Source organism: Argopecten irradians, chromosome 1 (assembly GCF_041381155.1).
Source record: "Argopecten irradians isolate NY chromosome 1, Ai_NY, whole genome shotgun sequence".
NCBI lineage: Eukaryota > Metazoa > Mollusca > Bivalvia > Pectinida > Pectinidae > Argopecten > Argopecten irradians.
Genome location: NC_091134.1, coordinates 33,057,378 through 33,176,827, shown reverse-complemented (window position 1 = coordinate 33,176,827; position 119,450 = coordinate 33,057,378). Strand labels below are relative to the sequence as shown.

Sequence of the window (119,450 nt, the reverse complement as noted above, 5' to 3'; positions counted from 1 at the left end):
CATGTTGGGACATTTCATTACATATTTCCATAATCGAATGTTTCTAACCCATTTTACCGTTTCTTCACAACATACAACTCCATCAATGGTATTTCCATGTGAACGGCGCCCACATTTATCTGTCTGGACGCTCTCAAATCCTATGTGTTTGTTGAGGCCAATGAGAGAAATTTCACCGGAGGATGAGAAATCAGGCTACAGTTTTTACCATGCTCCGGTAAAATAAAGCATCCTGTAGGTCTGTGATGATGTGTATGTGATCATTTTACTCAGATTGTCTTAAAAAACTCCTATTACGAGTGTGGAAGGCCAAACAAAACTTAACTTACCTACCTCAGGAATGTGTATGCCTCTTATCATGAAATATGAAAGGTATACAATGTATAGTGTAACCCAGATCTGTCCTGCCCCATCCTTTCCAGTCCTGTCCCATCCTTTCCAGTCCTGCCCCATCCTTTCCGGTCCTACCCCATCCTTTCTAGTCCTGCCCCATCTCCTTTCCAGTCCTGCCCCATCCTTTCCAGTCCTGCCCCCATCCTTTCCAGTCCTGTCCTATAATGGAATATTTATGTCCTAGATATTTCTATATTCCTTTCTTTCTTGTCTTTTGCAGAATCATCTGAGAGAGGTGTGGAAACCCTACAACAAGTACCACTCAAATAACTATCAACCCTTTGGTAAAATACTTTTGTTGTGTTTTATGTAGCAGTCCGTTTCCGAAAGCTCGGAACATTCAGTCCTGTCCTTAAAAGTCACATTTATATCAATTTGGATATTATCATGTTTTATTAAAATCTTTTCTGATCTCCTTACCATGCAATGACCTAGTGGTTAAGGTTCCTGAACATTCAGCCACCAGCTCTCTAACATCTAGGTTGCATGTTCAAACCATGAAAAGCAGTTCTTAGGCACTGAACTTCACTATAGTTTCAATGTACATTATCCAAATTATCCAGCTACCTCTTCAGCCATAACGAATGAATTCAAAAATGACCCTGGCTGCTAATAGGATGTTTGACAAAATAAACCAAGTGATATCTCTCGAAACTCCAGCCTCAGCACCCCACTCCCTCTTCCTACCCACTACCACCATTGCCAACTTCATTGCCAATCCATGCCAACCACTATGGTACAGAAGATGAATATTGCCATTAACATATTGATACTGGTTTACATTCACAGTTGGGTGTCCGGAATCCCTGCTAGAAGATGGTCATCATTTCTATCTTTTAGGGACTGACCAGGTATCATTTTTCTACTAATTTTCCTCAATTTTTATTGTTCTAATATTATCATTATAATTTATCCACCATCATCCAATTCTCTGTCACCTTTAATGTATTCCTAATGCCAACTCACATGTGGAAATTATACGATTCTTTAAAAAAAGCTGCCTTTATGAATTTTACTATATACAATAAATGAAATCAATCATTGAAAAGATGTAATTGCTACAGTAAATATTCTGTTTTGTATTGACAACTTAGTATGAGCGTTACAACGATGTAATATTGTATTGATGACCCAGTATGAGCGTTACAAGAACTTTGCCACAGAGGAATATGTACTACAGAATGGAGGCATGCTCTGTCCAGCTGTCGGCTGTGGATCAGGATTTATCTTGTCCGAGGCATCTCGAAAGGTTACCTGTCCAACTTGTCAGGTAAGATATCAATTTATATAAGTCTATTATATCAAAAACAAACATCAGTCTTTGAAGTGCATACTGAAGTACAAAATGGCCGAGTAAGTAAGCTGGTTGACATTTTCCCAATATATAGCTTTCCACTGCTTATTATGTTCCAGGCTGTTCGGATAGTTGAATCATAAAGCTCTGACTTAATTGTTTGTATCTTATGTCTTACTAACATCTATGGTCAGATGTGTTAAGTTTTGGTGACAGAAAAAAGCATGAGTTCATGGAGAAAAAAACCATTATTTAGGAACTGCCCCACTTAGTCTTCAAACTAATAACCCAGTGGTTGAGGACAACTGGAAGGTTGTCAGATACCTGAACCATTTGATCATTACTGTATATTGATGCCCCTCCCAATTTCTGTGTATCCTACACTGTATTTATGAGTCTGTGGTTTTTCTCCAGGAACTCCAGCATATATACCTTACTGCCAAACCACACACAATTGAATTATGGTTTTAAATTTGATGTCTATCAAAAAGCACAGGGGGCCAACTCAATGAAAATGGATGATGTCATACATTTTTTGTATTTGGTGGATGGACTGATGAGTATATATGACAGTCATGTGATTTTTTTGAGAAAATATGAAATTTGAAAAATTGTTTAAAAAATAGGGATATTTACTATAAAATATATTTACTATAAAATATCCCGATTTTTTTAAAATAATTTTTCAAATTTCATATTTTCTCAAAAAAAATCACATGACTGTCATATATACTCATCAGTCCATCCACCAAATACAAAAAATGCATGACAACATCCATTTTCATTGAGTGGGCCCCCTGTGTCAAAAAGCATTAATTCAAAGAAGCAGTGAACTAAAAACTGAATTAAGAGAGAAAATTTTGTCTGTGTAGTAATGCCTTCTGTGGAGAGTGTAAGGTTTGAGTACCACGAGGACCCAGACTGTCGGGCTGTGATGCCACAAGAGGCTTCTTCACAGGTGAGATAAAACTATAACCATGTCACGTAATGCTTGGCCTAAAATGACTTGAACAGTCCATAAGAAAAAAAGAAAGATAGAAATAGGCATGATCTTTAATTTGATTTTGTTTTAATTTCATATTAGTTTTTGCATAAAAAGACTTTACCAAAATAAAAAAAAAACAAAACCTTTTATCACTTTTGTTGTCTGCAACTGATAATTTATTGTGATCTTATAAATTCAAACTCTAGCATCGATTCTCTTCGTTTCTTATTCTATCTAATTAATATGTTCTGGTGGCTGTCGATATATTCATTTGTGTATATGTATTAATTTGTGAACATGTATTTATATGAACAGAACTTGAACGTGAGTGAAGAACAGGAGATGAGAGCCAGGTGGGACTTGGAATCGCTGGAGACGATTGGTCGTATTTTCTAAACCGTGTCCAAACTGTAAAACAAAAACAGAAAAAAACAGGTATTATCTCAAATGTCAAACAACAACCTAATGCTGTAAATGCTAGAAATATTAGTGGTTATCAATATTTTAGCTCACATTCAAACTATAAACTTTGCAAAATAATATTAATGTCAAAATAGAGCACAGGAATTATCGCTAACTTGCTTGCAAAATTATATGATGTTCGTAGTTTACTGTATATAGTTTTAAAGCAGTTTCTTGGTATACTTACCAAGTATTTTTGTGATTTTGACAGGTGGCTGTATGGCATATGTCTTGTTCTCGGTGTTATTTTGAGTGGTGCTGGATGTGTGAAAAAGAAATGGACAAGAGACTGCCAAGGCAACCATTGGTTTGGATGACAAAAGACACCAGACGATCTTTTTTGTCTCCTATGTATCTGCTAACGTCCTTGATACTCTAGGGGTTACTATCTTTGTGGTTATATCCTCCACCTGGAATATGTCATAGCAAAACTGAAGGCAACAGGTGATTGAACCTTTGATGTACATCAAAAGGATTGAATAACGGTATACTGTGGTTGACTGTGTGACTTTCAAGGTGGGCTTTGTACAATAATCTTCAAAGGAAGTTTTTACAGGCCTGTGATTGGTCAGTATTTTTTTCCTGGAGTAACTCCAGTTATGCCATACATATACCAGGGTTGGATATAACGTCAGTGTTAATAACCCCAGGCCCTGGAATATCCAGAATGAATCTGTTCAGTACCGAGTTGAGTCCTTTGTATCTCTATATTAATTGTGCAGTGTGTATGTTAGATCCTGTCGGGATCAATGCCTTCGGATAAAACTGGGATCCCAGTCATTTCACTTACTTTTAGCATTCCCTATCCCGGAATTATCCCAGGTAGTATAGATCTCATGCCATAGCTGCATATCGGGTTACTGGTCCGCATGGATTACTCCCTTCAAAGGAAAGGGAACATCTAACGATCACCAACACTTTATGACGTCATAACACTTATGAAGTCACACCATAACCACCCTAGCTACCATCCTTCACTACCATGATGGCTGACCATACATTTACCCACTGCGCCCGTACATTTAAACACTCCAGTAGCCTACACCGCCACATTAGAACCTCACATAAGGACCAGTCACCTGCTCCAGATGTGGCAACATTTACCAGAGAATGGTTTACTTACGGGCCCACAGATGCAACTCACTCCCCAACAATGTAACTTCTGCTAGCACACCTAATCCCCATCGAAGAGCCCCAACAAGGGACTAGGTATAACAGCTCCACCGACCTGCTGGCTAGCCCATGGCACATTCTACTCACCTGTGACACTAGCCACACATATCACCACCCAACGCAGGTTTTATCTGCCAGTGCCATGGGTGCCTTGGACACATTCCTAAAGGGACTAGAGGAACAACTTCCTACCCCATCCTTCCCACCAATGGAAAGAACATCTATAGTCTATCAGTCCAACCACATCAATACGGATGATGGCCTTCCACTATCAGCACCTCTACGCCCTCCCACCACAAGTCCGGATGAGCAATCCAATAGAGCGTATGCATCCCTTGTCAATACCATAAGGACTTTTGTCAATTAAGCATTATTTAAACAGCTTGATGCAAACATACAATCTAAAGACCTTTGTTTACTTATACCTAAGTTCAACAAACATCACTAAATTTATCCATGCTCTTGAGTGTTTCTTTTTAAAAAAAAAAATGAAGATTTCATAGTTTGTCATAATACAAACCCAATCCAGAATACACTCTGGTCTATTTTTGGACACTTTACCAATTATTTTGGCAACGTTCCAACAGAACTTGCATCCGACCACCGGCTACCGGCTACATACCACCGGCTACTGCTGCTGGCTACAACTACCGGCTACTTTACGGCTTCCGGCTGCCGGCTATGGCTACCGGCTACCATTAGGTATATATAGGAACACCTTATAATACAAATTATGTCCAGTAACCAGCAGCTTGCCAGTGAAAACGGACTGCAGCCCAACCAGTCACTCAAACCTAAGGTTTAGAAACTAGTTTAAAAGTATCTCTGTTAAAAAACAATGTGCATTAAAATACCAATATAGCATGTATCATCTTTATTAAGATATGTAGTATGTGATTTTTCATGATTTAAATCTACCCCTCACAAAAATTAAGTACATTGTACTATAAAATGATTTCAGTGTAAAATAAATATTTGAACATTTATTTATTCATGGCTTGCTATTACTGAAATATATACATGAATATTGTAATTTATGAAAGTTTTGTTTCATTACCAGGTATACTTGTTTTAACACATGTTTTTACTTTGTGTAGATTGATTTATTTACTATAGTCATTTCAAAATCAGGAATACTGTGATGATGCCAGCAGCTGTTATGTTAAACAAAATAAAATCATCTGAAGAATGTGATAGTCTAATATTGTATTTCATGGATTGATGTTTGTTTTGTTTAGAAAAAAAATTCAATTATTCAATGGCCATTATTGGGTCCTAGCCATGGTTCTGACCCACATACTATATATAGGTTATCTAAAGATCCAATTAACCTAATCTAATTAAAATTCCACATTGTTTTATAGAGAATCTGACAACATCCCAGTAGGGGTCATGTTCTGATGACCTTTTTGATTGTCTAATCAAATGATTGCTTTCATAATCTTAACAGTAAATTTTAGGGGACAAAATAGTTTCCAGAATTGTTTTATACCCCCCGAAGTTAGGGGTGGGGGTGTATACTGGAATTGGGTTGTCCTTCTGTAGACATAACATTGTCCGGCGAACTACTCCTAAACTGCTGGACAGATTTTAATAAAATTAGGTACACAGAACCCCGACATAGGGGAAGTTGAGTTAACTATATAGGGTTCTGCAACATCCCCTATTAATTGAGTTATTACTAAATTTGTGCAGCAGAGGGTACTAGTTGGCTACTTTCGCAACAGTTCTAGTTTGTGTATGGACTTGTAGCCATTAATCTACACATACATTGATAACAGATATCTAAGTACATCCAACTGCTGTGATGTCGTTTTCAGCTGGTGTATATGTATCCTGATGGTGAGTACCCAATCAATCTGAAGTTGGGACTATAGGGAACAGAAAGGTTACCAGAACATGACCCATAATTGGAAGTTAGCAGATATGTACTCTATGAAACAGGGAGAATAATGATCTGTAGTTTAGTAATCATCCTCGATACTCCAGAGGTTCCGATCACTTACAATCTCTACACCCACGGACTATCTCATAGTAAAACTGAAGGCAGCTCAGAGGAAAAAAATTGAACCAATCACGGGCTAGCAAAAAATTCTTTGAAGACTTCAGAGAGAGCGGCGCCAAACTTCAAAGCCACATAGTCAACTACAGTGTACCGTTATACGAATTTTTTGATGCACATCAAAGGACTAAATTAGGTGTTTCTGTACTGTTGCCTCCAGTTTTACTATGAGATAGTCCAGGGCTGTAGAGATCGTAAGTGATCAGAACCCCTGGAGTATCGGGGATGTAGTTTAATCAGATTGCAACAGACCAAATAGGAAAAGCAGAAAATGAATTTTGAAGAGTCCTGCATCCATGGCACACAAGCTCAACAATCCTTTGGGCCAGACCAGCTAAAACATTTCACCTGCTATGGCTGAATATGGAGAATCACAACTAATACTCTCAATTACATATATATTCATCATTTATTAGAAACTTTCTTTCAAATTTACAAAATATAAAATTACGTGTAACTGTATTCCATTGATAAAGTACTCTAGATAATGTAAACATTAGTCTATACATTTAAAATGATATCTGAAACTGTATATAGATAATACACAGGACTGTATATGTACATAAACATTATTATGTACATCTAAAATTATATCGGAAACTTTATAATACGGTATGTTAACATTGGAAAATGTTGTACCGAATAATAAGCAACATGTGCATTAGAATATACTAATACGGGGGTTTCAAGATCCCAAAACGATGTAGGTAAAGTGCAATTTACCGTCAATTAGTCCCACCTTCCGGTGATTATAACGTCACGAAACTCACGTCAAATGATGACGTCATAATCACCGGATGGTGGGACTAATCGACGGTAAATTGTACTTAACCAACGTCGTTTTGTGATCTTGAAACCAATTGCCAGGTCTTCATCAATATTTGCAGTGCTTTACGCACAAGTGCATGCAATTACATACAAAGGTATTGAAACAATATATTTTTTTATTAATATAAAGATTGATAGAGTACATGTGGATTTTGCCTGGTCTAATATTTTAATATCGTTACATAAATACATTGCAAAAATGTATCATAATTAGAGGTTGGTTTTAACTAAACTTTATTATAAACACTATGATTTACTTAGTAAATATAAATGCTGAACTAGATTGCTAAACTTAACCTAAATTTTAAGAGGAGTTATCAAGATACAAGATTGATTTGAAACTTAAAGGGACGGGTTGTCGGTCGTTTAAGGATTTTAATAATTACTGAACATTTCTTGCATTTAATACTCAACACTTCTGCCATCTATCAATCATCAATGACAATGAACAGTTAACCAGTAAGCTACATATCAACTGTCAAAATTTAATTTAGTGTTTTGAGATAGAGAAACTGATGTTGTTGAAGTCTTTACAGTGATAGTGACACAATATCTTCATGGAACTGTATGATATACGTCACCGTCACTGGACTAATTGCATTCAAACTGTCACTTTAATATTTCGAAACCATCATATTGACTTTCTTTACAAGTTAACGCCATATTGGGTACCACATATATATAAGAGCTAGATCTACACTTATCTGTAGGTGATCAGTAATTGAATATAAAACCTGAAGTAACAAAATCAAAATATCATTGTACCTACTGATGTATTAGCACTAAACAAAAGATTGTCTTGTCTGTAGTAGTTGATTTGCATGAATATTATAATGATACATGTAACACATTATACATTACTTAATAAGCAAAATAGTTTCTTACAATTTATTGCTTCCTTTCAAAAATGTCTAACTTGGACTTATAATCAATGATACAAATAGAACTTAATATGACTGAACATCTATTCATGATAAATATCGGTAATAACTACTACACTCATCAAGTCTCAATCGTCTTGATAAAGGGGCAGATCGCCTCGAAAATTTGACAATTTTGTTTTGTCAAATTGGTTGGAATTACTTCCTTGTCCAATATTTATAGATTTCAGATATTTCCAGAATGAACAAAAGAAAAAGAGCAAATCAAAATGGAATCACTTTCTTAAAGATGCTCCACCGCTGACAGAGCATGAATGATATTCATCATTTGAACAATAATTGGTGTTCAATCGTGTGTATGTATGTCTAATTAACACAAAAATAATATATATATTTTCATTTTGCCTTTGGTGCATGCGCAATCAGTACTTCATTTCATATAGGATATAGTGCGTCGGAATTTTTTCGGGATGCAATTAATTATTTTTCATATTTTTAACTTGACATACAATTAAAAGCTCAAACTTTTCAATGGTGGTAATGGTGTAAAGTAAGTAATTTTTGTAACTGAAGAAAAATACTAAATCGTCTCCTCCTGTTTTTGATAGTGAAAAAATACTTTTTGTCGGCGGTGGAGCATCTTTAAACAGAGTATTACAATAAGTTAGAAAGGACCCTGCTGTGTGAATGTTCTCATCAATACAACCTGTGTAAACTGAAATATTAAAATAAAATATCGAAGATTCAGACTGAAAGATCAACCTCAAGTACCAGAGTACCTAAACATTACCCAATGACCTTGACCTAAACCAACAAGAAAGCATATATGATGTGTTTTTTACAGGAAGCACTTTATTATTGCAATAAGAGATGGGCTTGTTACGTTACCGGGATCCTGTATGAAGAAGTTCAATGCGACATGGGGTCTGTGCAAGTATGGATCGTGATCAACTTTGACAAGAGATTTAGTTGTAATGGGTTGGATTACCATAGCAGTTTCTTATACCACTGTAGATCTATAATGTGGATAAGATGATCATTTTGAGAGAGAAAAAAACAAATGAACAGTTTCTCTGCAAATGAAAGTGTCTCAAAAGATTCAAATACAACTACATGTACCTGGTACATTTGAATTACTCAAAAAGTGAGCATGGCTGAAGGTGGGTTAATGTTGACCATCTAACCTAAGGTGTTTAATTATATAACATGCCACAATTATTGCTGGGCCATCTTTACAGATAAACGAATGAGCTATGATATAGTTACCATGACAAAACGTTCACTTGCCTACTAGATGATAATTATTATATATATACTGTAGTTCAGCATAGTGATTGAGATAAAAACATTAAAATATTCTATTCACATATTAAACCCCAAAACATTCATAAATCAAGGCAAGAAAATGCAATTATTAACTCGTGATCCTTTTATGAAAAGGGATTTTCAAAGATTCTATTACAAAGTATATCATATTGTATAGCAGGTTATTTTCCCTGTGATGATATTTTGTGAAAATTTGATCTGCGAAATATTGGATAATAGTTGAATGGTATCTACCCTTAATACATATCGTGAAAATTTAAAATCGCTAACATAAGATTTTTTCGTTTTCAGATCAAATCGTGAAAATTTTGGTCCGTGAAAATAACCGGTTATATGGTACATGTATTTGCAAACCGGAAAAAGGATATGAAATGTTACTTTGGTGACAAACATCATGATATACAATGTATACACACTAAATTAAATAAAAAAATATAGTATAAAATCAACAAAAAGACACGTTGACTAATAACATATCACTTCAAATAATAAGAAAACAATTACAATCTGTGTTAGTGTTATTTGTGAGGATTTAATTGAATATCGTACATCACAAAATTTATTTCATGTTACAACTAGAAATATGTCTGTTAGACATTAAGTGCTCGCTTACTACTTCCTAACCTTAATTTCCAGTATGAAATCATCCTCAGCAACAGGTGTCCCCATGTACTTAGCACTTTGGCTCATTATCCTTGGGACTATTGCAAGGAGATGGTTTACGCCCTTGGTGTATTGTAATAAATACTTTCCTTTACTTCATCAGAACTTTAAATGTGAAATACATTCGAACTTTGTTAAGTGTGTTCTTTGTTACATAGATGTGTGTTTATTATTATATAGATATTGATACGATAGACTTGTTTCAGGGAGAGGGCTTATATAGGCATAGCCTGCTGCCCAATCCCTATTAAATCCAATAATTTAATAAAATACTTTGAAATGAAAAAACTTGTTTCGCTGTTCAAAATAGTCATCCGCTAGAACACTGTCCAGTCTCTGTGCATGTGGTGACTCACCTGTGCCACTCTTGAACGCCTTCTGGGGTACATTAGATCTAGAGCTCAGACAACCAGACTGATATTTTATACTTGTCTTTTTTTGTTTCTCTTACTCAAGGATGTGTGATTTTAGAAATATTTCTTAAAACTGCAGCAAATGCAGCCTGTGGTCACAGGATTTAGTAAGCGATAGTGGAACGTACACCTAGGACCAAGGATGATATAAAATAAATTAAATGTGTGGCCTGTACTAAAAGTTATCCGTTTCAAACCTGATTTGCATTGTATTGTTCCCGAAGTTTCTGAAGTCGATCAGATGCTTAGAATATCGTGAGCGATGTAAGAGTTTGTATGATACGCTGATTGAAGTTTACACAAAGCAAATGCGTTTAGCACTGTGTAATGTCACTGTTCTTAATTTATAGTAGAATAGATTATTGCTGACAAGTATGTCTTAGTATATGTTTTTGAATGGTTGAATTCACTAAAATCACAGCGAAATCTATTAAATGGTATGAGACACCGACTTCCAGTATCGCGTGCGCAGTTGGAATCTGCGCATATAGCGTATGTACGCAGACTCTACATCCAACAATGAAAAAAATAGAGCGAGTACACTCGCACTAAAAACTATGTTTAATGTTACAATGGTGATTTAATGATGAAGTGGGGGCATTTAAATTAATACTGGAAAATCAAAACTAGGAATTGAACTCACTGGTAGTATGGTTGTAATCATTTAAAGTTTTTGGTATAACAGAAAAGGATTTATTTCTAATATATCACACAAATGACTAGATAAATTCTATCAAGTCTGAAGTAAATCCTTGACTCTAAATATTGTTGTTTCTATCGATCTTTACAATCAAGTCAAAATGCTTCCGCCACCAGAGCCCTGTATAGTGCTCATATATATCAATGCTACAAAAATGTAGTCATTTGTTTAGGAGATGAAGAACAAGAACCTATAGGAGATAGACATGGCTTTTAGACAAGCTGTCACAAAGACTTCAAATTCCAACAGGATTTATACCAGAACACAATACATACCATACTTGCCGTAGGGCACTTAATTAATTGTAACAGAAACGGCGCTTATTAATGAAGTAAAATGTAAATGTCAGTCATATTTTAAATCTTTCTGTACTCATAGTACATCGATCTGCTACAGTAAACATGCATATGCTTTTTATCATTTAAGACACATTATTATTTTGTGATTCACATGTAAAAGATTCACAAGTTCATGTTACATGTATATGGCATCACAGGTTGAATCCCTGAAGTTTGGGGTGATTATTTACTCCCCATCAGGTTGTTTCAGTTAAGTATAGTCGCCTCAGTCGTATAACTAGTAAACAATAATAATGAAACCCTCTATTAGTCTGATAAGGTTCTATAAGGTCCTGATCCTTTCATTGAACAGCAGAAGGAATGATTTGAAAGATCACTATTTTTGACGGAAGCCGATGGATAATTTTTGAAGGGGAATAAATATTCAGTCATAGATTAACTAAAGTAAACTTGTTGATAAATACATCACAAATAGTAACAAACTAATGAAAATGTATTGCAAAGTGAAATAAATGTTTTTTTTTTATATAATGCAGATTAATAATGGGAAGACTATTTAAATAACTACATCATGTAATACATATCACTTATCAACAAAATACACACAACACAGCTGTTGATCACCTTTAAATTATCTTTGATGTGATTGACTACATACACAGTGGAACCCACTTACTTCGAAATCAGTTATATTGAAATACTGATTAATTTGAAATTAATGAAAATCTCTGATTACACATATGTATTGTCTTTCTCCTTGGTTGTATTGAAATTTGGATAATTTGAAGAGATTTTCCATTCCCAAAGAACTTCAACATATATATAACCAGGTTCCATTGTATAAAGAAGTCACCATAATAACAAAACTAAATGTTAAGGGACATCATATATTGCATTTCTGTACATTCTATATATTTCAGAGATTTGACAAAAGGTTCAGAGGGCCTGAATGGTTCACCTGGTGAATTCAGTTCTTATTCAGTCAAAAACACTTTCCTAGTTTAGAACCTGTCTTAAAAAGGAATTAATCTTTTTCTTTCAAAGCAAGATTTAAGAAAAATCAAGTGAATTTCTATGCTATGAATTTAGTCAAAATACACCCATTTTGCCACAAAGCTCTTTGACTCAGCTTCAGTGTATAACCTATACATGGTTTTTTTTCCGTCAGAAAAGACACAAAGGAGACAATTTTGTTTCAGAGATGAAGTTGTTTATAACAATATTGCCAAAATGACCCCTTTAGCATGCCCCTCATGCCCTAAGACACAAATGAAGACTATCTACCCGGTACTGCTTTTTCGAGTAATTTCCTGAAAAAGTTTAATATAGCCTAATTGAACAATTTTTGCTTGCTCTAAAAACCTTCCAGACAAAAGGTCAAGAGCTTGTTCAGTTTCTGATCACCAACCTATATGTATAACACCAATTATACTAAAATTCTCATGAAGAAGTCAATTGTAGAGGGATGACAGACGCCAAGTTAAGCTCAAGGTCAACTTACAATTTTGAGTATTACTACAATTTTTTATAGTTTAAAGTAAAAAAAAATTCCAATATCTTAGGATCATTAATATAGATCGATCATAAACTTTATCTCACATTGGGAATTAACTTAATAAAAGAAGTTTTATGTACAAGTTAGAACAAAAACATACCATAAAAAATAGCATTCCTTGACAATTTGTACCATCTTTGGGAGGTACAGTGATCAAATAAAAACAATAGAAATACACTAACACAACATAACATAGAAAACTAACAAGTATCATCGAAAACACACATAAACTGGTTTGTATGTACAATGCTAGTCTTTGTCAACCCTAAACACCTAGACAAGAAGCCCTAAAGATTTTATAATGAATGGAAAAGCGAGTAAAGTTGATGTTAACAACAACGGCTTGTCTAGGTATTTGGGGTTATAAGGAGCACTACTGGGACTTTTGATAGCACTACGATGGCTGGTTGTGTTTGATCATTTCTGTCACTATATCCTCTACACCATCCGCCGTTCCTATATCCTCGTCCGGGACTATGATTTTCAAAAGCTTATACACTTTCCTCTGAAGCTCTGATAAGTGTTTTTTACCTTCCTCTACTTTCTTGGCACAATCCTTTGTACATCCTCGTGCACGCTCTGTAGTCTGTATTCCAATGTGACGTTTATTACTACTGATGTCCTTCTCTATTTTGATTTTGCTAATGTCTGGTTTAAGTTCTTCGTTTGTGGAGGAAATTTTTGCTTTTTTTGGAGTGGATGGTTCAAAGTCTTCGTCGTCGAGCGTTAAATCAACAATGTCTTTGTCACTTGAAGAGCTAGGCTCGTTACATGGAATCACAGCCACAACATCTCCATCCTCCGTCTTTATACAGATCGCCTCATTGTCCTTGGAACTGAAACCAAAGAAAAATGAGGAGTATAGAACAGTCTAAGAATGAGGGATGAAAAGCAGTGAACAGCTTAGTTCTGATATGTTATAAGAAGAGTTGTTTGATTTTTTAAGATTTTAGGTTTAGTGTCAATTTCTTTCTATTGGAAACTGAATTAGAATCAACATTATGCACTTTACTGTACAGAATGTATTGCATTTTGGCAAAGTTAAAAGGATGAATCTTCACCAATTTCCACTTATCAGACAAGGTAAAATTTTGGTCACACATCTCTAAGACATGTTACTTCTGGTTGAGTCATACATTTGTATGTCTTATTAGTTTGGGAGGATGCACCTAATCACAAATGTTTTTCAACAATTACCCCAGGTATGGTAGCTAGGTCTCAAGCATGTGATACAGAATTGGAGGCCTAGCATTAGATTGTCAGACATCTTTAACGATTGACCATAACACAACCCTTGATATGAATACTGACTATAAAACAAATTCATCAGTATCTTCCTACCTTGTTGATGAAACTGTCTTCGGACTACTTCCAGCAATATTTCCCAAAAGTTTCTGTCAAATGAAAATTGATATATGGTATTAAAATTAGATTATTCACAAAATGTGTTCAAAATTTATGTAAACATTTGTAGATGTGCTTTGAATCAATATTGTACATCTGAATAATGATTAATTTAATACCAATACAAACAGGAAAGAAGTAAACAAACAAAACAATCATATTTTCTGTTTCCAAGCGATTATTTTCATTATATGTATTTTAAACTTAACTTTGAGTAATTGGTGGGTGAAAGAATCCACATATTAATCAATTGTAGTGTAACATTTTAAATCACAGTTAGTGAAATCAAAGTACTCAAAGTACTGCAAATACAACGCAGCAGAAACAGTAAAATAGAACGAAATCAAATGAATTTCCAAAATCAAAATATATAAACCATATTATAAAGACTTTAATATCAATTATTTCAAGACCATTCAACTGATCACAGAAAATAAATATGTCTTGTTTGACATTTTTCTTAATTAAAGTTCCTACATGAAAATTACAAAGAAAACAAGTCTTCATTAAAATGAGTTTTTATCCTTAATATACTCTTGTTTCTTATGTTGCACATACACTTATTTTGGTAAAACCATGCACATATGAGGGCAACCTTATAAGTTATTTGCCTTTACCTCAGATCTGTGCTTAACATTCATTTAAAAACATTATTTCAAAGTACACAAAAAGGGCATGTGATTAGTTTACTTTAAAAATCTTATGTCTATAAGCCTTAGATAGTAAGTCCAATTTGAATATCAGTAACAGAGATTATGTAAGTTGGACAGAGGAGTCACCAGCAGGCAACAGTTGACCTAGATGGGCTGTGTATTATATAACACTCTGTGTATTCTATACACACTCTGTGTATTCTACCAATCAAAAGGCAGCCTTCTCATGACTACTGATTGGTCCAAAGGAATATTATTCAATGAATTTATGAATGGAAGTTTATCAATGAAATGGTTCAAGAGGTCACCACTAGATGTCATTGTAGGGCAAGTCCTACTCAGTCCTACACATGCATTAATAGTAAACCGGATAGCATTAATACAAACGCTAGTCGTCGCGTTTTATTAAAAACCAGGAAATTAAATTACAAATGTATTTCAATATTAAATTGGTTTACAGTTTATCATATTCTGAATAATTTGAATACAACCTTTCCATTCCCTGATCAGGCCTTACAAAGATCTGAAGTTAAAGTGAGGGATATAAATTGCTCTCTCTCTCTACTCAATTACAGTACTCTGTTCAATAGGCTAATTTTCTGTTGCTATTTAATTTATCTTATACATGTACTTACATCTGTATCTAATCCACCAACTATTCTTTCAAGGTTTTCATCAACTTTCTTCCTTTTTGACTGCAACTGCTCAATTATTTTCTGTTGGCGCTCAGCTTGCTTTTTGAACTTTTCTAATTCCACCATCATTTTATTCATTTGTGCATTTTCTGTCTTTTTCTCTTGTGAGCTGGATACCTGTTTTGGTAAAAACAGCAAATCATTATTCAATTAATCAATTTTCCCGATTTTCAATTAAGGAAACTCAACTATAACATTTTTTACAAATTACAATTTTGATAAATATCGGTATGTGATGAGCAAACTTTCTTCAATGTTTGTTTAATATCACTTAATTTCAAAAATCATGTACAAACGTATTCTTTACCTTAAACTGACAAAAAATGTGTCAAATATGTTTCAGCATTTGATTTAGTTGATATTTTTTCTTCAACATTTCATCAACAGTAAAGGTGATGGAAAGTGTTTTGTATATGATGTATGGTGTTTAAGTAGACAGCAATAGGAGTCTTTCAGACTTTTATGAAGCAGGTTTATAATACAGTTAAACATGCTTTAGCAAGCACCTTTGTATAAATAAAACATCAGCACATTAGACTAATTTATTTCAGGACTAGGGAGTTTTAATTCAATGTTATGACACTAGTTTGCCCTGTCATTTACTCCTACCTTTTGGCTTTGTGGAGAGCCTTTTATCTGGTTGGCCTCTTGCTGTCGGAGAGCTTGCTCTCTGGCTTGTAATGCCATCTCCCTTGCTCGCTGCTGATTTGCCTAAATGGAGAATTCAATGATAATTTTACAATCAGATTTTGGCTAAATGAAGAATACAAGAGGCCCATGGGCCTTAATGGTCACCTGAGTTTGGATAAAGAATGAAACAAAGACATATAAACAATATATATTGGCCCATCAGGCATTTTAGCCATTTTTATCCCTTTTGGGCCAGGACCAATATGGGTGTGATGTTAAAATGCTATCTCAGACTAATAATTCTAACCAAGTTTGACTCATTTCCTATAAAAATTGAGCAAATAATACTCATAAATGTGTTTTTCCTATATAAACCATAGTAAACTTGACCCCCCTCATCAGAAGGAAACATGAGACCCCAGGGTCATATAATTTACAGTTTTTGTAAAGGACCTAAGACCTTTCTATCTATGAAGAATATTTGATTCTACCACATCTGTGAGTGGAGAAGAAGAGTTTTTAAATTTAGTCAATTTTACCCCTTTTGGCCCCTCCCACAGCCCCCTGGGGGATGGGGACCATATAATTCGTAATTTTGGTTAGCCTAATGCCTTAGAAGGTTTGTGAAAAATTTCATTGAAATTGCTTCAGTTTTGGAGAAGAAGTCAAAAATGTACATATGACGCACGATGACGGACAAAAGGTGATTAGAATAGGTCACTTGACACTTTGTCTCAGGTGACCTAAAAATTACTACAATTGTAAATTACAACAAATTGAGAATAAAATTCTAGCTATTGTCATATAAAGTACAAAAGAGATTTGCCCTGGTTGGAGATTCTTTTTTTGTTGTTGCATAACAGTAGGAATTTGCCTAAAGAAAGACATACTTTTAATTTTTACAAACAGAACAATTTTGCTTTTAAGTTATTCAAAGTTTGAAGTTATTCAATATTAAAAATTATTCAAACAGAATTATAACCATCACTTACCTCCATCATTTTGAGACGCATTTTCTTCTCATTCCTGAAATAATCAGCATTAATTTTATTCCTTTTCATAAACTTTCACTAAATCAAATCTTTAAAACATAAAATTAAACTTCTTGTGAAAAACTCTACTTTAAAAATTACAAACCAACATTATTCCAAGGCATGCCCATAAACACTAGCAATATATATAAAGCACCAAAATTTTGCCCATACTAAATATGAGGGTTTTTTTGCAACATAATCCCTACATCAGTAATTGTATAATAATTTATTCTTTTCTAATCAATACATATCACACATAACTTAAATGATAATTTAATGGCCACTATTAATATTTTATTCACAAATGATGGTTAAAGTGAACAGTCGGGCAAGGATGGCTAAAGTCGGTAAAAATGGCGTGAATGTATCCAGTATAATTTCTTATGAAATGGAAAAAATAAAATCTCTCGTCAAATTCTGTCTGTGTACGAAGAAATTAATTTAAAGTATAGGAATCCTAAAACGTCCTGCCGACTCACTATGTCCGTGGTTACATTTCCACGCAGCCTCGCTTTCAATGCTTTCAACTTTTCTTTACTTTATGGTCAGAACTGGGAAACTAAGCAGAACTTGGCCGTCGTATTAATATGCGAGAACTTTTGGAAGGCCAATGAACGCATTTAAACTGGTTTTCTTTGCCCGACTATTCACTTTAATAATACTGTCTGCCTTCTTTGTCCCCCAGTTTTACACTAATATGCTATCATCTTGATATAGGCCATGTTTTCACCATTCCTTTCTAAATGTAATCGTTCAGTATGTTTTGTTATCATGTTGGTTTGGAAGAATGGCTGCAAAAAATGGGGATGGAATTTTTAATACTGTCATCAATAAGTAAACATTTTAAAGATTTACATTTTATGTCAATATAAATGAAAAAAATTGTGTAAATGTCAACCTAAAAAGTAGGGCGGAAAAAAATTGCTAATTTTACCTACCAAGAATGCCTTCTATATTTGTTAAAGTTGTCAGGGAATTTGGGCTAAGTGCACAACCACAGATTATATAAAATGATATGGATACTTACTGGATTTTTTTGAAGGTCTTTTTGTATGTTGGTCCATGAAGAGCTTCGTCCTCATCTTCAGGTTCTTCTTGTATGTCGCAGCGACTGAAATTAATAAATTCTCTTATAAAATAATGTAACCATTTCGAGCTATGGAAAAGAATCATCATAAACAAATGTTGATTTCAGGCAAGACTTCATGAAACTCATTTTAAAGTTGTAAGCTTTACAGATTATGTACAGTGGACCCTCGATAATCAGGACACTTTCGTTCCCAGCCTAAACCATCCGGATTATGAGTTTTCTGGACTGCCGAATTGAATTCCATGTTCTTAGTTAATTAACAATTACATAAATAAATGTACAATGTATTTCTGTTTAAAAATACAAAATCGAAAGCCATCATTAATTGTGTACTATGTATCCATATAGCCACCTATCCCACTCTTGATCTGTCGTACGAAAATTATGTTTCAAAATGCCTAACCAAGGATTAATATCATCTACGTTCTTGGCATAAAAAACTATGATAACAAATATTTGTGAACATTTTAAGAACTAATATAATTGTTATTTTGTATATTGTGTGTTTTTATTAACCATTTCCACAAGTCTTTGCTTTTTGACTTACAGATGTGTGTAATAACCCTGCGCACGTTCACGTCTAACTTCGTGGACAATGTCACATATGTGCTATAGCCTTTATATCTTATACCATAGACGATAAATTCGAATAGATTCACATACATTTAAAATACTTATTAATTTTGTATGTATTATCTCACATTAAAGTTGTATGGTCTATCACTTTCGCTCTTTTTGTCATAGTAAAAACTGTATAGGTGCTATACACATTTTTCTCCGTCTGTCCGAGGTTTAAACTTTCTAATTTTACCACTTTTTATCAAGTTGCAGCACTGGAAGTATTTTAATTATAAAATTGAAAAAATCTTTTTAACGTGTACACGTAAAAAATAGGCTCGAAAGATGCCAAACTCTTCCGAACATCGTCGCAACAATCTCGAAGTTACACAAGAGTTGTGAAACCAAGAGTCAACAATTTTTCGTAAACAAAACACGTGGTCGACCATAGCAGACTGGATCTACAAAGAAACTAATGCTCGCACATTACAATTTTTTATACACACAATATTGAATTACGGCAATGTGTGAATTAGATGTTTCAAATACTCGCACTGTGGACATAAACCAGCACGATTTGCTCATATTAGCCAGAAGTAAAACGTAAACAAACACATGTGCGCTTACGCTAGTTACCTGGATCACCACGTGCAGGACGTGTGGACGTCAGTCACGTGATACGACAAAACCCGAAGGTACTGAATATGGCGGAGATTGAAGGCGTTTTATTCACAATCAGGAATATATGATCCCTAGATTTCGGCTCTTTTATAGACTGACATATGTTTTTGGGGAGCTAAATCATCAAGTTACATGTCCATATTCAAATATCAAATGTTAAAACGACATATCGTTACAGCGAAAATTACAAGAAATACAACTTTAATGTTTCCGAAACTCAGAGCGATATATTCTGCATGCAAAACCAGTAAGTAATCGACAGCATATGTACCCGTACCCCAAACTCAAACTACATGTTTAAAAGTGTGTGGCTAAAAATACATTGCGTATCTCAATTACAACACTGAAGTTTGATCTAGCTGTAGTTGGCCTTGGATTTTCTCGGCACGTGGTGACAACAAATTATCCGTGACTATAGCGTGAATTTATGAACGAAAATTACATTCCGTTCCCAAAATGGAGTTCCGGTTTCGGAATCCGAATTTCCAGTCTAGTGAGTATAAATAATGTTACGGAAATCTGTTCCCTGACATTTCTGTACAGATTGTGAGTTTTCCGGACTATTGGCGTCCGATTATCGCGGGTCCACTGTACCTAATTTCATATGCTTCATTAGTTCACTTTGATATTTAAAAACCTGGTTCTATATTTTATTAAGTAGGCCTACAATTACTTTTCATACAGTAAATCATAAGTTTCATATCATATTAATCAAGGCAAATGATCAATTATGATTTCCTTAGTACTGGTATGATGATATTATCAAAACTATAACAGGTTATGTCTGAGAGTTAGCTTTTACACAATAATCCTCGATACATACTTGAACTGTGCGTCTGGATTCATGTGACAGTACCACTTGTCAGGGAGATCCTCGGACCTGAATTGTATGGGCAGACGTCTCCACTGTAGACAGTTATCACACTGCGCCCAGGTCCAATCTGGATTTACATTGGCCACTGCTTGTGCTGGCTGGCCAGGGGTTCCCCTGAAATCATCAAATGTTGATATGTTCCCATTGATAACCATGAGTAATACAGTTTTGTGTCCTCTTGTATATTATAATTTCCAGTTTGTTTGACAATGACTACATATCATGGTCATGCTTAAGATAAGTCAGTGTGACCAAGAATAGTTAATGTTGATAAAGATGAGTCACTACTGACAAAAAAGAGTTATGGCTGACCAACAAGAGTTATATTTCCATATTAAAGTTGGACACTCTGGCCTATACTTCAATCTTTGTTCCATAAAATTTACCTGTACAATTTCATAATTTCACAAGCATTATAATTGTGAACCTTTATTTACTGAACTTTTTGTTATGCTGGCTTTTGTTCTCTGGAGCCCAGTTAAATCATACATCTGTTCACTGTCTTAAGTCATCACAAACATGTTTTACAGGAAAATAATTGAGAAGCCTGTGCTATTCATTATGAATCTCCCATTTTAAGACAACAAAGTACGTGTAATAATGACAGATCATTCTTACAATGCTGCACCAGTGCCTCTTTTCTCATTCCAGTAGTCATTCAACTTGAGGGAAACGCTGCTGATCAGTGCACTGAAATCAATGGACCTGTAATTAATACATGTCTCCCAAACCTATCAATTCTTAAAAATGCAGTAACTATATTTAGGTGCTAACTTTCAACTTCATATAAATATGCATTACTATGAGAAGGAATCTCATTTCTTTACTAATATGGAAATACTGCTTTTTCTTTACTTCAAAATTAAACCAATGAAATATGAATTTTGAACACACTTTTCAAGACCAATTTTAAAAAAAATATTGTCAATAATGATGGGCATAATCTACTACTATATAATAGGTCTGAGATCTGCTATATACATTCCAAATAGATAACAATGTTATCAATAAATTCTGCAAACCGAACACAATATGTCATTATCTACGAGTTAAAAAAAATCTTAATATCACTTTCTAATGGTAAAGTTGTGATCATATGTCAATATATTTGACTTACTTGTACTTTTCATCTTTGTTGAAGTCCTGTTTATTGTGAGTTGGGGTCAAAAAGTAGGCCTCGACCACACCAACCACACCAATACCAAGTTCATTGGGCTATAGACAAGGCAAAACTCATGGTTACAATCTTTGATAAATATGTGTATATTCATTGTCCTAATGTTCCAAGTCTAATAGTTATACACACTTTTAATTCAATTTGCTATTGATCCGGTCAACTTCTGGTTTTATAACCCATTTTTAGACACCGAAGATGATTCAAATAGGTTCTGCATTTACACCACTCAAAGAATTTTTAATCCTATTAAATTAAAGAGATCCATTTTCTTCCCCTGAAAGTCCATTAAAATCATTTTCTGAAACCTTGTGCAAATTCTTTCAACTAAATCTACAGTTACAACATGTATTGAACATCTAAATCAAATTTTCTTTATGAAATCAAACTTTTCTCATTAAATTTACATGTCAGGGTTTATAATAAGTCAGAAGTCAGACAATCCATTCACCTCTCCACTGTTTTCTGTTCTTATTTTAAAGTGAATTATAGAAATTAAATGAGTTCTCAAAATCAATGAGCTCTTTATAGAGTTTTTAAAACACTACACAATCCATATTTACCTGTTTCTGATATCCGAGTTTCTCATAGGCTCTTATCAGTCTGTTTTTGTGATACAACATAACACCGTAATCTTTGTAATTCTTTCGTGGAGCAAACCCAAATTTGATGGGTATAGGTTTGGGCTAAACAAGGTTAAGGAAACTGATGGCGTAAAATATTATACCGAAAACAAAATATTTCTTTGATAGCAAAAATTATCTTGAGTTGAACAAGACAGCTTATAGTGATACTTGGTGAAATGTAATCCTAAATTAAACTAAACTGGTCATTTCACATTTTCTTCAGTTTTTTCTTATGACATGTTAATATATTTTTTACTTTTATTTTCAAGGTTGAATATAAGCATTTGACACATCTTATATTTTATAGACACATCCTACAGGGTCTGATCTGGTAATATATTGGATTTTGTACAACATATGTTTTAAAAAGCTGTTTTTGTTTCAACTAAATCTTAAATACTATTAATTATGTAATCAGTAGAGTATCAAGTATTGTGTCATATCCAATACTAATCCTACTAAGTATACTTCTCATATTGATATAAAAGACATGTTTGAGATTGGTGTTTGATAAGAAGGATACTGCCCATGTTGGTTTGTAGACATCAGTCTCTGTTTGGGACAGTGATTTGTGGATTAGTTTAGTCTTCACTTTCTTTCCTCTCAGCACGATTTTCATCCTGGGCTTCAAGTACAATATACTGCAATATTCCTGCAATACCCAAATTGAATAAGCATAAATTTGGCATCTATGACTAAATAGAGACTTTATCAATCAAAAAATGTTCTGAAGGATAGTTCATATGGATGAGAGAAAACGACATAAAATGGAAGACTAACTTCATTTTCTAAATATACATTTTTAAACAAAATATGTTTTTTTGAAATTAAAAACAAACAGTTATCTCCACATCTTGGATTGTAACCAAACAATAGCGATTATTATCGTGTTTTTAATTACTGCAAAAAATAACCAACAAAATTATCCAGGTGAGCGACACAGGTCCTCTGAACCTCTTGTTCAACTATAGGTACTCTTGGTCATCAATTGGACTAGTTCATGTACCACGTGATACCTGATAACATTTATGCAGGACTAGTATCTCCAGTGGTGATGGAACATAACCATGCGAGCTTTTAATGCCATTTCATCACCAATAGAAACAATTGTCCCACACAAATGTTACCAGGTATCACATGGTACATAAATTAGTCTAATTATTTACAGTGACTATATAGCAAATCACATTAAGCAACTAAGTGCTTCCCTCGCACCTACCCTAAGGGAGACCATGTAGGCAGGTATGTGATCGGTGGTTGCCCTGTTTATCGTAGAGAAGTCCATCATGTGTGTTTCGGGATTTCGTATATCAGATGGATCACTGCTGAAATCTAGTTCCAGCATCTTGTTTTCTTTCCTACAATGGTAAGAAGTTAGAAATAGAAAAACATGTATCGTTATGTATATACACACTATGATCTCTATCTAGTTGGGTGTAGTGACTGCAGTTATCTACCAATAAGTTTTGCGGTCCACAGGAGATTTAACAAATGCATAAGAATTGCTTTATCATGAAGTACAAACACAGGATTCATATAACATAATTATAATTTCTGAATTCTTCTAATGCTGCTATAATAACAAAGATAAGGGTTACTTATATTAAAATGACAATGCCAAACAAGCTATAAATCAATCTGATTAAAACCAGATCTTTCTGGATCACAATCACCACGGACGTGGACACTCTACAATCCAGTACTACCGTTAAATCAACAAACTGATTTAATCAGATTGGCAACAAAATCTACGTGGCTGAACAAGTGACCTCTTATCTATTCAACTTTGATTTAAGAATCAAATCCCACATCTGTCTTAGCAAAAGTTATGTGCATTAGCATTATGCCTACTAGTCCTTTACCTTTTTAAATTATAAACCATAATCTTAGTTCCTGTCCTTAACTTTTCCATCACCTCCAATTCCTCTAGTAAATCTTTTTCTGTCCTGAATATGGAATGTTGGCAGATGGCTCGAAGGTTGTGGGCCATATCTGGTGTGGGTCTTCTTTTCTCTTAGATTGGTCAAGGTTTATTAGATTTTAATAGTGCTTAAGATGATGTTTACTATGGCTTCTATAGGATAGATTTGCTCTCTTCAATTACATGAATTTATTTTTGTAACATTGTGATAAATCCTTAAATACAGCATTTTATTTTGTTTGTTTCTTTTTCGTTCGCTCTTGTTTTTTTATTTAAAATAAATCAATATTATTTTTCTAAAAAATTGGGTTGTTTTTTTGTAATTCTTGAAAATATCAAAGTCAAATAACTATGGTTACACCGACTTAAGATCTTGTTATATGGAGCTTAAAGCATATTCTTGACAAGTTGTCAACAATGTCATATATATATTTGTATTTTAACTTGCAGCATACAAATAATATGATAATATGCAGTTCCATATTCATAACAAATAACATGAATAACTAGATAGCATACAAAATTAAATGATAAACATGTAATAATATACCTGGCCCTATTTCTCAAAACAAACTTAGACAAGAACAATTTGACTTGCATTTTAAGAAGATGACTTAAGTTCTGCCTTAAAAGTTGTGAAAACAGGGCCTTATATATATACAGTTTGAAACAATAAAACAGTGTCTTATTTATTAGGATACTATCAGGCAGATTCCAGGTGACGATTGGAACCAGCACAGTCTGTGCGTTGATGTTGTGTAGGTAGGTCTGTGACAGGAGCCCAACACTCATGGTGTTCACTTGACGTGTAAACACTATGGCGTCTTTGCCCAATCGCATGGATCCAGACTTAAACCCATTGCCGTACTGTCCCACAGCCTGGTGTTTACCAGATGTAAACTTATCTTTTTCACAATAGCCGAAGCTGAAAAGGCAGATATTACATACTTTATAAAATAATATTCAATATTTTTTACAAATAAATTGATAATACATATTTACATATATCTCTTAACATTTTACATTTCGTTTAATCTTATATGCACAATGTAACCTAAAATGTAATATTATTTTTACTTATTATCAATTTATCATATATAATTACTTATTACCAGTACAAAATTGAAAATTAACTTTAATAAGGAAATTGAAAGGAGAAGATCAGGCGTGATACAATAAATAAATTCAAAAATTTAACCAATATGATTCAAGCATATTTTCATTAAATTGGAAACTTTACTGATATTTTTTTAATTAATTTAATTTAATTTTTAACATTATAAAGTAAGTAGATGTTTGTGTAGAACATGTCATAAAGCCACATACCTCAACATTTTGTGTAGTTTATCTGGTGTCATTCCATTACCATTGTCTACAAATGTGAGACACACTTTATTGTCAATCAATCGCTGGTCAATCCAGATCTCGGACGCATTAACATCAGGGTCATAGGCATTGTCTGAAATCATCAGAGGAAATGATTATAGATAATGGTGTATATGTATGTGATAAAAAAAATCACACACTACTACCATAATTACTTATGACTTGAATCCAAACTAACGTAGGTTAAAATCAAATTTATATTGACAGAAATGTTTGCAAGTGCTAACTTGTAAAATTATATCATTTATATAATTACTATATTACGGAACACTGTAAGGATCACATTGAAAAAAATATCATGTTGTTATAATGACTTAGGATATCCTAATAATGACATAGTGTCTTGTCATAACGACTTAGCTATGTCATTATAATGACTTAGTATTTCGTAATAACAACTTACCTTTATCGCAATAACAACTTCGTATGTATATGCAGTGTGTAGAGTGTGTGAAGTGCGAAATGTGTGTTTTGGGTGACTGCTTAACGACAATTAGCTATGTTATTAAAACGACTTAGTATGTTGTAATGATGACTTAGCTATGTCGTTATAACTACTAACTCGCCGACTAAATATACTTTGTGTGACTTTAGTCCTGCTCTGTTTCTTAAAGAGTTTTAAACTATTACCTCTAGTACTAGCTGAAGACATTATAAATAAGTTGTCTTTATCTAGTTTATCTATTCCGTTCAGAATTTTATAGACTTCGATCACATCGTTCCTTTTACATCTGTATTCTAAGGTGGGAAGTCCCAACTTTTTAAGTCTTGAATGGTATGGTAGATTTTCAATAGAGTGAACTCTTTTAGTGGCTCTTCGTTGGACGTTTTCAAGAGCAATCTGATCTTTTTTTAGCAGTGGAGACCATACCTGGGTTGCATATTCTAAGTTGGGTCTAATTAGGCTTTAATATGTCATAATAATGACTTACCTATGTCATTATAACGACTTAAGATGTCATAATTATGACTTAGCTTTGTCGTTATAACAACATGGTGGTTAAAGGCGTTGGAAAGTCCTTGAATTTATGTGTTGGCCTTGAAAGTCCTTAAATTAAGTGTTTGGCCTTGAAAAGTCCTTGAAATTCACCAACAGCCTTGAAAAGTCCTTAAAAAATACATTTGCTCTAAAATGACATTTGATCCCACATTCAAAATTCAGGGTTAATCGACCTGAAATCCATATTTTCAATTGCATACTCTGGACCGTGCTCTCATTCTGATATAGACACATCCCAGAACTTCATTTAATGAACTGTTTCTTCATTCATAATCATCAGTGATGGTTAATAATCAATTCAGCAATCATTCCAAAAGTTGAAGCCAACATAACATATTATTTAAGGATTAACTTGAATAGATTTTTTATGTTATGGAGATATAACACAAAAATCTGAGTGTACTCTAAATAAACCGCGAAGCGGTTTATGATGAGAGTACACTCAGATTTTTGTGTTATATCTCCATAACATAAAAAATCTATTCAAATTAATCCTTATAATTCAATTTACTAAAGATAATCTCTTCAACATTCAAAATTCATTTTGGGACTCTTTTGTCTATGAAATTATTACGCCGTCATCTCAGCCAATCAGAAGCGACGTTACAAACGGCGACGCCATTTTTTCCTTTATGGGCTGATAAAGTAAATTTTTAAGCCAATGGAAATGCTCGTAACAAGCAACATTGAATTATTTTTGTATTGACTGAATCTAAATTTGATTTCAATGGGGCCTTGAAAATGACAAAAAAGGCCTTGAAAAGTCCTTAAAAAGTCTTTGATTTTCTTTTTATAATTTCTGAACGAACCATGAACAACATATATAGCTAAGTCATTATTATGATATACAAATGTACTAAGTCGCTATTACATCATACTTACAGCTAAGTTGTTATTAAGAGGTATTATACCTATGTCGTAATAACGAGATAATAAGTCGTTATTACGAAATACTAATTTGTTATAACAACATAGGTAAGTCTTTATTATGAGATACCAAGTTGTTATAACGACATAGGTAAGTTGTTATTTCGACATAGGTATGTCGTTATAAGGAGATATTTAATCGTTATAAAGACATAGGTAAGTTGTTATAATGAGATACCTGGGCTTACGCTTCCCATTCGCATTTTCGTTATTAAGGAATCGATCTGGCTAATTGCTAAAATAAATTCATCCTAATTCGCAAAAAAAATGCTGAAGTTTTTTATCACACATCTGATATTCTATCACGCAGACACAAGCTTCAAACATCTGCTTTTTTTCAATCGGATTACTTTCATAGCAAGCCTAAAACACTGTTATAGTTGATAAATTAATCAGTTACTGTACCATATATATTTTAATGTTGAAGGATGTAAAGTAACAATATGCACGACGAAGTATGGTTTGTGTGTACTTTTCAATTGATGCATAAAATACATTATTAAATGCTTCTTAGTAAATTAATGTATTTCATGATGAAATGCTGTGAATGCACAATTTGTTGATTGAAATTTTTATTTGCTAAAGAGAAAAAATCACTTTCATAACTTTTGCTAAGCAAACAGGAAAGTTAGTGCAAGCCCAGGATACTAAGCTGTTATAACGACATAGGTAAGTTGTTATTACTGCATAGGTAAGTAGTTATTATGAGAGACTAACCACATAGGTAAGTAGTTATTACGAGAGACTAACCACATAGGTATGTCGTTATAATGACATACGTAAGAAGTTATTACAAGATACTGAGTCGTTATAACGACATATAGCTAAGTCGTTATTACCATAACATAAGTTGTTCTAATGACATATGTAGTTAATTTGTTAATACAAGATATCAATAATATGTTATTATTACAACATAACAAAGTTATTTTAACAAGATACTATGTTGTTACTACGACATCGTTATAACGACATTTTTTTTTTCAATGTGACCCTTGCTAACAGGCTTCTGTACTATTCCTTTAAAATGATAAATTAATTCATATATATTTTCATTTCGGATGTTTCTTAGAAAGTAGGCGGATTATTTTTTCTTTTAGTTTTGTTTTATGAATTCTGAGAAAACAATTTTTTCTATAGATTTTTTTTCTCACACTTTGTATACAAATATAGAATGTATGTATTAGACAATATTTTACTTTTACAGAGATAGAAAAAATCATAAGCCAATACCAGATTCTAATCTGACTTTTCTCAGTCTAAAAATTCATACAACATATGCATGATCACTTTCGTGGGTTTTCCTCTTTTTTTAAAAATTCTTTTGCAGTAATGTAACTACTTTTAAGGCAGTAGTAAGTTAGTTGCAAGTAAGCCAACTTCAAAATAACAATGGAACTATTTTGTTTGTGCATATAGATCTAGCACCTTATCAAAATTATAATGGTGCTATTTTTAGGAAAGTGATGGTCAGTCATAGGCCTACTGTACCGATTAGTTCTGCAACAGCACTAAATGCCCAAGTGTGACTGGTTGAATTTCCATGGAGATAGGATGGACTGACCTGAAATTGATGAAAACAATTAAAATGATTCCTTAACATTAACAAGTTAGAAAAACAATTTCACAATTTTCATAATTCCCGCAATGTTTCGAAACTTACTCTGCTCGTTTGGATGCCCGACGGATAACGGGCGGCCATTTTTGTTGTGTATATATGTGACCTAAATGGGATGTTGGAAAGTGACGTTTTGAAAGAAAACTAAAGAAAGTGATAAACGAATTTGAAACTGACAAAATCCACAAGCTGAACTTATATGATATATGAAACACAAAAAAAAATCACTTCGTGTGATTTGAGGATTACATATTAAGTAATTCGGTCCCAAAGGAAATATATTTTCGGAAATGATGTCATTTATTTCGTGCCTCGTTATAGTGACTCGTTATAGTTTCACTTTATCAACTTCGGCAAGTGTCGGCCATGTGATTGGTGTCAACAATATGTAGCATGTCATGTAGCCTACATACAAATATCTGAAGCTTCATCATATTCCATGTATATATAATCTGACTCGTTTACATGCAAAATTGAAAACACCGGAACATGGCTAGTAATCAAAGCAAAGCTAGTCGGACATTACGGAGACGAAAAAGGAACAGAAAATCACTTCATTCACAGATTCCTTGTCTTGATGAGGAATACATTGCCTTGGGACAATGGATGAAAAGAAATAAATTTAGACAACAGCGACCATTTCTAAGCGCGGCCACATTTAAAAGTAAATTCTATTGATAGTCAATCACTTATAAATCCTTGTTATAGTAAATTAATTATTAGAATTATTTGTTTTAATATCAAATGTATGGCTACAAATTTGTTGTACTCTAGCTACATATATATAATATGAATTTAAGGCAAAGCCTCAGAAGAGCGCAGCTACATGTAAAAGATTATAACATAATAACTTTACATTGTCTATATTTTTCTACGAGATTAACAATGAAATATTTCACTGACATGCACATACTATTGATAGTTAGAAAAAATTAAAAAATAATCCAAATGGAATAGTTCAATATACTTTAATCTTGTTTTTATCAGATGCAGAGAAAACTTGGCATCATGCCATGCTATCAAAAATACGTGCGAATCTGTGCCATCATCTTTGGTGTCAGGTTTTGTGACGTCACTGCTAACGGTGCCGTGTGCTTGAGAACATGCACATTATATATTGGACCAGTACATTTATTGCATTGTTCTTGAATTGTATATGTGTGATTTAAAAATACTTACAGTAATTTTAAAGCGTATACTGATAACACATTTAGTCAAGTACAGAAATTTCAGCAGCGCAGAGAGCTGCGCTCTTATTAATACCTGATATGTCTTTATATTTAGAACACTTGGAGACTGTACATATTAAATCATATATGTAACTAAGATAGGCTATAAATCAGAAACACATAAAGCGTATTCATAACCAAAATGATCTCATTAAACTGTAGCTGTAGGAGTAGGGACAATTATATGTACACACAATTAACTATATGTACAACAGTTTTAAATTTATAACACTTTAAGTCAATTTTTCCCTTAAATTAATTATGCTGGAATATAAGAGAATGTTAAATATTTCAGCAATAAGCCCATTTAAAGATGCTCCACCGCCGACAAATGGTATTTTTTCACTATCAAAAACAGGAGCAGGCCATTTATTATTTTTCTTCAGTTACAAAATTTACTTACTTTACACCATTACCGTCATTGAGAAGTTTGAGTTTCTAATTTTACTCCATGATACAAATATGAAAAATAATTAATTGCATCCCAAAAAAATCTGTGGCACTATATCCTTTATGGAATAAAGTACTGATTGCACATGTACTAATATCTGTTTCTTGCACGATTTCAAATTTTAGTATATCATATATAAAGCCATTGTAACTTCTAAGCTTATGTATATTGATTACCAGTACATAGATATACATGATTTTATTTGACACAGCTACAGGTCGAGGTTTGATGACACATCATGCCATCCATGCTGGAAATACAATAGTGTCTATACCAAAACATCTCCTCATCACCCCACATACAGTTCTGACAAGTCTTCAACAACACATAACAAAGTAAGTATGATGATAACAGTTTACTGTTTTGGTCTTTAGAAGCTAATTGTTTCTTCTCTGTAATCACTCATTAGTTACATAGATTCTTCATTCAATGAAAAATGTACACATTTATCATGTATCAATTTAACTGACCATAATATAGCTGGTAATGCATGTATACAGTATATATATTATGGGTTTATCTTTGGCAATAAAACAACTTTATTTCCTTTTAGGCCTCAATTGAAATATTGTTAAAAATTGAAATATTGTTTGTTTGCCTTAAACCTATATACCTACCCACTTGAGAACCCCTGAAATAGTGATTTTGTTTGTTCTTATATATATTGCCTTGCAAGAAGTCTGGAATTTGTTTGTCATGCCCTCAATATAGCTAAAGGGCAATTATTTTCACATTATCAAACAATTTATACCTATATACAATACAATATCACAACACAATTTTACAATCAGACAAATATTAATAGAAACCGCTGTGCACATCATAGAGCGAGATTACACTATTGATTGTCATATATAACCCTTAGGGGCAAGACATTGTGGTCAATTGGATGATTTATAAAATAACTCCCAAAGGCTTTGAAGCCTGAAAATAAAATCACAACCCAAAGGCTTTGAAGCCTGACAATAAAATCACAACCCAAAGGCTTTGAAGCCTGACAATAAAATCATAACCCAAAGGATTTGAAGCCTGACAATAAAATCACAACCCAAAGGCTTTGAAGCCTGACAATAAAATCATAACCCAAAGGATTTGAAGCCTGACAATAAAATCACAACCCAAAGGCTTTGAAGCCTGACAATAAAATCATAACCCAAAGGATTTGAAGCCTGACAATAAAATCACAACCCAAAGGCTTTGAAGCCTGACAATAAAATCACAACCCAAAGGATTTGAAGCCTGACAATAAAATCACAACCCAAAGGCTTTGAAGCCTGACAATAAAATCATAACCCACAGGATTTGACCATGCTATGGTCATGGGTCCTTGATGACATCCTATTAATCCATGATGTCATGTAATTGTTTTGACCAAACTTCTCATGGCTGGTTATAAAATAAAACCATTGACAAATCAGGGAATAGTGTATGTCAATCAGTATCACGGACAGAATTCCACACTACACTTTTACAAAAAGATGCTTTTATATTGTTTTCCTTTCTTTTTCAGATGGGACAAACAGTTATCATCTCAACAAGCCATGTCCATTTTCCTTATAGCTGAAAGGAAAAAACAAAAATCATCCTTTTGGTTTCCATACATAAACATTTTACCAAAGACATATAATACACCTGCCTTTTTTTCCGAGACTGAACTGAATCTCTTGCCACACAATGTAAAGTCGAGAGCTTTAACAGAGATTTCCAAAGTGCACACAGCCTATAAATTATCTGCAAACTGTGTAAGAGATGTCTGGCCAGAGTTAGATTTTACATTAAATGACTTTTTGTGGGCATGGTATTCTGTTAATACCCGATCTGTTTTCTATAAACACGAGATGTGTGAAGAATTCGTTGATGACAAGAACTACATAGCTCTGGCTCCATTTCTGGATCTGCTTAACCATTCGTATTGCGCTAATGTAAGAACTTGTTTCATATCACAGGGTTACCTGCCCTTGCGGGTATTTGTCATGTATTTACATGCACAACATCCTTATTTTCACCAAAAAACAACCCGAATATTGTTTACAAAATAATAGCGCCACAATTGATACCCACACGCACAGGCATATAACTCTGTAATATGCAAAGATGGAATTGTCCTATGAACTGAAAAATTGTATTACACAAATGTATCTGAGATAGACAAAAAGGTATTTCAAAGCAAATACCCATTAAAGACTTGAAGTCTGTTATCATGAACTATACCGCTTGATTGTTTGTTAATGTAAAGTTGAGTTTAGTTATACAAGTAAATGATTATCACATGTTGAACAGTTTGAACTTTGGTATGTGGTGAAAATACTTCCTAAACTTTGATATCACCTTAAAGTTAGCAAAGCCAGAAAATAGGACAAAATCTTGTACCACATGACATCTGATAACGCTGTGTGCAGGACTAATGTTTCGTTTGGTGATGGAATCAGCAGGAAGATTACAAAGAATTGCATTCCATCACTACTGGAGATACTAGATCCGCACAAACGTTTCTGGTATCATGTGGTACGTGAATTTATCCTATTATAAAGGTAAAATCTTAAAACCCATTTATTTTAAATTATTCACTTGAATCTCTTAACTCCTGGGAAAATAAAAATATATCAACAAGTAATATAGATCAATAGGTAAAGCAAGAAAGAAATCAAAACAAAAAACAACATGATACACTATAAATCTTGTGTGATAAAATTTACAAAACTGATGTAAGAATCTTGGTTTGATTTTCAGATAACTGCATCATTCAATAAGAAAAGTAACTGTTATGAGATCCAAACTGAGGACACGTACAGGAAATACGATGAGGTGTTCATATCATACGGTAACCATGACAACACACACTTGTTAGTGGAGTACGGCTTTGTTCTGCCCAACAATCCTAATGATGTTATAGAATTTAGTTTTGGTAAGTTGGGGTTTGAAATGTTCTTGAATTTTCTCTGATGCTCCATTTAATATATTGTGTAAGATCCTAATGAGGATCATGGTAAGATTTTAAAAGAAGAAGCAAATTAAACTGCCACCCAGCATACTTGGTAACATATATTTCTTTAACTCATTATCAAATGTTAGCAAAGAGAAAAAATCAATCTTTAATACTAGTTCATGAATATTAAGGAATAGATCATGATCAAATCATTAAATACTTAGATACGGGTACATGGATAAAATTCATATGATTATTCATGAGCTAGTGATATTCATGAGCTCATGAAAACCACGTCATAGGGATAGAAAAAATGAAGAACATAAATTATCAAGTGATGACAAGAAGTCTGGTTGATCTTCCATCTTTATCTTTCATAGAATCTGTATTGGAAGTCACCGTTAAGATGAAACTCTCACATCTGAAAGAGAAAAGATCTCTTTTACAGACAGGTGAATATGATAGGTGAGTAAATGTTTGTGAGTTTAAAGTTTTATATGCTCAAACCTGTTTATAAAGACCAGACAAGGGAAAAGGGAAAGGTCGTTTATATAGCCAAGTGGTCTTTATACATATGGTAAATTAATTATATTATAAATGACAATGTGGGACCCTAATTAAGCAGGTGGTTTTTATACAGAGGTGGTCACTAAGACAGGTTTTACTGCATATAGTATAAATTTCATAATGATAAATAAGGAAGAGCTATTTCATTTTCAGTTACAATGTAGTTATGGAACAGAAGTATTTAACATGACAAGTCCCTGTTAGTTTAAATTGGCCATCAGACCCTACATAATTGATAAGATTTTATCAGCAAAGTTCTGATACTAGATTATATCCCCCTTGTGTGAAACATAATCTAGACTCGCACATGTCACAGGATAAAAAATAATCAAGCATTATGTGTAGTATGCTGTAATATTTGTTTGACATAAGCTGTCCATTGACGCCTATGATACTGGTGTATGTTTAGATAAGTTTGGTGTTATAACAGTTGTTTGTTGACACAACACTGGAGGGATTGTGGGATTGCTGTTTTTTAGTGCATAATGCTGATATACAGTGTACACATAATGTCAGAAAGGTTATCAAGGTTAACACCCTGTGTATTGGATGCTGTTGTTTATGTATAGGCATATGTCTGTCACTAGTAAATAATAGTTATTGGTTTAACCTTGTTTATAGAAAGCTGCAAAATTTGTTAAGCAAATTAAAAGGATACTGATATTAAGTCCTTCATTCATCAATGTATCGTGAACACAAGGTTAGCAGATTCAAAATTAGGGCATTGGTTCATCCGCCTGTAATCCCTGTTTACAGGTTCAACATGGGGTATACAGAATACGGTTGTTGATTCATTCATTTTTATAGAGGTTCAAGATGGGAGTATACAGAATAAGGTCATAGGTTCATTTGTCTTTACACAGATGTTCAAGGTGGGTGTATACAGAATAAGGTAATTGGGTTCATCCATCTGTATACAGATTCAAGGTGAGGGGTTTACAGAATTAGGTTGTTGGTTCATCCATCTGTACACAAGTTCAAGGTGAGGGGTTTACAGAATTAGGTTGTTGGTTCATCCGTCTGTACACAAGTTCAAGGTGAGGGGTATACAGAATTAGGTTGTTGGTTCATCCATCTGTACACAAGTTCAAGGTGAGGGGTTTACAGAATTAGGTCATATTGGTTCATCCATCTGTACACAAGTTCAAGGTGGGAGTATCCAGAATTAGGTTGTTGGTTCATCCATCTGTACACAAGTTATGTATGACACTAAATACATGTAGTTATGAGATAAGGGAGATAACTCCTATAGTTTTTTTTATCAATACATCCTATGAAGGTCATATCATTGATTTAGGTTATAGAACTTTCTAGAATATAATCATGTATAAACAAATATGTTTGTAAACATGTTGATTTTAAGTAGAGATCTAGAATGATCTATTTCCAGAAAGTTATGTGTGTTTACTTGTTTACTGTTTTTAGTTAGATATTTCTAGAAGTAGAAGGTTCTCCAATATTCTTAAATTACGGTTTAGCTATATATACTCCAGCTGTCCAAGGCTAATCAGAACTGTAATGAGACCTGTAATAAGACATATCAAGAATTGTACAGTGCCATATAAGATTCTATTGGGAGAGCTATTGTGACTTTATCTGTGGATTATTACAACACTTTGTGTGGATTTATTCATATTGCCTGGAACTTTACAAATCATCGGTGGACATTCAATTTCCTTGTGGATTTGTGATTATTGTTAATTTGAAACCTGGAAGGATCAAGGATTATACCAGGACATTCGCATACAGATAAGTAACACTTTAAATCATCGTACTAGTCTTGTACCACCACCAATTACTTTAGATATTGTAAAACCATCTCTGTATAATATTGTATATATAATCAAATTGTGTTTTGAATTTAGCTGCTGGTTTCTCCTTTCTGTTATTCGTTAATATAACAGAATTGGGGGCTCGTCCGGGATCGATATTTAATTTGTGAAATCTAACTTTGAAAAAATTAATTTAGAAATTGTCAAAAATTTGTGTACAAACTTTGAGTTTACATTTGAAACCAACAGCTAGATAAATATGACTACTATGCAGGTAGAACAGTTTGTTAAAGCGCCATCCCTGGAAGTTCTTTTGCAAGTTACTAAGAAGGATTTATTGTTATTGAGTAAACATTTAGGCCTAGCTATCAAAACTAATTTGAGGAAAGCTGAAATTCGGAATGTAATTATAAGATATTTTGTTGACAATGGCAAATTTGACTCTAGTGCATTAGATAGTATAGAGGAAACAGTCACTTCAGAAATCCAAATTAGACAAATGGAACTTGAACATGAAATGAAAATGAAACAAATAGAGAAAGAAATGAGAGAAAGAGAAATAGAAAAGGAGTTAAGAGAAAAAGAAATAGACAAAGAAAGAGAGTTAAGAGAAAAAGAAATAGACAAAGAAAGAGAGTTAAGAGAAAAAGAAATTGAGAGAGATCAGATGTTAGAGCTAGAGAAGCAGAAAATTCAAGCTGAAACAGAACTTAGAATGAAAGAATTAGAGCTAGCTTCTCAAGACAGTTCAAGTAATCTAACTTTTAGGGGTTTACAAGGAAACAGAGGTTTTGATGTCAGTAGAAACATTAGGTTAGTTCCTCCTTTTCAAGAGAAAGAAGTTGACAAGTATTTTCTGCATTTTGAGAAAATAGCTGATAGTATGAAATGGCCTGAAGACAAGCTTACAATGCTTCTTCAAAGTGTCTTGATAGGTAAAGCTAGAGACATTTATTCTTCTTTATCTGTAGATGACATTTCAAATTACCAAGTAGTCAAGAAAGCTATTTTGAAAGCTTATGAGTTAGTTCCTGAGGCTTACCGCCAGAAATTTCGAAACTCGAGAAAGAGAGATGAACAAACTCATGTAGAATTTGCCAGAGAAAAGGAACAATTATTTAATAGGTGGTGTGATTCTAAAGAAATTGATGAGGATTTCGGTAAATTGAGGCAATTATTGTTGATAGAGGAGTTTAAACGTTGTGTCCACACAAACATAAAAACTCATTTAGATGAGAGAAAAGTTGAAACACTTAGTGAAGCAGCTACAATGGCTGATGATTACGCTCTCACCCACAAAGGCTCATTTGTTAAAAACAGTTCTCAAGACAAAAACAGTACCACAGGTACTAGTAAATTTGGTCAGCCTAGGAACCCAACCTTTAGTGGCCCTTCTAACGACAAACCTAAATTAGGTGATAAGACTAAGTCTGATTCTAAAACAGATCATAGGGCAGGTGTGGGGTCTCCTTCTGGTCCTGTTTGTAATTACTGCAAGAAAGTAGGACATATTATGTCTGAATGTTATTCTCTCCAGCGTAAGGAGCAAAGGCGTAAACAGTCAGTTCCTTCTGTGTTAGCTATGTCAAAGCCTAGTCAGAAACTTAGTGATATTGTGGAAGATTCTAAAGTGTCTGTTGAGATTAAGAGCTCAGAGTCTGATAGTGTCTTGGAGAAGTACTCTCTCTTCATTTCTGAAGGTTTTGTTTCACTTACTAGTGATATTACCAACTTGAAACTTGTGAAGATTTTGCGAGATACTGGGGCTTCTCATTCTTTGATATTAGATGGCGTAGTGCCTTTGTCTTAGGAGACCTCATGTGGTAGTAGTGTTTTGCTTCAAGGTGTAGAGTTAGGTTTTGTTAATGTGCCTCTCCATTCTGTTTATTTAAAGTCAGACTTGGTTACTGGGCCTGTCACCATTGGTGTTAGACCGGAACTTCCCATAGAGGGCGTGTCGCTCATTTTAGGCAATGACTTGGCTGGAGAGAAAGTTAGGGTAGATCCCTTAGTGTCCAGTATCCCTGATAAAACAGATGATGCTGAGACTATTCAACAGGAATTTCCTGGTATTTTCCCTTCTTGTGCTGTAACTCGTTCAATGAGTAAGAAGGTTTCTGATGTTGCAGTAGTTGAGGATCATTATAGTCCAGGGTTAGGTGACACTTTCTTGGCTCATGATATAGAGGATATCGGGGGCAAGTGTGATCTTTTGAGCAATCCTGTAGACTTTGATAGTGATAGAGTTGTTCCTAACAAGGGTACTTCTTTGTCTGACATGATGAGTAAATCATCTTTGTCTAGAGAGGAGCTTATAGTAGAACAGGAGAAAGATCCTGAAATCTCCTTATTGTGTAATCGGGTTTTGAGTGAGGAAGAGGCTGAGAAAGTCCCGGTTTGTTACTTCCGTCAGTCAGGTGTGTTGATGCGCAAGTGGCGCCCCCCTGATGTGTCTCCCGAGGAAGACTGGAAGGTTGTCAATCAAATAGTTGTCCCACCGAGGTATAGGCAAGATATTCTAAGTTTGTCTCATGATGTACCTATGGCAGGGCATTTAGGTGTGACCAAGACTTATAACAGGATCTTAGATCACTTCTTTTGGCCCAAGTTGAAACGGGATGTGGCTGATTTTTGTAGGTCTTGTCATACTTGTCAGGTGGTAGGGAAACCTAATCAGAAAATCCCTGTTGCACCTTTGCACCCCATTCCAGCATTTGAGGAACCATTTAGTAGAGTCATTATAGACTGTGTAGGTCCTCTACCCAAAACTAAGTCTGGGAATGAGTATCTTTTAACTATTATGTGTGCTTCCACATGCTTTCCTGAAGCCATTCCACTCAGGAATATTAAAGCCCCTAACATAGTCAAGGCTTTGGTTAAATTCTTTACATTGGTTGGTCTTCCAAAAGCTGTCCAATCGGACCAAGGTTCGAATTTCATGTCTGGTATTTTTCAACAAGTCATGTACCAGCTCCAGATCAAGCAGTATAAGTCTAGTGCTTATCATCCAGAGTCTCAGGGTGCTTTAGAACGTTTTCATCAGACATTGAAGAATATGATGAGATCTTATTGTTTTGAAAACAAAAGAGATTGGGACGAAGGTATACACATGTTGTTGTTTGGCGTTAGAGAATCTGTACAAGAATCTCTTGGCTTTAGTCCCTTTGAACTTGTGTTTGGACATACTGTACGTGGTCCTTTGAAAATTTTGAAAGACAAAATTTTGGACGAAGATTCTAAAGTGAATCTCTTAGAGTATGTGTCTAACTTTAAGCAAAGGTTGACAAGGGCATGTGAACTGGCAAAAGAAAATTTGGCCGTTACTCAAACCAAAATGAAAACATGGTATGATAAAGATGCCCGTGCAAGAAGTTTTGATCCAGGTGACAAAATTTTGGCTCTATTACCAATACCGGGTCAGCCTTTGCAAGCTAGATATTTTGGACCTTATGTTGTTGAGAAAAAGGTCGATCATGTTAACTACATTGTACAAACTCCAGGGAGGCGCAAGAAAACTCAATTATGTCATGTTAATATGCTTAAGAAATATGTAGATAGAGAAGAGAGCAAGACCTCTCAACCTATTGCTACTTTGGCCTCTGTACCATCACAAAGTGAAAGTACAGCTGATATTTGTAAATTAGACTTAGATGGTGGTGTACAAGATGTAGGTTAGACTGTGGTGTTAAGTTAAGGAATTCAGATGTGCTCGCGAACTTGGACAAGAAACTATGTCATCTATCGGAAAAGGAACGCAATGAACTTAAAGATTTGATACTTGAGTATAAACATTTGTTTCCGGATACACCAGGCAAAACAGATGCTATCTATCACGACGTGGATGTAGGCGATGCGCCACCTGTCAAGCAACATCCTTACCGTGTCAATCCTTTGAAAGAAGAACACTTAAAGAAAGAAATTCAATACATGTTGGACAATGATATTATTGAACCAAGCAAAAGTGAATGGAGCTCTCCATGTGTTCTGGTGCCAAAGTCAGACAAGACATACCGGTTCTGTACTGACTTCAGAAAAGTAAACTCTGTCAGTAAAACAGACTCTTATCCAATTCCAAGGATTGACTCGTGTATTGACAAAGTTGGCAAAGCCAAGTACGTAAGCAAGTTTGACCTGTTGAAAGGATATTGGCAGGTGCCATTAACAGAAAGAGCTAAAGAAGTGTCGGCATTTGTAACCTCGCAAGGTTTGTACCAGTACAAAGTTATGCCATTTGGTATGAAGAATGCCCCGGCAACATTTCAACGTCTTCTTAACAGCGTGATATCAGACCTGGAAGGCTGTGATGGATGCATTGATGACGTCATCAACTACCACGACACGTGGGAAGACCATCTACGCGGGATTCGTGAATTCTTCGAAAGACTCACTACCATGAAATTGACTGTAAACTTATTGAAATGTGAATTTTGTCATGCAACTGTTGAATTTTTAGGCCATGTTGTAGGACAGGGGCAGGTTAAACCTGTTCAGGCCAAAGTAGAATCAATTATAGATTTTCCAGCTCCTGGAGGCAAGAGAGAGCTGATGAGGTTTCTTGGTATGGCTGGATACTACAGAAAATTTTGTCAAAATTTCTCTGTTATAGCAGCTCCACTTACTGCTTTGTTAAAGAAAAATGTCAAATTTGTCTGGTCAGACGAATGTAAGTCTGCCTTTGAGAAATTGAAAGCCATACTATCAAACTCACCAGTTCTGACTGCTCCAGATTTTAATAAACAGTTTAAACTGTTTGTTGACGCCAGCGATGTAGGTGTTGGTGCTGTTTTGATGCAAGAAGGTACTGAACAAATTGACCATCCAATTTGTTATTTCTCGAAAAAGTTTGACAAACACCAGAGAAATTATTCCACCATTGAGAAAGAATGTTTAGGGTTGATTTTGGCCTTGAACCAATTTGATGTGTATCTCTGCACTACAGTTGTGCCTGTGTTGGTCTTCACCGACCACAACCCTTTGACATTCATTGGGAAAATGAAAAACAAAAACCAAAGAATTCTCAGGTGGAGTTTGACTTTGCAAGAATACAATCTTGACATCAAACATATCAAAGGGAAAGACAATATTCTAGCAGATGCTTTATCAAGGATTTAAATATTACTTGATATGTCAAGAAAGTTTCCTTTTCAAGAAAACTTTCTTTTCTTTAAGGAGGGGTGTGTTATGTATGACACTAAATACATGTAGTTATGAGATAAGGGAGATAACTCCTATAGTTTTTTTTATCAATACATCCTATGAAGGTCATATCATTGATTTAGGTTATAGAACTTTCTAGAATATAATCATGTATAAACAAATATGTTTGTAAACATGTTGATTTTAAGTAGAGATCTAGAATGATCTATTTCCAGAAAGTTATGTGTGTTTACTTGTTTACTGTTTTTAGTTAGATATTTCTAGAAGTAGAAGGTTCTCCAATATTCTTAAATTACGGTTTAGCTATATATACTCCAGCTGTCCAAGGCTAATCAGAACTGTAATGAGACCTGTAATAAGACATATCAAGAATTGTACAGTGCCATATAAGATTCTATTGGGAGAGCTATTGTGACTTTATCTGTGGATTATTACAACACTTTGTGTGGATTTATTCATATTGCCTGGAACTTTACAAATCATCGGTGGACATTCAATTTCCTTGTGGATTTGTGATTATTGTTAATTTGAAACCTGGAAGGATCAAGGATTATACCAGGACATTCGCATACAGATAAGTAACACTTTAAATCATCGTACTAGTCTTGTACCACCACCAATTACTTTAGATATTGTAAACCATCTCTGTATAATATTGTATATATAATCAAATTGTGTTTTGAATTTAGCTGCTGGTTTCTCCTTTCTGTTATTCGTTAATGTAACAATACAGATTCAAGGTGAGGGGTTTACAGAATTAGGTCATATTGGTTCATCCATCTGTACACAAGTTCAAGGTGGGAGTATCCAGAATTAGGTTGTTGGTTCATCCATCTGTACACAGGTTCAAGGTGAGGGGTACACAGAATTAGGTTGTTAGTTCAGCCATCTGTACATAGAAGTTCAAGGTTGGGGTATACAGAATTAGGACACTGGTTCAGCCATCTTTACAGAGGTTCAAGGTGGGGATATACAGAATTAGGACACTGGTTCAGCCATCTTTACAGAGGTTCAAGGTGGGGGAATACAGAATTAGGTCATTGGTTCAGCCATCTCTACACAGAGGTTCAAGATGGGGTGTATACAGAATTTGGACATAGAGATTCAAGATTCATTGTTGTTTAGAATCAAATCAAAGCCTTGTCTAATTAGTACACTACGGTAAATGTTTTTTTCACTCTATCATTAGCTCTAATTAGTACACTATTGTAAATGGTATTTTCACTCTTTTATTAACTCACTTCCTTTATGTCAATGGTGTTTAGTCAAGCCATCAGTCTACCTAAGCTTGATAACATATGCACTATCAATTTTAGTAGAGGCAGTATTTGATAAGTTTCAAATATGTTATATGCAGAACATTTTATTTCGCTATGCTGTGGGAGGATTTGGGTAACTTTTGCAGCTGCATGCTTGTTTACATCAATTCATAATTAAAACAATTTTAGTGACATTTACATAGATCATATTATACAAATAAACATAACAACGTGAGCAGTGCTTGGTAAGTCACTATATTATTCTAGTCAATGAATACTGTGTAATCTAAACAAACAACTGCTTTAAATACACATGATAGCAAAGTCTATTTATATAGCAGCTTATTTCCTAACATGGAACAGTCATTCTGGACGCTGTCTTAGTCTGGATGTTTTATTAGTCCGGGCGCTGTATTAGCTGAATTTAGATTTGTGGTATATGAGCTCATTTGAACCCTTACCCTAGAAATAGCCTGTGTAACATTCCGATCTATCATGTGATCCGAATTCTTTTCCTCTGATTCACTGTTAGTACTGACAGAATGAACTAAGGGGAAGTAACACTGGTAGATCAGAATGATGTGTTAGTGTCAGCTATTAAGAACCATCATCCTTAGCTAAAAGGATAAGTGTACATAGATGTTTCAACTTTAACAAGAGGCCCATGGGCCTTAACGGCCGTCTGACTATTGGCACAATACAACATAGTCATTTAAAGATTTTAGCCATTTTGACCCCTGTGACCTTGAATGAAGGTCAAGGTTATTCATTTTAACAAACTTGGTAGCCCTTCATCCCAGCATATTGCAGGCCCGATATGAGTACCCTGGGCCTTCTGGTTCTTGAGAAGAAGTCGTTTAAAAATTTTGAACTTTTTTGACCCCTGTGACCTTGAATGAAAATCAAGGTCATTCCTTTGAACAAACTTGATAGCCCTTCATCCGAGCATATCAAGGGCCCAATATCAGGTCTCTAGCCCTTTTAGTTATTCACAAGAAGTTGTTTAAACAATTTTAACCTTTTTGACCCCTGCGACCTTGAATGAAGGTCAAGGTCATTCATTTGAACAAACTTGATAGCCCTTCATCCCAGCATGTCAAGGGCCCAATTTCAGGTCTCTAGGCCTCTTAGTTATTCACAAGAAGTCGTTTAAAGATTTTAGCCTTTTTGACCCCTGTGACCTTGAATGAATGTCAAGGTTATTTATTTGAACAAACCTGGTAGCCCTTCATCCCAGCATGTTGCAGGCCCGATATGAGTACCCTGGGCCTTCTAGTTCTTGAGAAGAAGTCGTTTAAAAGATTTTAACTTTTTTGACCCCTGTGACCTTGAATGAAGATCAAGGTCATTCCTTTGAACAAACTTGGTAGCCCTTCATCCCAGCATGTCAAGGGCCCAATATCAGGTCTCTAGGCCTCTTAGTTATTCACAAGAAGTTGTTTAAAGATTTTAGCCTATCTGACACCTGTGACCTAAAATGAAGGTCAAAGTCATTCATTTGAACAAACTTGGTAGCCCTTCATCCCAGCATGCTACAGGCCCTATATCAGTGCCCTTGGCCTTTCAGTTTTGAAAAGAAGTCGTTCAAAGATTTTACCCTATTTGACCCCTATGACCCATTGACCTTGAATGAAGATCAAGGTCATTCATTTGAACGAAATTGATAGCCCTTCAGTCCAGTATGTCAAGGGGCCAATATCAGGTCTCTAGGCCTCTTAGTTATTCACAAGAAGTTGTTTAAACGATTTTAATCTTTTTGACCCCTGCGACCTTGAATGAAGGTCAAGGTCATTCATTTGATCAAACTTGGTAGCCCTTCATCCAAGCATGTCAAGGGCCCAATTTCAGGTCTCTAGGCCTCTTGGTTATTCACAAGAAGTCGTTTAAAGATTTTAGCCTTTTTGACCGCTGTGACCTTGAATGATGGTCAAGGTCATTCATTTGAACAAACTTGGTAGCCCTTCATCCCATCATGCTACAGGCCAAATATCAGTACCCTGGGCCTTCTGGTTATTGAGAAGAAGTCATTTGAATTAAAAGTTTATGCACGGCAGACGGCGCATGGCGGACGGTGCACAGTGGACAGCGCACCACGACGGACGTTGCATGATGACAATAGGTCATCCTGCCCCTACAGGTCAGACGACCTAAAAACTAAATACACTATCTATAAAGCTATTTATTTTAGGCAAAAAAAATTTTGCGCAAACTCAACATTGCACAAGTTAGCCCGCAAATGAATTTTGGACATTTGCAATCATATGCCATAGCAAAACTGAAGGATCTGGGTGCAAAAACAAATGGGTCCTTTGTTTATCTTGACAGAAAGCTGTGTTGTTGTAAAGATGGTTTATCCTGGAACCTGCAGGTGGTACTACGAGTAATTATCTAAATATTCCTCCACAGAATCCATACTTTTTTCAGAACCACTGTGCTTCATACATGTATGAATGGCTGGCATAGAAGCTCCTTTCGCCTCTTCGTTTGTTATTCAAATAAAGTAAATGTTAAATGAGATGTGGATGTGTTTCATAAAGGATGTGAACAATCACAGTATATGGAATCCCATTGATATTTTATGTTTGTCTTGACAGGAAGCTGTGTTGTTGTAAAGATGGTTTATCCTGGAACCTGCAGGTGGCGCTAAGAGTTCTGTGTATGGATTGGACAGAACTGTGAGTAGAACATTCCACTTTGTACCATCAACCATCACATTGGAAAAGGGTTAAAAAAATATATGAGCAGTATTTTACGATTTTGTTCATGATAACAGTGTAATGTGTATTTTTTAAAGGTTATGCCCAATGAAGATATCAACCTACTGCGTCATAACAAAATAAGTCACAACTTGTCGTGAAAATGTAATAGTCATCTTTTGTGTGTAGTGTTATCACTAGTCAAGTTTGATTAAAAAATGTAACAAAGGGATTGCTTGGAATCCAAAATATAAGTTGTGGATGAAAAAAAAAAAAAAAAAAAAATTTAACCTCAACTCCTTCTTAAGAAGAGGGACATACCACTAATTACAGCGAATATGGTAACCAAAGAATAATATTCCAGAAGCACTATGATAAAGGCTAGCAATATTTCTTTATCTCCAGTTACTGTATATTGTACCATACATGTATTTTCATTATCTTGTAGGAAAAACTGGAAGACTGTGTTGCAGGGAGGATCTATTTCAGATTCTAACGAGCAGCTATCTAAAACCATGGCCTCGACATTAATAAAAACTTCCCTGGACAGATGTAGAGAGAACTTGACAAAAGTAACTGTGTATTAGTCATTACCATGATTACATACTGTACTTGTGTTGACTGGCGAGACATTTCTATACAGAGTAATGATATATATTCTTCATAGATGGTTTGCATCTTGAACCAAGTTTGAAACTTAATTGAAGAATGTTGCACTTGAATATATCAGAAATAAAGAAGTATTATTATAGCCTGAACAGTATAATAGATCATGGTGAAAATTGAAGTAAACAAGGAAAAGCTGATAAATTTTTTACCCGCTCGATCTCATTTTATGTCACTTTCATTGATATTTCATGCATGGAATGTTACCAACTTCATTTGAATGTATATCTTTGTTTTTTCAGTTTTTGGATTTACATTGTGACACGATGACAGAACACGAGAGACTAGCCTATGATTACATCTGTATAGAAAGGACGACCTTACAATCTGCACTAGTATGTGTCCAGTCATAACACAGTGGTGTCCAATGGGTGTACACTCTCTGTATCCAGACTGATGTGGTGCGGATACTATATTATACAATGTTTTGTAGTGGCTGTGACTGCGAGTCATGTTATTAATTAAATAATTTGATGACTTTCGACCAAATTTGCCTTGAGTTCTGTCCACAATTATTCTTTTACTCTAGATACCATCCACATTCAGAAAACCGGCATGTTCTTTTAAATTCCTTCCATTGTTAAAGGACTAAAAGCAAAATATACCAATTTTTGTGTCGTCTGCAACGCAAGGGCGACGCTTAGGTATCACTATGTTGGCGTTGGCGTCCGGGAAATGGTTTCCATGTGATAACTTAATTATTTATGGTCCGATTTCAACCAAATTTGGTATATTGCTTTATATCAATGAGATATCGTATAAGTTCGATAATGGTAAAAATCCGTCAATATTTCCAAGAGTTACGGGACTTTAAAATCTTCATAACAGATAAATTCATGGTTCCCGCTCGATAACTTTTATATTTATTGTCCGATTTCAACCAAATTTGATGTATTGCTTTATATCAATGAGATCTTACATGGGTTCGATACTAATCAAAATATGTCAATATTTGCAAGAGTTACGGGACTTTGAAATCGTCAAAACATGGCTTCTGCTCAATAACATTAGTATTTATTGTCCGATTTCAACTAAATTTGGTGTATTGCTTTATATCAATGAGATCTTAGATGGGTTCAATACCTGTCAAAATCCATAAATATTTGTAAGAGTAACAGGCCTTGATAACTTCACCTAATTATTTACAATATTTTCAACTGTAAATAACTATTTTTGTGATGCTGTGCAGGCGACACATCCACTTCCGTGTAAATAACTATTTTTGTGATGCTGTGCAGGCGACACATCCACTTCATTGGAAATCTTGTTAAGTTGTTATTAAGGCTATTAAAAGACCAGAAATGACTTGAAATATCTTTTGTTAACCATTTATTCTCTGACCATATACAACTAGCTTGTATAAACTCTCTCTAACTTCACAATACAGACACATATTACTGCAATTCTTTGATATAGTCATATATAGATATATATTATATAAAAAATCTGGATAAAACTAAGACCATTTGTACACTTTTTTACACAAATATACCGCCCAGGTATTGCACAAGAAGCAGAGTGAGCATGTCCCTGATTTTACTTTTGAATTACACATTCAACATTAATTACAATTTACATAACATCACAAAATTTATGTACCAATCATATATTAAGTATGCCACTTAAAGTTGTGGATTTTCTTACACTCAAGGATTCAATTTCACACATAATTTGAGAAAATGAAGAGAAGTCATAATGTCAGATTATTATAAATCTACTTTTGATAATAATATAAATCATCTAAAGAAAATGGAATATTTAAACTTTCTTAAAGTCATGCCCATTAAATAGACATGTAAAATATAGTAAGTAAAAATGTACAAATACAAATGTACGTTTCTTGAATGAAGTAAGATTTTCAGGAAAAAACCTACCTTTGAAGTAAAGAAAAGTCGGTCCAGTAGCTTTACGATCTTTACACATTTAAACGTATAAATCTTAGATGGTAAAAACATAAAAGATTTTAAAAATTATGATGACCAGTAACCATTCACTACATAAATATCAAAAACTACATAGTACTAACAACAGAAATTGAAACATGAAAAATTGCGAAAATTGACAATAATTTTAGCCATGATTCTTAGATTTAAGTTTTAAACAATATGAAGCACTGATAAAAATATTTTTGAAAGAAAAACAAACCACAGTTTTGCATGAATTTTGCAAAGTTTACCTAAAGGATTTCTTTTGATGTTACCGCTAAGTCAGATACCAAAGTAATTGAAAAATACAGCAATCAAGTTTAATGTTTAAAACTATGTCTAAAAATACATTATAACAGGTTCAACAGAAGATTTCTCAACAACAAATTATTAAACATCATATGATTGAGCTGAAACACTGTTATTTTACTACTGAAATCTTGACTCATATTTTAGATCACAAATATTTCTTTCTTTTATTTTTACCATAATGTTAGGTCTTCTGTCAGACATACCTCCTACTCCGACTCTCTATATAGGTCCACTATCAGCAAATAATACCCGGTATATTTCTGATAATGGGTTTTCGAGGATAATGTATATATATATATAATGTAGTTGTGACATTAAGGCCGTTTTCGGTTATACGGATTGACGAATTAAAGACAGACCTGGTAATTTTATATTGTTTTCAGGCGAGCATTTACAAAGCCCCAACAGGCCTGTATCAAAAACTACAGTTCCATTAATATTTATACATGAAATAATTACTTTAACAAACGGTCGAACCGGTTGTTCCGAATAAACAAAAACGGTCTAAGGTTTTTTAAGGAAGAAAGAAAGTAAAAGAAATAAATCTGTTTTGCATACTCATAAATGATGAAAAATTTCCAACAAATATATTGATTTGAACAAGTTTGACTCTGTAATGTTCACAGTCCAATATCCTCAAGTACATTATACTTCAGTTTTCTAAAAGTACACCATAGCAGTATCTTTTTGAGAAGGAAATAGAAGAAAAAGGTTTAAAATCCTACTGGATAAGTTACAGCTAAACCAGCAGAACACATATCACTAACCGATGTGTAAACAAACATTAAAACAATGCTACCTTGTACAATTGATTAAGTCATGAGCATACGTAAAATATTCGTTGTAGAACTATGACATCAGGCCTGCTTTTGTGTCATCATAAACTGTATGAGCAGGCAAAGCTAGACTTTGTATATTCTATAAGATTTTTCAAAAATTGGATTTCTTCAAAGTCACAGGAAAGAAAATTTAACTGTTTATTCTTGAATTACCCGATAGCCGTTAATTTCACAGGTTAAAATGTATTTTTTAATTCAAAATTAAAATGATGATACATAAGTGTACTTAATTTTAAGTAATTATCGTTTTCCAGTTTTATGGCAAATGCTTTTTCCAACTTGACATAATCTTTCGCACAATGTCATACAAGTATTACAAAATCACCATCTCAACATAATACTGTATATACTGTAGTATATAACTAGCATATGCTCTAAACATTTCCCACTCACTCTTAACACAGCCTCACATGCTGTACAGCTGTACTGACTAACTTTACATTATTCCAATAGTTAAACATAATCATACATCTATAATACCATATACCCAAGCACCTGTCTCTCATAAAAAAAATAGTACCACATGTCATCTAAAGTCAACGCTTGTCTCATAAAAATAGACTACCATGTACACACATTTCTTCTGTCGCATATATACACAAAATATATCGTCAAAAAAATTAGGTAGCTGCCTTCTTTAGATAAATCAATATACATGTACTTGTATGTATTCAAAGTGTTAATCAAAAACAGTATTTTTATATTCATCAGCTAACAAACATGATATGGGAGACTCACTTTCTACATTTTCAAATCATCTATCCACAAAAAAAAATATGTATCTCTTAACCAAGACTTGCTTTCCACATATACAAATCATTTATCCACATGGAACATTCAGCACTTATCCAAGCAATCAGTTAAATATCTCTCATACTAATGGTTTAGGATGGCACAATTTGAGCAGGTTTAAACCGGGAAAGGATTCATGGAAGGTCACAGGTTTTGAATTTTTTATGGCATTCAATCGAGTTAGAGTTGCACTTTGTAGACTAGATACCATGATACGGACATTCTCTTCATGGTAGGTCACAGGTTTGAATTTGTTATGGCATTCGATCAAGTTAAATTTACATTTTGTAGGCTAGTACCTCGTAATCATGATATGGACATTATCTTCGTGGTAGATCATAGGTTTGAATTTTTCATGAATATTAAATAAAGTTACTGCACTATTCCACAATAAAATGGCAATATGTCTTCCTCTATGACAGTATATTTATTTGAGAAGCATGAAAAATATTGTTAACTCTTCTCATCATCACTAGTACACATAGTAGTACTACCTAACCCCCATGTTAATATAACTCTAATTTCAGACACTGAATTTGTTGGGTTAACAAATGTTGCTTTTTTTATGCTACAAGTTGTTTCACATTTCTTAATCTAGTAGAGCCTTTGTTTATTTTGCTCAAAGAGCTTAAACTACATCTGTTGCACAGTTTCTAAGGATTTCTAATTTGAGTATCTTTAATGAAATCCATGGTCCGCCCTTTATGGTTGAAAGTCGGTTTTTGTTTAAAATTTGGTCATATTAGAAAGTTGTTTTGTGGGTTACAGAAGGAAAGCCTTGAATTTAGAAATGTTGCTATGTTCAGTCACTTTCGGTGGTTTCCTAGTCACAAGTTTTGGAATCCAGAATTCTCATGCATCTGGTGTCGTATTCATCTGGTGTCGTATTCATGTGAATCAGTTATTACTAGAAGTCCAATACTTTGATGGCTAAATTCCTTAGTTGCTACTAGAAGTCCAATACTTTGCTGGCTACATTCCTAAGTTGATATTAGAAATCCAATACTTTGCTTGCTACATTCCTGAGTTGTTGCCCTTTGCTGATGTCCAGTTTAGCAGTGTTGCGCCTGAAGAGTATTGGACAGTCCAGCGAGACACAAGGCTGAGCGTCGTCCTGAACACTCATACAGTTGTTACAAATCTGGAAACAAAGAGATGCCATGTTAACAACAATCTTAAGAAGATGAGACCATATCAAGCATTACTGATGTTTTGTTTCATTTCAAAATCCTTATCACCTAAATAAACTTTTGACTGGAAGTCAAGTTACATGTATATTAAAGTAACTTGAGCTCTGCAGACAACATCACTAGTTCATTTCCATTTTAAAAATTTAAAATATTTAAACATCTGCAAGTCAAAGAGTGTTGAAAATTAATCCAACTTATTACTAGCTATCGCTGAACTTCCAACTCCTGAAGGCTGTGGATTATTCTATGCTACAGTCTGTATATAATGTAAGCTGGCAGGAGTAATGCACTAGAACGATGACCTTGCTTACTGACTGGATGCTTTAATACATACTTTGGTGAGATTTGCGTACACCTGATCCCACTCGCGGATCCTCTTGTTCAGAGTGACAGCTACCCTCTGTGGGTTTTGAGCACATTTGTTACAGATATCCTGATGGGTCTGCTCCTCACACACGGGGCAGCTCACCACCGAGAAAAACGAGGAAATGGTGCCCTACAATAAGGGTTAGGTTAGTATTGCAGTTCATCCTGTCTTATTAAAGTAATATCAGATTCAAAATATCTTTAATAGTTCATCATAAATTTATCCCAATACTTTGAAATGACCAAAAAAGCATCAATGTTTCAATTTCATTCTATTCCTTTATTAGATTATCCAGGTTTGTGAATACATAGAAAGTTGAATATTGATGAAGTAATACAAAATTGGTTTTACATGAAATGTATGTTGATAAAACGTGGATAAATTCATCATGAGAGGAGTTGTACCTTCTTACTGTCTGCAGCCATCACAGTCGGAGGCACGATCCTGGTCACCTTGGGCATGTCATTGTACCTATAATAGATATACTCATGTCAATCATACGCGACCTTTACCTTCATGTAACGTTACCCATTTCTTATGTACATATGACCTTCACTTATGGCTGTGTCACTCATTGTCCATAGACCTTACCCACTTTTTAAACTTTCAATTTTGTATAATGAGTGAATATTTTTCTACTTTTTGAATTAAAGTTGAAGTAATATTGAGATTTCCGAAAGTATTTCAGACAATCATTGCAGAAATTTGAAAGGAGGAAAAAGCAAAACTGTCAAAAATCTAGAATAGGAACTGCTAAAAAACAATAAACTTTCAATTACTGTATAATAAACACTGTGACATAGGGTATGAATAGAATTAATTACATGTTCATTTTAAATATTAACATATGAAGATCAGTTGAGGTGATTACTACACACTTCAAACTATGTGCAAGATTTAGATGATTTTTGTTCGACTGTCATACCAAAGGACAAATCCTGATGAATGTCACTATTGGTGACAACACTATATTCTGAAGGTCCAAAAGTCTTCTATGGTGACCACCTTGGCCTGATAATACAGAACCAAATCATTTAGATATATTCATTAATTATATTATGACCCATGTAATTACCATGAGAAGACATTGACTCCCATCAGTGAGAAGATTCGGTTGAGTGGCGGTAGGATCTGTTTGGTGATGTAGTAGGTAGCGTTGAGTCTGAGGGAGGGGTCGGCCAGGAGATCCGACGGAGACCTCACAAGCTGTATGAGGGGCAGCCCTGGACTACCATACACAATCACATAGGGTACACGCTCACCCACTCGTGGTTCACTGCGACGGTCCTGCTGTAGTTTCTTCCTGTGGACAGAAACACATTTTCATGGAATTAGTGACAGAAAATACCATTGTATGTACATGTATAGAAAAAATCCTAAACAATATCACTTAAAAAAATTTATGAACAGGCAAACAATCAAAGCAACATGTCAAAACAAACATCAAGTTCAAGATTTCCTTATTCTATTTTAACTTAAGCTATAGCCTCATTTATATACTTTAAAAAATAATTTAATATCTCTGAGGTTGGTACACAGGCTCTTGGATTGTTGCCTAAACAACAGCTATATTGTAAACCCGACTTATATACCTACTTTGATAACTCCAATGCTGGTACACAAGCCCCTGGTTTGTAGCCGGCCATACCACGGTACTCCTTGGCGAAGACAAGATCCTGTAAGCTGACCTTGCCCTCCATCAGTTTACGGCACTGTGTTTGGACATACTTCTTTGTCTGGGATACATCTCGAGTGGTAAACAGTGTTTTGATTGTACGCTCAAGAATCTGGTAAAACATAATAAAAGTATTTTTCTTTAAATTACCCAATACTATTTCTCAGGAATTGGTCACTACTTTGAATCAACTTAATCTTGCACAAGATTAAACATACTTCACAGGCAATGTGAGTTGACAAAACTTAATCACTACAAAAAAGCGTAAACTTACCAATCAAAAGTTGAACTTATGTCAATCGTAAAATTAATTCAGTAAGAAAATTGTCAGGCATAAAAACATAAAATATTATTGTATATAAGTTACTTTACAGTATACAAGTACGAAAATAATCTTTATTTTAGTGCTAGCCAGATCATGTGTAAATATTTTGTTGTCTTGTGTAAACCACAAACCTTAGCTACAGCAGGACAGGCATCTCTTCTGACCGTCTCTATTCCTTTGGCGTCAAATATTGGCTCCTTTTGGTCTGGGGTTTCATAACTAAACCCAACATAGCGTTTCTTGGTTTGCAGGATACAAGGGAGATAAACCTGTAGAAAATGAAAACTATTAGAAAAGTGTTGCATTCAGTGGCATGATTTTGGCATATTTAACTTTAGTTTTCTGCCCATTTTCAACATTTGTAGCAGGTTTTAATTGTACATAGTGATACGATCACCTTCTAGCTTTGCGCTAAGGGGAACAATACACTTGCCCAGTTACACAAAACAAAATTTTGTGCACATTACTTCTCCTAGGACAAAATATTGAAACAAGAAGCCCATGGGCCGTAACGGTCATCTGAAAATCATCTCCACAAATTATAACAAGAGGGAGGGAGGGGGTGTGTGTGTGTCAGAGCCATCATTTATACAAAATCTGTTCACATTCACAAGATGTTTCTGACCAAATTTGGTCAAAATCCAATAAGAACTTTATGACAAGTAGCGTTTTGAAGTTTCCTCTTTTTCCCTCTTGGGCTCCCCCTCCTGCCCCTGGAGGGTCAATGTAACCATTTATACATAATATGTTCCCCTTCCTATTAAGATGTTTTAGACCAAATATGGTTGAAATTCTTTTGAAACCTTTTGACTAGTAGCATTTTAAAAAAATTACCAAAATTTCCCTTAATGGGCCCTGCCCCTCCTGCCTCAGAGTCACCATTTATACAAAATCTGTTCCCCTTCCCATAAAGATATTTTAGACCAAATCTGGTTGAAATTCTTTTGAAATTTTATGACTAGTAGCATTATAAAAAATTACCAAAATTTCCCTTATTGGGCCCACCAATCCTGCCTCAGTGTCACCATTTATACAAAATCTGTTCCCCTTCCCAATAAAGATATTTTAGACCAGATTTGGTCAAAATCAAATGAGAAATTTATGACTAGTATTGTTTTAAAGAATTACCAAAATTTCCCAATAAGGCCCAGCCCATCCTGCCCCAGTGGGTCAGTCACCATTTATACAAACACTGTTCCCCTTCCCCTAAGAATGTTTCTTGCCAAATTTAGTCAATATCTAAAAAGAACCTTATGACTAGTAGCATTTTGAAGGCCCCAGGGGGTCAGAGTCACCATTTATACAAAATCTGTTCCCCTTCCCTACGGTTGTTTTTGGCCAAATTTGGTCAAAATCAAATACAGTATAACTTGTCTAAACCGAATGTGAACGGGACCAGTCGATTTGTTCGGTTTATACAGGTGATCGGTTTATAGAGGATAGAACCTTATCACAATATGTTCACATGGAAATCATCAGAAGATTTTTTTTTATTACAGCACAAACATTTATTCTCACATATGTACATGGTAGAACACCGAATTCCATCCAATGTTTTCTTGGGTTTCTTAGGTGTACATGTACGATCCATTTCTCTCGGTGTGCTACATTCAAATGAACTCTCATAAGTTATGTGTATGTTTTATTGTTAGAATTGACCGTGAACAGTATTCACAAATACAATGTACATGTAACAAAACCGTCGAATGAAAAGTTGTCACTATCTAGCCCTTAGTATACCGGTACAGGTAAATCCCCTTAGGCGCCTCATGATCAGTCCCATGTTGTGAAAACATTGTTGCCTGTTTGTCCAAGTTAATTTTACAAAGAAAGGTATAGTAACATTTCCTAAACAGTTCCGGTTTTCAGAGTATACAGGTTCCGGATTATGCAGGCTTTGGGTACTATAGTTTATTAAGAAATTTGCCGGGACCAAACAAATTCATCGGTATAACAAGTTTCCGGTTTATATAGGGTTCGGTTTAGACAAGGGGTGGTGGTCGAGTCACCATTTAAACAGAATCTGTTTTCCTTCCCCTAAGAATGTTTCTGGCCACATTTGGTCAAAATCAAATGAGAACGTTATGACTAGTATCGTTTTGAAGGAATCTTCCTCTATTAGGACTAGTAGCAATTTAAAGGAAAAGTTTACGCACAGCACACGACCCACGGTGAACGACGACGGACGGTGCATGATGACAATAGCAAATTTGTGGAATTTCCATCCCCTGCTTTCAGGACATATTGTAGGTAAACATTATTGAGGTGAGGTTCAACTTCGTTGAAACATGTCGTGGCAATCGAAGTTGGCCAAGCCCTTACGGCATTTGGCCTTGTTACCAAGTTTGAAGAAAATCGGTTAATATTATTAGAGTTATTGCAGGGAAATGGCAGAAAATGACATTTTTTTTATTAAATCAAAGGGCCATACTCTGCTAAATAAGGTCTGTCGCAAGTGGCGATCGAACTTGGACGAGCCCTTAAGACATGTAACTTTGTTACCAAGTTTGAATAAAATTGGTTAATATTTATTACAGTTATTGTACGGAAGTGGCAGAAAATGACTTTTATTTATTAAATCACAGGGCCATAACTCTGCTAATTAAGATCTGTCTAAAGAGGCGATCGAATTTGTCTAAGCCCTTAAGGCATTTTACTTTGTTACCAAGTTTTAACAATATTAGTTTTAAAGATGCTCCACCACTGACGAATGGTATTTTTTCACTATCAAAATCAGGAGCAGACTATTTAGTATTTTTCTTCAGTTACAAAAGTTACTTACTTTATACCATTACCACTTGAAAAGTTGAAAAGTTTGAGCTTCTAGTTTTACTTCAAGTTAAAAATATAAAAAATAATTAATTGCATCCCAAAAAATTCTGTGCCACTATATCCTATTTGGAATGAAGTACTGATTGGGCATGCACCAAAGGCGAAGTAAATTATTTTATACTATTTTTTGTGTTAATTATACATATATATACAAGATTAAACACCAATTATTGTTTAAATGATGAATATCATTTATGCTCTGTCGGCGGTGGAGCATCTTTAACATTTGTTAGTTATTACGCAGATACTGAGAAAAATAACATTTGTAGTAAATTAAAGGGCCATAACTTTAATAAATAACATCCATTGAAAGAGTTGATCAAACCTAGCCAGGCACTTAAGGCATTCAACCTTGTTACCAAGTATGAAGAAAATCGGTTAAAATATTTATTACAGTTATTGTACCGAAGTGACAGAAACTGAATTTTTTTTTTATTTAAGGAAAGGGCCATAACTCCGCTAAATAAGGTCCGTTGAAAGTCGCAATCGAACATGGACGAGTCCTTTAGGCATTTAATCTTGTTACTAAGTTTGAAGAAAATTGGTTTACATTTGTTACACTTATTGCACGGAAATGGCAGAAAATGACGTTTTTAGTAATTCAAAGGGCCATAACTCCCCACATTTGTTACAGTTATTGCACGGAAACATTGCACGGTGAAAGAAAGAAAGAAAGAAAGAAAGACAGACAGACAGACAGACCCAAATTAATATCCCACCGTTTCAGAGAAAGCGGGGGACAACAAACTAACCTTCTCAAACTTGAGCTTCATTGGTTTAGGGTTAGCTGCTGTTACTGCATCACAGATCTCATAGCCAATCTTAAAAGCTTCATCTTTGCTGCGGCCCTTCAGCTCAATAAACATGCTGTAACATAAAAAGTTCATGTGTAAGTATAGGAATTCATCATATTTGATGACAGACCTTGAAGAAAAAGTCAAGGTCATTCATTGGAACAAACTTTGTGTCCCTTCATCACAGCATACTGCAGGCTGGATATCAGGTCTCTGGGCCTATGCTTAATGAGAAGAAGTCATTTAAAGAGAAAGCTTGAAGTTTATACATCAGACTACTAATATAACTAACACACCTCCATACATAATTCAATGAACATTCCAACATTCTTTAGAAGTTTACCTGTCTGTGTCGCCATAGACAACCCTTGCCCCCCAGCGAGGTGTGTCCTCCACCAATTTGATGGCCCTTTCCAGTGTCTCCCGGGCTTTCCTCACAATACTGTCACCAACCTGGTATGTAAAATAATCACTATATACAACCTTTATAAATGAATCACATATTAAGTTGGTTATTTTTAAGGATTTATGTTTAAATCAATTAAATATATACTAGGTATATTATCAATATACATATTATGTTATTTTGTAAATTACTAAATGATTCAATAGAACATCTAATTCTTGCAGACAGTAAGACCAGTAATATTTTGAGTCATCAGAGTACATCTACTTAATAAGTGTATCAAGTTGGAATACTTGATGTGGCCATGTCCAATAACTGGCTACAAATTTCAGCATATTTTATAGCTAACAGGGCTCAGTTATCAAATGTATCTGATTTTTATGAATTTAAACTATCATGATCCATTAATTATAAATGAATAAACAGTTATGAAATATATCACCAAAATGTACATAGTCCTAAATTCATCCTCAATTCAATTACACTTTTTACCCTAGTTTCAAACTAGTTTACCTCTATACACGGCATCCTCCCTGAGAAGTTGGCAGCAGTGTAACCATATGTAACGTTCGCAATAAGTTTGAGGCCCAGTTGTCTGGCATCTAGCAGTTTACTCAAAGCCTTTTAAAAGAAGAAATTAAAATAAAATTTTAAAAATATAATTGAAATTCATTTTACTAATGGCCAGGGGTATTAGAGGACATAATATGTGCATTCAGTTCAATAAAAGTGACTGAAATTAAGTTGTTGAATGCTGTAATTTTTTCTAATTCAGTAATAGAGGTTAAAGTTTGTTAATGACAAAATTAATTTGAATGTGAATGAACAAGTCCAAATGAACACACTTACGTATCTACAATGTTTTAAGCTCCAGAAACTAGGGGATTCTACAATAAAGTTCTACTTACCTTATCATTCTTGTACGCCTTCATGGCTTTCTTTACCATTAGTCTTGTGTTCAGGATTTCCTCTACCATACTGTAACGCAAAATACTACATGCTAAACTGTTGACTTGTGAAATTATTATGCAGTCACGACACTATACTAATATTACAGTAAATCGATATTGCAATTATCAGGATCTTGTATAACAAGATCCTTAAAAAGATAGGGGCCTCAGAGGTCAAGTTGTTAAATTGTCCTAACATTATTGCTACTCGCCCTCCATCTCTGGATTTGCGAGTTGGAATCCCATGCGTGGGTTTGCCAGGTACTGACCACTAGTCAGTGGTTTTTCTCCAGATTTCCTCTCGCTAAAAAACCCAGTACATCCTTAAATGACCCTTGCTGTTGATAGGACATTAAACTAATCAAACCAAATAATTCATGCTGAAATAGGCACCTGCCAAAATAATTTTATGTTGATACATCCCCCTTACAATAGTAACTTACGCAGAAATGACTCCCTTCCTGACATGTTGCTGTACAAACACAACACCATTGGGAGATACAGTAATGTCATTCTCAAACTTCTGAAAATGTGAAGAAAACAAATCTTACATTAATCATACCGTTAATAATGACTGAAATATCAATACTGAACAAGTTCAATTTATCACTTTATAAATTTGCAATAATATACATATGTAGCTATATCTTAAAATGACATACCAAAGATTTAACATGATAACTTCAATCTATTTCAGGGCAAAATTTCTGGCATAAAAAATTGAAATACATACATGTATATTAAAGGCCTAATCAGTATGCTTGTAGTAGCTTGAAATACAATGAGATAGATAAAACAAATCTACTCATGATCTGTATAACCTACGTTAAAGTCTATACATACGAAATCAAACAATATAAGATGTATGGTGAAGCTCAAGATCACGTTAATCATATCAGGCCTTCATTATAGTAGGCAATGGAAGATGGTGATATATATACCTTAAGGACAGAGGGAGGAATCTTCAAATGGGTACAACCAAACTCAATAGGTCCTTCACTGTAAACACAAATAAAATAACCATAATTTAAAAGCATATCAACAAAACATTCACATTGAATTTTAAATGATGTAATGAGCAGTGGCATAATGAACTAGTGTCTCAGAGGCACAACACTAAATAGGAACTAAATCATATTTACAAATCATATCATTTTTGTACCTAATTAATATTTAACATTATCTTTGTCAAAGAGATATTTATTTGTGCTGTGCCAAATAAAGCTAAATATTATCATCTTTTCTGCACAACAAATATTTATCATTTTTCATTCCGAAACAATATTTATCATATTTATGATTTTAGGCTAAGCCTCAAGATAATAACAAAGTGGATTTATGAAAACAAAACATAAAAGGCCTGTAAACAAAACTAAGCTTGAAAGGCCTGTAAACTTACTGTGCCTTGTCAAGCCATTTGAGACGGCCTAAACAGGTGGCAAAGCAGTAGTTGTGAGCAATCATGATGGATGGATAGAGAGACTGGAAGTCTACTACTACCACTGGATCGGCGTAGAAACGAGAGTCTGGCTCCAGAGTGAGTGCTATACACTCGGGAGATCTCATCCTGGCCCTCTGGTGGACACTCGGAGACGCCGGGATGTAGTTCAACGGCTTGGCCAAACGTAGCATCATCGACTCCACTCGATACTGTAGGTAACAATGTAACATTCTATATCATATTCTATACTTTCAATAGAGACTGAATGATTTAAATTAGAGTTTGAATGAAATAAAGCCAGGAAACAATGATTTTCATTATTAAAATTTGATGAATACATTTGTATTGACAACTGTCATCATCTCCAATTGTAAATGCTTCTGCAGGTTTTCATTAAAACTTCATAGTATCCACAAATATAACAGGTTTTACCTGTGACCCGCGCGATAAAACGTGGTAGAACTCAATCCCAAACACACGGGCGAATTCACTGGTACGTCCGATGAGATCTAGCTGGTCTATGATCTGTAGATTCCCCTTCACACGAGTAATGTAGTATTCAATCAGCCTCCATCTGTTAATTGATAGCTTTTTATGTAACAAAAGTATCAAAATCTGAGAGGCTTCATAAACCCAAAGAATTATGGGAATCAAAGAGACTTAACCAGTATTTAATCCCACAGATTACTTCCCATGGTATAAACACTGGCTTCCAGAAGTGATTCTTCAACATGGTGTAAGCTTTATGAAAGGTTACAAACTGTTATAAACTTATAACATTGCCAGACATTTCCTATAAGGACAAACTAAGAAAATAAAGACAATAAAAGTCATTAAATGTGGACAAGAATTTGTACTTAATAGATGTAGTTTAATTAATCGTATGCTCTCATGGCAGAGAGTAATTATTAATTTCTATTATGATAGCGTCATTTTTTAAAACGTTACAAGGTATTGAAATATTTCTTAAATTTCATAATTCAGCACTGAGTAGACTGCCTTGATCAATAAGAATCACAATAGAAACGACCACTTACCTGTACAGGTGAGTTCGGTGGTTGTACCAGTTAGACAAGGTCCTATAGGAAAACTGAGGTATGCGTTGATGAAGGATGTGGTAGCACGCATTCTCAAAGGAATAGATGTTCAGAGTTACCTACAAACATATATATCAAGCTTTAATTCAACTAAAATCAAACAATGTAAAAGCTGCTCAGGGCTAAATGTCTTCCCTGGACTTTCCAATGCGAAAAACATAAACAAAAGAATAGAAAATAATTATTAGATGGTGTCCAAAAGGTTGTTTAGCCCTTACCTCATGCCTTAGTAATCGCCATAGGTTGAGTACAATTCGTCCCGCAATGTGAATCTCGGACATGTGGTCTGATCCGTACTCATCTTTGCTGGCACTAAAGTGACTTCCTGTTTTCGCCCCTGAAAAAAGGATAAGAGGATTAAATTGTAAAATACTTCAGCAACACATAGAGATAATTTGTAACTTTGCACCATGCAGGAAAGCATTGTAGAATGCTACCATTGAATATCTAATCTATTACAATGTGCTTTGTAATTCCAACTTTATACCTGCAGATAACTATCTTTACTGACATATAGCAGGGAGATTTTATTAGTTCTGACCAAAATAGTATTATCACAGTCTTGTTTATTACAAATTAAGAGGGCTCAAAAGGATAAATACCTTAAATGGTTAGTGTTTGATTTTCAAATACTTTTTTTGGAACGTAGGATGAACAAAACACTACCTGTTTTACCTTATTGACTGATGTTGTTGCTATTGATCTTTATATTCAGTGTCAACTTCCCCTTTAATTTTTTTCGAGATCTTTAATTGACTTACCTGGTATTCTGGAGAGCTTAGAACAAAGAGGAATACTGAGGTTATCTAGTAATGCTGACTTACCTGGTATTCTGGAGAGCTTGGAACAAAGAGGAATACTGAGGTTATCTAGTAATGCTGACTTACCTGGTATTCTGGAGAGCTTGGAACAAAGAGGAATACTGTGGTTATCTAGTAATGCTGACTTACCTGGTATTCTGGAGAGCTTAGAACAAAGAGGAATACTGAGGTTATCTAGTAATGCTGACTTACCTGGTATTCTGGAGAGCTTAGAACAAAGAGGAATACTGAGGTTATCTAGTAATGCTGACTTACCTGGTATTCTGGAGAGCTTAGAACAAAGAGGAATACTGAGGTTATCTAGTAATGCTGACTTACCTGGTATTCTGGAGAGCTTAGAACAAAGAGGAATACTGAGGTTATCTGGTAATGCTGACTTACCTGGTATTCTGGAGAGCTTAGAACAAAGAGGAATACTGAGGTATCTGTAATGCTGACTTACCTGGTATTCTGGAGAGCTTAGAACAAAGAGGAATACTGAGGTTATCTGGTAATGCTGACTTACCTGGTATTCTGGAGAGCTTAGAACAAAGAGGAATACGAGGTTATCTGGTAATGCTGACTTTCCTGGTATTCTGGAGAGCTTAGAACAAAGAGGAATACTGAGGTTATCTGTAATGCTGACTCGGTATGGGCTGAGAGGATACTGGTAGTAAGTACTGGAGCTTAGAACAAAGAGGAATACTGAGGTTATCTAGTAATGCTGACTTACCTGGTATTCTGGAGAGCTCGGAACAAAGAGGAATACTGAGGTTATCTAGTAATGCTGACTTACCTGGTATTCTGGAGAGCTTGGAACAAAGAGGAATACTGAGGTTATCTAGTAATGCTGACTATCCTGGTATTCTGGAAAGCTTAGAACAAACAAGGATGTTAATTATCTGGTAATACTGACTTACCTGGTTTTCTGGACGCTTGGAACAAAGAGAAATACTGAGGTTATCTAGTAATGCTGACTTACCTGGTATTCTGGAGAGCTTAGAACAAAGAGGAATACTGAGGTTATCTAGTAATGCTGACTTACCTGGTATTCTGGAGAGCTTAGAACAAAGAGGAATACTGAGGTTATCTAGTAATGCTGACTTACCTGGTATTCTGGAGAGCTTAGAACAAAGAGGAATACTGAGGTGAGATGCTCGTTGTAGCAGGTATCCCCAGGAGAAGTTCTGTATTTCATATCCCACAAGGATATCAGGGTCCCACCTACAATAAAACGTATGTCACTACTTGAAAGTCATAAGACCTTAAATACATAATATACAATTAGTACAATGTATCTCATAGAATTTGATATTTTTTTCCACTTGCGAAGAAATAAGGGGTTTTCATTTCTTGTAAACAGATCTGACGATTCTCTACATAAACATCACATCTGAGCAATGAGGAATCAGCACATCAATGAAAAGGCAAACCTTTTCACAATTTATTATTGACAGTGAGTAAGATTTAAAGTAGTCATTGCAGCTTAATTAAGAATATGCAAGATTAAGGTTAAACTTACTTTTCAAAAAGGTCATCCAAGAACACAGTATAGAGCTCTTCCTCATCTCTTACATAGTTCACCTGAAGGTCATCAAGGTCAATTCCTGACCTCTGTAAGAATGTGCTGGGTATATCTTCGGTACTGTTATAGCGTCGTGGCGGGGGAGTCACAGCACCTTTTGCCTTTCCTCTTCCTCTCCTTCCCCTGGGAGTGGATGGTTTGGGCGACAGACTTCTACCCTTGGAAGTTGAAGGTTGGGGTGATTTACTTGTGGATGGTAGAGGTGACCTTGGCCTTGATGTAGATGGTCTTGGTGATCTAGAACTACTAGGCTGCGGTGACCATGACCTTGATCCTGTAGATGTAGATGAAGAAGGTGGGGATTGTGAGTTTATCCTTTTTTGTCTTCTTTCTTTCAGCGCTCTTTCCGCATCTGCAGACACTAAGTCCACAATGACTACCCCAGTGACCTGAGTCTTACCCTTAGCTGGGTCCACGTCATTGGATATGGAATAGAAAACGGCTTTAACAGCATCCACCTCTGGGTCAGGTCGAAGGTCACCTCTGGTCTCAGCATGGAGCTCCAGACTAAGAACTGTTAAGTTCTGTACCTGAAAGAATTGTGTAACAGGTCAGTGGAAAACTTCAACAAATGTAAACTTAAGCGTAAGAAGACTAGGGTAGAAAGGAGTAGGACACTGACAAAAAGAATATCTCTTGTTTATTTGAATATAGAATTATTTTGATACATAAGTATACAACCTTAATACACAGAATTTGTTTTTGTTCAAAATAGATACCACTTCACTTCCAATTTTGATACTGTGAATCACATATATAGGTGATGTACTGATAATAAAGACAGACCACGTGGAGTGCCTTGGCTTCCTGTAGATTGTCCTGGCTGACTTTGAACCCAAAAGAATTCTGTGGAGTGGGACCATCGATCTGTGATGTGTGACCTTTCTGGTCTCGAGGTGTAGCAAATTGCTGAAAAAAGACAGTAAAACTATTGTGTACCATTATCGGTGATCTCTGCACTGAATTTAATAAACAACAACAGACATCAAAACCAAAAAATGTCTGTAGAAAATGAGAACAGGATGAGACACCACACAATGTACCTAAGTTACACTTAATGCCCTCTTCCTCTTCATTTTTTGCTGAAGTGGAAAGACTAAAAAAATAATTTTCTTTGAAACAGTCCTATATCGTCAAAATAATGATGAACAATCAATTATTCATATATCTTATGTCTAGAACATTGAGCTATTTACTGAACTGAGTTAACTGAATACTATATTTAGTATTTTAGATAGAATTACCTGTAACTGAGCAAATTGAACCCTATGTTTAGTTTCTTAGCCAGATCTACCTGTAATTGAGTGAACTGCAGAGCCTGCTGTAGTGACTTCTGTGTGTTAGAGGACAGTCTTCGTGGCAGTGGTAACCTCCTTGGCGTGGCAAATTTACCTGGAGTTTTGTCACTGATACTGCTAGGTGGAACTCTTCTGTCCTCACTAGGTGTACTTGTAGCACTAGGTTTCCTACCTGACAGGACGGGCGTGAAGGCCGAGCTAAAGAGAGCAGATATTCGTCTGCTAGGTGTGGTTTTAGCATCATCAGACACAATATCAGGCAATATGGGAGAGTCTACTATCTCAGAAACAGGAGTCACGGGTGTGTTGCCAAGTTCATCCCTCATAATGCTAGATACTGTTTGTGGAGTCTTAGGTGTACAAATTTTATCTCTCACAATGCCAGATCCTGTTTGTGGAGTCACAAGTGTACAAAGTTTATCTCTCACAATGCCAGATTCTGTATTTGGAGTGACTGGTTCACTGTTGCTCCTAGCGGGAGAGTTTTCTGACTGAGAACTAAGCAATCTTGAACGTGAGAATTGAGAAAACCTTAATCCTGAAGGTGGAGAAGGACCAATTATTTCACTATCATCGTCTGAGCTTTCACTCTCCCCTTCCACAAACAGTGTCCGTGGCACATCCTCATATCTGCTGTTTTTTGTAGTGTCATTCTCATGAATATATTTTGTTGATGAATCTTCATGTCTATCATTAGTGACTGATATTTCTGAAAGACCCATTGTTGCACTTTCGTTGGTTAATGTTTCATTTGAACTAAATTCATGTCCACTATTTCTAGTTTCAGAATCATCCTTCTGACTGTTACCTTTTTCGTCAGATTTCTTGTTAGTTTCCTTTTTGAGCTGTTTCTCCTTATTTTTCATTTCCTTCCAAACTTTTCTGCCGATTTCCCATTTTTTAACAGTCTTTTGTGTTGGAGGTGGATTACAAGGGGAGATAACTATTGATCTATCTCCCAGAAGAGCAAAGCGGAGTTGTGGTTCTTTTTCTATTCTGTTCATTAATGTTTTGTTCTCTGACTGACTTAGTACTATCTGATCCTGTGACATCATCCTGCTTCGTAATGCCAGTAATCCTTCACAATCCGTGTAATTACAAAACTCATCGTAATCTTTTACCTGAAAACATTAAAAACTGAGTTGTACACAGTACAAACCTTTCTTTTGTGTAGATATAAATGTACAAAGCAAAGTAACATTAACTTATTTTAAATCAATTAGACATTATGTATATTAAAAGACTTCAATGGCATTTCAATTTCAAACTACCTACAGAGATTGGTCAGTTCAGTTGAGAAAATCTATCCTATTTGAACTAACACCTGTATCTCATACACCAAGCATTATTTGTTCTAATATTATCATAAATTAACTTCAATTGATCGATTGAATCTTCAATGTCTATCATGGATACCAAAATGAACATGTTAGTAGAACAGAAGTAGAACAAAGTAAAATTGGAAGAAAAAACCAGTAAAATTGGAGATATCAAAAAATACTTTATTCTGCCGCATACATGCCATACCTCCCGGAGTGAGACAAAACCTCCTGTATTTTAAAGCCTTTTATGTCTCCCGGCAGGAGAGTCTAAATTCCCGTATTCTATAAACCCCTCCGTTTTATTTTCGTCGCCACATTTGTGTACATACTAGGTTAATTTTAGCACGAGAGTAACCACTCCCTGACCCCCTGACCAACACCCAAGTGGCCCTAATTAGCAGCCTTGGGCTATTGCCGGATAGTGATCTGTTCCTTATTTGTGACCCTCTCCTATTCTACAGATGTTCAGAAATCGTAAGTATCCTTAGCTATTATGATTTATATTTAGTGTGGTGTTCTAAGACTGTATCAAATACTCTTAATATTTCTGAATTAGGTGACAAGCAAGTGTTGGAAGTAGTAAAAAAAATGTTTTCATCCTTATGTGCTCCCCTTAAAGCAAATTATTGGGCACCTGCAGAGCTTATATTTATAATGACCAATATGGTGCTTAGTTACAAGTTTGAGTAAAACTCACAGCAAAATGGCCCGAAAGCAATGCAGGCATGCTTCAAAGTTTAACCTTTACTGACAAGATACAACAAGTGTTGGTATTGGCTGTGACCTATAACGTCACGGCTCAGTAGCTTCCGTGATAGGTGAGAGAGCCGCTACAGCAATCACACAATTGAAGTTTGTAATCTCGGCTATGATTGGTTGGGATAGCTCCACGGGCGTGGCTACGATACGAAGAACAATCTTTCACAAGAGAGTCAAATTCAGAAAATAGCAACAACATACAATACTGTCGCATCTTTTAAATCAGTATTATCAACAACGTAGCTCTGATCGACGGACAAATGTATTTGTATCAGCCTGAATGTTGATTACATCGTGCTGATCCGGTCTTGCAACACTAATCGGACTGCCTTGAGGTAAACTGCAGAGCAAGGTAACATATGCCCCGCCTTTCAGTCGCCACAATAGCCAATGAGAGACCCTGTTACTTATGGCACTGTGTACTTCACAGCATCATATACCTGCTGTGTGACCTACTGAGCCAGTGCATGAGCGATTACATCAGTGACACCCCCAACACTTGTTGTATTTTGACAGAAATAGTCTATGGAGTCTAAATAGCTCAACTATACACACAGTAGTCAATTGACTTAAACACAAACAAGTGTCAGATATACCACAAACTATCAGAAGTTAATAAATATATTGAGATTAGGGAAAACTTCTATTCTGCATGATGAGTGAGAAAAGTGAAACAGATAGCAGGGATAGCTTCAGGCTGAATTTTATAACATTGCAAAAGACCACAGGGGAAATATTTGAAAACAGATCTCAAAAAGAATAAAATAATACAAGTTAGCTGGTAAGAGAAACTGATATTAAATGAAGAATGGTGATAAAACTTGCCATGGCTTACAATTACTTATTAACACTATTTACTATAGAGATATTTTCTTTTTTTCATTTCCCTTGTAATATCGATTTGAAAACCCTCATGGTATGCATTAATGCATATGAAATGTAGTAAAAAGCTTGAAAAGAGTGAAACAGATCATGCTAGCAGGTGACAATTATGGATAAGCAAAACTATAACACCATGCTAACGTGTACATGCTCTTCAAAATCTTCAGTCACTTAGCTTTATTCCAGAATATCCCCACATTTGGACAACAATTAAAAGTTCAATGGAATGGTAGTCAAAGTTGTTAAATAACCTAAGTAAGATTAATTTTGTTTTCAATACATAATAGCCAACCGACTTTTCCAGGCTTCTGAATACTTCACACTTTCAAAATATTTATATACAATGTTTACATGATTTGGATCTACTGAATTTGTTCAATTTATACTGTGTGGTAGAAAATCTTTAGGAAAGTTTGCTAACAAATGCATACAGATCCTGACATGAAAGGGAAGACAACTTCTGAAAACAAGTTTGATTATGGGATATGACGTGTCCTCCACCAACTACAGTTCCGGAGAAGCTTTCTCACTTCTCTGCTGGAGTATTGACAAAGGTAACATAGATGACCCCTGACTAGAGTTCCCTGAAGCCAAAATCAGACGACCTGACTCGAGTTCCCTGAAGCCAAAATCAGACACCATGTTCCTTCATTTTTAGCACTAGGTAATATTACAAAGAGCTTGTACCGTCTCTCTCCTCCCCATTCCCATACACACAATGTTATTACGTTATTAGGAACAAGTTGTGTTAATTAGTGTCAAAGTAGCGACATAATACACATAGAAATGAACAAAACCTACACAAACTCCAATGTGAAAAACATGGCTCTACAGACATACAATACAGACTGAAGATTTTAGAAGAGATTTTCAGATAACTATTATATATTAGCTCACCCTGGTAGACTGAACTCCTAATATTCGCCCACCCAGTTCCCTACAAAGGACACAAAATGCATGCATATCAATCATATAGAAATAAGGACTAAAAACAACAAACATTGATAAATGTTATCAATAAAGCCACATTCAATCAATTTTGACAGAATACCCAAACAATTTGAAAAACTGTTTTATTTCTGGACGAAAAAAATAATTTGCAATTTGCAATTTTTTCCTCATGATTCAATATATTTCAATAATAAATCTAAAATCAGGGTATGATATCAAAAACGATTAAAGCAAATAAATGGGGAAAGTGGGACAACACAAAGTGCTAAAACGATACTGTTACAATTTTGAAAAAAAAAAATATACCGAAATTTTTTTTTTTCTTCTTTTTTTTCACAACAGCAGGCCATAGACCACCTTCAAATTTTTAAGAAATCAAACTCTTTTTTGAGAGAAAATAATAAGGGCAGATAACTTACCTCGGCTGTTCTGGTAAATCATCTGGGTTACTGCAGTATGCTGGAACTATCACCGCTGAGTTTAATCCATAACTTGTGGCCGTGTTCTGAACCATATTGCGACTGGGTGGTAGTATGTCTGGAGTTAGCACTTTCCGACACACTCGGTCACCAAGGTCTGCTCCAAAGTCTTTGCTAGGATGTAATTGGTTTGAGTTGGCTTCCATGTCTCTATTTTCAAAATTTTGAAAACTTGTTGGCAATCGCTGACTTGAACTGGAATTATTCAAAGGGAAAGTAGCAGGTTGTGTTAATGCATTGTTGTTTTGTCCGACACACTTCCTTACCAGGCTATCCACACACATTGATTCATCCGATTCAGTACTGATCCTTTCTTTTGTAAGTGATGGCATTTCTTCGTCCGAACCAGATCCTGACATTGATGGCACATGGTTTTCTTTAGGAAAGTGCAACATCCATGGTGAACTGGAATTTCGTTTTTCTTCACAACGATTAAGAAGATGAATGTCTGGTTCTTCATCGTCAACATCTAACTGTAGATGTAAATCATCCTCATCGTCACTGATGTCACTGAACCGATCACTATGGACCACATTGAGTGACCCGTTACTACTTACAGGCGATTTATGCTCATACATGCCAAACCCAGTGTGACCCTGGGGTGTTCTGACTAACTGCAGGGTGTTTGGTGAGGACATAAGAGGTGGTGGTGATTGGGAATCGTCAGTGGTACCGCCCGTCTTAGGGTATTTAGGAATATTCGGAGGACCAAGGTCTGGCGGGGAGTTTGATCCATCACTGGAAGAGCCAGACATCTGTTTTTCATCGACTGGAGAACAAACTCTCTCCAGATTAGAAGGATTTCTTTCATTTGACTTCCCACTAAAGTTCTGAATGTCTGCTGGTGACAGTGGTTTCAATCTGATAACTGCCTCTTTTAACTTTGCTTTCTTTCTGTAGCTTTTACTTGAGTCCGAATTCAGTGAATCTTCCAAGTCCTTGCTATCACTAGAACTGTAGTCTTCCTGGTATCTGCTTGCCCTCCCCTCACCGAGACCATACGCTGGAGTTTGTGAGGACGGACTTCTCAAGGACACTGATGAGAATGGTTTAAAGTCGGAATCACACATGTTAACTTGGTTCATAATTGGCTGATAAACCGGACACACCTCACTCCCCGAGGAGTTTATCCTCATAGTTGTTTGCAGAGTAGAGTACACAGGGGACTGACTGTTATCGCTGATTGGTAGCACAGGACTCTGTGCTTCAGACGTCGACCGGGTCAGTCCTTGATGGTCCTGTGCCAGCTCCTCAGGGGACAACGGAATGGGAGGAGACACATTTCCCTTTTCAGAGTCAGAGGATGAAATAAAAGACATTTTGAACATAGCATCTTCATATTTGATCTTGCAATCATCAGTGTTTTCATTATAAGAAAGTCTAGTGTCATTCAGATTGGCTATTGTTGCTTCGTGAAGTAATGATAGGCAATTCATAAGTTTCCCGCTGCCTGGCACTTTCTTACGCCGAGACTTTTTACTCAGGAAGGCGATTTGAAGTTTCTGATTTCGGGTGAGTTTTTTCTTCCTCTTGTTGCCCTTGGATGCAGATTTAGGATCATCAGAGTCAATGTCTGCCTGCTGTTCCTTACTATCATTGGACCAATCGTCGCAGGTTTCCTCTCTCACATTAGCCTTCTTTTCCGGAGAGGATTGACCAGTAGAATCCTCAGAGGTGCTGCTCCTTCCTGATGTCTGATCTTCTGATTCCCCTTCACTAGATGAATTTGAAGTTCTGCGATTTAAAGCATGAATCTTACACTTTGGATGCGTCTCTTTATACTCTTTCACATTAACACTTTCATCCTCGTCCATTTCCAATCTTTGCAAACACACCGACATTCTACGAAAACCTTTAAATCTACCAATCACTATGTAATCTATTCCAGCGACCTCCTTCTTTTTCTTTTTCCGCTTGGTCTTTTTCAACCCTTTATTTTCCTTCTCAAGTGCATAGTCCATATCACTTCCAGAATTGTCTGAACTCCTTTTCCCTTTCATTCCTTTATCACTCTGTTTATGACCTATTTTCCCACTTTTTGATAAGCTGAGTTTTCTTTTGTGTGATTTGAGCTTGGTTTTAGATTTGTCGGGAGTACTCATATAACTGTCTGACGAGTCCTTCCTAGAAGTTGTTCGCGATGATAGCTCTGACCAGGACGATGTGATTGGAGAATCCATACGGCCTTGAAAAGCGAAATCTTTCTCTGAAAGACAGTGATTTTTCACCAATGGATTAGACTGGAGCTCTAACTCATTTTTCAAAGTCCTTAACTTAGCCTCCAGTTCATTCCTGCTACATATGATATCTGAATCAAAGAGCTTGTAGTTTTCCAGTGCGTAGCCATTACAGTTGTGACGAATAGGACTTCTACCCGCAACAGGTGTCTGACTGGTAATGGGAGTTAGGACGCCATTGGACGCCTCGGTCAGATTCACATCCTTCAGTATCACATTCTGGACATCTCCTCCATCTGGGTCTATGACAGGGGGCACATTATGGATGTGGCCATTGGACGTGACCTTGAATCTCTTCTTGGTTGAAAGATTCTTCTGGCGGATGACATTGATACCTTTATCATTGTCCTGTCGTCCTTCATTAGTGAGTACTCCCACAGAAGGCACAGATGCCGATACTAAACAGCCACCATCAAATCCATCTCTCTGAAACATTTTTTTGTCAAGTTTATTGCCAAGTTTTTCCTTCAATGTTGATTTCATTAAGACTTGATCTATCATATTACTAAAATTCAGATTTTGTTTACTTTCATAACCAGCAGCCTTATATGGTAAACTATTTCCGTAGCTATTTTGCTGTGGATGGACTTTCAAATGGGTCATGTTGGCTACATGATCATTGCCATTCATACCGTGTTGATGTTGCTGTGGTTGAGCAATGTCTTTATCTTCATCTAAGATTTTTGAATTCAGTAGTTTCTCAAAAATGTTTCTTGTGTGTGAATAGTCACGCACTCCAGTTCTTGGAGAGAAACTAGAGTGACTGGCACTGTGGAATTCTTTCTTTTCAGGCAATTGAGTTTTGTGACCAGAGGGACAGCCCCCCTGGTCACTAAGCCCTAAAAAATTACCGGTGTTCTGTTTTTCATTTCTTTTTATCTCGGTTAAATTCACACTACCATGAGGGGAGCTATTGTTAGATTTCATCATGTTGGTGCCCGCTTCTCTTCCCTGATCTTGGCTCCCTCCATTCCCTTCAATGTTGTTGTGTCCTTGCATGTGACCTTCAAAACCATGACCTTGAAAGCCATTTCCAGGCACATTTGCCCCAGGATTTTGATTTTTAGGCATGTATCCTGAAGGTGTGCCAGGTCCATGACCTCTCGGTATTGGTCCTGGAAATTGACCTCTCATACCATATCCTGGCATTTGACCTTCTGATATATGACCTCTTGGCATCTGATTCAACATTGCGCCATGGTTACCATGCATATGACCTTGATTCATATGACCACTCATCATGGATCTCTCTGGCATTTGAACATCGGTCATGTGATTTCCAGGCATCCGATTCTCAGGCATGTGATTTGTCAATGTACTTCCTTCTGGTCTTTCATTTAATGACATTTGATCTTCATTCATATAACCTCTTTGCCCTTCTGACCTGTGACCTTTGGGATTATTGTAACCTGACATGTTGTCTGTTGGATTAAGACCAGTCCCAGGCTCTCCATGATTGCTGAGGTGTCCATTTTTCTGCGGATTTGTTGAAGAATTATAATTTGGTGCTGTGTGATGACTGCCTTGAGTTCTATCCTGCTGTTCTCCCTGTTTATTCTCCTTTGGTATCCTTTCTTCTCTTTGTGCTGGAGATTCTCCTCTATCAGGATCAAAAGAACTGTATCCTTTACTCAAGAAATTTTGGAATTGACTGAGAAAGCTATTCTGTTGTGTCTGGGATCCACCCTTTAACCCTTGAGCAGGAGGGTTTTCATTTCCATTCCTCATGCCATTTCCATGTTTTAATTCCTCCCTCTTATCATCACAATTACGTTGATTTTGAGCTACATGTTCCTGGGACAAATTATATCCCTGATCTTGAGTTGACATGCGTTCCTTGTTCTCCCTTTCAGTGCTGTGGTGAGGATGACCTATGTGATTTTCACTAACATTCTGCATGGCTGAATTAGATCCCGATTTATTCATGTCTTTCATTACTATTTGTTCCTGAAGCAATTTCTTAAGGTGTAGATTACTGATGTTTTCAGATAACTTTGCTTTCAATGTCGGTTTTAGTGGACCTGCAGCTCCAGTTGAGCTCTCTCCTGTGTGACTTTCGACTCTATCACATTCTCTGTGTAACCTTGAAGTTTCTATAGGTACTGCTTCGTTTGGTTGATTGTAGGACTGATTTGGACCGGGGCGATCAGACACCACGCCAAACAGATCCTGTGCCAGAGTATTACGAGGTTGGTGTATGTAAGACGTGTCACCAGGACAAGTGTCTTGTTTCTGGGAACTTGAAGTATTTTCCAATCGAATACGTTTCACAGCTGTTTCAATGTCTGTGGCTGATAAATTTTGCGTTTTCACTATTTCACGTCCGATTTTCAGCAAACTGTATCGTCTAGCATCCATTGGATGCATTCTCACAAACTTAACAGTGTTAGGACTGTCCACTGGTCTTTTCTTATGAAATTTAAGACGTTTAAACACCGGAGTTGGAACTTGAAAGGAGAATGTGTATGAGGCGTTGGAAGCTGCCGGCTTGACTATAGAGACCTTGTCTGCTATTGAGTTGGATCTACTCCTTGGTTGTGTGGGTGTTGTAGGACTCTGTGGGGTGAGTGGGCACTGAGGAAAATGTGTGTTGGGAGGGGTATCATACTTCCGTGGTCGGCCACGCTTTTTAATAACGGAAAGTGATCTCTGTAGTTTAGGAGACATCTTTCCTCCCGGTGTCCCTGTTCCCATTGCTGATGTTGGTTGTCTGGGTGGAAACTTCATAGAGCCATGAGTTGGTGTGTAAGGTGCATTATTCATTCCTTGTGCGACTGGACTCCTGTCTTGTGGATTCCAATATGGTGGAAACTGTAAATTGCCTGAATTATGGGACTGTTGGTGATATGTATTCATGTTAGACTGAGCTGGTTTGTATGGCGGAGAAAACTGTTGATAGCCACGGGAATCAGAATGACCAGCATAACCTTGGCCTTGATTACCTTGTTGATGACCTTGATGAATCGATTGACCTTGATGCATGTTTTGACCTAAAGTAGGATGACCTTGAAATGAGTTACTTTGATGTTGGTGACCTTGGGATGCATGACCTTGTGGGTGATGGCCATGTGGTGATTTGCATTGTTGAAGATGACCTTGAAGTGGCTGGCCTTGACCTGGTGACTGGTAATTTTCCAACTGTCTGTCCTGATGAACATTGACACCATAATTCGGATCTTTATTTACACTTGAAACCAAACTTTGAAGACTCTGAAGACTTGAAAATGAATCACTTTTCTTTTCCTGCATTTGATTTCCGGAAGATGCCTGAAAATTACTTTGAAGATCAAGTTTTGGGCTCTGAGAAGTTTGAGAAGATGGTCTGGAAAATGAATTATTCATTGATGTGTCTTGAACAGGTGAAGACAACACTGATGACTGAGACTTAGATGATGTATCCATGAAGAGATCTTCCTGACTACCATGAAGTGATGAATTTGACAGCTGACAAGAATCTAACATGTTGTCCCCAAACGATGAGCGCCTACTCAGGTCTTGACTTGAGGGTTTTACTTGAGTCAGTAAATCTGCCACCTTTTGGGGCTGACCTTTACCGTCATAGGGAGAAAGAGGTGAGGAAAGAGGACCAACGTTAAGTGTTGGCAAGACTGGTGTTGTCGGGCCGACAGAGGTACGTGAGGAAGCTGTGGATATATTAGAACATCTGCTAACACTCCTCTGAACAGGCTCCGAATGACAGTCTTCATCCTCGTCCCCCAGTAAAAGTCTCTCCAGCGTACTTGTAGGTTTGTTTTTAACTTCTTCTTTCAAGGGTTGAGCACAAATTTTAGTTCCTGAAACATTAACAGGATTATTGCTGCCAGACTTCACTGGTCCTGAACTGACTGGAGTTGTTGTGCCAGGCAATGACTGGGATTTCTTTGGTTTCCTCACTCGCTTCGCTGGAGTTTTACCGCTAGCATTCTGTGTGGCCTTTTTCTTACCCTTGCCTTGTGGCGGTACCTGGTTGCCATGAAACTGCTGAGGCCATTGATTTGGCTGCTGCTGCATCTGTTGTTGGTTACCATGGTATTGGTTGTACTGGTAACCACCGTAGTTCTGAGTCGGCATCTGTCCCCTGCCTTGTTGGTCGGTCATCTGGTTGTACTGGTTCATGTAGGTACCTGAATTGTAGTCGCCACAAGACTGGTTCCCATAGTAGTTCTGGTTATAGCTGTTATAGCTTTGATTGTTGGCACTATTGTAATCCCCCATGCACATTTGAGCAGGTTGCATGGGTGTGATTTGACTGCCCTTATTTCCACTGGTGTCCAGCTGAGAGCTGGTAGAGGACGCTGTGGGCGACTGTAGGGGCTGCAGAGTCTGCATTGGTGTAAGAGACTGTGGTGATGGATGTATTGATGTGTTTGGTGATTGAAGAGTCGGCGACTGGAGGGAAGAATGAGGCGAAGTGAGCATAGGAGGTGAGTTCACAGCCTCTAGTGGCGATAAGACCATATCCCTGCTACCCTCCCCACTCGGGACATGTTGTACTGAAGCGTTATCCTCCCCCCAGCCCTGGTTGCCCTGCCCCCAGGACATGTTATTCTGTGACGGTGGCATGTCCTGTTGATAACCTTGGTTCCATCCACCATTGTAATTATTGCCACCCTGGTTTCTGTAGCTGTTATCCATCCCATAGTTGTAGCCCTGCTGGTACCCCTGGTTAAACTGCATGGATGAGGTGGATCCCTGGCTGCCATACATAAACTGTGGATTCTCCTCATACATCAACTGCTGGTTTGGTGGATACTGGCCTTGACCTTGCTCATAGGGCTGGTGGTCATGTCCCTGTTGTTGTCCCATCTGACTGAAGTTAGACATGACAGGCTCAGAGTTTTCCATACTCTTCTTAGCTTTGGATTTTGCTGAAAAATGTAAAAGCGATTTATTAGTACGAAATATAATAGTTTCAATACAATTTTTTTTTAGCACTCAGAGATGAGACACCAGACATGTCAGATGCTTTCAGTGTCAGCATCATATTTGTCCAAACCCTAAATCCTAAGTACCAATACATTCACTCTCGTCCGTCATTTTGCACCCTTTTTTGCATATGATTAAGACTCTTCTCCCGTAAGGTACTGACCGCTGGCCTGTGGTTTTTCTCCTCCGGCTTTCCTCCACCAACAAACCTGGCACGTCCTTACATGACCCTGGCTGTTAATAGGACGTAAAACTAAACAAACCAAACCAATCTTCTCCGTCACTTTCAGATCTAATGATTAAGACTCTTCTCCCGTCACTTTCAGATCTAATAAACTATTTAACTCAAACTTTTTATTGGTATCAGCAATTACATCAATCAAATATTCTTCCTTTCACTACCATATTTTTTTCTTTTCACTTCAACCCTTTCATCAGCAATTACGTCATACAAATATTCTTCTTTTCAATATTCTCTTTTTTCACTTTCACTCATGTTTTCTCTCTATAAACAGTCTTTGTCATACTTTAAATATCAATATCTCGATTTGCGCTCTTCTAAGAACATAAGTCTTCTAAGAAGATCTTCCAGCTTATAGATAGAGCTTCCAGAAGCAGAAGAACTAAATCAAGAGAGCAAATTTACACTCTGTGAATGCTAATACAATATACCAAGTTCCTTACCTGGTTTTTCATCAGCTGCTCCATCAAACTGTGGTATCATTTCTTCATCTTCATCATCATCATCATCAGCTTGCTTTATCTGAGAATCATTCCATGTGTCGTCCATTCCAGCCCAGTTGAAATTGCCTTCACCAACACCACTATAGGAAAGAAATTTGTCAATTGACTATTATGATACAATAAAGATATTTGTCTTTGCATATAACGGAGTTACCTCCCTTGTGGAAAATTATCCATTGTGACATCATTTTTTGTGAATGAAACTCACAAACTGATGTCCACACAATCAATACCTACCCACAAAAGTAGATAGCTGTGTAATATGCAAATACAGAGAATTTGTGATAGTGTATAGGAAGGGCACTTCAACATATAGGGATTGGATTGCGCTTTTATGGAGCAATGTTAGCGCCCCATATTGAATATATTCTTAGAGGAAGTCCTCCATACAAGCATGGTTAACATAAAAGCGCAATCCAATCCCTATATTTACACTCATACGACTTTTTTATTTATATTTCATGCAATAAAATCGTCATTTAAATGTGATGTAATCATTCAATAAAAGTCGGTCAAAAGTGAAATGAGCTTGCTCAATTGAACAGCGAATGATGACTCTTCACGTAAGGTAGAATTATTCATCCGCTACGACAAAAAAGTTCAATATTTAATTGTAAAATAAACATGACAAACAAAGTAAATTTCAGAGAAATTTTTTTTCATCAGATCAGAACTTTAAATATATATTCAATTTTGCTTTAAGTTAAAATAAAGCGTATTAACATTAAGAATTTGTACTCGGCCACACGTGTGAACTCGGTGACCGTTTTAGTGCAGTGGGGTGAAGCTGACGCACGCTTACATTCAGAGTTTGCCAAAGTTGTCAAAACACTGGTGTTCAAGTAGGCCTAGCTCAACGTGTTTGCGATTGTCGTCTGACTTGACGATATTATATCCTTGGGAGCCATGTGATTATATAATCTATGCTTAGATCCATCGCCATCTACAGACGGAACAATTTCACTTGTGTTCGATTGGTACAATATGTATTTGTGGTGATGTGTAACTGTCAACACGTGGATTACTATTAGCGCTGCATGTTTTATAATACACATGATTAAATTCTCAAAGAACAAAGAAAAGAGGGTATGTTTATAACTGACCTCTGTCAGAGGGTCTCACGACCGTACACCCCAAAGACTCGATCGTAGGGCGAACACAGACACAGAGGTAATGTTTACATTTGACAGCACTGCACGTCGCCTCGGTCGGGATATTTTTCCCGTATCTTTATACAATTGTTAATTTGAAAAATGTTGGTATCATAAAAAATGTATATGAATGTAAAACATATATGTATTGTTTACATTTTTCCGAAATTCTATGAAAAACAACAATGTCAAAATGTAAACAAAGCCATGTGTTTCTTTATAAAAAAAGTAGTCCCTTTAAGTTGCATAGAACATTTTCGTACGTAAGTTCAAAGTTCAATGTCACCATGCAGTTATGGTAAACAAAATCGGCTAGTATTTGCGCATAGTGAACAAGCCTAGCAAGTGTAAATATATATGTATGATGTGAATGGCATTTTTGGCCTTCATATAAAATAGCATCCCAACTGGACCAGTGCTCATCTACTACTCTCACTATGTTTGCTGTTTAAACAATTTTTCACTGTTGGTAAATCTAAAAACATTTAAAGAAATTTGATAGCTCTCTACTACAGAGAATCCTACCAGCATATCTGTATTCTATTATAATATATTTATCGTTAAAGTTTAACAATCAGGACACAAGTTAAAACAACTTAGAAAGCCCTTTTCTCACTGCAGACTGTAAACCAACTTTCTAAATGTTATATATGAAATATAATCACATGGGAAAATAAATGGGGAAGAGATAAATCCCTCCTATGGCTGATATATATAGGAATCCCCACCTTGGTCCTGGTACAGGTTCCTTCTCCTCCCCCTCCTCCTCCTCGGTCCACAGTCTCTGTGACATCTCTAGTGTCTCAGCGTCCTCCGACATCCCCTCAGGGTCGTTGTCTACCTGCTGTGAAGTATTATGTAGGACGCTGTCCTCCTCCTCTAGAGCCTCTATCTGACTAGCTGCAATCTGAGAGCATTCTGGTGAATTTTCCTCCGCTAGTGATGCCAAAATCTCAGCAAGCTCTCGACTTGACTCTGAATAGTAAAATGGTAAAATTCAAATTGAGGTAAAATAGTGGTAGGTTATTTTCAAAAACCAGAATTCCTAAGTAAAAGCCAGCAGTATCTGGCAATAACTTGACATAGGTTTAGAACTCATAATTCAGAGGTGGTATGCTAGTAGTTGAATGTTGGGACACCTTCAAGACACCTGAACTATTTTGCTACTGTCATCCCCACCTACATTACATAAAATACATGGGTCCCTTTTTCTAGTACAAGCTCTTCAAATACCCAAAAGGTCTGTCCAATATTAGCAAGATCTATTTTTCTTTAACCCGTTAACAAATGAGGTTAAATTCCCAGTATAGTGATACTCACTCTGTGTTTGTGATGCTGACAGACCCTCGCCTGTTGCCTCACTAAAACTCTGACTAAAGGACACAACTCTTTTGATGGACTCTAGGCTGATCACTGGGGCCAGCCCTTCTGCTTCTTCCTCCTCATCTAAATCCACTGTATCCTGTGAGCTTGGCTGGTTGTCTTTTGTTAAAACCAAGAAGATTTTAGGATGTCATATTCCTCAATGATAACACTTTGGTGATGTTAACATTAAACAATTATAGACTTTTTGTGATGTCAATAATATAATTGATGGACCTTTGTTGGTGTTAATACGTATTATCATGCTACAACTTCTGACAGGTCAATATATTGCTTGTTAAGCTTTAACTTTTACACCTGTGATTGGAGTAATTTGCTGATTACCATACCTTCTGTCTGTGACATGTGCAGGTCCACTTCCGAGGCAGGTGATGGACTAATTTCAGTTTGTGAGACATCGTCACCCTGGGATGCTTCAGAAGTTACATCCGATTGACTGTCCCTGCAATTTTTCACATATCAATCACATCATAGTAATGGCAAATATTATTGGATGCAACAAGTTTGATGTATGACGACAGTTTGAGAAAATAATGTAAAAGGATTGATTGCTAAACACACATAAGAAGTTACATGAAACTTGAAAATGACGACCTCATACACTACTTACATGTAAGGCTGGAGCTCCAAAACAATCTCCCTATATCTCTGTCTGCTCTCCCGATCGCTCTCAGTTATTTCTACATTTTCATGCTCTGAAACAATAATATGATAATAGTTAACCTTTTTCTTAGTTTTTTATATATCTAATGATATGGTAGGTTTATAAAGACAAAGGGTTTTAGGGAAACAAAATGAAATTTTGTAGGAAAAATATTTGCCACAATGGCCGGTAAGTCAAATAATGTAGTCTACTATAAGGAACAGGAAGTGATCTTCCATCTCCATGAGACACTAAACAACACGGACCACTTTTCAGTAACTCAATCAACTGATGAAGATTGTTCGATATCACAGTCAAAATATATGGCACTGGTAAGTGAATACATTTCTCTGAGATACAATTTATATGAAAAACTCTAACTATATTATGGATTGAGAGAATGAAACAACACCTATGGCTATATAGGCAAAATTTAGTTTCCCTGTTCAGACATTTTGAGGAGAATTGTACCTTCAGACTCGGTTCTTGACAGTTGTGACAACTCTCCTCGATCCCTCCTTCTTTGTTTTTCATCTTCCCAAAGAGCTGCTAGTCCAGGGTTGGTCCCAACATTGGCTGGATAAAGTATTAACAAATACAGAATAATCATACATCGCAGCTATTGTGTGATGTCTAAACTTAACAGTGTGTAACCCTTATTTAGAGACACGAGAAGCATATGTTATGTACTAGAAGCTTATGTTATCCAGACCACACCTTTGAACCCTTCTCACTCAAAGGCTGGAACAGTTCATTAAAAGTTTTCAGTGAATGATCTACTATCACTAGAATCTTAAATGAGTATTCATCTAAAATAAGATGTTATGAAACAAGTTTTAACAGTTGAGAGTCTACTCAAGCAAAATGATAACCTTTATACAAGTTTCAAACTGGACCACTTACCATCAACCTCTAATCTGTTGAGGATGTCTGCTGCCACCACATCCACCTCCAGCTCACATGTACTCTGTCTCTCTATATCCACACACATGTCACTGAAAAAGTTTGTTGTATCATAAATATGTGTATCAGAGTGGTTGTGGGATATTGTCATGATCTTTTCTGACTTATTGATAATCTAAAATGATCTGGAAAGCTGGATTTTATACAAGTTTCATTACAATACATTTACATTTTCCTTGAAATAAGTAAATTAAAGGTTTTTTTTATAGCAGATTGGATTTTTTTCTACAACCATAACACATTCTTCCATTGACCATAGCTGAACATAAATATCATGCAAAAACACCAACTCCAAGATAGTGTAATTGAAATGCAGAGGTGCATAAAGATTAAAAAGAATGGCCTTGAAAGAGCTAAGACCTTGACCTTCAAAGCCTTATTGACTGACCATGATATGTTAGTGTTGTCCCAAACTGCCATACGCTGGTTGTCGTCGCGGCTGGCTGACAAGGACCGAGGCGTTCCGCTGCTGTGCTCATCTGATTCCGGACTCCTAGTCTCCATGGTGTTCCCATTATCTGTGAATATTTAAAACAAAACTTAAATTTTTCGCCTTTTTGTTTTTTTGGCGATAAAGTATCACCTTGTGAAAATTCATCTGTACGCAAGAATCTCGATTGCCTTTCTCAAATCAAATACTTTGTATGAATACAAGATTCCTGTTTGCATCTCTAAATGTAAAATTTTCTAAGAATACAATAGGTTTTTTTTTCTTGCATTGATCAATTAATAAGATACAGTTTTTGCTGTGAACTTTATCAAGAATTATGAAGTTTTGTCAAATATCTTCGTTAAAATCTTACCATCTTCCCTCCTGCTCCTTCGGAACTTCACAGCTGCTACATTAATCATATTCATACCATATAAATTGTAGTCAATGAACATCTGAAAGCAGGAAAAGTTGTATATCAATATTGTACAAAAACAACAAGAGAGAGCCTAGATGGTCATTTTAGAGACTAAATATTTAAGCAAAGAAACAATCCTCTCATGAATTATACAGGACATTTTGAAGACATTTTTCCACAAAAACTTTTCATTTTCAGCACTACCACTGCATCTCAAATGTCTAACAAGTCAATTTTTTGTAACTTTCTACTTTGATGCCTAGCCAAATTCATTTGTGATTTCACTTATGAATAAGAAGAACTAGCATTATGACCCAAGGATTTTCAGCAAAGTGTCCCTATGGGGCCCTGTTTCTCTTTCTCATGTTGATTGGAACATACCTGTAATGTATAAGGGATATGTGATTCATGGGGTTGGTATGATTGATTCATGACTGCTCCACCTAAAAGTAAATCTGCAACCCTGAAATAGTCAAAGGAAATATTCTCAATTAATTCATAACATTAACATAGCAGTTAAAATGTGGTTCTATGTTTTGTTTTCAATATGATGTACATGTATACATAAAAGCATACTCACTTAATCAAAATTTGCAGACACTTATTTCCAATTCAGTTCAATAAAAGATATATATAATAAAACATAATATCACTTTTTCTACATAAAATTTAGTTACAACTGGTATTTGATAATGAAAGTATTGGCCACAGATGAACTCTTACTAATTATAATGTATTTATAATGCAGTACATGAGTATAAAAATTCTATACCCACAACAATATACAGATGATTAACACATAACTCTATGCCTGCCAAATAGAAAACAGTCTACATTTCTATATTCAATTCTCTGCTAGCAAAAATATTGTTTAATATTGTTTAACCAAACAACAGCCTGTGTTAGTTAAAGATGCTCCAAAGCTGACAAATGGTATTTTTTCTCTATCAAAAACAGGAGCAGATGATTTAGTATTTTTCTTCAGTTACAAAAGTTAATTATTTATACCATTACCACCATAGAAAAGTTTGAGCTTTTAATTTTACTTTAAGATTATATTAAGATATTTAAAATAATTAATTGCATACCGAAAAAATATGTGGCACTATGTCCTTTATAGAAAGAAGTACTGATATAGTGCATGCACCAAAAGCAAAATATGTTATTTTTTATGTTAATTAGACATATATACATACTTACATGTATTTATATGTACATGATTAAACACCAATAATTGTTCAAATGAGGAGTATCGTTTATGCTCAGTCGGTAATGGAGCATCGTTAAGATCAGACCAGATTTAGAACTTAGAGGTAGTGGTAAACAATCAGTATCTTTACATTTTTGTCCTACTTACTTCCTCACAATACCTGGATTGTACAGGTAAATCTTGAGAAACTGTTGCTCCTTATCATGGTAACCATACATAGGTCTGAAACATTAAAATAATTGAAATTTAATATATGTTACACTGTATTGTTGGTAAAATTTACAATTTGGTAATACTTTCAAATGAAGTTTCTTGCCATTTTAAAAATATTAACAGCTACAAAAGGTCAGCAAATATATCAATTAAGTCAAGTTCATAAACACTGACTTTAATTTAATATTTACCGAGTTAATGTTTCAATACCTATCCAAAAAGGGGATATAACTCTGCAATATGTACAAAATATGTCAAATTAAAAAATTGTGGAAATTAAAAGAAAATTCAACTTACATGCCAGACACCAGTGAAATTTTGTATACATGTTGAATGTTTGAAGTAGGATGACCTTGAGCAACATTTACAGCTTTATCCAAGCTGGAAGCGAACTGTCGCATGTACCTGTCCCAGGGTTGTGTACCGTCGTACGGCACGTAAAGGTACGGGAACACACCATGCACGTGCATACATGTTTTCTGACCTGTATCAGAATAAAATCCAACATTAAAACTAAACAATGAGGTCATCTTCAAATGAAATTGTTTCACTCATTCACCTCTGAAACACTTAGACTCTTCTAAATCAAAGACTAGACCAGTCCATTATGAAATTTCAGTAGTGAATGGATTGATAAACATACAGAATTCAATAAGTCAAGCTAACTGGTAATAGTATTTGTTTATCTTTAAATGATCAAAACATTTACTGAAAACCAGTTTACTCTTGACGTTAATTTGATTTCATGTTTTCATGCTAACAACTATTTCACAGCTGCTAAATGTTGAAATTTCAAGTTAGAAGTCCTTGCAAGAAATTGAAGTTGAAAATTTTTCACAGCATTTAATTTTGTGAATTCCTGTAAAACATATATATGAAGTTTAATTACACATGAAAGCAAAAAAAAATTCAGTAATATATATATATATATATATATATATATATATATATATATATATATATATTGTGAATGATTCTTCTGCTGTACCAGGGCTTACAGTTTCAGAGGGTTACATTTGTTCATAGATGTTTTGTGTGTATTTTCTTCTTGATTGTGCGTATCTTTGGGATGACATATGTGTAGGGTCTAAAGTGTTGGCTATTTGTGATACATACTGCATATAACACAGACACAATATATACCTCAGTTACTGAGCCAGGACCCCTGAGGACTTTACAATGTAGTCAGAAGCTAAGTGAACACTCTTTACAGAAAATTTACTGACACATGTGCCAAGTGTGTATACAAATTCTGCTCTAGGTACAGTTTGTCTGTACATATTATTTCAATTATCTGTAATTTTCTTGGTGGGTGTGTGTGTGTTATTTTGGGAATTAGAGATAAAAGATGTACTTTTATATTTTGATTAGATAATGAACTAAAGTACTTTTATACTATAATGAAATACATGAATGCTTTCAAATTCTATCAAATACAAATGGATGAATGAAAGAATTTCATGCCATGTGTAAATTTACTGTAAATAATACCTGTAAATGAATGGATTATTAATCAAAGGAAGTGTTGAATAAATGTATTATTATACTTTAACTCTAAACGTTTGCAAGATATGAATGCCCCAGTGCAACCTCCATATGAAACAGGATGTGATGGGACACGTAAGGATTCCCCAACCCCTACTTCTTCACCCTTAACCTCACTACCTCAACGAATTAACGAACGAATTAATTAACATATACTTATTCATTAAGAAATCAACAGGTCAATTAATGGATCTATTTTTGTATTATCATAAATCATGGGTTTCAAAATGAGGGAACGAATGACATCAGCAGCAAATGAATAATAATTACAAATGTATGTGATGTTACAGCAATTAAAAGGATCAGACATTATTTACCTGCAGGAGTAGCTCCATACACTCGAATGACTGGCACTTTGTACACATCAGAGCCTCTGAAGTCCGAATGTTGGACATCAAGGTCAGTGACAGGCGAGGCCTGGTAGTGGTCGGTGGTCACTATCCTCACAGAAAACATGGTGGGCCTGACCAGTCACTACCTAGTGGTCAGATTCCTTACCAGTCACAGTCATTCTACAACAATAATAGTGGACAGTGGTCATCTAACCATACTTTGTATTGATAACACTTATGAATATAATACATATCAAAAGTGTCTGTATTTATTACATTTGTCAAATATTAAGTGGTTTGATGTGGCATCCAACTTGGCACCCCAATTTCTATAAGAGCATCCGCAAGAAAAATTCCAGTTTTCATGATTTTTTAGGCACGTAGATGTTACGTCAGTAGTTCTTTTTCTAAAATATCTCCCTGCATGTCGAGATTTTAGTAAATGGACAAGAAACTATTAAGTACTTCAAATCAGTCAGTATCTTACTGTAAACATGGATATATTCATGAGTGTTTATAAAATTACTTAATCTATATATATGAGTATTGAAATATCCTTTAAATCCTTGGGACATCATGATCACATAACATAAACGATCAAACAATGAAGTAAAGTCTACTCCAATAACTGTATCTACATTTTAAGGTCGAAGTTGAGTCTCCTTCATGATCATTCCTTGATGGAAATGGAATATAAAATTCTCCATTGGTATAAGACTAGTGGACCAATCATGACATAGCCAGACTAGACATGCTTTTACCAGGTCAGGCACCCAGCAAATTGAGTTTCTCCTCTTTTCATCTGTCAGATCTAGCAAACTCTTACATCCAACAGGAAAAAATCAATGCCTGTGGGAAAGAAACCACAGCTGAACTCCTAAGTATGCATCCTACCGATCCTACTGCTTGGTCAAGAGGGTTTCAGGGCATGCTCTTTAAGTAGCTTTCAATTTAAATAAATACATATATGAATTTTTTTTTATATACTTATACATGTCAAATGAAAAATTCAAAAAAAAAAATAGATATTGGTCAAGTCTATTTTCTCCCAATTTGCCAGTATTATCCTATGATTGCTAGGGAAAGACAACTCTATCTTACACAGGGCAGTGTCATAGCTTATATGTGCCATAACTGGCAAATTGTCACTGACATCAATTATCACAATAATTCTGTATTGGTGATGCAGTTACAATGTCTAATAACAAATGAAATGAAAAAAAAGATCTTTCAAGTATGGGAGAAATATGGGTCTGTTGAGGAAAAAGACAAATCTTAATCCTTTGTAACCTGCAGCGAACCAAGGCACACATTGAGGATTGTGTCATAACAATGATCCTCATCCTATGCAAATGACTTAAGTATGAGAGAAAGATAATAAAACATAGATCTATTAATGTAATAATCATATTTCAAACCTTTTGAAAGAATGTGACAGATCAGTACATTATGTCTCATGCGAACTGACCAGTCGAAAAATGTATACAGTAAAACAGTTACAGCGAACCTCTAGGGACCTACAAACTTACTTTGTAATAAGTATAGTTTGTTGTACAATGATGCAAACATCTAATGGGAACATTGAAGGGAATGAATTTTACTACATTATGATATAACCGTGAAAGTGTGTTAGTTAAATCCCTATATTTACACTCACACGACTTTTTATTTATATTTTATGCAATAAAATCGTCATTTGAAAGTGACGTAATTATTCAATAAAAGTCGGTCAAAAGTGGGAGGAGCTTACTCAATTGAACAGCGAATGATGACTCTTCATGTAAGATAGAATTATTTATCCGCAACAAAAAAAAAATCAATATTTTAGTGTAAAATAAACATGACAAACAAAGTAAATTTCAGAGATAATTTTATTAAATCATATCAGAACTTTAAATAGGTATTCAATTTAGCTAAAAGTTCATATATAGCGTAACAACATAAAGTATTTGTACTCGGCCACATATGTGAACTCGGTGACCGTTATTGTGCAGCGAGGCGAGGCTGACGCACGCTTACACACTGGAGTTTTCCGAAGTTGTCAAAACACCGATGTTCAAGTAGCTAAATTTGTTTGAGATTGTCGTCTGACTTGACGATATTACATCCTTCGAAGCCATGTGATTATATAATCTACGCTTAGATCCATCGCCAACTATAGATGGAACAACTTCACTTGTGTTCGATGGATACATTGTATTTGTGGTGACGTGTGACTGTCAACATGTGGATTACCAGCGGTGCATGTTTTATAATACACATGATTAAATACTCAAAGAACAAAGACAAGAGAATATGTTTATAACTGACCTGGCTCTGTCAGAGGGTCTCACACCCGTCAACCCCAAAAGACTCGATTGTAGGACACAGACACGGAGGTAATTTTTACATTTGACATCCATCATTTTTAAGAAAAATGAAAGCGCTGCACGTCGCCCCGGTCGGGATATTTTTTTCCCCGTTACTTTATACAATTGTTCATTTTAAAAATGTTTGTATCATATATAAATATAAAACATATATGTATTGTTTACATTTTCCCCAAATTCTATGAAAAACAGCAATATACACGTAATGTTACGTCAAAATGTAAACAAAGCCATGTGTTTCTTTTTAAAAAAAAGTAGCCCCTTTACGTTGCATAGAACATTTTCATACGCAAGTTCAAAGTTCAATGTTACCATGCAGTTATGGTAAACAAAATCGGCTAGTACTTGCGTATAGTGAACAAGCCTAGCAAGTGTAAATATATACATGTGTTTTACTGTACATGTATCCCTATTCACACGATAATTAACATAAACCTATGTTAGAAACTATTAACCTATGACTTTATCAAGGCAGGCATTAAATCCGACGCTAAATTACGGTAGTTAAGTTTCACGGAACACAAATCCTTTTATAACATTATCATTTGCACTTTCTCCAATGTAAAATAGATCACTTCATGGTTTATCTCTATACTGCTAAAACTACATTCCATGACGTGATCATTTGAGATCATTGAAGTATTGAAAGGCTGAATATATTAATACTTTCACACATAGTGATCAGGCAAATCAATATACACATGTATTATAGAAACACCATGCATTATAGATCCAGTACCCTACATCTTTGTACATTGTATGTATTATACACTCTTTATATACTGGTTTGAACCAGTTGTAACATGCAACTGTGAATTAATTACAAGAATGCCTTGGAAATCCATTTAAATTGCAGTACAAGTACCACCTTGGGTATGCCTGTTGTGAATGCTCAGCCCTAGTTCCAGAAGAAACAGGAATTTGTGCTAAACACCTCCAACCAACCAACTAGACACCATTATTTTAACATGTTGTGTATGAGTGCAACCCCCAGAGTTTGGAAGACACACTTGCTAATTATAGCACATCATAGCTTGGTATTGATCCTAGAAAACCCAGCTGTGAGAGGATGGTGTACACAGAGTCTGCCTTCTCTGACCACTATTAAATCAATAGTCTAACAGACATGACAATTCAACTTCACTAATCCACTGGCCTTAAGTCACCACCAACTTCTTAATCCTGCTGACCGCTCATGATCACTAATCCACTGTTCTTGCCACCATCAACATTTCAATTCAGCTGACAGATTAATATAATTACTAACTCCATGTCCTATAGCCACAATCAACATCCTAATCCTAATCCACTGTCCTAGCCATCATCAACCTTTAAATTCTGCTGACAGATTATAGGCCAATAATTACTAACTCCATGTCCTATAGCCACAATCAACATCCTAATCCTAATCCACTGTCCTAGCCATCATCAACCTTTAAATTCTGCTGACAGATTATAGGCCAATAATTACTAACTCCATGTCCTATAGCCACAATCAACATCCTAATCCTAATCCACTGTCCTAGCCATCATCAACCTTTAAGTTCTGCTGACAGATTATAGGCCAATAATTACTAACTCCATGTCATATAGCCACAATCAACATCCTAATCCTAATCCACTGTCCTAGCCATCATCAACCTTTAAGTTCTGCTGACAGATTATAGGCCAATAATTACTAACTCCATGTCCTATAGCCACAATCAACATCCTAATCCTAATCCACTGTCCTAGCCATCATCAACCTTTAAATTCTGCTGACAGATTATAGGCCAATAATTACTAACTCCATGTCCTATAGCCACAATCAACATCCTAATCCTTAATCCACTGTCCTAGCCATCATCAACCTTTAAATTCTGCTGACAGATTATAGGCCAATAATTACTAACTCCATGTCCTATAGCCACAATCAACATCCTAATCCTAATCCACTGTCCTAGCCATCATCAACCTTTAAATTCTGCTGACAGATTATAGGCCAATAATTACTAACTCCATGTCCTATAGCCACAATCAACATCCTAATCCTAATCCACTGTCTTAGCCATCATCAACCTTTAAGTTCTGCTGACAGATTATAGGCCAATAATTACTAACTCCATGTCCTATAGCCACAATCAACATCCTAATCCTTAATCCACTGTCCTAGCCATCATCAACCTTTAAATTCTGCTGACAGATTATAGGCCAATAATTACTAACTCCATGTCCTATAGCCACAATCAACATCCTAATCCTAATCCACTGTCCTAGCCATCATCAACCTTTAAATTCTGCTGACAGATTATAGGCCAATAATTACTAACTCCATGTCCTATAGCCACAATCAACATCCTAATCCTTAATCCACTGTCCTAGCCATCATCAACCTTTAAGTTCTGCGGACAGATTATAGGCCAATAATTACTAACTCCATGTCCTGTAGCCACAATCAACATCCTAATCCTACTGACCATTCACTTATCCACTGTCATAGCAATCACCAACATCTTAATCCTGCTGACCACTCACTAATTCACCCTAGCCACCACCAATATCTTAATCCTGATGACCATTCATTAATCCACCCTAGCCACCACCAACATCTTAATCCTGATGACCATTCACTTATCCACTGTCCTAGCTATATAGCCACCACCAACATCTTAATCCTGCTGACCACTTACTAATCCACTGTCCTAGCCATCACCAACATCTTAATCCTGCTGACCACTCTCTAAACCACTGTCCTAGCACCATCAATATATTAATCCTGCTGACAGATGGATATCCATTGTCCTAGCCACCACCAACATCTTAATCCTGCTGACCACTCACTAATCCACCCTTGCCACCACCAACATCTTAATCCTGCTGACCACTCACTAATCCACCCTTGCCACCACCAACATCTTAATCCTGCTGACCACTCACTAATCCACCCTAGCCACCACCAACATTTTCATCCTGCTGACCATTCACTAATCCACTGTCCAAGCCACCACCAACATCTTAATCCTGCTGACCATTCACCAAACCCCTGTCCTAGCCACCACCAATATTTTCATCCTGCTGACCATTCACTAATCCACTGTCCACCACCAACATCTTAATCTTGCTGACCATTCAGCAAACCCCTGTCCTAGCCACCACCAATATAATCAAAGTGCCAAGGCCACTCATAGATGCTGTGAATGAAGGACTCAAACAAAGGAATAAAGAAATTGGTTTTTCATTTAAAGAGAATTTAGTAAACTTAACATAAGTGTGCAGTGTTGAATTTCGGAGTTTAAATAAAAAATATTTACGATATACCGTATTTATTTTATGATATTTGAAGTTTTTCAAGAACAAAAAGTTGAATAACTTATTATCCTGAAATAACTGTAATAAATTTTACTTCTAAATTATTTTTTAATAACGATTTCAACACCAATGAAACCGTTCAGAATCTGAGTATCATTTTTTTATAATTCTTTATTAATTGCTAAATTATCAATTTCATTAATGTCTCTTCAAAGACAAAAAAATAATAAGTAAACATTTTCGTTTCTTAATATCCACTTAACATTGAAGAATATTTTCGGAAAAATATAACATTAGAAATATTACCATTTCCGGATATGTTTTGGTTTCCTTTTTAGAAAACTAACATGGGTTGCTTTGATGACTTTTGACTAATAAATCATGGCCAGATACTTTTGCCAAATAAAAGGTACATTATTTCATTTCGTATATCACTCGGATTTCTTTTAAATTCACAAGAATGCTAGCCGTTAACATCAAGAAAACTTCATGTAATGTATCAGACTTTAGCAAGTCTTCGTAAGCCTAACAGTAACTGGTTGGCGAGATATTATCGTGCAGAACATTTATCGTGAGTTTTGCTTTGCCGACTTTTGACTTATAATAAAACATGGCCATACACGGTTGTCAAGTAAAGGGTACACTATTTGGTTACTTATAACAGTCAAATTTCTTTTGAATTCATAAAAACGCTATCATCAAGAAAACTTCCTGCAATACATGGACTTTAGCAAGTCTTCATAAGGCTACCGTACATTACATGGCAATATAAGTTCATTTGCTCGTACATAAATAGATCTATATTATCATTATATTTTGTAAGTTAACGTTTATGTTGATAGATTTGGTACTTTTTCTCTTTCAATATACCGCAGTTATCGATAAACAAAAGACAGAACTCCCTGTGACAGATCAAGGGAGGAGGCATGTACTCAAGACTATTAACTTTTAATGCGCAATAATATCTCAGATATAGTTCGTCAATACAACCAACACATAAAACTTTATAAGCGTTATAAGAACTTTCTTTAGCAGTTACCTTCCCAACATTTGATTACAATAATCGATAATTAGCATGAATTATGTAAAATTTAAATAAACATACACAATCTAAAATCCACCGAAAGTCTGTCGCGGAGGAAGACAGCGAAGAAGGCGTTGTTCGTGATTTTCGGGAGACCAGTGTTCTCGGAGTAATACAAATATCATAGAGTCCCAACTGAACACTTAAAACACTCCATCCATGGTTTATATGTATGTACAAATTCTATGTCTGTGGTTTTGAATATTGGGGTTAATTTTTTCATACCATCAAGTAATACGTGAAATGAACAAAACAACTTTTAATTTTCATCGTGGAGTGGTTTCATTGTTTTCATGTGCACAGGCTCTCCGAGCGTATCTAAGAATGCTGTTTCACAGCATCAATAATCCTGCTGACCGATGGATAATCCATTGTTTTGGCCAACACCAATATCTTAATATATCTTAATGCTGCTGACCATTCACTAATAATTTTGATCTACTGTCCTAGCCACCATCAACAACCTATCCTACTGACCAATCACTAATTTACTGTCCTTGCCACCTTCAAGATGATAATCCTACTGATCAAATGACCACCCAATTTATCAAAGAGTCCATGATGTAGATGGAATAAGCCCTCTTTTTATAAGAATATTGAAGAATCCATATAAGACAAAAACTCTAACACCTCCTAATGAAATTGGGACAGTAAATGTAGGGATATATAGGAACATGCACAATATACCCCGATTCATGATGAGGACATCAAGTAATTTTTAAAAGTTTCTAGCATTAAAATTGGATGATTGGTTTCAAAGTAGCTATATATCTAAAATGAAATAAGAAGAAACATCAATTTTGTATTAAGATCATAAGTACAAATCAATCAAGAATATCTATAGCTCTTAATTATTCATGTTTTTCCCCCATTTTTCAATTTCATTACTACTCCCAGCAATTATTCCTAAAGATGAAGAAAATGTCCCTGGGTAGACAGAATGGAAAGACCCTGAGTTTGACCCAGTCAATAGATCTCCAGGAACATCATGATCATTGTATCCTCCATTATTTACACAGGAAGAAGGTGGCTGTGATGTTTGTCTATAGAGGATCTGTAGGTTGGAGCACTGTCTCTGAAGCCAGCCTGTGTTATTGATCAGTGTGGTTACAGACACCTGAATAAGGTAGCAATAATAGTACTTGAACCATGTTAATGACAATGGCAAAACACTTAATGTAAATGTCTACTGGTGGCACGTTTAATGACAAATGTAGGAAAATCATATGAATTCAAACTGAGTCTAAAAGAAAAAGATGAAATCAAAGGTTGAAGGATCATAAAAATTCAATGTCTATCAAGGAAGAATCATCCTTGACAAAAATTTGTATCAAAATATTTTCTGACATTTTCTGGCCCATTAGCCCCATCCTTAAATCATGACTACTTATGCTGAACCAATTATAATTAGTTAGCCCTGATCAGGATATGATCACCATTCTATTAGTGTTTACTTTTCATCTTCACCCCGACAATTATCGATCATCAGATCATTGTCAGTCGATGCTAAAATGGTACTGTGATCAATAATTTATAAACCAATCCATCACTTACATACTATATCAAGCAGGTCACAATTAGCTACATAATATTTTAGATCTAGATCTGTCACTGAATCATTATTACTGTATTGTACATTTTTTCCAACCTTCACTAACCCTGTAAGTCATTTCCTACAGCTCTCTGTCGAGTACAGTATTAAAATCCTCAGTATAATCTCTTGAACTCATTAGAACATATTGGAAAACAATTACAATCTTTTTTTCATTTATTGTCTGGAAAAAAAAAACTAATAATAATTTTTTTCCCTTTCTTGTCTCAGGGACCATGGTTGCCAATTGCAAGTGGTTATGTGTCCGAACTATTGCCACTTAAAATCTGAGGTGGGGCAGTTAAATTGACAAGTCTGACCATCGGTCCGTGTTTTTTTCTGGGTACTATGGCTTTCCTCTTTTTTTCTTAATCTGGCACGTTCTTAAATGACCTTTGGTTCTATTAAGACCAATCCCTTGTTGAATTTTTAAGAGTTGAAGTATTATGACTATAGAAATATGGATGGATCATTTCTTTTTCGTCAGGGATTTACAACTTGTTATGGTAATAAGCAGTCCCTCTAGACACAAGCTTCTAGATACCCAGTCCTACTAGAAGATAATTATCATACATTACAGTATCTCTTTGTCAGCGTATTTCTTCTGGCAGAACTGTCCATCTTTTTATTTACCATTAGTACCTGCAGGCATCCATAATATTATTACCATACTAGACTTACTTCAACTAGCTACTATATACTACAGTCACATCTATGTACCCCTCATAGCATATGTAAATGTAAAATTAAAGATATAAACAAATAGCATCTATCTAATGAAGTAATTTTTTTACCTCTACAGTAAAACCTGCCTTAGTGACCATCTCTAATTAAAGACCGCCTGTCTAATTATTAGACCACTTTCTTAGGCTCCCAAATGACCAATGTCAACTCAATTCAACCTGCGTATAAAGACCACCTGACTAATTACGGCCATTTTCCCTTCATCCCTTTGGTGGTCTTTGTAGACAGGTTTGACTATACTATTATGTTATCTGTATTTCCTAAGGAAACTTGTCCTTGTAAATATTAACTTACACTTACTACCGCTATAAACATGCTTCAATCATCTATTGACATTTTATCAAATGAATTCAACTTCCATCTGCAGTTAAATTATTACCAAAGTCGAAAGATCATTACTTTTGTGACTTTTAGATCGCATGTCACAACATGCATTTACCTATATTTATTGATATTAAAATGCCTAAATGACTCCGCCTATCACTAACAACAGCAGCTCTCTGGCTGACAAAACAAGAAATAGTATTGAATCATTCCATGTAGACTGAAGTTTCACAGACACCAGTATCATTCCTGCCTAACATTACACAGACAATACCAGAAGCCTTTGTTGTCTGTTCCAAATATAGCATGTTCTAATGGCTTGTCCCCTGAGGTTCTACCGGCTGCTTTTCAAACAGTGGTTTAGGAGTTTCCAAAAAGGCCAAAAGTCAAGCCAGGATTCCTGCCAGGAGACCCAGACTAATGGTGGCTTTGGGGGGTGGTCATCACTCTCTTACTCTACCTATATATATAGCTGTGGTCAGTACTGACCATAAATCATGTGTCAATCAGCATCAATATATGGTAATATATGTAAAGTTGATACCATACAAATAACATACTCAATATGTATAGGAATTCCCATCATTCTACATGTAGACAGATTCATTCTCATTCATAGCTCATTGTGCAAGCAATTTGATAATTAAAATATATCAATATGCATATAATTGATGTATATTCTTTAGTTTATTTAATCTTTGCCTTTTACATTCTATCAGAATTTGAGTTTATAAAAGTCATATGGAAGTCAGATTTCTCATAGAAAATCCAGCAACTCACAGCCACAACCAGCTGGCAACTGTCATGACCAATTTATATGACCCTCAAATTGTCATGGATTTATAAGTTTTCTATTTCTTTATGCCCTATCAATAGCTACTTATAAGCCATGCAGTAACAGTACTAACACTTTGTTTTATATTAGAAAGGGGCTATAAATGTCATCATATGTATATCACCAATTTAATACAACAAGAGAATGACTTGTGTTTAATAGCAATAAATGTGTGATATTTGATATCTTTTTCGAGAAAGAATTCTAGTGCACGAATTAAAAAAAATTAATTGTAAAAATTTATAAATTAATTACATATATACATATATCTACTATTCTTTTACCAAATTCAGTCTCCAGATTAGAACCACCTTGTACATGTATTCTCTCTCTCTCTATACGGTATGCTACCTGTCAATCATACATAGGTAGCGGTACTTCATTGAAAATCTATATCTTCTTGGGGATGTATCCTGCTTTATCACATGATATCAGCTAGAATACCTAGCTAGGGTGTCATGACGTTTCCTGACAACTTATCAAGTTAACTTTTACTTCAGACATATAGAATATTTCTTCTCCAATTTTGTCTTTGTGTAATATTATAACTTCATGATCTGAAACAAAATTTGATGAGATACTAAGATGATAGAATCATTGTATTTCTTTTCCTGTAACAATATGATTTAATTGGCAAATAATCATGAAGTAAAAGTCAAAACTATAGTCCAGATTTGATGCCTTTATCAATCTCCTGACACTGACAGCTAGTATAGAGGTTAACAAATAAACTTCCTGCAGGTAAAATGTATACATTATACACAGACATAAATTCTACATTAAAATCAGCTGACTGAGGTTCTGTGCATGCATGTATGCTTCAAATAAGAAAGATCAACAATAAGAAAGATCAACAAAGATTTTTACCATCAGTATTTATAAACAAAAGCTCAATACTTTCCGATAACCATAATACCACAATCTCAGTGAATCACTGCACTATTCCAAAATTTCCACAGTAACTAAACAACAGAAACGTAAGCTAAAATTTGAATCACTAAAAAAACTCTTTGCTGTTAGGAGTGTATTATGCATGTTTACTGTCCATTAAAGAGAAGTGTATACAGAATAAGTAAATATAACTAGGATGAGTCATGGGTGTCCCTAAGCTACAATGTAATCCTACTGCAAGACCACCGTCCTACTGACAAACACACTGCAGGTTTCAATTACTCTAAAATCAATGCACATTGCTCAGTGGGGACTTGAAGCCTAGACCTGTGGTTCATCAGATTGGAGTTGCGGAAATAAAAAATGTCCCTAACCAGAATAAACATTGAGATGTTGCCCGTCTGTACAGATGTTGCCCGTCTGTACATTAAGCCATCTGAATGAATAGGACACCTTGTATTCACTGGAGCAGATTAAACATTAGCCTTGTACAGAGGACATTATCTAGAGTAGTGAAGTCTTCCCATGTATGGTCAATAGACACCTGTTACTTCCCTCCACTAGACATTACCATGAGCATTTGACCTGTATCTGTTACCATTGAAGTAGACCTGACTAATATTACACAAATTCTAAACAGACTGGTGACCAGTACTATATAGTACTATAATAAGATAATACCCCAAATAAATTTAGCCCCCACCCTCCCACTACTAACATAAGTATATGTGCCATGAGATTGTTTTCCTCTCATTTATAATGTAACCCTGGTTAATACTAACATAAGTATATGTGCATGAGATTGTTTTCCTCTCATTTATAATGTAACCTGGTTAATACTAATAAGTATATGTGCCATGAGATTGTTTTCCTCTCATTTATAATGTAACCCTGGTTAATACTAAATAAGTATATGTGCCATGAGATTGTTTTCCTCATTTATAATGTAACCCTGGTTAATACTAACATAAGTATATGTGCCATGAGATTGTTTTCCCTCATTTATAATGTAACCCTGGTTAATACTAACATAAGTATATGTGCCATGAGATTGTTTTCCCTCATTTATAATGTAACCCTGGTTAATACTAACATAAGTATATGTGCCATGAGATTGTTTTCCCTCATTTATAATGTAACCTGGTTAATACTAACATAAGTATATGTGCCATGAGATTGTTTTCCTCTCATTTATAATGTAACCCTGGTTAATACTAGCCTAAAAATACCTGTTGTCTACAGAAAGCTTCTCTTAAGCTCAATCCTGAGTTTGATCCCTTGCAGAGGCAGTTATCGAATTAATATGAAATCCTGCACTGTTCTACATATACATAAATGGACTCTTATATATATGTGTGTATTTGTGCTTTACTATAAAGGAAAAGCTTTGATGTCAAAGGTCAAAGATAGGTCAAAGTGACCTGGTTTTGGTAAACCACATGACACACTTACTGTATTATCACCAATGCCATATACAAAATTGCAAGTATAAAGTTTTATAATGCTTTTTACTAAATAAAGGTCAAAGGTCAAAATAAAGGTCACAGTGACCTGGTTTTGGTACTCAACAAATCATTTTACCTAGATGGAGCAATATATAGTGCACCAAGTGTGAAGTTTCAATGCTTTAAAGTTTTATTAAAAGATAATGTGTAACTGTAAAAGGAGAGACAAACAACATTGCAAACAAATGATGCAAAACACATAACATCCCCTTCCCCTTCTAATACATGTAGTAGTTTCAGTCTATTTATACTAATGAGTAAACAAGAATGTTTACTGGGTGAGAAAAGAAAGCAGACTGTATACAGTATCACCACAGCAGGAAGCACTGCCATAATATAAGGTACCACTGAAGAAAAGGAAGGGGTAGCTATTAGTAGTTATAGTCACTAGATAACCACCAGGGACGACAGGGAGGAGCCTACTAGCTGTCCTACTATATCAGATTTAGAAGCCCCAGAAATATAATGAGAGGAAATGTATCGTTCATGGCCACTCTATGTACAGTAATTGATGGGCATCTTCAATGTCTGGGACAAAGTTTCTACATTAAATTGTCTCCTTCTGCAGAAAAGCAAACAAGAACATCAAGTATTTGCATTGTTGTTCATTTGCCTAATGTGTGTTGCCTTAATTAAATGACATGAATTAATAAATTAAAAAGGACAGGTGTGGATTTCACAATTCCAACTTGTCAAATGTGACGGATTTGTATGAGTAAGCACATTGTATTTCTAATCAGGATTTTTTCTCCACAGAATCTTTCCTACAGTCCCCGACCCCGCTCCCCTACCTCTACCTATTACTATCTCAGCTTGTATAAGAAAACCAAAGATCCATATATGTCATACCTCAGTTTGTCCTGCTGTATTGTCAATCTCTTCCCTCCTTCATTGATTTTTTCTAATTACCATATAACCTGAAATAAAAATAAAAATCATTAAATCATCTATCATATAAGCAATTAAAACATAAGTGTATATGCTTTATATGCAAATGTGATGACTATTAGAAACATCTGGCACACACGATATACTTGTTTCTATTTTACATACCACAGATAGCAATTCTTTTCAAATGCAGGAAACATAATCGATAACAATTAAAACTTACACACAGTTGAATTGTATAACACCTTTCACACACCCATCCACTGGTGTTTTTATTATCGTCTTACTGTGTAGAGTTTTTTTTAGTCTGTGGATCAGTGAGTGATGGTATAATGAGATTAAGTTGAACAGCTGGGAACATCTCTACACCATCTTCATACTCTAGTCTCACATGGTCACCATTCTGTACCAGAAAGTTAAGTTCCTCCAACGGTATTGATTTTTCTCTACGAGAAGACAATCATTTCCAGAGAAAATATATGACAGGGATTCCATCAGCTTTGCTAACAACACTGACTGGTGTCTGACAATAGAAATTAGTTCATCATCAGAGAACGATGGTATACATTATAACCTCTTTTTGTCTCCATTCATTATAAAAACATCACTTCAAAATGTTTAAATCCCTGGAAACATCCTTATGATTGACTCAAATCATAATTTATCACGTGGTAAAGATAACAGCAGTTCCTTTCTCCACTACCTCTATTTTGAAACTTGAAAAAAGTTTGTGCATCTGATTTTTGATGCTTGCAAGCTTGCACACAAACGTCAGTCTTATTGACTTCTAAAGATGAAAATAGGTTTTCAGATGACTATTTAGTTGTCAGACACTGACCTGACCCAAGTTCTTCTGTATACAAGCTTAAGCCAGTCTGGTGATGACATAAGCTTGATACTTGTATAGTACACCTTTGGTTATTAATATACATTTTCAATGGTTCAAATGGGAGCTCAAAGAAACTAGAGTACCTGGAGAAAATCCAGATGGTAAGACAGGTGGCCGCTAACCTTTTCGCATTCATGCCAGGAATCAAACCTCTAACCAGTAAGCTATACATGTACATATAAGTGAAATGTAAATTTAAAAACCACTACACCACCCTGATTTCAATTTCCTTGATCCGCAATGAGATAAAACTTTTATTTTTTAAATGACAATAAAGTAGAATCAAGATGAACACTCAAATGATATTGAAAATACAAAATGATACTTTCTTAATTAAAGTTACTATTTATCTTTCTTTTAAAATATATACAAATTTCAGAGTCACATCATATGAATGATAATGATTAAGGCAAAAGGTTACCGTAGGTCATAGGTCATGATATTAAAAACCTCTAGATAACAAAATGCATACATTTGTACTGCACAGAACAATTAAGATTGCAGCCTAACTTGAGTCAATAGATATTTATATTTAATAAAATCACAATATCAATACAATGATATGCATTCAGTTAGACTTTACAAAGCTACCTGATTTCTCCAAATGTTTTATGAATAGTAGATGTAAACTAACATATATGCTAATTATATATTATAATGAGTATGTTAATTATATATTATAATGATTATGTTAATTATATATTATAATGAATATGTTAATTATTTCATACATAGTAATAGCTATTTTAAATCAAATTACAGAAGCTATGTCACCTAAACCCATGATACTTTCTCTCAGGCATAATTAAAAAATAAGTGTAACTTAAACGTGCAACAGCAGTTCAGATTATTAATATGCATGAGCCTATATATATGCATGCTAACAATATACATTAAAAAATAATTTTAGCCTTGTAATTTGCATTCCTTTATAATCTTTGACATTTCTTTAGCCTAAAATTTCTTTAGGCATTTTAGAGAAGCATTTATATAAATTACAGTAGAGTCAAAAATAAATTTTCAGTATACGGAACTCTTTGATCATATATACCATAGCACTATTAACAAGAGATCTCAGAGGGATCTTGGAGCCCACCTACGATTGATCTATGTCTGAGCCCACCTTGTCTGACAAACGAAAGAGGGATCTTTTCTCTGCTTTTCAAACTTTTACTACGCATTACTACATATGAAATTTGAGAAAGATCTTTGAGTATTTTCTAAGATATATAATAGTAACAAATTGCAATTATCAAAATCCAAGATAACTGCCTGTTGGCCATCTTGTGCACAACTAGACCCCTAGGGGAACCTGTACATGCAATTTGGGACAGATCCCTTCAGTACTTTCTTAGACATACCAGAAACAAACTTCAATTGTCAAAATCCAAGATGGCGTCCTGTCGGCCATCTTGTTCACCATTTGGTCCCAAAATGCAACATGCATAGCTAGAGACCTAGGGGAACCTGTACATGAAATTTGAGACAGATCCCTGTAGTACTTTCTGAGAAATAGTAGTAACAAGCTTTTACTATCAAAATCCAAAATGGCGTCCTGTCGGCCATCTTATTCACCAATCGGTCCCAAAATGCAATATGCACAACTGGGTCCCTAGGGGAACCTGTACATGAAATTTGAGAAGATTCCCTTTGGTACTTTCTGAGAAATAGCGGTAACAATCTCTAACTATCAAAATCCAAGATGGTGGCCTATCGGCCATCTTGTTAATTAGTTAGATTGGTCCCAAAACGCAATATGCACAACTAGACCCCTAGGGGAACCTACATGTGAAATTTGAGAGAGATCTCTTCAGTACTTTCTGAGAAATAGCGGAAACAAACTTTAACTATCAAAGTCCAAGATGGCTGTCTGGCGGCCATTTTGTTGAACGATTGGTCCCAAAATGCAAAAAATAATGCACAACTAGGGCCTTAGGGGAATCTACATAAGAAATTTGAGAAAGATCCCTTAAAGACTTTCTGAGAAATAGTGGTAACAAGAATTGTTAATGGACGGAAGGACGGACCACGGACCACGGACGAAAAGCGATTTGAATAGCCCACCATCTGATGTGTACAGAAAGAGGAGCAGAGGTCTTCGGTACTAGTTCTAATTATAGCTATATAGCTACAGAAACCTGTCATATGTCTTATAAAAAGCCCTTCTCCATAAAACTGACCTTCGTTGCATTAAGAGGGCACACTAGCTTAAAGTATTTTTTATGTTAATTTTAAGCTATTATGCAATGAACAAATGGAGATTTTAAGATAGATGTCAATAATTTAATATTCCTGTACATACTCATTGTAATATTTTAATTTCTGATTTTCCTGATTGTAGTACTGATGATGAACTATCTGAATGTTTTAATTCCTTTCCACACACATATGACAGTGGTGGAAGAGTGGTTAAGATGTTTCGATATATTACCACAAGTCCACCACACCAAGCTCTAAGCCTTGAGTTTGAATCCCATGTGGGGCAGTTGCCAGGTATTGACAGCCGGCCATTGTAGGTGGTTTTTCTCTGGGTACTCTAGCTGGCTTTCCTCCACCAACAAACCTGGCAAGTCCTTACATGACCCTGACTGTTGATAGGACGTTAAACTAATAATACCAAAACCATCCTTTCCACACATGAAATATCTGCATTTATTCCTTTCCACATCAGAAATATCTTAATGTCTGAATTCCATTCTACACAAGAAATATCTTAATGTCTTAATTCCTTTCCACACAAGAAATATCTGAATATTTAATTCCTTTCCACACATGAAATATCTTTATGTCTTAATTCCTTTCCACACGTAAAATCTCAAGGTTAATGCATGCTGACGGCTTCAGCTGCCCCAGATGCAGATGCCAAGCTGGAGGTCGAAAGTTGATGATTAAGAGGTCTTGTTTTCCTATCTTCCATGTTGGTGGGAGTAGAACACACAATTCATACTTTCTCTTGTACTGATGCATGACATTCCATTCCAATGTTTACACCATTACGTTTTCATTATCACCAATTATGATGTGGGTATAATACCGTATTTAAGGCTATCAATGACAAGATTCATTGGATTGATTTGCATATAATCCCTCCGTGATACCACAATAAACATCATGTCCATTTTTCTTTATCATAGTCTACCCAGTTGGACATATTATATGTATCCATAGTGGTCTTATTTTACTTCAGGGTGGGCCTTTACACATACAGAAATACTTTATTTTAATCTCTTTGACTTAATTTAAGTATTATAACTTGAAGACTCCAATACTGTATAAACATACTTATTTTTAGCGGTAGTTTTATTTTAGCACTTTTCGCGCTGTCTTTGAAGTGCTGATTCATGTACAGCGCTAAATTTTGTAAAAGGGTATTTTTGTTATTGAACCACCAAATTACGTTAATTTATGTCTGCACTAATAAATCATAATTTACATTTTTTCGCATTTGCTCTAAAATTTAACTGCGCTTAAATTAGTACTATTTACAGTTATTCAAAGGCGAAGCACACTGTTGGTTTCTGAGTCAACTCAAATAACGTATTCGACCCAATTAGCGCCCATGTCCCTATGAACACCCCTCCCCCATTGAGGCCTCGATTTCAATTGCCCACACATAAAGAAAGACCAAAACTACACATAACTGTATAGATTTACAATAATTAAGTCTTATTAGCACCTTTTCCATTTTTTAAACGCCCTGGGCGCTTATTGGGTCGAATACGGTATATATACTAGTGCACTAAACTGAATACTCAGATAACTGTTATCATGGCTCTACCAACTTTGAGTTAGCTTACAGTATAACAAAGTTTGACTGTATACATATACCTTTGCGAGATAGATCACTTTAATGAAACCATATGAAAGATATCATTATCGTTTGTACTCTAGACCAAAAATACCATACATCATTGTCAGATTCTCTACTTATAAACAATGTAAAACACATGTACATGTTCTTTATAATAGTCCTGAATGATACCATACCATATACAAGCTTTTGTCGCAGCTAATAAGCAATCCTAATGCCATGCAGTTATGAGACTTGAAGTGATTGACTTCAAGTAATTAATTTCAATTTTGCAAATATGGAGTACTATCCTTATTTATGATAATTTCTTCTGTATAAAATAGCTTGGGAAATCAATTTTAAATTGTGCACTAAATCTCTTTCCTACACTACTATCTCAAGCTCCCAATCGAGCTCATCACCACCCTACAAATTTAAAAAGAAAGTTTATAGACTTTTGCAATGTCATAGAGAATATATATATATATAAGATAATATCTTTAGCACAGTTTCATTCCAGTAGTGACTTTTATATTCTCAGGGACTCTTATGTATGAAATTTGGGGGGGGGGGGGGGTCTATGTATATTGAAATACTGCAGATTTTGCATATTAAAGATATAATCTATATTGCAATGATTTCATTTCACTTTGACATATTTCTCATGTCAATATGCTAATTTCCTGTTATATTCCATTTTACATGTTTCGCATGAAGTCCCTGGAACTCCCATCGTAGCATTTCAAAGAAGCAACAGTTTTGCATGGACGGAGGCATAGATAATCTGGGTGAGAGAAACCCAGGTGGTGTTATCAATTCAAGCTACCCAGTATACATATATACAGGAGATATATGGATGTGACAGGATTACTTCACTGAACAAATTTCTTTACAAGTGTAAGAGAATATCTAAAGAAAGAGATGCCATACTGTATTCACCAAGCAACTGTAACTAAACGCCAACTATCACTATCCGTACAGTATATAATCAAGTACCTGGCAGGGCTACACCTCATACAATACTTACACCCCGGTTTAAAAAAGATTGATCAATGAACTTCACAATAGTATAGACACCTTTTACTGGACAAAACATTCAAGCTTCAAAAATAGCAATGACCTTCACATTCATATTCATCACTGTCAACACTATTCTAATTATTATGCGAAGCATATATCAAATATCACTCTAAAATTAGTTTCATAATTATTTGACACCATTTCGAGAAGAAAATAAAAAATCCTCCACTACCTGAACAAAGACCTACGATTAATGTATTTTCACTGATAAAAAATATGAGTGGAAATAAAACTTTCTGACAGCTGAGACACATATTAAACTTCAAACGACAGACCTATATAAGTTTACTGTGCATGACAAACCACATAATCCCTACTTCCTTAAATATTAATGAACATCTAGGTGGCCTGAATAGCTTATGTACCTGTGTGGAGACAATGTGAGACAACTAGCAGCCATAACATAAATATACAGGTGTATCAACATTTTGTTGTGATGACTCCTTCATTAATACATGTATAGGTATGAGGACAAAAGATTTATTGTTTTTGCCAGTAAAATCTAACATTCTTATATTTATATATATATATTTTTATTAATATACTGTGGGAAATTAATTCTGACATATATTTACTACAGTGGGGTAATTAATCAGATATCAATAAACATGAAGATATTAAGAACATAAACTTCCCAATTTGTTCATATGACACATCTATGGAGATTTGTGAATTGGCATGCTTCATATGTGATGATAATAAGTATCAAGGGACTTTGGGTGTGGCGTTGGGTTGGAGAGGGATCAATATGAAAATATAAAGAACATAATATTTCCATTTTTTTCAAATCTATGGAGATTTTGCATCTTTATATATATATATATTTATAGATGTGATAACATTACAAGTATTAGGGGAATTTGGATTTTTGGGGTGGGATTTGTTGGGGAGGGGAAGGACCAATGTTTATACCCTCCCTATCTAAATCTGCACTTGATGACATATGTACACTATACTAGGGTCTATCTTGCAACTTCTGTATTTATTTAGTGTCAACATACGGGTTCCAAGATTCTGACATACATGATTCCCTTCACACCATATAAGGTGTGTTCAAAAATTATAGCTTTAAAAACTTAACTTGTAAATAAAGTTGGACAATACACAAATGATGATCTAAGTATTTTGGATAAAATTAACTAGCTACCCCAACAGGGCAACTCCAAGCGTGACAAGGTATGCCAACCTGTAAAGTACATCCAGGATTCCTGATTCAACCCACTTCATTTCCTTTACATATAAAATGTAACATGTGTTACTAATTTTATCAAACATGCTTCCTCTGTTACAGATTGCATGGGCCTATGTGGGAACTCTGTAGGATAAAACTTCTGATTACCATTCCACAGAACTTACGTTTAACACTGCAAAATTATTTAAGGGGCTCACAGATTAGAATGGATCACACGATTACCTGTATATTTGAGGTACCTGGTAATATCATAATTAATCATCGCACACATGTTTGTGCTAATGTTTGAAATGATAAGAATCTATTAAGTATGTTTGTATAAATCATAATCTACAGAAAGGACACTGTGTTTTGTTTTATTACTTATATGATTACTATACATATGACAATTATACATTGTATGATAGTCAGGATTAATTTGAATTATAAATAAAGATCTTTACGGACTGCAATGTATTTTTTTTTTCATGAATTTATAATTTATCAACATTACGTATAGTACATTTTATAATATAATTATATAGCCCTCTGAAAAATTCTCAAACCATTGTTTAAATTACTGAATAATCGCATTCATAATACAGTCTTGTATCTTATGCATTATAATAAATAGTAACATCTTGTTAACATGTGCTACTTTGTAGTATATTTAAGAAGTAGAATTTTAATTATTGCAACATACGACATTTATGCATATAATTAATCTATGCATATATGTACATGCATGTATACTATAATATCACATTATATTATGAACATGAAAACTTGTGTTTAGGCTGTACAAATATTAATTCTATTTCGATCATTTCAATATAAAGGGATAAAGAAATTTATAAGGCTACACAACTTTTAATCAATACATTTCCAAAAACCCTGGAGGACAATTTTTCTTAAAGAATGTAAATTTAGCTTCAAAGTTATCTTTAGAAAAGAGCCAACGATCTGCTTCAAGCTATCAATTGGTTTTCAATATATTGTTGTGATTACTTATATTCTACGGACTCAAGTTACTCGACACCATAAAACTAGCTTCAGTGAAGATTTACTCTTGACTTTGTCCTTCGCTCTGTAAACATGTACACATACCTGTGTTACAGCATGACTAGAGACAGCATGTGACACACAACCTATTTACTTAACCCAGCTATAGAATTCACAACAAGCTGTCTTCTCAGACAAAACCCAAACACACTAGCTGGTAAAAGACAGAATATCAAAATTAAAATGGTTTCTCAGACCCCGACACAAAGCTGGTGTTTAGCATACAAGGTGGTTGTGAGTGGCACACACTAACTACACAGGCTTGCTATTGGAGATCTCTAGATAAAATATCCATGTTGTTGCTATCAGGGCTACTGCAGGCCATGTACTAGGCTACCAGTAAAAGCCTCCTTTGTGTGAGACTTTCAGCAGACGTGTAAGGTTAAATTCCATGCTGATCATTGTGTCAAATCACCAGATAATAATTTGTCAATTAAATATGTACTACAAATGTTTTACCTGTTTCTTGTTAAGATATCCTGGATGGAAACCGGGAGGCCACCAATCTTCCTCAAATATGGTATGCTTGTATGCACATGTGTGTATGTGTGTGGGGCTGTGTTTACAACTACACTATAAGGAGGGATAACTCTTACTGATCCACAATAGTCACAGGCTAATAAGCCATAAGCCTTATTAACATTTTTATGTAAATCTATTGATCACTAAGAAAATATTTAGGAATGCATGATCAAGAAAGTATATTCCAGTTTACGAGTAAATGAAAGGTTTTGTTATAATTATCAGAAAAGTATTGAAACTAAGCTCAATTGAAATTCTGCTAGAAAGTTATAATAACGCATGTGTAATGATATTTATATATGGAAACAAGAGCCCCACAGGGCCTAAATCACTCACTTGGTTTGGATTTTTAAAAAAAAAAAGAGTGAAGACTAATCTGGTTCGGATTTCTTGAAAAAAAGGTGCAGATTACAAAGTCAAAACTTAAGTTTTTCTCCTTATGTTACTTCAAATTTTCAACTTTGGATTCAATTAAAATGAAGTTGTTTCTCCCATAAAAAGAAATTTAATGTAGTTCATTTTTTCTTATTTGCCCACTACCTTTCTGCCTTTACCTTACCACACGTACTTTGACTATTACTGCGCCAGACAGCAAAACGGCAAAATGAATCTCCACTGCAAACATGGATTACCCGGGGCATCTTGGATTTGTTTGGTGAACAAATGAACAAAAAATAACCTCATCTAAGTCAACAATATACATTTTATGTGATCAATTACAATAATCTTTAAGAAACTTTAATTATTTTGTACATGAAAGGTAAGGTATGCCTTTACACTTATTCTTAAATCAAGTTGATATTCATACAAGTAATATCAATAAAATAGATAAAAAGTTTAGCCCATTTGTGGTACATGAAAGGATAAGGAGTGACTTTCTTTAGTACTTAAGTACCATACAAAGTAGGAGTGACTCAAGTTGATATAAGTACCATACAAAGTAGGAGTGACTTTCTGAGAAGAAAGCTATGATACAACCTAAGTACCATACAAAGTAGGAGTGACTTTCTGAGAAGAAAGCTATGATACAACCTAAGTACCATACAAAGTAGGAGTGACTTTCTGAGAAGAAAAGAAAGCTATGATACAACCTAAGTACCATACAAAGTAGGAGTGACTTTCTGAGAAGAAAGCTATGATACAACCTAAGTACCATACAAAGTAGGAGTGACTTTCTGAGAAGAAAGCTATGATACAACCTAAGTACCATACAAAGTAGGATACAACCTAAGTACCATACAAAGTAGGAGTGACTTTCTGAGAAGAAAGCTATGATACAACCTAAGTACTTTACTTAAAGTATGCATATCCCTTACTTGTCACTAGCTACAATTTTTCCTTTAAATTTAACACTGAAAAATGTCATTTGACTCAATTTTTAACAGGGAGTAGAGCAAGGTTTATATATAAGAATTAAACATCTTTCAGTTGGCATTCATAGCCAATATAAATGCCAACTTAAAGACGTTCAATGCTTATAATTTACAATGAGTCCCAAAGGATTTTGCATTGATCTATATTGAATCATTCATTCCTTATCATCATGGATGGAACAGCCATTTGAACAGCCGTTTTCCTTGATCTCTGGCATGACAATTGTGACTTCACAATGATAATGACGTCATAAGTACTCGAAGTTCATAAACAATATATTTACATTTTTATTGTTTCATCACAATATGCAGGGTTCTCGTTAAAAACCGTGTATTTCCTTGTTTACAACCGACTAAGGTTTACTATAATAAGTCAATCAAATTTTATTTTAACTATATTTCTTGTTTAACGTTTGTCATTTGCAAAACAAAAAGGCTGACCGGAAGCTAAGACGGAAGCTTGAAAACACGACGTTGTGCAACGACTTTGTCATCCAGCTGTTCATTTAATCTTATTTCTCGTAGTATATGGGTGTCATAATTTAAAATATATTAATATAGTAACCTTTCAATAATTTTTATTTTCATATATAATTCTAATGTAAATATATGGATTTAATGTATTTTTCTAATTTTTTATAGCGCCTATAAATAGAAGAAGCTATCTAAATATCTTCCGAGGAGCGCTAACGCACTCCACGGGATATGTAGGTAGCTTCTGCCATTCATATAGCCGCTATATGAAAATTAGAAAAATACATTCAATCTCAATATGAATGCAAACTGAGCTTGTTAAGGTTACATAGTGGGACTGAAGTGAATGTAAGTATACATCTATATCATCATCACATATATTATAATAATTAAAAAATGTAAATATCCATTTACTTACCGTAGTCACCATATATAATTAGGTATAATGTCAAATTTAAGTTCACCATAATATAACTTGATCAGTAAAATGGATCATTATTCTTCTAAACAAATTGCTCATTAAGTTGCATAGAATATGATGTGGACTTTATTGTGCGTTTTACTAACACAACATACATAGAATATTAAATGATGGATCAGCCTTGATATGTTATAAAAATTAATTTTGTCCATAGATCAATTAAATTAATACACAATTGGTATATGAGTTTAAATGTCGTTTTGAATGTATAGTACCATATATAGTTATGTGTTGGCATGCATTATTTTATATTTATCAGTATTTGTACTTTATTGTTCCGTCCATCGTGATCATATATTTACAGTTATGTGAATGCTGTCTTTGAAATAATGACCACAAGTTTACCAATATTGGTGTTTTGTTTGACTCGATCAGACAAGTATTTGTCGAGAAAAACAGTTTTTATTCCCGGTTCATAACTTCATAGGCGTCTCACGTGGTGCTTAGTAATGTAAAGAGACAGTGATGAATCCTTCTCATTATTATCATAAATCCTTTGGTGATGTCAATTTGATTTGAACTTCTCTTTTACGCAGCTAATTATAACGTGTCTGTTGGCTCATTCGGTAAAGCCATATACGTTGGTTCACACCGAAGACTCGAGTTTGCTTTTGGTGTGAGCACTCAACAATGTGTTTTGTCTTGTTCTTCTACACTATTAATTCATGATCACGATTGCAATGCCATAACATTTCTAATTCGTTTGGAATTCATATTGCTGTCTTTCTGTTTTTTTATTCAACCGATATTGTAAAATCAATTATTTTTCATATGGGAAAGTTTCAACGTAATTACACATTAGGCCTATCCGCCTACAAAGATATAAACCCATACTCCTTAGTAGGCCTTACACACCCTGTGATCTTATTTATTTTTTAAGCTTTAGCAACGGAATATCCCTATATTTATGCCATTCTTTGCGCTACCTTAAACACCATATAGTGAATACGATAAATACTTACCTCGCCGCTTTCTTAAATAACAATGTTATTAGCAATCTGTAAATGCAGTCGTCAGCATACGGTTTGTCCGTCTTGCAGACATTACAAGCGCCCTCTTCCGTGAAGTAAACACTGGGGTCTCTTGAAAGCTTGACAGATATGGACCAAAAACAACTGAAACATTAATTATCTATTAATAAGAAAACAAAGCACTAAATTTTGCTGCATTTTGGTTTGTTTAGTTTATATTAATAATAATTAACGTTGCCGAAAGCATCACCTATGCTATCCAAATGTCAATAAAGATGAATATTAACATAATTTATCTTAACACAGTAGACCAAGGGAAACAACTCCCACAAATATCACAACCAGGAAAATTATTTTGGTTTGAACTTTTTTGACGAAAAAAAATTATGCAAACATGAAAGAAAATATAGTGTATTTGTTTATAAATTATTTGGAGACATACCACTGTAAATTTTATTTTTCATAATTATCTCCAAAACTTCAATCAGTAAGCTCATGAAATGCTGACTGAGAATCACTGAAACGCGTTTATTTCACCAGGCGTATTTACTTCATTTATGTTATTAGCCATTAATAATGCAAAAATGTTATCCTTAAAACGTTAAGTTTATTACCAAATAAACAAATTATAGAAATAATAGATCAGACGCAAGAGCGAGGACAGAATAAGTCGAACCACTTATTAAAACATGGCTGCGTGATTTTTGTGATATTTCGAAAGGTTTGATGGAGAAATTGAAGTCTTATGGTACAGGTGGGGAAATCTATAATTGGATTAAACCAATTTGCTCGATAGCCAACAGAGGGTATTTATGAATAATCTTCATGTCATTTACCTGTAAGTTAAACTTCAGCAGGTGTTCCCCAAGGATCTACTCTTGGCCCTCTTTTATCTTTGATATATATTATGATATTCAGACATTCTCGAATCAGTTAGACTTTGTATGTAATTATCTGTTAAAACTTCATTATAGATCTGGGCCCAGTTTCATGAACATTCCTTAGCTTTAAGGAATATTTTACTTAAATTTCCCCATAGAAAAGCATTACAAAAGTTGAGAAAAAACTCTTAATTTAAGGAACCTTTTTTTAAATCTATTGAATGCTTTCCTATGGAGAATTTAAAGTTAAGTGAGGAATGATCATGAAACTGGGCGAATTGTTGAACGTGTTGTCTAAAACCTGTTTAGGTGAAAATAATGAAAATATCGTTTTAGAATTATTTGAGCTATGGCATTAGAACCAGAAGAAGGAGTACAAATATATGACATATCTGCATTTATCTAAAAAAAAAGAGAGAATATAAACATCAAACAAGAGGCCCAGAGGGCCTGTATCGCTCACCTGGTTTTTTGTTAGTAATTATCACAAGACTCAGACAATTAGAAAAATAAGCAAAATTGACTCCCAAAGTTTAATTTTGAATCACAACCATACAATGATGCTATTGATACCATACAAATATGCTATCCAATACATAGGTTCAGAGACAAAGTAATTTATATGAAAATAGTAGCCTAATTGACCTTTTGACCTCGCATCTATTGCCGTCTAAGGCCCCGGGGGTCAGCCCTATCATTTGTACAATTTCAAATCCCAACCTTATAAGGATGCTACCATTGCATTATAAGTGCTCTTCCATTCTTAGTTGCAGAGAAGAAGTCGTTTATATGGAAATAGCTAAATTGACCCCTTTTGACCCCACCCTTCAGGCCCCCGGGGGGTCAGCCCCATCATTTGCAAAATTTTGAATTCAAACCCTATAAGGATGTAACCATTGCATTATGAGCGTAATCCCATGTTAAGTTGCAGAGAAAAAGTTATTTATATGGAAATTGACCACTTTTGACCCCGCCCCTCAGGCCCCCGGGGGGTCAGCCCTATCATTTGCACAATTTTGAATTCCCACACTATAAGGATACTACCATTGTATTATGGGTGCTATAACGTGCTTAGTTTCAGAGAAGAAGTCGTTTATATGGAAATAGCCAAATTGGCCCCTTTTGACCCCGCCCCTCAGGCCCCCTGGGGGTCAGCCCCATCATTTGTACAATTTTGAATCCCCATCCTATAAGGATGCTACCATTGCATTATGGGTGCTATCCCATGCTTGGTTTCAGAGAAGAAGTCGTTTATATGGAAATAGCCAAATTGAACACTTTTGACCCCGCCCCTCAGGCCCCCCGGGGGTCAGCCACATCATTTGTACAATTTTGAATCCCCAACCTATAAAGATACTACCATTGTATTATGAGTGCTATCTCATGCTTAGTTTCAGAGAAGAATTCGTTTATATGGAAATAGCCAAATTGAACCCTTTTGACCCCTCCCCTCAGGCCCCCGGGGGGTCAGCCACATCATTTGTACAATTTTTAATCCCTACCCTATAACGATACTACCATTGCATTATGAGTGCTATCTCATGCTTAGTTTCAGAGAAGAAGTCGTTTATATGGAAATAGCCAAATTGACCCCATTTGACCCCGCCCCTCAGGCCCCCGGGGGGTCAGCCCCATCATTTGTACAATTTTGAATCCCCACCCTATAAGGATGCTACCATTGCATTATGGGTGCTATCCCATGCTTGGTTTCAGAGAAGAAGTCGTTTATATGGAAATAGCCAAATGGACCCCATTTGACCCCCGCCCCTCAGGCCCCCGGGGGGTCAGCCCCATCATTTGTACAATTTTGAATCCCTACCCTATAAGGATGCTACCATTGCATTATGGGTGCTATCCCATGCTTGGTTTCAGAGAAGAAGTCGTTTATATGGAAATAGCCAAATTGACCCCTTTTGGCCCCGCCCCTCAGGCCCCTGGGGGATCAGCCCCATCATTTGTACCATTTTCAGTTAGTAGCCCATAAGGATGCTACCAGCCAAATTTTGTTGAAATCCGACCAGCGGTTATGGAGAAGAAGTCGATTGTTGACGGACGGACGGACGGACGGACGACGGACGACGGACGACGGACGACGGACGACGGACGCCACGGTATGGCATAAGCTCACCTTGGTCCTTCGGACCAGGTGAGCTAATGACGAAAACAGCGATTACAAATTAAAAGCAGTGAACAAGAGTACAACATTATATATCACGACGACAATTGTATAACGTCATAATAGATGAAAACCTTAAACCCCACTTATAACGTCATATACATTGTTCTGGGTTCTGTCCACTGGTCGAGACACACCAAAGTCTATAAAAGTGGTAGTTTCTGCTCCTGCTTAGCGCTCAGCATAACGGGAATGGGACGACTGGTTTGCCCGTTGTCAGTATAATGTGACCGGGTGGGGTGTGTTGCTTGGTGTCTTCGGCGGCATGCTTCAGTGATATAGCACTACAAAAAGGGCAACAGTTCCACTATACAAGAAGACACAACACGAATATACCGCAGTCTCCCAAAACACGCACCTTGCACAACATACACGCAACACACCGCATACATGGGAGGCCGTCCTTACATGACCATAGCTTTTAATAGGACGTTAATTAATCAAACAAACAAACAATCATATACATTGTACAGTATACCAGATGCTATGCCGGTTAGCAATGGCGATGGCGGAGATGATTAGTCTCTCCCCTAATATTGATATTTTGTTTTAAATCTTTTTACCACGATGGATATAAGATTATCCATAATACTCGTGGTAATGCTGAGTGCCATTCACCGAGGTCCTGCTACCTACACGGACCTCATGTGGTAAGTTTTCATTGATTTTCCTGAATACGTGTTCCTGCATATTTGCGCTCATTTTTCATTCTACACGAACATTTTTTGCCTTTATACAATACATCGAATAACTGAAAGTTTAAAATCATCAAAAGATATCAATCTTTCCACGAGAAGAATTGCTTAGAAAGGCAAACACTCTCATAGTTTGGTGAATGATTCTAATATTTACAATACAGGAAAAATAAGAATATAATTCATCTCTTTTTTTTTCTTTTTTTTTTGCACTATTTACTGTGCAGTGTGGAGCACGAAACAGGACAGTTTGAAAAGCTGTTTCACTTCTTTGATGGAGAAATCGAGAGATGTCCAAGGTAACCCGATATTTTATGGGTAAGCATTTAATATTTTGATAATGATCGAATATTCTAATAATAGTCATGTCAACGAGATAAGAAAACACGTTTTTAAGCGCAATATCATATTGTTACTGCTGTTTTTATTCGTACACATGATATTTATTGTCAATAATAGTATTTTCTAATGCTGGCGGTAAAACAGAAACATACATATATGTTGTGAAAGCCTGGAGTGATAGGAGAACGGAAACATGGCACAGGACGTGATAGACATTTGAAACAGCAGAAAACATCGAAACTGTTTAAATTTCTGCTATCAGTGTTGGAAAATATATTATTCTAGTAAATGAAAAAGAATGATAACGAAACGTCGTCCCCTTTCTCTCTCTATATCTCTTACACATACAGGGACCTGGCACGAGATTTTTTAACCAACAGTATACATATATATATATATATATTATAGTATCTATATTATACATATGTATACAATACATATATAATTTCAGCAAATGGTGAACGAAGTGCTTCGTAACATCCTCTGCATCCTGATCACCTTACTCCTGGGTCACGCTCCACTGCCAGAAGAGATGGATAGCCATGTTTACCAAGTTCCAGAAATGGAGAACCCGTAAGTAATGTCCATAACTCACATTATTTTCAAACTTGAAATTCTAATAGAAGATTTGATACAATTAACATCTTTGCTCTGCGAAATCCTTTTACATGTATACAAATTAGATCTGACAAAAGTAATTTTTTGTACAGGCCCTAGATTCTGCCGCTATTGTGGTACTACTCCATGTCAGGTGAAGAAAAGATCTCTGTGGAAGACCCTTGTCCGTGGAAAAGGGACGAAGCCAACTTCAAGGAGCGTTCAAACGCAATGATGCTATTCCAATATGGTCTGAAGCTGTCCGTAGTCCTTACCAAAGAACTGCCCCGAGATGACCTCTACTGGCAAAGTCAATTCTGTGACAAATTTGAGGAGAAACACATGGTACTATTTCCTCTCTGTATCCAGCGCCAAATCAACTACTGGTTTCCTGTCCCTCGCTAGATGATGGGGAGGAAGGAGGGAGGGGAGGGATAGTAGAAAGAGGAGGAGATGATGATGATGATGATGAGGAGGAGGAGGAGGAGGAGGGGGAGTATGCGAATGGTGGCGATAATGATGATGATGATGATGGACAAGACGCAGTGGCGTAGGAAGATGAAACGTAATGGGGGGGCAAAGGTCCTCAATATTTTGTAACACCCCCCCCCCCCCCCCCCCCCGCCGCCGCACCTACAGGAGGAGATTAATTCAACTCCCAACCATATATGTTTTATGTACATTTTTCATATATCAGTAAATTTAATCCTTGTACACATTTGTAGACAGTGGGGTCGCTATAAAAGGATATTAACGAATACGCAAATTGGCCAGATTAGCGTGTGAGCGCCGAAGGCGCGAGATTTTAGTGTTTTAGGTGTCTGAGGGTGACCCCCGGAAAAAAATATAGTAATTTAGAATGGCTGAGATGAGTTTTACAATGTATTTTGATGATTTTGCGAGCGCCCGAAAGCGCGGGATTTTGGTGTTTGGGGGGTCCGGGGCCTCCTCTAGGAAAAATATTACGATTTAGAATAGCTTAAATGAGTTTTGATGAATTTGCGAGCGCCCGAAAGCGCGAGATTTTGGTGTTTGGGGGGGTCCGGGTGTCTACCCCGGAAAAAAAATTACGGTTTAGAATGGCTGAGATGAGTTTTACGATGTATTTTAATGATTATAAAGCGTTCTTAACATGGTAATTTTTCTATTTAAAGCATGGTAATTTTTTCTATTTAAAGCTGCTTGCATTTAGAAATGATAATTGTGTCGTCAAAACATTATGCAACACTACTCGATCTGAATACACCGGCTTCACACCATCGGCACATGGTTGTGTAACATAAAAAAATGAATTAATATTGTCTCGCTAAGACATAAACAAATTGATCTTTTAAGAGATTTTTTTAGGTAGTACATCAAATCCTGTGTATTGAATTTTGACTAGGCCTATTTAAGGTTTGACATTATGTGCTTGAACGTTTTAGGAAATACGCCGCGCAGCGGAAAATTTTCTAGAATGAAGTACGAAAAATGTGCAGGAGGACCCTTTTTTCTTTCAAATAAACATTTTTAGAAAATTTCAGTCGGCGAAAATGGGGGGCAAAAAGACATGTTTGCCCCCCGTCCTGGGGAACGGGGGGCAGTTGCCCCCCCCCCCCCCCCCCCCCCCCCCCCGCTTCCTACGCCCCTGAGACGAGAGTAGGGGAGGAGATGGCGGATAGCCATGGTGATGATGATTCTTATGCGGTGGGTGAGGGTTATCAAGTGGAGGCGAATGATAATGATGATGGTGGTGGTGGTGGGGGAGGTTCTGAGGAGAAGGAGGATGAAACGGATGGTGAGAAGAAGGAAGAGGAGGCGGCAGATGGTCAAGATGATGACTACGAGGAGGATTAGAGTAATGAAGTGGAGGAAGCGGACGATGATGATGATAGTTTTGGTGGGAAAGGTGGTGGTGGTGCTGCTGATGATAATGCTATTGACTATGATGAAGAGGATGGTGATGATGAGGAGAAGGAGGATGCAGCGTGTCATCTGTCTTTCTTACCTTTTCTTTAATTGTTGCATATTTTCCTATGAAACACCGTAATGATTTACGATCGATGATTTCTTATAAACAATGTATATCTGCTTTATGAGTAAATTATTTCTTTGTTTGTGCCATAACGTTCTTTCATCAAAATTAGATTAAATTATTGCCATAGACAACTTGAATTATGTTATTGATTCGAAGATCTCAAGTGGTACACTATAAACGATCATTTTGTTGTATACAGGAATATATATATTTATTCAGCATGCTTGAACATTGTACACATAAAATATTAATTCAGTTAAAGGCCCATTACCTTTCCGGAGCAAAATATAAAGGTTTCTTAAAAAACATTAATAACATCAGAAAATGCATACCGATGACCTAAAATAAGGTTACGACACCAAACATATGCAAGATTTCCTGCGTAATTTATGAAAACAGTGGAGTGTGAATTCGCTGTTTTGCCGTCTGGCGCAGTGATAGTCAACTACCGCGCGGTATTTAGGACGAAGGCGGGAAACATAATACGACCCGCGTTATGAAAATAAACATTTTATTTATTTTAATCAAAACGTTCAGAAGGTGATGGTGAATGTAGTATTAACGGTAAGTTAATAATTCTTAAGACTCTACAAAATAATCGATCTTGTTTTACATTCCCATTTTAAAAATTAAAAGCCGTTTCGGAAAGGTAGTGGGCCTTTAACGTGTTTGAAAAGCTTGCTACATTTTATATCCATCTACACGTACTTATAAATACTTACACTGAATTCTAAAAGATTGACGATTCAGGGATAGAAATGAACACCAACAAATAATCAATCCACACAAACATTTTTGGCGGGAATGTTATCACATCGTTGGTCAATTACATGGCGTTGTTGAGGTTTGACTTGCACCCTAAATTATTTCTCTTGATATAAAAAAAAGGCGAACTTCATAAAACTTTCCAAAAGAGAAGAATAAAGTTGATGTTTTATATTGAATGTTTAAGACATTACCATTTGTTTTCTTATTAATTTTATTATTTTCAAGAACACTATTTGTGCGGTGGTTGAAGCCTCTTATTAGGCCTATTTACCGCAAAGAAAGTCTGAAAGTTCGTGATAAACCGGTTGAACCCAGTTCGCGCTGGTCACTGAACAGTCATTCTACTGAAAGCCTAGGTATTTTCAACTTATTTGGTGAGAATGTTTTGTACATATCTAGTGCGAAACCGAAATACATACCGAAATATACAGATGCAGAAAGACGAGTTTAAGAACATTCCAGACGACAGTACTGCCCACGGTTACTTGAAGAGGCATTAATGTGTGCGACGGCGCTGCCACAGGTAAGTTGTTTCCCGCGTCTAACACAACTGCAGGGTTTTATTCATTATATATTAAGTTAAAATCAACATTAAAATAGATTAACGCCATGAAAACTGGTTATGAAAAAAATAAAATCCAATTTCTAACCAGTGAAAGTTTGTAAAAAACAAAATTAAATCTTTGTTGCCGTCTGCTCAACTAATGGCTACCAGAGAGGATGCCAACGGTGCAGAGGGAAAATACTGAAGAAAAAAAATCACTATATTTATATATCTAAGTGGTCTTGGGAGAGAAAAAATGCTGACTTGTGAAGTTTGAAGAGAAAAGAAATAGCTTTAGATAGATTTACTAAGACAGATGACGCAGAAAATCCTTATTCGAAGTGAAAGGCCACGCAAAACGCCTGGAGGGTGTGAACATCACTTCATTCGAGTTTGGAAAAGGGTCGACTCCAAAGTCAAACTTGAGATCTTTTGCAAAGAATGTGCGGATGTTTTTATTTCGAGGATCCTGTTTCCGCGATTGCTTCAGTGGCAAGCGATTTGTGTATCCCTGAGAAACGTTAGCAACCGCCCCGTTTTTGCAAGATAATATAAGATAAAATGCCCCTGTATGTAATATGATAGAAAATATTTGGAAAATCATTAAAATAAGTTTGTAAAGACGTCTTCAACGAAATTCAAAACCAGTTTATAAGGTAATTGTAATAGATTTACCATATGTACAAACTCCAACTTCGCTAGCCAAGGGTAATTCAGTAATTCTACCATAGTCGATACATTGGACCACAGAGATCTCGAAGACCAAATATTGAACTTTCACCAGTGGCCACAATGACATAACCATCGTCCGACAACACTTACAACAAAGTATGGCTATATGGCTGTACATTGCT

The 119,450-nt window shown here is 35.5% G+C and overlaps 3 protein-coding genes, 1 long non-coding RNA gene and 1 pseudogene across 5 annotated transcripts; 3 read left to right on the top strand and 2 right to left on the bottom strand.

The window, feature by feature from the left end:
• Nucleotides 1–1,113: 1,113 nt before the first annotated feature.
• Nucleotides 1,114–2,207, top strand: LOC138310318 (uncharacterized). The gene is made up of 3 exons (XR_011206404.1): nt 1,114–1,244; nt 1,529–1,663; nt 2,102–2,207. It is a non-coding gene; the product is annotated as an uncharacterized lncRNA (long non-coding RNA).
• A 4,552-nt stretch (nt 2,208–6,759) lies between these two features.
• On the bottom strand, nt 6,760–29,506 carry LOC138324847 (MORC family CW-type zinc finger protein 3-like). The gene is made up of 17 exons (XM_069270032.1): nt 29,351–29,506; nt 29,179–29,251; nt 25,701–25,833; nt 25,076–25,299; nt 24,316–24,466; nt 23,673–23,811; nt 22,977–23,105; nt 22,391–22,513; nt 21,771–21,868; nt 21,272–21,343; nt 20,603–20,767; nt 18,478–18,561; nt 17,409–17,442; nt 16,396–16,497; nt 15,727–15,903; nt 14,376–14,428; nt 6,760–13,870 (listed from the first exon to the last, which is right to left on the bottom strand). Exons 1-17 carry the CDS (start codon nt 29,387–29,389, stop codon nt 13,429–13,431), a joined length of 2,238 nt encoding a protein of 745 aa, XP_069126133.1. The 5' UTR covers nt 29,390–29,506; the 3' UTR covers nt 6,760–13,428.
• A 160-nt stretch (nt 29,507–29,666) lies between these two features.
• Nucleotides 29,667–47,340, top strand: LOC138324836 (SET domain-containing protein 4-like). The gene is made up of 8 exons (XM_069270021.1): nt 29,667–29,969; nt 31,197–31,320; nt 32,496–32,907; nt 33,716–33,890; nt 34,292–34,376; nt 45,261–45,341; nt 45,811–45,934; nt 46,271–47,340. The coding sequence occupies exons 1-8, from the start codon at nt 29,795–29,797 to the stop codon at nt 46,379–46,381; spliced, it is 1,287 nt and encodes a 428-aa protein (XP_069126122.1). The 5' UTR covers nt 29,667–29,794; the 3' UTR covers nt 46,382–47,340.
• Nucleotides 47,341–50,772: 3,432 nt separating this feature from the next.
• On the bottom strand, nt 50,773–110,672 carry LOC138324823 (uncharacterized). Of its 2 annotated transcripts, none has more exons than XM_069270002.1 (37): nt 110,568–110,672; nt 98,725–98,792; nt 85,230–85,424; nt 83,665–83,851; nt 83,302–83,376; nt 82,326–82,407; nt 81,900–81,981; nt 81,485–81,614; nt 81,037–81,128; nt 80,605–80,709; nt 80,101–80,185; nt 79,820–79,932; nt 79,428–79,589; nt 78,836–79,082; nt 76,897–77,036; nt 68,990–76,154; nt 68,517–68,556; nt 64,653–65,777; nt 64,145–64,267; nt 63,296–63,888; nt 62,882–62,997; nt 61,192–61,310; nt 60,914–61,032; nt 60,309–60,450; nt 59,835–60,085; nt 59,377–59,434; nt 58,879–58,958; nt 58,394–58,463; nt 57,999–58,106; nt 57,423–57,532; nt 57,038–57,152; nt 53,585–53,722; nt 53,050–53,240; nt 52,529–52,756; nt 51,858–51,924; nt 51,421–51,582; nt 50,773–51,037 (listed from the first exon to the last, which is right to left on the bottom strand). In XM_069270002.1, exons 3-37 carry the CDS (start codon nt 85,366–85,368, stop codon nt 50,888–50,890), a joined length of 12,909 nt encoding a protein of 4,302 aa, XP_069126103.1. In that variant the 5' UTR covers nt 85,369–85,424; nt 98,725–98,792; nt 110,568–110,672; the 3' UTR covers nt 50,773–50,887. The 2 variants fall into 2 exon arrangements, with proteins under 2 accessions (XP_069126103.1, XP_069126110.1); XM_069270009.1 differs by lacking the exon at nt 110,568–110,672 and adding an exon at nt 107,215–107,289.
• A 3,181-nt stretch (nt 110,673–113,853) lies between these two features.
• Nucleotides 113,854–116,406, top strand: LOC138310313 (uncharacterized; annotated as a pseudogene).
• The last annotated feature ends 3,044 nt before the right edge of the window (nt 116,407–119,450 follow it).

What these genes read in the sequence shown, in the direction of transcription:
- LOC138324847 (XM_069270032.1), bottom strand. Translation starts at nt 29,389, where the DNA reads ATGGCCGCCCGTTATCCGTCGGGCATCCAAACGAGCAGA. An exon ending in ATGGTTTATAATTTAAAAAG is followed by an intron (nt 23,812 to 24,315) that starts GTAAAGGACTAG and finishes TTACCATTGTAG; the next exon opens with GAAAGAAAACAAGATGCTGG. An exon ending in AACTCGGATATCAGAAACAG is followed by an intron (nt 21,869 to 22,390) that starts GTAAATATGGAT and finishes CCTTGTCTATAG; the next exon opens with CCCAATGAACTTGGTATTGG.
- LOC138324836 (XM_069270021.1), top strand. Translation starts at nt 29,795, where the DNA reads ATGGCTAGTAATCAAAGCAAAGCTAGTCGGACATTACGGAGACGAAAA. An exon ending in CTTCAACAACACATAACAAA is followed by an intron (nt 31,321 to 32,495) that starts GTAAGTATGATG and finishes TTTCTTTTTCAG; the next exon opens with ATGGGACAAACAGTTATCAT. An exon ending in TGTATGGATTGGACAGAACT is followed by an intron (nt 45,342 to 45,810) that starts GTGAGTAGAACA and finishes ATTATCTTGTAG; the next exon opens with GAAAAACTGGAAGACTGTGT.
- LOC138324823 (XM_069270002.1), bottom strand. Translation starts at nt 85,368, where the DNA reads ATGTTTTCTGTGAGGATAGTGACCACCGACCACTACCAGGCCTCGCCT. An exon ending in GGAGGATGCCGTGTATAGAG is followed by an intron (nt 57,533 to 57,998) that starts GTAAACTAGTTT and finishes TTTACATACCAG; the next exon opens with GTTGGTGACAGTATTGTGAG. An exon ending in CCAGCATTGGAGTTATCAAA is followed by an intron (nt 52,757 to 53,049) that starts GTAGGTATATAA and finishes TTCTGTCCACAG; the next exon opens with GAAGAAACTACAGCAGGACC.